The sequence below is a fragment of the Phyllostomus discolor genome, chromosome 1, assembly GCF_004126475.2.
Source record: "Phyllostomus discolor isolate MPI-MPIP mPhyDis1 chromosome 1, mPhyDis1.pri.v3, whole genome shotgun sequence".
NCBI classification, from domain to species: Eukaryota; Metazoa; Chordata; class Mammalia; order Chiroptera; family Phyllostomidae; genus Phyllostomus; species Phyllostomus discolor.
This window is the reverse complement of record NC_040903.2, coordinates 166,820,459-166,941,628: the sequence shown is the minus strand read 5'-3', so window position 1 is coordinate 166,941,628 and position 121,170 is coordinate 166,820,459. Positions and strand designations below refer to the sequence as shown.

Genomic DNA, 121,170 nt, shown 5'->3' with positions numbered 1-121,170 from the left:
GTTTCCAGTGGCATAATTGTGTTTACAGCTATCTCTGAAGACTAACAGAATGTGGGCTCTACTCCCAGGTTTTACGTGAATAGTGGGGGGCTGTCCTTTTCCTTCCTGCAAGGAAGTCTCATTCTGGCAATAAGATCTCTCAGTCCAATACTAACTGCTGCCATTGTCAATGGAACCTAGAAGAGTCCCAGATGTCTCCTCCAACCTCCTGCTGGTCCTTGAAGGCCCCCAAAGCTAAATATTGCCCTCTTTTCAGCACCCCCCTGCCCCCCTCCCTCCAACTAGAGGGCAGCTCAGGGTTATAGCTCTGCTGAGCCCTCTAGTGGCAGCTGGGGTGACCTGGCCCTTTTATGGAACCTATAAAAAACTCAAAAGTTGCACACGGGAAGCCAGCCTATGTGACACCAGGCAGCAAACTTTTAAAGAAATGTCTCCGTTCTCAGCTTCCTTTTCTTAAGGCCTTCAGAAGTTCTCAGATACATTAGCTTCCTTGAATGAATCTATCAGTCTCTAGGGTCTCCCTTCCCAGGTTGTGGCAATGTGGAGCCATCATTCTCTTTTGGCCTGGTTAAAATTAGAATCTGGGGGCCCTGGCAACTTTTCCCAATGCCTTTTTACTTCCTTCATCTTCCTCATGAACATGAGCTTAGATATACATTCAAGATTTTCAGTGTAACCTCATTTTCAGTATGTCTTACAGGTTCTGGAATTAGACTTCCAGGATTCAATTTTTGGCTCTTTCATTTACTGATTGAGTAACTTGAAGAATGTTATTTAACCTCTTTAGGCTCCTGTTTCGTCTGTAAAATAGAGAGAACAGTACCTACAATATATAGTTTGGGGAGGAATAACTATGATAATGTATGGAAAGTGCTAGATCTGACACACAGAAAGTGCCCAACAAACATTAGCTATTTTTATTCTTCCTCAAAGCTTCTGTCTAGTGCACAGCAAGCATGCCTATCAATTTGGTACAGAAAAATACTGTCTTTACATAAAACTCAGGGGTACATATGCAAATGAATTCATAAGCCTGCATTTTCCTAAAGTGGTTAAACTAACAGTTATCTTAGGTTTTGGAAAAGGGGGACCGTTTGTGTGAAACAATCAGTGCAAGGTATTCAGGGTTCAAAGGAATCCAAGAGCCCTGGAGTCTACATGGAGGAGCTGTGTTTTGCACACAGGCATCCTCCCTCCCTCCCCCCAACCCCACCAAGTGCAAGCATTCAGGGTCAGTTTGGGAATGCCCTCTGTGGACCAGGCCTGAGGGCACAGCAATGCAAAAGCAAGAGGGTTCCCAGGCCAAGGAAGGGAGCTAAGCACTCCAAAGGCCAGGAATCCCAAGCCAGATTCCCCACCTACCAGGAGTTTAAAAGGTAATAGAACCTCATGGCCCAAAGTCCAAGCACAGCAGGAAAGTGGCCAGAGAATCTTGTCAGGTAGACATCTGATATAAACTGTCAAAAAAAGTTAAAGTTGAAGAGCTCATAACACCCACAGGCCCAGAGAAAGGTCAGTGTGAGCTGAGCAGCTGTTCCATCTAGTGCCAGGGGCCTTGGCTGTTGTCTTGTACACCCAGGCAGTTTGGGCCTCCCTGATCAGCCCCACCTAGAAAAGCCAATTCTGCTCTTAAAGGGCACTTGCTTGTTTCTGGTAGGGAGTTTTACTCTTAGTGGGCAAAGCTATCTCTTCAGTATGAATGGGGAAAAGGCGGCAGAGTGTGTCAGAGGTTCAGCGGGCTCCAAAGCAAGGAGCTTGTGGCTGGAGACTGCACCTCCATATTGGGAGGACTACGCGCTTTTCTTTCAGAATCAGGCAGGGGCCTTGGCTGCCAGGGACCCTGACAAGCCGCGACTTGAGCTGCGCCTTAGAGACTCGGTTGGCTTGAGAGCGGCACAGAGGAGGGCGGGCATTCCTGGAAAGGGGGTGAGGTGGGGAGGTGAGGGGAACAGCATGAGCAAAGACACGAAGGAAGAATGAATCTGCTGTGCGTTGAGAATGGCATGGAGACTTCACTGATTGGAGCCTGGAGTTCTTGCAGGGGGATGGAGGCAGCTATGATTGGATAGCTAAAGTGGGGCCAGATTTGGAGGGCTTTGAATGCCCGACTGTGGAGCACTCAACCCAGCTCCTCCTGACTTGCGATTTCCGTTCAAGACTGAATTACCTATAGGGTGGTTAATTCCAACGGGTGTTTTTCTTTGGGGGCTTCTTTAAAGTCAGCATATCCTCTTATCTGCTTCAATTCTCTTCATTTACCTAGGGAAAAAAGTAATCTTCACTTGTCGAGAGGAGGGGGAATAATGTTGATTAATTTTACTTTCCTTGCTTTGAAGATGCAAAAAAAAAAAATCCCATTTCCATGCCAAATATTAAATTTGGTTTCTCCTCCTCCGCCTCCCGCAAGTCCTCTTTCTCTCGCCAGCACCTCCCCCACGCTTTCCTGCTCTCCTCCACCCTCGCGGCCAGTAAGCCTCCTTGCCCGGGCGGTGCACGTTCCGGGCCCAAGGGGCCCCGCGCTCGGCCTCCACACCCGTGCATCCTCCTCCCAGCCCCCCGTGCCTCGCCAGGGCACCCGCACACACTGGTCCACGCCCCCCCACCCCCGCCCAGCGGAGCGGTAGGTGTTTTGCCGTCTGCGCTGGGCCGCAGTGCGGCTGCGCGCACAGGGCTGCCTCCAGGGCAGGCTGGGCAGCGGCGGCCGCGGGGCCAGGAGCGAGCGGCAGCGGCGGCGGCAGCGGCGGCGGCGTGGGGAGCGGTGTGGAGCTGAGCTTGGGGCTGCAGCAGAGCGGGGCCCCCGGCGTAGAAAGACCCGGGGGCAAGAAAGGAAGGCCAGGCCGTGAAGTCTCTGAGCAACCATTCTCCTCGGATTTGGGGGAGCCTTGCCCCCCACCTCATCTTCGACGACCCCTCCTTATCCCTTAGCCCCGGCCGCTGACGGGAGGAGGCGGCGGCGGGGGGCTGAGGGGCGCCGCCATGCCTCTCCCGCGGTGAAGCGCCCCGGCCGTAAGGAGCCTCTTGGTCTCCCCGGTGATGTCCCCCAGGCGGCAGGCGACTCACTCGAGCCCTGGGGTAAAGGCCTAGCTTATCCAGCTTCCTTCCTCCTCCTCCTCCTCCTCTTCCTCCCTTCCCCCTCCTCCTTCTCTCCCCTGTCGTCCTCCCCTCCCCGTCGATTCCCTCACCCTTCCCCGCGCCCCCATCTTCCCTCCCACCCCTCCAGCAGCGATGGCAGAGGAACAACAACAGCCGCCACCACAGCAGCCTGATGCCCATCAGCAGCTTCCCCCTAGCACCCCCAACTCGGGGTAGCTCTGCCAGCCCTTGTGCCTGGGCTGCCAGGGACAGAGGCCAGCGCGCTGCAACACGAGATCAAGAACTCCATCTGGTAAGAGGATCCACCATCGCTGGGGTAAAAAAGCCCAGGCACATTTCTGCTGCAAAGGGGGTGGGGGCGGCGGGTGGGGAGCGGGGGAGCAGACTGATGTATTCATTGAATGTGGGTATCCAGGGTCGAATGCATATTTATGGGGCCCCTGGAGGTGTGGGGACTTCGCATCAGCCCTTGGTCTCTATATCCCCAAAATGCTTTTGCCCCCTTCCTCAATTGTAAGTGCAGATAAACAAGTTATTTATGGTTTTCACTTATGTGTAAGAGAAATATGGGTCGAAATTGTCATCTTGCACGATGGTAGCATAAATTTGGGACTGAGGAATATGAAATGTGTTTACTCCTTTTTGCAGTCATACAGGGAGGAAGAAGTGTATTGTGAATTTTCACCAAACAGACATTGTGCGTAGGAATATTAATAGGCAGCACAAAACCTAATGTGTCTCTTCCTTTCAGTTGCTTTAGCTGCTCTTTCTGAACGTTTTTGCCTCCTGTATTCTGAGATTAAATTTCTCTTCCAGGCAGTTAATTCTTTGCATTGATTGTGAAGAAAGGGCTTCTTTAGCATAAGGTATTTTATTTTAAGGTGGTAGTTTACACCGTGATATTTTTTTAATTTAAGAAGGTATCTTTAAAATAAATGCCTCACCATTTCGTGTGTCTTTTTTAGAAACCATAGGTGAAATATCCTTTGCTATTCCTGTACTTTCTTGTACGAGAATTTCTAATATTTCCGTATTAGATTAAACTCTGAAAGACTGGTGGCAGTCTTTTAATAATTAAACATACTGAGTTAAGTCTGTCCTTTTAGAGCCATTGCAAATATTCTTTGAACATGAACTTGCATTCTTTTTGTACTATTCTTCATTAACATTTTTAAAAATGTAGTGCCATTTTAAAATTAAGAGACTACTTCTAATAGAAGTTTAAAAATAGAATTCAATTGATGTTAAAAAGCTCTGATTTAAAAAATGAAATCCTTTATGTCTATTATTAATTAAATGACTAGTAAAATATCAAAACTCCTTTTACATTGCAACTTAAAAATAAGTGTATCATAAAATAGCTGACATTGCAGTACAGTATTTGCACATTTAAAATGTGACAACTTTTAAATACAAATTTAAGGTTTGTCATGTAGTAATTTTCATTATTTTCCTGGTGTACATCCATGTTGTCATGGTGCTAATATGAAGTAGGTCAGTGCAGGCTCTAATAGTTTTACTACTACAGTAGTTGGCAGCTGAGTATCTGGCTTTCATTTTTAATTTTAAAATGAAGTTTATATATTTTAAAGGATAATTTATTTTTGACTTTGACAGTAGTCATGTTGTGGCAACCTGAAGAGGTCAGAAAAATAGTATTTAGTGTGTGTGAGAGCGAGTGAGTGTGTGAGAAGGCTTTATTCTTCAATGGGTACCCTTATCCCCTTTTAAAAGCCACAATTTAAAGATAGAGATGGTTCAACTCCTGCTTACCAGAACTGGAGTGATCCCCCCATTAACTTGATGTAATGTAAGTGTCCCTGAAATCATCATTACAATGAATTTAAAGCACTTTGGTGTTTACATTCAAGTAAGGGGCATCCAGGTTGAAAGGGCTAAAATATTTTAAGAAAGATATATTTAAAAAGTTGAATTAGTTATGTATGTTTTAATTTATTATGAGAACACTGGGGGAAAGGAACCTTCTTTTTATATTTTTAAAATAAGAGTAAGTTTTACAGGCATCTGACTGAAGTGTTTGAGTAATAATGATAGTAGAGTGTTCTTTTGGTAAATCATGTGATTTAATTACTTTTTTTCATTGATAATTTATGTTTACACATCCATTACAACTTAACTGTGCTGACTTTAGTGTGAGAAAACTTATCCTGAGGTAGAGTCCACTTTTAAGATTTTGGTAGCTGCCCTGGAAAAATAATGGGCAACAAATACCTTAACCTTAATTCCTGGATGTCCAATTTTAATCTTTACTTTAAAATTATAGTGGCACACTTACTGGCATTAATTTTCAACTCTAGAAATCCTGTTTGCAAAAATTATTAAAACTACAGGAGAACATTAGTGATCATAAACATTAGTGCATAGATATATTTAATGTGTAGTCTCATATTCCATGCTCCACAAGACTGCATTTATGGTATTCATCAAGTAGTTATATAAAATAAAGACATTAAGTGAAATACCTTTATTACCATCTTCTAAGAAATAGTATGTATATATATGAACTTAAAATCACTTGTAATAGATAAGGTTGCAATTCTTTAGGTATCTCACTTCACATTTCTTGAGGAAATAATGTCTTACCAATTTTTTTATTACCTGATAATGTTCTGAGAAATTAATAGTTATTTTCTATATCAACCTTTGGTAACATTACTAATGAATGTTTAAAATTACATTAAACAGAAACATAGCATTTAAAAATTATTAATTGGGTTTTACATTTAGGTTGACCAGAGTTCATTGGACTTGCAGCTCGCAAACATGTCTGTACTTGTTCTCTTATTCTTCAAATATAAATATAGTATGTGATGTAGGCCTTTAGCTGAACAATGGATTATTATCTTGGTTCATAATTATTTTTGTTTGTTAAACTAAAATGCTATTTGATAAAAGTATTCCCATGATAATTTCAAGCATCAAGTGAGTCTTTGAAAAAAAGATTAAGTATTCAAAGTTGAAATTAAGGTACTTAATGAGATCAGAAACTGTATTTCTTAAAAATTGGAAATATGTATTTTTAAGATACTTCTAACAAATAGAGATTTTACTAACTTGATAGTGGTGTAATATTTGTATAATATATTTATGAATAGCTTCAGCTGAAATCCAGGTTAACAAGCCTGCATGCACTTTTCTTGACCTTCCTCATTCCCACTCCACAGACAAAGGTCCAAATGATTTACACTACTCGCTTGAAAGGAGATGTGTTTGCAGAAGTGTGTTTAATACTGAGTATACTGTAAGAATGTTATATATATTTTCTAAACAATTGAATTATAAACTTTTCATTAAGAAAAAGAAAACTAGTAACCCATTTTTTTTTTTTTTTTGTAAATGAAGACTCATACTGGCAACCTAAAGCAAAGCCACAACCACACCTCACTGCAGACTTTAGCTTACATTGCACCCTTCTTTGGTTACCTAAAAAAAAAGAATACAAAAGCAAGTTTTCCTTTCCTCTTATCTCCAAGTGTCTTCATGGTTTTAAAATTATATTTTGCTTAAACAAAAAAATTTGCTAAGGGCTTTTCTTTTCCTTTTTGAAGAAGTTTTACTTGAAATCGTTACAGAATAAAATTGCTATAGAAAAAATTACATTTGTGTTCTCTTCTGCCTGTTTGTGATTAGTTATTTTAAGAATAATTATTTACTTACTAGAGTGGGAGTGATTAACATATTTGCTATTAGGCTGTGACCCAGAGACTACAAACCTTTTCCTAGGAATTCAAACAAAACCCTGATGTTTTCTTGTAGAAAATATTTTAATACTGTATGTATTCAACAAGCAAATTCAGGGATTCTTAAAAGAATTAGTGATTATCGTTAATATTTATGTAACTTTATTATCAAGTAAGACCTTGTAAACCATTTCTTAAAACAGTCTTATAAGATGTGTCATTGTTCTACCCACTTTATGGAAACAGATAAATCAAATGACAGGTAAATTACTAGATTCCCCTGATTCATTATCAAACCATGGAAGCAGTGCAGGGACCAGAGCTCCTTGTCTTTATTCAATCTTGAAAGTCATACAGACTTCTGAATCTGGTACATTTTAGATTTACGGTTATAATCATGGTAGAATTACACATGTGGACCATTTTGGATGTTATCTAAATTCTAATTTAATCTCAGATTGAGGAATTTTGTTTAACTTCCTTATTTCTTAGTTACAGTGAGCAAAGTATGGTGATCCTAAGGTTTATGTAGCTATTCCACATTAGTCCTGATTTCTGTGCCCTGTCCTAGAACTTGGCAGTTTTGTCCTTGGTTCTGGGTCAGGTATTTTATTAGCTCTGTTTGAGAAACAGTTATTGTTCCTTCATCTGCAGTAGGAAACATTTACTGTAAAGCTCCTCACCCTAAAGTTGACTTGAACTGTAGCTCATGACCTTCATTTTGCTTGAAAATTAAAGACTGACTGGTACATCAACTGGCTTTCATGTATTTTCAATTAGTTGGTTGACATGCTATCTGCTCTGAGTTCAGTCTGTCTTACACACACAGCACTCCAAAGACTTAGAATGCATTTTGCTGGTCTGCGTTGAGGCCACCTGTTATGGTTGCATCCCAGCACTTAGTGTTTCTGATTCCAGAAAGAAGGTTCTCCTCTACATTTGAAACTTTTGAATTTGTCTTCTCTATTGACCAGAAAGGCAAGTTAAACAGTTTCAAGCTCCTTGACTTTCTGGCCTTGTTTAGCTTAGGCAAAGGATGTGTGCATGTTTGTGTAAGTAATTGACCAATTTGCTCTCCCCATTGGGAATTATCTTTAATGATGTTATGTACAGAACTGATTTAGTTTCTATATCACTATTAGTTTTTGGCCTTATTGGGGGAAATGAGTTTCACAGTTGTAGAAAAGATAGAAGTGTTTTCATTTGTTATGAAACAGGCTTTGAATAAAAACTTATGTCAAATTACTTGTTATGTTAGAAAAATAATGTTGCATGTTAAAATTGTACAAATGAAAATAATTAAAATGAACATTGACATTTACTCAAATTTGAGCACTTTATGCAAGAACAGTAAGTACTTACATGACTACCAGCTGTATGTGAAGTACTATGCTAGAGACTGACATTTGAGGACCATGCATTCACTTGTACAGTAGTATTAACCTAAGCAAAAATGTGCAATGAAACATCTCTTTTATTCATTGAGGGGACCAGGGGAAAAGGTGACAAGTGCCAGAGTGTTAATTGTAGTAAAAATAGATCTTAGTTTCCTTGTCTGGAAAATGAAATGTTCATATTAGATGACCTTGCAAGTTCCTTTAAGTTAAATTATGACTCTGTTACTAAATTAATGTTGACAGTGATAGTAAAGCATACCATAAGCACATTGAAAACTAACAGCATAGCTCTGGCTGGTGTGGCTCAGTGGATTGAGCACCGGACTGCAAACTGAAAACTAACAGCATTAGCTAATCACAGCCAATCAGCAGGACATTTTTGATGGACAAACTATTAGGATTTGTCAGTATTCCTTTGGGTTTTTAGCTCTGGAGGACTGCCTGAAGGTGGTATTCACTGTTGTTACCGTGTGCAAGAGTTCTGTGTAAATTCAGTCTGCAAATATTTATTGGGCATGTATTACATTTAAAGTATTCTAAGAGTTGTTGATTATGCAAAATAAATGCAAGGATGTGCAGTAATCCTGTAGTTGCAAGTGGAGAGATTTCACTGGGGTTATTATTTGTGTGCTTGTTTTGTTTTTATTTATTTATTTTTATTTTTTGTATTTTCTTATTTATTTATTTATTTAATATATTTTATTGATTATGCTATTACAGTTGTCCCATTTCCCCCTTCTCTCCCCTCCACCCTGTACCCCCCTCCCACCCACATTTCCCCCTTTAGTTCATGTCCATGTGTCATACTTATGAGTTCTTTAGTTTCTACATTTCCCGTACTATTCTTGCCCTCCCCCTATCTATTTTCAACCTACATTCTATGCTACTTATTCTCTATACCTTTTCCCCCTCTCTCCTCCTCCCACCCCCCTGCTGCTAACCCTCCATGTGCCCTCCATTTCTGTGGTTCTGATCCTGTTCTAATTGTTTACTTAGTTTCTTTTGGTTTTGCTTTAGGTGTGGTTGTTAATATTTGTGAGTTTGCTGTCCTTTTATTATACATGTCTTTTCTTTATCTTCTTTTCTTAGATAAGTCCCTTTAGCATTTCATAAAATAAGGGCTTGGTGATGATGAACTCCTTTAACTTGACCTTATCTGAGAAGCACTTTATCTGCCCTTCCATTCTAAATGAAAGCTTTGCTGGATAGAGCAATCTGGGATGTAGGTCCTTGTCTTTCATGACTTGGAATATTTCTTTCCAGCCCCTTCTTGCCTATAAGGTCTCTTTGGAGAAATCAGCTGACAGTCTGATGGGAACTCCTTTGTAGGTGACTGTCCCCTTATCTCTTGCTGCTTCTAGGATTCTCTCCTTCATTTTTACCTTGGCTAATGTAATTATGATGTGCCTTGGTGTGTTTCTTCTTGGGTCCAACTTCTTTGGGGCTCTCTGAGCTTCTTGGATTTCTTGGAAGACTGTTCCCTTTGCCAGATTGGGGAAGTTCTCCTTTATTATTTGCTCAAATATGTGCTCAATCTGTTGCTTTTTCCCCTTCCGATTCTGGTACCCCTATAATTCAGATATTGGAACGTTTAAAGGTGTCTTGGATGCTCTTAATCTTTTCCTCAATTTTTTGAATTCTTATTTCATCATGCTTTCCTGCTTGGTTGATTCTATCTTCCTTCTGGTCCACTGTATTGTTTTGAGACTCATATTCCTTCCTTTCACTATTGGCTCTCCTCCGCGTGTCTTCCTGCATCTGTTTTATGGTAATCTGCATTCTTTCATCTAAATTTCGTCCAAAATCCACCAGTTCCGTGAGCTTTCTGATCACCAGTGTTTTGAACTGCGCATCTGATAGATTGGCTAGTTCTTGGTCGCTCAAAAGGATGAGTCCCGGGGGACTGATCTGCTCTGTTGAAAACATAGTTTTTTTTTGTTTGTTTGTTTGTTTGTTTTTCCCCCGTCTCTCCTTTTTTTTTTTTTTTTTTCAGTCTGGTTGCTCTTGTTACGGTGGGGGGCGGAGCCTTAGGTGCTCACCAGGGCTGGGCACCCTGGTCGCTAGATTGTGACGTTATATGTGGGGGCGGGGCGGGGGCGGGGCGGGAGCGGGGCGGGAGAAGACAATGGCGGTAGTTCCGTTCCCCTGGACTCAGACCCTTGTCTGGGCTTCCGGGCCGTGAGTTCTGCCCTGGTCCACAATCGCTACCCCTCTGGGTCTGCCAGCCGCAGCTTGCGTACTCAGGGATCACTGCTGCCTTCTTGCGCCCCGGATGGCTTTTGCGCCGATTTCGCGCCAAACCTTCCCCCGACCTCCGCGCGCCGCCGACCCGAGCCAGCCCTGCGCCCGCCCGGCTGGTCTTCTCCTACCGGTCCGGATGAACACGTCTACTTCAACTTCTTGGCTGCCCGACTTCCATTCAGATAAATCCTCTGCCGGATCTGGGTGTTATTCTGATAGTAAATTATTGTTGTAAATTACTGGTTTTCTAATCTTGGTTGTGCGAGGAGGCACGGTGCGTCCACCTATTCCTCCATCTTGCCGGAAGAGCTTGTTTTGTTTTTAAACAGGTGTTCAATTCTTACAAACACCTTACACAGGAACATTTTTCTGTAGTAATTAATATTTTAAGGCAATGGTAAATGTTCTACTATAAATTTGGTTATATAAATAAGAAAGGTTTGTATTCTTTTCAGAGTAATTTAGGGTAGGATTCAGCTTCACAACTTCTCTTCTAGGATAGACATTTTAATGTGTAGTAGTGACAGAGTGTTCTTTGTAAGTATAAAGAATAGGACAGTTAGATGGTTACTCTGTACCTCCTACCAAATTTGACCACTCTTATTTAGTGCCTACTTTTCCATCAGTCTCTGTGTATCTAGTTGCTTCTCTTCTGTTTTCTGAAGAGTCTAAGAGTTCAGGTTAAAGATGAGCAGCATAGACCTGAAGGAGGAAAATCTTGCCCTGGGCAAAAATAGTAAAGGAATAATGATCTCTAAAGCCATAGTGTACTTGATTGCTGACTGTGAGATTAAGATAGTTAACACTTAACCTAACCCACGTGAGTAAAAACTAAAACATTTAATTTTTTTTCTTGAGTCATTTACTTTGTTCTGTTTCATGGCTTATGTGCCCCCAATTTATAAGAGGAAATAGAAAACAGTGAGGTTTGGTTAATTATGCACAGTACCTCTGTCAGACATCTAATACAGTAGCTTCTGTATATATTATAAAATGTTGTGTAGGAGGTGAGGTTTTTGTATTCATCATATCACAGAACAGATTGAAACATATAGGTATCCCTTGCTACTTGAATCACTATTTGATTTTTGAATTCAAAGAGTGAGAGGTCAGAGTGACGTATTGCAGTCTGTTATTGGAATTTTGGAAGACAAGAATCCATATGGTATGAACTACCATCTCCTCCAAATAGCCTTATCTTATATATATATATATGTTTTTTCACCTTAATCCATTCATAGTCCGGGTTTGGATAGCAAAGGTTCACCGAGCAAAAAGGTACTTTCTTACCCATGCCTACACAGGATTAGCAAATTCGCTTGAATTTGAATGTTAAATCTGTTTGATTAGTGATGCTTACTAAGGGCGTGAGGATAGGAAGTGATGGTAGTACATATGCCCTATAATTACTTTCCCCTTTTTTCCCTGAAATCTGTGATTTTTAGAGTGTGAGCTCTATTATACATAAAATAATTAAAACCATTGGTTATCTTGGAGGGTGATAGTCCCTAGTGTTATGGCATTGCCATTTAAGATATCTAAATTTGGCCTGGCTGGCGTAGCTCAGTGGATTGAGCGCGGGCTGCGAACCAAAGTGTCGCAGGTTTGATTCCCAGCCAGGGCACATGCCTGGGTTGCAGGCCATTACCCCCAGCAACCGCACACTGATGCTTCTCTCCCTCTCTCTCTCTCTCTCTCTCTGTCTCCCTCCCTGCCCTTTCTAAAAAATAAACAAATCTTAAAAAAAAGATTCTTTATAAAAAAAAAAAAAAAAAGATATCTAAATTTAAGACACAGACCAAGCATGGAGAGCACTTATGTTTGTGGTTTTCTTTTTCTACTTGTATTTTATTTTTCTGTGACTTTCCTACTTTGATCATCTGGTACTGCCAAGTAGCTACAAGATGAAAAAAGGGGATTACTGTATTAAATGGCTTACTTCAGTTTGTACTATCTATAACCCTTTTTCTTTGTTTTCATTATCTTGTTTCTCTAATTATGCCTATGCCAGTCTCTTTACCTGCTACCTTAAGAACTTTCTCTTTTTTCTACTGATGTAAGTGTCTAACTTTAAGATCTAGCTCATGTGCCACCACTTCAGTGAAACTCCCAGGGCACAATGATCTGAGTTGTATAAATTAATTTTTTTCAGTAATTTAGATTCGTCTTACATGAGATAATTCCATTTTAGTGAATTTTTACTGAATTAATGAAACATTTCCTATATAAGCAATTCTAACATATAAAGTTTGTAGGATTTCAGAGACCAAATATGCCTGAAACAAAGCAATCACTACATAATAAGTAATTCATAGTGTGACAATAAAATATTGAGTAGCCAAGAACTTGCCATTGATTTTGCAGTGTGTATGAAATCTTAAAAGTTAAATTGGATAAGAGTGTCACTTCAGTGACATCTGGCTGGAAGTAAAGTTTGTGCTTCTGGGAGCTTGGGAAATTAATTTGAACAAGATGCTTTAGTTAATGTAAGTGAATCACTTCCCTAATTTGATTGTAGTCATTAGATCTATTAAATCTAAAATTTAACTGTCAGTAAATGCATGATCCATTTTTCTGAAGGAGGAGATACTAGCAAGGAGTGTGTGGCCAAATTCTGTATACACACATTTAAAGTAGTGAGATGGTCAAAGACTAATCCTGAATTTACAGAATATAGTGGTGAAGGAAAACTGCATTAGTACATTTGTATTTTATTTTTTATTTTATTTTTTAAAAGATTTTAGTTATTTATATTTAGAGAGGGGAAGGGAGGGAGAGAAACATCCATGTGTGGTTCTCTTATGCGCCCCCCCCCCCCCCCGCCCACTGGGCATATACAGACATAGGAAGATTAAAAGGAAAGTGTCTATGAATAAGACACTTTCTCTACCTTCAAGAGAGGCATCTTTTGGGTAGTAGTTTCATGCATCATCGATTGAATATAACAAAAAGATTTTGTTAAATGCTTTGGTGTAACCAGTGGTGTAAACAAATGCAGAATTAGAAGGGAGAGATTTGGCCCTGGCTGGTGTGGCTCAGTGGATTGAGTGCTAAACCTGCTGGGTTGCCGGTTTAATTCCCAGTCAGGGCACATGCCTGGGTTGTGGGCCAGGTCCCCAGGTTGTAAGAGGCAACCACATAATGATGTTTCTCTCTCTCTGTCTCTCCCTCCTTTCCCCTCTCTCTAAAAATAAATTAAAAAAAATATTTTTTAAAAAAAGAAGGAGAGAGAGGGATTTGATGAGGACTCTGGGGGAGCTCCACCTGCAGGGTCTCCCTCACCCCCCCCCCCCCCCCCAGCTGCCACAGATGAGAATAAGTCTACCAAGTTATGATCTGCTTGGGGAGGAAAGGTAGCCAATCTCAAAGGAGAAGGGCCAGTAGCCTTTTCCTCATTGGGCTTCTACTGGGTTCAGTTTGCACAGGTATACAGGTAAAGCTCATCAATCATTGTCAGGCAGTAAGGATCAAACAATAGATAACATTGAAAGAACTATGAGGGCTTATTCAGAGTCAGGGTCAGATAGCTAAAGGGCTATAAAACTTTGGGAAATGAACTCATTTCCTGCTAGGACCCTTATTAGAAAAGTGAGAGCATTATTAGCAAAGCAGGTTTCATGGGATTTTTATGCATCCTTTTTTAGGCCTGATCACCTCAGGGAACCCACACATTCCGGGCCAGGGCTTCACTGCCCTCTGTCATTGTTTCAGGCTTAAGTCAGGCGGGGGGAGTGAGTCAGTCAAGAGATTAGGAGACTTCTTGCAGAAAGAATGAGGACTCAGGCTATGTCAAAGCTGAGGGGTGAGGGTCCATCACCCCCTTTTTTGGTAGCTCCCAAAGTCCTTCCATGAGGGCCCTCTCATGACCATGCCTGTTTTATGTTGTCCCTCCCTTGAGGAATCTTACCCGTCATTGGCTAACCTCATTGGCTAATCAGTCAGGCCTAGGACCAAGCAGCGTGAAGTAAAAGGGGGCAGAGGCAGTGCCCCTGCCAGAGAAATAAGATTTGTCTCCTTAGTGGCTTAGAGTCTCAAAGTCTGTCACTCAGCTTTAGCCATGGCAGGTTACAGCTTTTAAAACCAGGCAGGGCGGTTCCCAACAGAGGACATAATATCTTTATTGGCAAAATTCAAGATAGTGGCCCTGACAAAAAATTAGGGGATGTGCTATTGGTCCAAATACACTCATCAGTGTGCTTACTGAGAAGTCTTTATTCTCACTAGCAGGAATGATACTGAGAATTGTGGATAATAGTAAGCCTTGGTAGTAATGAGAATAATTAGAGAAAAATAGCTTGGGACAAATTTTGCCTGACTGAGGCATGGCTTTTCTACCAATCACAATCCTCTCACCTAAATTTTAATGTAGAAAGGTTGAGGAAAATTCATAAAGTAATGATGGAGAAGATAACGTTAGGTGTGAGTGATAACTGGGGCAGAGGACCAGGAGCTCCTCTGATAGGAGTCTTGGAAGAGGACTGTGTATTCTGAATGGACAGTCGGTGAAAGACGACCACTTTATGAAGAGGAATAGAATATTTAGTATGGGGTTCCTCATGTATCTCATTCAGCCGTTACCCTCACTTTTGTATCTTGGCACCTGTGTCTGTGTACTTTTCCATAATCAGAGGCAGTTTGTTTTCCCCTTTTGGATTCATCCCTTTCTGTGTGTTTATGGAATTTGTTCTAACACATGCCCTGTTTCTGTCAGCATCATCAGACTGTTCTTTTCCACTGGCTGTTCTTCCTGTGACTTTATACATGTGTATGACTTTCTTAAAACATCAACAAACAACTTTGGAAGAAAAGTTTTTGCAGTAAAACAAAGAGTTGATCTCTCAATGACCTAAAGAGCTCATTCATAGAGTTAAAAAAAAATGTCATTAAGGCCCTGGCTGACATAGCTCAGTGGATTGAGCGCGGGCTGCGAACCAAAGTGTCACAGGTTTGATTCCCAGTCAGGGTACATGCCTGGGCTGCAGGCCATGACCCCCAGCAACCGCACATTGATGTTTCTCTCTCTCTTTCTCCCTCCCTTCCCTCTCTAAAATAAATAAATAAAATCTAAAAAAAAATGTCATTAGGTAAGTGAATGAAGAATGTAAATACTCATTTTATAAAATGAAATATAAACAGTTGAAATATGCAAAAATCTTTACTGTCAATAATAAAAATAATGAAAGCAGAAAAGTAATATTTTGACCATTAAGAAAAAGATTTAAGAATTATAGTAACCATTGCTAGCTGATCTTGCCCTGGGTTTTGTTGTTTTCCTTATCCCTTTCCATCCCCCTGCAGTCTCTCAATTTCTATTCTGTTGTAGGATATGTAAGCCCACTCATACTTTTGGTGGAATAAGTTTGAACATATATGTTAAAAGTGTTAACTATGTTTGTACTTAGGTGGTGGAACAATGTACAGTATTCCCCCCTACTTGATTATTCTTCAAATTTTCTTGAATGCCTTGAACAGACACTTCTCCAAGGAGGACATACAGAGGATCCAAAGACACATGAAACGATGTTCAGTATTGCTAGCCGTCAGAGAGATGCAAATTAAAACCACAATGAGATACCACTTCACACCAGTCAGAATGGCCATCATAAACAAAGCAACAAACAACAAGTGTTGGAGAGGTTGTGGAAAAAAGGGGACCCTAGTACACTGTTGGTGGGACTGCAGACTGGTACAACCACTATGGAAAATAGTATGGAACTTCCTCAGAAAACTAAAAATGGATCTGCCTTTTGACCCAGCAATTCCACTGCTGGGATTATATCCTAAGAGCCCTAAAACACCAATCCAAAAGAACCTTTGCACCCAGATGTTCATAGCAGCACAATTTACAATAGCTAAGTGCTGAAGCAACCTAGATGCCCATCAGTAAATTAATGGATCAAAAAACTATGGTACATTTACACAATGGAATTCTATGCAGCAAAAAGAAAGAAGGAGCTCCTACCCTTTGCAACAGCATGGATGGAGCTGGAAAGCATTATGCTAAGCGAAATAAGCCAGGCAGTGAAAGACGAATACCATATGATCTCACCTTTAACAGGAACCTAAACAACAAAACAAAGAAACAAGCAAAATATAGTCAAAGACACTGAAATAGAGGACAGGCTGACAGTGACCAGAGGGTAGAGAAGAGGGAATTTCAGGAGAGATTGGGAAGGATTTACAGGAACAAATTTAAAGGACACATGGACAAAAACTAGGGGGAGGGTGGTAATGGGAGGGAAGTGGGGAGGGATGGGTGGGTGGGCTGGAATGGGAGTAAAAGGGAGAAAACTGTATTTCAACAATGATTAAAATAAAATTTAAAAAAAATTTTCTTGAATGAGCGAAGTATATTTTCAGTTTAGAAAAATATCCAAACAGGTAAAATAATGCCCTTTGTCTACCCTGCTGCTCTTTGTTTTAGCTGATCTGTCCATCAGCTTACCACCCCTGTATACCACTTGATCTCTCTGCTCTTGTCCTTTTAAACTCTTGCCGTCTGACTTTCTGCTTTTCTTGCCAATTTAGTGGTCCTTTTTCAGTCTTTATCTTTCATTATGTCTTTAACTTTTCTTCTTGTCACTCTGATTCCTTTGAAGGTTTGAAATTCTCATTCATTCCTTTTTGAGAGCTGCCTTTGTATCAGCTACTCTGCCTGGCATTAGGGATTCCATGAGCAAAGATGCAAAATCCCTGCTTTCTTGCACCTTACCTCTGATTAACGTTTTATTTTTCCTGCTCTCTTCTTCTAGATGCTCTTCTGTTTTTTTTTTAAGAACAGCTTTTACTTATTTATTTTTAGAGAGAAGAAGGGAGGGAGAAAGAGGGGGAGAGAAACATTGATAATGTGGTTGTTTCTCTCATTTTCTCTCATGCCGCCATCTGGGGACCCAGCCTGCAGCCCAAGCATGTGCCCTGACTGGGAATCAAACCAGCAGCCCTTTTGTTCACAGGCTGGTATTCAATCCACTGAGCCACACCAGCCAGAGCTAGACGCTCTTTAATTGTGAATATCCAGACAGTTACTTCTCAGCCATCCATTGTTTTTTCCCTTTTCATGGCCTTGCTAACAAGAAATAGATGGGCTGAACAGGCAACTCTAACCACATCTACTCATTCTTTCACCAGAGTAGAGGCAGCTACCTACCACTGTCATCTTAAACTTGGCATTTCACAGTAACCTTTCTTCTGTGCCATTGTGCCTTGCTGCCTCAATTTGCTTTGATTTCCAGTTCTATTTTTGGTAGTAGATATCACTGTTTCTTCATTACATCAGGCTGGAAACATTGGTTTCATATTTGATTTTTCTCTCATCCCTGTGCCCAGTATTTTAACAAGTTGCCAAGTTTGCACTGTTGCTTAACTTTCTCCTTATTTTCCTATCTATACTTCAGACCATAATTCAGTGCTTTACCATCTCATTTCTGAATTATTCCAGCAGCAACGTAGTTGCTTTTTGCCCCTGACCTTTACTCCCACCATTGAACTATGCTATATATTATCGTCAAAATAATTCTTCTAAAATACCCTTTTTCGTGTAGTCCCCTTCCAAAAACCTACCATAATTTCACCTTATTTACCATGTCATATCTAAAGATTTCCATGAGGTTTCAATGGCCTGTGCAATCTAGCAGCATACAATCAATCCAACCCTGTTTCTTGCTCTTAACCAGCATTCATCTTCACTTCAGTCTAGTGGGCACTTCACTGTCTACTTTATACGGGGCCCAGCACAAAAATGCCTCTTTTTATTACAAAATAATAAGCATGTAATTCTGTAACATAACAACATCATACTCAAGCACACCATGTCACATTTTAGGCGAAATGTTCAAATTAAAACTATAAATTATTATACCCATATTATTATTCTACCAACCACACTCAAGCAGGCGTTACTTCTGCTGGACCCTGTATTTTGTGGTTCTGTTTTATATCGTCTGTGGGACTTCCACTTCCCTGTCTCCGACTCCTAATCATGTTTTAACCATTTTTGAAGTCATAGCTCAAATCACTGTGCTTTGAAACATTGGCTACTCTAGTTCACATTGGTCTTTTCTCAACCTCACATATAATGAATTCTGTACAGTTAAGCATTTAAACACTGTTAATTTTTGCTGTGCTATTTCTTAATCATTTTTTATTTTTCGATTGGTTGACTAATACAATATTGTATTAGTTTCAGGTGGGTACCCAGTGATTAGACATTATGGAACTTACTAATTGATATCCCAATAAATCTTGTACCCATTTGACACCATATGTAGTTATTAGAATTTTATTGACTATATTCCTTATGCTATACTTTACATTAGCATGACTATTTTGCTACTACCAATTTGTACTTCTTTATCCCTTCACGTTTCTCACCCAATACCCTAACCTGCCTCCCATCTGGAAACCATCCAGATGTTTTATCTGTATCTTTGAGTCTGTTCTGCTTATTGCCATTTTATTGTTCACATTTTTTATCTTCCTCCTCCTCCTCCTCCTCCTCTTCTCTTTCTCTTCCTCCTCCTTCTCCTTTTCCTTTTCTTCTTCTTCTCTTTGTCCCCCTCCTCCTTCAAAAGCACCCTTTAACATTTCAGGTAATACTGGTTTGGTGGTGATGAAATTTAGCATTTTCTTGCTTGGGAAGCTCTATATATCCTTCAGTTCTGTCCTGTTTGGGACTCTGTGCTTCCTGGACTTGCATGGCTCTTTCATAAGGCTCTTCCCTAGGTTGGGGAAGTTTGCTGTCATCATTTTTTCAAATAGGTTTTCAATTTCTTGCTCTCTTCTCCTCCCCATGATGTGAATGTCACTACTCTTGAAGTTGTCGCAGAGGCTCTTTACACTGTCCTCATTTTTTTTTTTTGGATTCTTTTTTCCTTTTCCTATTCTGATTGGGTGTTTTGTATTCTTTATATTCCAAACCACTGATTTGATTCTTGGCATAATTCACTGTACTGTTGATTCCCTGTAAATTATTCTTTATTTCAGTTAGTGTAACCTTCATTTATTGAAGAACCTTCACTGGTTCTTTTTCATGATTTCCCTATCTTTTTTTTATGCTGTTGAAGTTCTCGCTAAATTCACCTCTTTTTCCCTTAAGTTCAGCTGAGCATCCTTATAACCAGTGTTTTGAACTCAGCATCTTTAGATTGCTTGTAACCATTTTGTTTAGTTCTTTTTCTTGAGTTTTGTTCTGTTCATTTATTTAGGCCATGTTTCTTTGTCTCCTCATCTTGGCAACCTCCCATTGTTTGTTTCTATGTATTAGGTACAACTGCTATGTCTTTTGGGCATGGTGGAGTGGCCTAATGTAGTAGGTGTCCTCTAGGGTCCAGTGGCACAGCCTCCCCCTTCACTGAGCCAGGCACTTCAGGTGCTCCCCTCCCTGGCTCCCACATGGGCTATATACACTCTCATGTTGTTGTTCACCCTTGATTGCTATTGGCACATCAATGGGAGGGACTTTATCCCAAGGTCATTCAGATGTACAGAGGCCTACCCAGTGGGGCAGGACTGACTTCAGGGGTGCTCTGATGCCCACTGAGTCTTCCCCTTGAGTATGTCACATGTGAAGATGGTGTTTTGATCTGCTCCAAAGCTATCTACAGGGTGCGCTGGCTCTGGGGCCTCCCAGGAGGTGTACACTAAGGTCAGCTGCTTGTGTTCTACCCAGGGCCACCTGGCATGAGTTACAAAGCAATCTGCAGATGGCTACAACTTCTGTGGTACTTGGAGGTGTTCAGCAGAGGCCAAGCTTTGTACCAAGGCCGGCTGCCATCAGTGCCATTTAGGGATAGGTATGGGGTACTCAGAGGCCAGATGCTACTTTTTTGAGAAATTTTAGGAAAGTCTGAGCGTAAGGCAAGACAGGCTATTCATATGGAAAGGACACTGGGAAACAACTTGGTTGACAAATTGGTGAGTCGGGGGTCCCAGGGAATCAATAGGATGGGGCAAACAGTGTTAGCCAGGTTGATGGAGACTCAGATATAGTACCTGTCTGCCAGTTCTTTGGAGAGGGCTGAGAAAAGGAACAATGGCCCCTGTCTGTCTGCGAGAAAGCTGCCCCTCCAACTTGTACACCCTTTTGCAAGACACTTCAGTTCCTCCCTATATGTCCCTGGTTCTTTTGGAGCTGCTGCCCCATTGCTGAATGAGTCTGAATACGTCCATGGGTGGGCCCTTGAAGAGGAACTGCTTGGGACTCCAGTAACCCTCCATCTTACTCAGCCATTGATTTTTACAGCCATAAGTTATGGAGGCTTCTCTTCCTGGCAGTGGAACCTTGGGCTGGGGGGCCTGCGGAGGGCTGGGACCCCTCGCCACTCAGGTGGCACCTCATAGCTGAGATATCCCTCCCAGTTTTTATCCCCCACACATGTGGGACCAGCGTGTTCAGTGTTTCCACCTCCTACCAGTCTCGATGGGGCTTCTTCTTTATGTGCTTAATTGTAGGACTTTGTTGAGCTAAATTTCAGGTGGTTCTGAATAATGGTTGTTTGTTCTGTAGTGTTTTTGATGTGGTTGTAGAAGGACATGAGTACCACATTACCTATGCTGCCATCCTGACTGGAAGCTTTCCTATGCTGTTTTAATAAACAAGTCCTTTGAGTCTAGGGACAGCACCTTCTGCATCTTTGTATTTCTCGTCTAGCACCAGTACTAGTGAATACCATTTTTGTCTACTGCATTCTTAGAGGCACTTTGTTTTTTTACATATTCATATTTCTATATCTGATAATTTTAATGTGATAATTTCCCCCAAAACAAGTTATTAAAATCATGCTGCACTTTACAGAATAAAGGACTTACAGCAATTATTTTTTTTAATTGCATTGGCAAAACTGAAGTAATCATTTATTTAAAGTTTCAGTTCTACTAGTCTAATATCTTTTACTACATAAATAAATTTTAAGATAACATGTCTCAAGTCAGAGCTATTGTGTCCCTTATTTTAAAAATACGGTGCAGATGTCAACTACATAGTTTAGTAGCCTTTCATGACTGAGTATGCAATAGTATTTAGTTAGGGTTTTGTGTGGACTAATCAACTATCTGTGTCCCCATTAGTTCCCAAACTTGGACTTTTGAAGGATGCCCTCCTTCCCCCAATGTAACATTGAACTGGAAATAATTTCTTTTAAGTTCAGTCCTGGTGGGGGGTTGACCTATTCATTTTAGGAGCCATGATACAAGGCTAAGTTAACTTGTTGAGTCATGGCCAAAGCCTGAAGCTGACAGCAGAGAAAGCCTGTGTGCAAAGGGCAAATAACTGAAGGTGATGGATTTATGTAGGAAATGAGGAGGGAATGACTAAAATAGGAAAACAATTCTGAGGTCCCATTGTGTTTCAAATTCATAAAACAGGCTAGTCGGAGGTACAGCAGCTCAGTTATCTTAAAAGACCCTGTTAGCTTAATATTGTATTTATGCGATGCATCACCTGAGAACTTGGAATGCAAATTTCAGAGCTCCACCTCAGATTTACTGTGACAGCAACTCTGGGGCTGTGACCAGTAGTCTTTGTTTTTTAGCCCCTCTGGGTGGGTGATTCTGATAGTGAAGTTTGAGAACCACTGTCTTAGAGGATATATCTTTTAATAAACAAGTATTAAGCCAAAGTACTTTGTGGCAAAACTTTTGTACTCTTAATTCCTGAGTACCTCAGGTAGAGTTAATTACTTCTTTATTTTAATTTTTATTTTTTACATAATTTCACTATACCTGTCATTTACACTGTGTTGAAAGATTTCCACTAAACCAAAATTGTTAGTGATTGTATACTAAATGAATTGATGGATGAATTGATTAATAAAAATTAAACAGATAGTACATAGTCATTTTGCACTCAGCCCTGGTCAGCAATTAAAACACATACGTGCATGTTCGTGTGCACACCCCCCCCCCCCCACACACACACAATACCAGTGATCCCATGTGCGAGAAAGTATAGGATGTATAACCCAGGGGTAAGCTAGCTTTTTCTGCAAAGGGCCTGGTAGTAAATATTTTTGGTTTAAATATTTTTGGCCTTGTAGGCCATAGGGTCTCTTGCAACTACTTTACCCTGTCATTGTATCAGGAAAGTGGCCAGAGACAATATTTAAATGAATGGATATGGCAAGATTTGTTCCACTGCTGGCAGGATGTGGCCTTTGGATAGCAGTTTGTGGACTTCTGTATCCCATTGCTGAGAAAAATTACTCAGAGAATACAGATAACAGTTATCAGTCTTCACTCCCCTTTATTGACAAACAGTGGGTGATAGTCACCAGCTTAATATTAATTATCTTGTAATTCTCCCTTGGGTAAACCCCGGATTATGTGTAAAGCTAACAACTCTTCTTAAATCCATCAGAAAATTGAGGTCACAGGGCACACTGTTGCTTACAGATAGATGGCAGAAGCCCAGGAGTAGAAACCAAAAGCTAAAACCACTATAGGTAGGAACACTGAACTATAATTGATGAATTGCTGGAGACTTATTGTGGGCTAGCTTGAGTGTTCCAGTCTTAGGAAAACCCCACACTTTTCTGAGTTTTACCTCAGGAGCCCTACCAGGTTCTGCCCGTGATACAAGAGAAAAGTCTCTTATTTTTTGCATGGGCGGAGGAAAGGTAAGGGGAACGGTGGGAAGAGGAGAAAAGTAACCATTTTGAAATAGCACAGAGTTCTCTCTTTTTTTAAACAAGGTCTGCCATAAGGGAAACAATTTTATCAGAACCTAACCAACTGTGGCTTTACCAAAACCTCATTGGCCTGGGGGAATGGAAATACCCAACTTCAGCCCTCTCAATCTTCCCTGTGGGGGAAGGGAAATGTCTGATTCTGGCTCACTAACGGACTAAAACCTAATTCCAGGACAATATCCCTACCCCAACTTTATCACCACGTCACTAAAACTCCTATATAATAGTAGGATTATTGATAAAACAGCCATAAGCCTCAGACTTTAAGAAGTCTTTAGGGACTCCCAAAGAGAACATGGGAGATAAAAACAAGGATATTAGAAAAAATTTTAGCCTCAGAGACCACAGCTATGGCAAGCAGTAAATACAGTCTAACTCATGGCCAGGTATACATAAAACCTCATACTAAAGGTCTGCCTACCTCAGGTCCTTTTACTTAATGTCCGGCCGTTAGTAAAAAATTACAAGGCCCGCTAAAAGGCAAAATACACTATTTGAAGAGGTAAACCAAGTATCAGAACCAGACCTAGATATGGTGTAAATTTTTGAAATATCAGACTGAATTTAGAATCATTATGATTAATATGCCAAGGAATCTAATAGAAAAAGTGGACAACACGCAAAAACAGATGGGTAATGTAAGCAAAGAGGTTGAAACTAATAAATACAAAGAAAATGCTAGAAATCAAACACACAGTAACAGAAATGAACACCTTTGATGGCCCATCAGTAGACTAGACAGATACACCTGAGGAAAGACTCAGTGAGTCTAAATGTATGTCAGTAGAAACTTTCTCAGACAGCCAGAAATTCAGGCAATTTGTTACTAGTATACTTGTTTTGTATGAAGTGTTAAAAGAAGTTCTATAAAGAGAAGGAAACTGATATAGGTCAGAAACTCAGATCTATATAAAGAAGAGTTAGAAGAAATGAAAATAAAATATTTCCTGTATTTTTTCTTACAAACTTTTCAAAATAATGTCTGTTGATTATAGTTTATGGATAAGTGAAATGAATGACAGCAATGTTGTAAGGGAGGGAATGTGGAGAATTGGAATATTCAAGGTACTTGTACTAATTGTGAAGCAGTATAGTGTTCGAAAGTGAACTTGAATTAGTCATAAAAGAATACTGAAAACCCTAGCAGGGGTGTGGGTATCCAAACTCTTGGTGTTTCTCTGGGCCACACTGGAAGAAGAAGAAGGGCTGTCTTGGGCCATACATTAAATACACAAACACTCATGAAAACTGATGAGCAAAAAAAAGGTTTTAAGTAAATTTACAGTTTTGTGTTGGGCCACATTCATAGCCGTCCTGGGCTGCATGCAGCCTGTGGGCCTCAGGTTGGACACCCTGCATGATCACTGAAAACATTTTAAAAGGAAGTATAATTGATAAGAGTAGAGGGAAAGGAATCATGTAAAATGTTAAATAGAACCAGGGAAGACAAAAAGAAAAAAAGAACAAAGCAAACGGTCAATGAATAATAAATAGTTACAAATATGGTACACATTAATCTAACTATATCAATAATCACTTTAAATGTAAATGTTCTAACTGTTGCTGGTGGAAAGGTGATTCTTTTGAGCTGTCACAGGAAAGACATTTTGGGGATACACACATAGGAGGGGGGTATTGTGGAAAGATTTATTAGAGCAAAAACAAAGGACAGCCCTCAAATGCCCTATGTCTCATCCATGACCAGGTGGCTCAGCTCTGTCCTGCTGTGGAAGACGATGAGCCTCTGGGGCTGCAAGCCTGCACCTGCGCCTCTCAGGCCCAGGAGGGCCGGGACCTAGAGATTCAGAACTTCTGTGTGTCTCATATCCTGATCTGCATGTTCTCTGCTGCCAAGGCTGCACTTGGGCCATTGGGCCCAAAGGGCTGCTACAGGGAGAGAGAGTGACAAAGGAGCAAATTCACCACAGCTTTGATTATATCTTGGGTTTGAGAAGGGTTAAGCTTTCTTTCAAACTAACCAATGCCTTTTCTGGCTCTTCGTGGGCTTGTCCTGGGCCCTTCTACTACCAGTTCTTTTCCTGGGTCTTTGGGGGTTTTGTGCCCTTACCCAATCGGATCCTTTTCCCATAGTAGACTCCCTACCTACATATGGTCACCTACTGTGCACCCCTTCTAGTAGAAGGACCTCCCCCTGTGCAAAGCCTGGGCAGAGGAATTTCCTCTATTGTATTTTATTTAGCCCACTCTGCCCCCCTCCTCCAGGCAATTGGCTGGTTCCCCCTCCCCCTTCATCTTCCTGCCTGCACCTGGATTAAGTCCCCTTTGGTGGCAGGTGTCACTGTCCCCTGGGATGTCTGAAGCTGTAACTTCCAGAGTTAATCAGGTTTAGGCTTAGCCAGTTTTGTTGCCTGCCTTTTTGTTAATATCTAACTAGATGACTGCCTGCTGTGATATAAATATACCAATTAAAAGACAGATACTGTCAAAATAGATTTAAAAAACAAGACCCAACTATTTATAGTCTACAAGTATATCATTCGCAGACTTTCGTACTTCATCATTTAGTAACCAATTACTTGTAACATATTTCAGAAGCTGTGCTGTACAAGCTGTAAGCAAATGGTGAACTTAAATTATAAAGAGCTCAAGGGGTAATGGCCACATTTTGTGCCCACTTTTGTTTATAAACTTTTCATGTCCTCATTGAGAATTACATTATACAAGGAACTATTTAGCATTTCTTGTGTAGATTCTGATTTTCTATTTGAAAAATTTTTTTAATTGTATTTTTTTCATTACCATTTAGTCCCTTAAACCCATGGTCACCCCCACCCACAATCACCACACTGTTGTCCATGAGTCCTTTTTCCTTTTTGCTCAACCCCTCTTCCCCTAACCTCTCCTCCCACACCCCTCCATAGCTGTCATCCTGCTCTCTGTGAGTCTGTCTCTATCTATTTTGTTTGTTAATTCAGTTTGTTCATTAGATTGCACGTATGAGTAAAATCATATGGTGTTTGACTTCTCTGACTGGTTTAGTTCACTTTGCATAATGTTTTTTTTAAACAGCTTAAATGATTTACATGTCATTAAAGTCACCTGTTTTAAGATGCAATTCAGTGGTATATTTACAAAGTTATGCGATCATCACCATGATCTAGTTTTAAAAGGTTTTGATTTTTTTTTAAGTAGGGAATTATATTGAGTGGGTTGATTAGAAGTGGTAAGGTTATTTAATTATTCTGAAGGTTCAAAGGCAGTGGGAGCATTTGAGGTAGTGTTTTTGTTTTACATGTTGAGGAGTCTTAACAACAGGATTTGGGTTTCTAGAAACTCAAAAGATGAAGTTGCTCTAGGCTGTATTATTTTTCTCTAAGGTCTTCTTTGTCTTTATTCTCTGTGGACCAGGCTTTCATTACTTTAGATGTGACAAGACTTTTCTTCTATTTAGATACTTATTGCTAAAATAATTATCTAAGTATTGAGCTTCATAACTCATCAAATACTTATGTGAGTCTTCCTATGGCACACATTATTTTCAGACATTTCTACTTTACATATTTATAATTATAGAGCACTATATGAGCTGTCACTTTTCTGTAACATTTTTATACAGTGAGGTGATTGTACCTTAAACTTTTATCTTTGAGATGCTTAGAAAATTTCTCTGCCAAGCATAAAAACAAAATGGAGTTACTTTATTTTAAAAACCTAACATATTTAACAGTTTTAAAGTAAAAATAATCAGAATCACAAAGAGACAGGTGGTATAAGTCATTACAATGCATTATGAAATTAGTTGCCTGGGTTTTGCTGCCCAAGTCACATAACCTTTTGAAGTTGTTTCCATTTTCAGTAAAATGGAAATAACAATACCATATTTTGCTGTGTATAATGCACACCCACGTTTTTGTGTGCAGTATACACAGGATTTATACCCATTATTATACCAATGGTATGTAATCATTATATCCATGCATATTGTTCAGTATTATTTTCCCCTCAAAAATTTGGGCAAAACAGAGCACATTATACATGGCAAAACATGGTAGATCCTATCTCATAAGGTTGTAGTGAAGATTAAATGGGATAATTCGTCTAAACCATTTAGTATAGAATCAGACATATGCTAAGTATTCAATAAATGTTGGCTGTTATTTTTTAACCACCATGAAATTCAAAGAACTTTAACATACCATCTGTTTATGATATTATATGGTTACTTTTGATTCTTATTACTATATTACTGTACTGTAATAGAGGGAACCATGATGATATTTGAAGGAAGAGATTCTAGGCAGAAAAACAGCAAATGCAAAGGTCGTGAGAAGGCTACCCCAGGAGGCCACGTGGCAAAAGTATGGTAGAGTGGACAGTGATCTCAGGGAGTGGAGGGGGCAGATTTGTAAAGGGCCTTGCAAGTCTGTTAAGCATGGAGACAGGCTTTCGTTCTGAGATGGGAGCCACCGTTAGAAGGCCCTGAGCACAGGCATGGCATGACCCAGCTGTGATTTAAAAGGCTCACTATGCTGCTACTGTGTTGAAGAGACTGTAGTGGGGCCAGGGCAGACACAGGGGGAACAGGCTGTGATGGGTTACTGACTTTACACTAGGAGTTGTGTGTATGTGTGAAAGATGAAGTAAATATTTCTGAATAGTTGCAAGTGGTGGTCTTAGGGTGTTGCAGTTAGTTATGAGTCATTTCATTTTCTTATGATTTTCTTTGTTTTCTAAAAATTTTAAGTATTTTTATAATCATAAACAACTTACCATTTTCTTTAAAAAGAGCCATGATAAAAAATTATGCAACATATTAGGCTGATTAATGGGACATACTTGCATGTTAAGTACAGTATCATAAGTGCTGTTACTAAATTTGAAAGATTTGCCATCAAAGAGACTAAATGTTCATAATCTGTTTATTGGAGTATAATGAAGTATCAGCAATTTGGAGTAAAGGACCTAACTAAACTAGTAAAAATGAGAATTTGAATATAAAACATTTTACATATAATACAATTATTTGAAATAACTGGAGTGAAACTGGATTAACAATAGAGGTTCTATTTTAAAGAAATGCAAATGATTATCATGATAACAATCCAGTAGCCTTACTATTACTGGTTTCCTCTTACATTGGAGTTTTGTAAATAACTGTCTTTGAACTCTCAAACTCTTGTTTAAAATAATTGCATTTAGATAGTGATTTCAGTACCCTAGGGCATGATTCTGGGATCTCTCATTGACCTTGTTCCTGCCTTTCTTCACCTGCTGTCCATTAGCCTGGTCCCTACCCTCCCAACTCTGACACCATTCCCTCACCCCGCCCCCCAGTAAATTTCTACTTATCCTTCAGAGCACAACTGAATTAACTATAAAAGGAAAGAGTCTTTCCTGAATCTTTAGGATAAGTTAGGTCCTTCATCAGTATCCTTCTAAACGCTAATTCTTGTTGCTATACATTACAATTTTAATAAATAAATTGTTTGCATAAATTCTTAGTGTCTTCTGTTGGAATGTCAGCACTATAATGACAGGGATTGTATCCCTCACAGATATTTCCCCGTATAGGATGAATGCATGCAAGAAGGCAGGAGTTCACTCAGTAAATACCATACATTCAGACTTCATTTGGGGATCTGGTACAGTTTTCCTTTTTTTCTTAAAGGTGTTATTTATTTTCAGAGGGGAATGGAGGGAGGAAGAGAGGAAGAGAAACATGAGTGTGCAAGAGAAATATTGATCAGTTGCCTCTCACACTGTTCCCAGCATGCCACTAGCTGTGGACCAGCCCCCAACCCAGTCATATTCCCTGACTGGTAATTGAACTGGCGAATTTTCACTTCACAGGCCAGTACTCCACCCACTGAGCCACACCAGTCAGGGCAAATGTTTTCCTTCTGTTCCTCCTCCCACATTCCACTGTCCACTCCCTCATGTAGTGTTTTAAGTTATGTCACAATGTGTAGAAGTTATGAATAAAAATAGCAGACTTGTTTTTACCATTAAAAATCTTAAGTTTTCTTGATGTGCCATTTTCAACAGTATAAAAGTATAGCTGTTGTAAGTTTTTGTTTACAGATGAGCTTTTTGAATGTTTGATTTAGTGTTAATATAGACAGTATTATCAAAAATTAATCATTTTATAAGAATGCAAATTAGTATGTATAATCTCAAGTTGGGTCCTTTAGTTTGAAGTATGAAACATTTTTCTGAAACTCACTTACATGTTCCCTTTTTCCCTACTATGGTAGATTTTAATGGCATATGCTGTGTACTGCCTTACAATGTTTTATTGTAAAGAAGTGTTCATTGCTGTTCATGCAGATTTGTTAAATTTTTAAATAATTTCTTATTGGTGACATGGAGGAGGAGGAGGAGAAGAAACAACTTTGTGGTGTCACTGCCACCCTTTTTCATGTTTAACTTCTGGAAATTACGACATGTCAGATTGGTGTAGCCTGGCTAACTGAAAACAAAGTATGAGGGAAGGTCGGGCACATTAACAACCTGTGTACTTAGCTGTGATGCTTAAGGCTTGACTTGGGGGTAATATAGTTTCTTTCTTGAAGGCCATTCCCAGAGAATTAAAGATTAACTACGTACTTATGCTTCTATGTCTATATCAGTTCTTTAACAAATCTTTCTTAATCACTTTTTTCCCTGTTGGAGAGCAATAACATTATTCACTGTTTCTTGCTCCCAGGGATTCTTCCATTTTCTTTTTAAGCAAACCAGAGAACTCCAAAAAAGTTTCTTCTATATAAAATAGATATGAGGAAACTCCAAACAGAAAGAAAGCTCCCTTTGTTTTTTGGTTGGTGGTTTACCACTCTTACTGCCATCCCAGTGTTAGATGCCACTTTTCTCTGGGGCTGTAGTTTTGTTTTTATGCTCTTCCTCTCTGGAGGGTTTCATATAGTATGTGTACAATTATTTATAGCTTTCCATTCCATATTATCATGATAAGGAACTCTTTGGGTACAGACTTGAATAGTAGTAGATAGTTCACATTAGGATCACACTTTGGTTGTGCTAAATAGCAGGGCTTAACACAATGTGTAGGTATTTACAGTTGTCTCTCTGTATTGATTTCTTCTTCCATCTTTGCTTCTAGCACATTTAAGCCTGGGCCTTTTTTCTCAGTTCCTTTCATCGTTGTGTCTTATTTTCTCTAGTTCTGCTTCTGCGATGACACACATCTGTTTGTTACCCTTCCCTAAACTATTCCTTGCTACCCTCTGGATAACTGAGTTTGAATGTATACACCTGTACTTCCTCTTAATCTTTATAGTTAATCACCAGTTCCTTACCCCTCCATCCATTCGTTACTTTGGGCCAGTGGTTTTCAATCTTTTTCATCTCATTGCACACATAAACTAAACACAAAACATACATTTCAATTCAATCACACCAGATGACTATTGTTGTGTTGGCTCTTGTCATTTTTAAAATTTGACATTCTAAGGGAAAAGAGGTCATTGCCCCTGACTAAACAGTCAGGGATTGCATGCTTTAAAAATTCTTGCAGCACACTAGTGTGCCATGGTTCACCAGTTGAAAATCACTGCTTTAGGCAGATTCTCTCTGGTCCCAAAATATCTGTGTTGATCTATTGTATCCACTTCTACAAACTTGTGTTTTGTTAATTCGGATCATCTAGACTAACACAGGACACAAAGTAATTACCAGCAAATTGTGAAGAGGAGTATTTCCTCACAGACAGTGCTCAGGTTACTATAGTAACTCCTAGTTTGTCAACTCCCTGGATTTCTCTATCCCCTTTATTTTATTGTCTTGTCCTTTTTTGTTCTTATCCTTTCCCCCCTTCTTTTACCTTTTTATTTATCTCCCACCTGCCTCTCTCTATTATAAAAAAAATTATATAATTTATTTAAATGTCATGTCTGCTTTTCTTACATTTACAGTACAGGAAGTTGACAGTTTTATATTTATCAGGTTGTTTCAAAGCCTAATCAGGTTATTTAAGAAAAGGCATGATGAAAGGTTATGAAAAAAGATTATGCAAAATTATTTAATAGTGTAGCATATACAAAGTGTGAGTCATCAGGCAAGTTTAACAGAAGTGTTCTAGGTGATTGCTTGCCGGCTTGCTTTAGTCTCCAGATATAAGGCTACCAAATTAAAACCGCTTGAAAATGGTGAAGAATTAAGCAAAAAGGACACTTCGGGATTCCTAACTCCTGAAGTAAGATGTGAAATGTGATTTCTCTAAAGTTTTAACTTATTTGGATAGGGGCACAACTTGTGTCTTGCTTTATTTAAGTAATAGAATAAGTTGTCTGTAGTTGTTGAAAATCAGTTTTTAAGGAAGTTGGAATGCGTAGTCTGGCAGTGGCAGTGCAGTATAAAAAACAGGTTGTTCAGGCTACTGCTCTCCTCAATGTAGACAGTGAACTGTGAGGGACTATAACTGAAATCCAGCCAGAGAAATCCAGTTTCATAGGAAATTTTTCTGGGATGTCAGTGTACAGTGTGTTTGCTGCTTGATTATGTAGCTGAGGTTACATGTGTTTTTTAATCATTGTGATAATTTAAGAGATGATTGGGCTGTGGAGTGATTGTGGCAGATAGAAAGCAAAACAATTTTGGATCTGCATAATTTGGATATTTTGGATTGCAATTGTTCATCCCTTGAGTTCCAAATATAAAACTGTTACATTCAGTAATATTTAATAATGAAATCTATTAGTTAGGGTCATCATGCTTTTATTTAAAATTTAGAATCATAATGTAGTTGAATTTCAATTTGAAATGCAGAATTTACTGGATATGTTTAATGGAAAATTGGAAACTACAGAAGAAAACTTGAGTGAACTGAACCACAGAGGGAAAAGTAGAATAAAAAATTAACAAGGTGCAGTAAGCCATGGGTCAGTAATGGAGTGGTAGAACATATGTGTAAATGGAGTTGCAGAAAGAGAAAAGAGGCTGGAACAGAAGAGTATTTGAAGTTAGAATAGGTGAAAGATTTTCGAGTTGACGAACACCCACAGGCCTGTGGAGGTCAACAGAGGCAAAGCACAGTAAACACAAAGGAGGGCTCCAGTCAAGATGGAGTAGGCAAACGCTGTGCTTGCTTCCTCCAATGACTGTACCAAAATTAAAACTAAAGTACAGCTAACCAACGTAGAGAACTGCTTGAAGCCTAGCTGAACACAGGTCCTATAACTAGGGCCGTACAAAAGAAGCCATATTGAGACTGGTAGGAGGTGTGCAGGCACAGAATGGGCTGGTTAAAAATCAGGAGGGTTATCTTGGCTACAAAGGTCCCTCTAGAGGAGAAAGGGGGCCCAGCCCCATATTGGCCTCCCCAGCCTTGGTTTCTGTGCTATGAAAAGAAGTCTCCATAACTTCTGGCTGTGAACACCAGAGATTATGGCTGAGTAAGATGGAGGGCTTCTGGAGTCCTAGGTGTGACTTTTTTTTAATCCTCACTCTAGGATATGCTTATTGATTTTAGAGAGAGGGGAAGGGTGGGAAGGAGAGAGGAAGAGAAACATTGATGTGAGAGAGAAACTTCTATCAGTTACCTCTCATACATGCCCCTTCTGTGGACCAAACCCACAATCTACGCATGCACCCTGACTGGGAATCAAACTTGCGACCATTTGGCCCACAGAATGATGCTCCAGCCAAGTAAGCCACACTGCCCAGGGCCTCACAGGCATTACTTTTAAAGGGCCTGCAAATGGACTTACTTGCTGATGGACTCATTTGCTCTGAGCTCCAGCATAGGGCAACAGCTCAAATGGTGCCAGAGACATACAGGGAGGAACTGAATTGTCTAGCTTTAGGGTGAGGGCTGGAGGGGTAGCTTTCTCCCTGACAGCAGTGCTGGCAAAAGCTTTTGTTCTTTTGCTGAGCCCTGCCCATGCAGGCCCAGGCAAGCTTGATATCTGACTCTTTATCACCCTAGCTAACATCATTTACCCAACCCTGGTAATTCCTCCTGTCCCTGCCCAGCCCAAATTTCTGACCCACCCAAGCCACTTTCAGTGGCTTTTTCATTTTAATGGCCTGTCTTGGCTCATGCTGCAAACTTTCCTAAGATCTCTGAAAGGTTCACAATTCCAAACAGGCAACATCTGGCCTTGTTGTCTCTAATGCCTTGTGCTAAGCAGCCCTGAGCCCAGCACTGGGAACAGCCATTCTTTGTTTGCAGCTCAGCACCTCCAAGTCCAACACAAGTGACAAACATCTGCAAATCACTTTGTAGCTCATACCAAGTGGCCCCGAGCAGGGCACGGACAGCAGCTGACCTTGGCCTTCATTGCAACCCCTCCCAAGAGTCCCAGACCAACACACCTGGTGGCCGATTCAGATCACACCAGAGCACCACTCAACAACTTCTGCAAATGACAAACCCAAAGGGCAGGCTTGGCAGCCACCAGAGCCCTGCTTTATCTTACTTGTAGGGTCAGCCTGTGCACAATAGTTCCTCCAATATAGTCGTGGCCAGTCCTCACAAGCAGTCAGCCTGAGGGTCAGTCCCTCCCACTGGTGTGCTAATAGCAGTCAAGGCTCAACTACAACAAGAGGGCACACTTGGAGCACCTGGCTTAGGTGACCAGGGAGACTGTGTGCCACTGGGGTCCACAGGACATCTATTACATGACATCACTCTACCAAGGCTGGGGGTTGTAGCAGCTCTACCTAATATACAGAAGCAAACACAGAGAGGCAACCATATTGAGGAGACAAAGGAAAATGTTCCAGATGAAAGAGCAGAACAAAACTCCAGAAAAAGAACTAAACAAAACAGAAACATAATCTACCAGTTGCAGAATTCAAAACACTGGTTATAAGGATGCTCAATGATCTTAGAACTTCAACAGATAGGAAACATAAAAATGGAGATACATAACAAAACAGAACCAGTCAGAAATAAAGAATACAATAACTGAAATGAATATATTAAAGGGAATCATGAGTGATTTTGAAGAAATCACCCAATCATAACAGCAAAAAGAAAAAAACATTTAAAAAAATAAGGATGGTTTAAGGGGCCTCTGAGACAGTATTATGTGTACCAACATTTGCGTCATAGGGGTAACAGAAGGTGAATAGAGAGTAAGGAATTGAAAACCTGTTTGAAGAAATAATGACTGAAAACATCCCTAACCTGTCAAGGGAAATAGATGTACAAACCCAGGAGGTAAAGAGTCCCAAACAAGATGAACTCAAAGATGCCCACACCAAGATACACCACAATTAAAATGCCAGAGGTTAAAGACAAAGGGGGTTTTAAAAGCAGCGAGAGAAAGGCAGTTATTTACTTACAAGGGAGTTCTCATAAGATGGTCAGCTGATAGATACCTCAACAGAAGCTGTGCAGGCCAGAAGGGGTTGTCATGAAATACTTAAAGTGATAAAAAGCAAGAACCTACAACTAAGATTACTCTACCCAGCAAAGTTATTTAAAATCAAAGGACAGAAAAGAACTTTCTAGACAAGAAAAAGCTAAAGGAGTTCATCATCACCAAACCAATATTACAGGAAATGTTAAAGGGACTAGAGCAGGGGTGTCAAACTCATTTTCACTGGGAGCCACATCAGCCTCGCCGTTGCCTTCAAAGGGCCAAATGCAATTTTAGGACTGTATAAATGTAACTACTCCTTAACTAGGGGCAAGGAGCTCTATGTTTGGCCCTTTGAAGGCAACGGCGAGGCTGATGTGGCCCCTGGTGAAAATGAGTTTGACACCCCTGGACTAGAGGAAGAAGAGCGGCAGGATAGAGGGATTAAAAATATGAGTAGTACAATAACTACATATCTATCAAAAATTATTTTAAATGTAAATGGATTAAATGCTTTAATCAATAGACATAGGGTGATTGAATAAATAAGACTGTTAGGTATGCTGTCTATAAGAGACTCACTTCAGATTAAAAGAGACATATACACTAAAAATAAAGGGATGGAAACAGATATTTCATGAAAGTGGAAATGGAAAAAGAACAAGCTGGGGTAGCAGTAATTACACCAGACAAAATAGACTTTAAAGCAAAAGCAATAACAGGAAACAAGGAAGGACTCAGAAGTTCTACTTCTGGTTATTTATCTGAAGAAACCCAAAACACTAATTTAAAAAGACATATGCATCTGTATGTTGATCAAAGCATTACTTATAATAGCCAAGATATAGAAGAAACCTCAGTATCCATTGATAGATAAATGGATAAATAAAGAAGTAGTACACATATACAATGGAATATTACTCAGCCATAAATAAGATTGAAACCTGACCATCTGCAATTACATGGATGGGCCTAGAGGATATTTTGCTAAGTGAAATAAGTCAGACATAGAAAGACTTTAAATACCATATGATTTTGCTTGCATGGAATCTAAAAAACAAACAAGCATAATAGGAACAAACTCATAGATACAGAGAACAGAATGATGGCTGCCAGATAGAATGAGATTTGGGAGCTGGGTCGAAAAGGCAAAGGGATTAAGAAGTACAAATTAGAAGTTAGAAACAGTTAATGGGACTATAAAGTACAGGACAGGGAATATAGTCAGTGATACCAAAATAACTGTAGGGTGCCAGGTGGGCACTGGACTTGTCAGGGGGATTGCATTGTAAGTTTTATAAATGTGTAACCACTATGTTGTACACCTGAAATTTATATTACATTGAATGTTAACTATAAATGAAAAAAAAGTTTTTAAATGGTTAAAAATTTAAAAAATAAGCACCACAGAAGCTATTATAATGCATTTTAAGTCAAATTTCTGAAAAACAACATAAAGAGAACATCTTAAAAGTAGCAAGAAGTAGGGAAAGACATATTGCATTAAACATATGGAACAGTCATAGGAATGAACACTGACTTCTCATAAAAAATGATCCAGGCTGAAGAATATGTTCTTAAAAGTATTGAAAAAATAACCTGGAGTTAAAACCCAGAAAAATATTTGTTAGCATTATAGGCAAAATAAGATGTTTTCAGAGGAGCAGATACGAAGAATTCATCATCATCAGACTTCACTAGAAATATTACTAAAAAGTCATTCAGGCTAAAGGAAGTGCCATTCAGAAACTCAGCTGTAAATGAAGTGGGTCAGAACTGGCCTTTATATAGGTAAATATAAATAATTTTTTTCTTGTTTCTCTGTTTATAAAAATTCTACAAAATTGACTTAAAACAAAAATCTAATGTGTGTTTATAACACATGCCAGTAAAAAACATGGCACGATAGCAGAGGATTGTAGGAAGACAGATTGAACTGCATTGTTGTAATATTATGAAACCATACAATATTAATTGAAGATAGACTATGATGGGTTAAGGATATATGTTGCAAATCTGTAAAACAATTACTGTAAAAAAGTGGTATGGCTGAAAAAGCCAATAGCAGTGATAAAATAGAATACATACAAGATGAAACAAAGCCAACCATATCAATATTTACCTTCAATGTAAATGTACTGAAAACTGTAGTTATAAGGTAGAGAGATTTTCATACTGTAAAAATGCAAGGCCCAGTTATATACTGTCTACAGGAGATATACTTTACTTTTAAATTTTTTTATTTTTAAGGTATATTTTATTGATTATGCTGTTACAGTTATCCCATTTTTTTCTCCCTTTTATTCCCCTCTGCCCTGTACCTCCTCCCACCCGCATTCCCTCACCTTAGTTCGTGCCCATGGGTCGTACATATAAGTTCTTTGGCTTCTCCATTTCCTATACTGTTCTTAACCTCCCCCTGTCTATTTTGTACCTACTATTTATGCTTCTTATGCCCTGTACCTTTTCCTCCATTCTCCTTCCTCCTCCTCCTCACTGATAACTCTCCATGTGATCTCCATTTCTGTCATTCTGTTCCTGTTCTAGTTGTTTGCTTAGTTTGTTTTTGTTTTGTTTTAGGTTCAGTTGTTGATAGTTGTGAGCTTGTTATTTTACTGTTCATAGTTTTGATCTTCTTTTTCTTAGATAAGTCCCTTTAACATTTCATATAATAAGGGCTTGGTGCTGATGAACTCCTTTAATTTGACCTTACCTGGGCAGCACTTTACCTGACCTTCCATTCTAAATGATAGCTTTGCTGGATAGAGTAATCTTGGATGTAGGTCCTTGTCTTTCATGCTTTAAATACTTCTTTTCAGCCCCTTCTTGTCTGCAAGGTTTCTTTTAAAAAATCAGCTGATAGTTTTATGGGACTCCTTTGTAGGTAACTGTGTGCTTTTCTCTTGCTGCTTTTAAGATTCTTGCATTATCTTTAATCTTGGGTAATGTAATTATGATGTGCCTTGATGTGTGCTTCCTAGGGTCCAACTTCTTTGGGACTCTCTGGGCTTCCTGGACGTCTCTGCCTGATTGGAGAAGTTCTCTTTCATTGTTTATTCAAATAAGTTTTCGATTTCTTGCTTTTCTCTTCTCTTTCTGGGACCCCTACGATTCGGATGTTGGAAAGTTTCAAATTGTCCCGGAGCCTCTCTTCATTTATTTGAATTCTTGTTTTTTCATTCTGTTCTGGTTGAATGTTTATTTCATCCTTCTGCTCCAAATCGTTGATTTGAGTCCCTGTTTCCTTCCCTTTACTTTTGATTCCCTATATATTTTTCTTTATTTCACTTTGCATAGCCTTCACTTCTTCCTCTATTTTGTGACCATACTCAACCATTTCTGTGAGCATCCTGATTACCAGTGTTTTGAACTCTGCATCTGATAGGTTGTCAATCTCTTCATCACTTAATTTTATTTTTGGAGCTTCCATCCGTTCTTTCATTTGAGCCATATTTCTTTGGGCACACCTGTTATGTTGTAAGGGGGCGGAGACTTGGGTATTCACCAGGGCTGGGCAGCCCACATTGCTGTTGTTGTGGTGCTGTATTTAGGGAAGAGGTCAGGGAGGGAACAATGCCCTTTGCTGGAGAGCCTGCTTTCAGTCATTTACGCTGTTACTCACAAGCAAATTGGGCCCTTCTGGTGCTGATTTCTAGGTGGTAGGTTTTGTGTACATTCTAGGACCCTGTGGGTCTCTCCAGTGAACTCTCCTGTGAAGCTGGGAGTTTCTCCTGTTGCTGCCACCCCCACAGATTTTTACCTGCAGAGATTTTGAGGCCTTATTTCCCTGCGTTGGAACCCTTTATTTGTGTGGTCTGTCTTGCTCCCCAGTTGTTCCTCCTGGTTTATCTACATACAAATGCGGCACCTCCTGCCTGCCAGCTGCCTCCTGCCCTGGTTGCCAGCCACTGCCTTGCCGTGTGTCCTCTCCACCCTGGCTGCCTGTCTACCCCTCCTACCAGTCTGAATGAATGTTTCTTCTGTAACTCCTTGGTTGTTGGACTTCCATATAGTTCAGTTTTCTGGCAGTTCTAGTTATTTTTTTTTTTTTAATTTGTTGTACTTTTGGTTGTGCGAGGAGGCAAAGTGTGTCTACCTGTGCCTCCATCTTGGCCAGAAGTAGTGAGGAGTTCCACTTTAAAGACACAGACTAAATGTAAAAGGAAGGAAAGAAGACATACTATGCAAATACTAATTATCAAAAAACTGGAATGATTCTATATAAAACAAAGTGGTCTTCAAGACTAAGAGTATTACCAGTGATAAAGAGGGATATTTCATGATAATAAAAGAGCCAATTCATCAAAAGGACAAAATCCTGAGTATGTATTCATGCCATATATTGGAGCTTCAATATCCATCACAAAGGAACTAATTAAACCAGTGGTTTTCAACTGGTGTGCTGCAAGAGTTTTTGAAACATGCAATACCTGATTATTTAGTCAGGGGCACTGACCTCTTTTCCCTTAGCTTGTAAAAAAAAAAAAAGAACATAACAATATCTGTCATGTAAATGAATTGAAATTATACATGGGCAAAAAATACATTTATTGTGTGCCACAGAATTTTAGTTAGGTAGTTCATGTGTGCCATGAGATTAAAAAGATTGATAATTGCAGGATTAAACTAAGGGAAGAGAGAACAGTACTTCAGTTAATAACTGAGGTAGTATTACATTTTAGCTTTTTATAATAAATTGTCATATGTTGTGAACCTCTTGTTTTTTAAACATTTTATTTAGCTTTAGAGAGAGGGAGAGAAATATCATGTGAGAGAGAAACATTGACCATTGATCAGCTATCTCTGTAAGCCCTCCCCCCACCCCCACTGTGGACGTACCCTCAAGGCAGGCCTGTGTCCTGCCCTGGAATTGAACGGGCAGCCCTTCACCTTGCAGCTACCGGGGCCACACTGGCCAGGGCTGTTGTCAACCTCTTTTTCTCCGAATGTCATCCTGGCCACTAAGTTTTTTATTGGAACTGAGTTTCTTCATTCATTTACATTTGTTTGTTTCACTGTTTTAAAATACATTAACTCTCTAATTGTGCAGTTAGGTCTGTTTCTGTTATCTGGTATTGGCAAATAGAATATAGGTTTGTCATAAGACAGACCTAGATTGGAATTCTGGAATTTTCGTCTTACGTTCTCGATTTGTATAGTTCTTTGTACCTCATTTCATAATTAATGCACATAAAATACCATGTCTTGGTACTCAGTGCATGATATCATTATCTGGGAGAGTTTTTATTTTGTTTTATTATTATTATTGGTTTATTTCTTTTACATGGAGGTGATTAGAGCCTTCTTGTTGCTCACTGCACACACTATTAAAGTTGGGTCCACTTCCTTCCCACATGGAGAACAACTGTACTTACTTTGTTTTCCCTCCTTCTAGATGCTATAGATCTATAAATCAGGCTTACTCTGTTTTCTCAAGTCTCCCAGTTTGTATGCCTGGCAGTCCTTTACCCCAGCTGTGGTTTTCCAAATGGGCTATTCACAGCCTAGGGACACTGTTTTCTTCTGTTTTGGATTTAAGACCTCAGAGACTAATTATGTGGACAGTAGTCAGTAGTCAGTGAATTGTTGAAGGATTGATTCCTTAGGACTCCTCTTTTAGAGAAGGTATAGGGAAAGTTTAGATTCCCAGTCATAGCTGTACCAGGGAGGAAGGCAGGAACAAGGAATTTGGACCTCTTAATATGTAATTTAATTTTAGGATTAAACTTCGTGGTATTGCTCATATGTGATAGACATTGGTGCTGGCTCATTACTGGAGAAAAATAAAAATGAAAGAAAAACTGACAAATTAGTTGTGTGAAAGAGTATTGATTACTTCATTTACATGAGCTATTTAGCATTCGTGCCTGAATACTTTGCCACAAAAAAACACAATTCTACATATCATTAAATTCGTGTCAAAGTTACAAACAAATTTTATATATCATGCAGTTCAGTTAATCTACTCAGACACCCTAACTGGCACTCAAGTTATATGGACTTTGACTCATAACTTAAAATCTTTAGTGTAAAAAATAAAGCATTTGTTTTAAAATAGTCTGTGGATCATTCACTTAATGCCATCAAGAGGAAGCAGTCACACAAATCCAGAGTGTGTGACATTTTGAACTCAGCTGTCCTGGACTCTTCAAAAAGTGAATAACCTAGGGAGAAAAGGTGGAAGGACTGTTCTAGACAAAAGATACAAGAGCCACTTACAACGCATGAATCTGGATTTCATCTTGTTGTTGAACAAAAGCTCTATAAGGCATTGTTTCCTGAAAAAGATTGTGTAGAAGTGGTGTTAGTTCTTAAACATTTGGTAGAATTCCGTAGCATTTCTGAGCAGTTATATTTAATTGTAAAATTTTATTAATCTTGTGTCAACATAATGAAAGTGAAAGGGTAAATCACAAAATGAGAGAAGATAGTTGCGACACATCTGATAGGTTAGTATTTGAAATATATAAAGAAGTCCTACATATTATTACTAAGAAAGGAACAAGCAAGCAAATAAATTTTGGCCTAAAGCATAATCAGGCATTTCATAGAAAGGAAACGTGGTCAAAAATAAAGCAGCACTAGAACTTGCATTGTTGCTGCTCAGGGAAAGACAAATGAAGGCAACTCTTTCATACTGCCAGACTGGTAAAAATTAAATGTCCCCTGCTACTGGCAGTTACAGGTGTCTTAATACTTTGTTAAGCATTACCTTCACTTTATGTTTTCTCTCCTTTGATCATGTAGGGGAAGCATTTAATCCAGATTAGGGATTTGGAGAGATCACAGACTACTTTTTGGTCTGTGTTCTTTGCTTTACCAGTGATGCCTCCCACAAGCCATAGAAAAATCTCCTTTGGGGAAATAATTCCTTTTTTATTTTTTACTTGTATTGTGTTAAGTGATAGTCTTACAGGGTTTTTTTGGTCCCTTTTGTTTCTGGACAGTGGCTGTTTTAGATGTTTCTGTGTAAATTAATTATTCTTACTGCTTGGTTACTTATTTAACTTTGTGCTGTGAAGTTCACTAAGTTGTAGACATGCCTGGTTTCAACTGCAGCAGCTCTGAAATCAAGTGACCCACTCCCATTTGATTTTAATAAAGTTTCTTTTTTGGTCTGTAGGAGCATAGGAGTAAAAGATGGTTTTGATAGGGTTTTAATTAAATTACATTTTTATTTCATGACTATTATTGAGTGTAGGAATAGGGTGGGTATTATAGCTCTACAGACAGACCTTTTATATTTGACCAAATTAAAAAGGTGTTCCTGATAATTGAGTCTTTACAGTCTGTGTTAGAATGTTAGGAACTACACCCTAGCCCCACAATATACTCTTTTTCATAAAGCCCTTACCGGTACTCTATCTAGCATTGATTTTCCCTGTGATTATGAGAGTAGTCCTACATGTGCTTCTAGACCATTATTTTCCAACCTGGGATACTAGTTCCTCGAGATGATCCCTGAAAATATAAGGTATTGAGTTAGTCGGGAAATGCTGGAAACTATAGCCCCCTTTCTAACTTACTCTAAATGGATACAGTACATAAAAGCACATTAAGGTCTATAAATAGTTCTCTTATAGGGACATAGAATATGTTTAACTTTAATTAACTCAGCAATTTCTAACTTTACTTGAATATTGGCTACTTACCCATGGGATACCTATTTTTATTGGGAAAAACAGTCCTCCACAAAAAGATCTCTAGTCCCTAGTATATACATACTAATTTTGCAGCTCTGTTCCAGATGACTGGTTTCTAACATTTTCGTACTCCTTTATACTTGACAACTATCTTTTGCCTGCGTTATGATATAATCCCTTACTGACAACAACATAGCAATTCTTTATCATCTTTGCCTGTGATTCTTGGCTTTAAGTGAAAGACACTAGGATATATTAGTTTAGTGACTTTTTGTGGGTGGGGTAGAGGTAGACACCGGGATACTGGTCACTTGACTGTCCTTGTAAAATCTAGAAAGGAATTAACTCTGTAAGTCTCGTGGTTGAAGGCAGTCTACCCAAGAGATTGACAGTTTTATATACTTTTTAAGGAGTATGTTCTATAATTAACGAATAACTGATAACCTGTTTTGTCTCTGCATACTTAACTGTGAATTAGTCATCAAACTTTCTTACATTCTTTTAAGTATCATTCATGATATGTACTATACCATAGACCTACGTTGTCTGTACACTAGCCACTAGCTACCTGTGGCTGGGGCTAAATCATACTGAGATGTGTGGTTAAGTATAAAATGACATACTGGATTTCAAAGACAGTATTGAAGAAAGGATCTAAAATATTTCAGGCCCTGACTGGGTATGGTAGCTCAGATGGTTAGAACATCATCCAAATATGTCAAGGTTTTGTGTTTGATCCCTGGTCAGAGCATATACAAGGATCAACCAATGAATTCATGAATGGGTAGAACAACAAATTGATGTTTTCTCTTTTTCTCTCTCTTTTCCTCTCTCTCAAACCAATAAATTTTTAAAAGTTAAAATATTTTAACATTTTATATTGATTATATAATAAAGTGGTAATATTTTTGATGTAGTCATACTAAAATATTTCATTACAATTAATTTCATTGCTTTTTACTACTTAATATGACTACTAGATAACATAAGGTTACTTATGTGGCTTACATTATATTTCAATTGGACAGTGAAATAATAGATGCTTTTCCCGTAAACTGACAGGTGTCAGAGACTGAACCTCATTATTTAGGTTTTTGTAAAGTTTTCTGCCCCAGGGAAAATCTCTGTTTTTATTTATGTTTAGAAAACTTTCATCTAAGATCAGATGATCCTTTATTTGGTAAGTGTCTTTGAAGTAACCCAAGAAGAGATTACCCTCAGAGCTTCATGTGTAGAATTATACACTTTAGGCACAGGGAGAAAGATAAAAAATCTAGATCTTTCAAATTATATCATTTATAAATTATTTTGTCTATTTTCACTGATAACTATTCTACCTTTAAAATATGTCAGTCTTGGTATCTTCTTCTCGAAAGCATCATTTCAACGCTGAGTATTCTGGAGTCTCCTTAGACAGTTTTCTACTTCATAGATTGAAATAATGTTTTTAGATCAGGCTCTCCACTATTGGTTCTTTCAGTGCTTTGGGAGAGAGAATTTTAATATTAACTGTGAAATTTATTTTCATGCTTGTTACCTCATGTTATGACAGAAGTCCTATGCTCCTGGGGATTAAATAGAAGACAATAGGGCATCAAACTTGGTGGCTTCATTTTTTTTTTGGAACAAATAATTAGGATACTGAACCTTCCCTATATTGTTTAAACAAAATCTGGAAAAAAGTAGCAAGTCATGTCTCAAGAATTACCTCAAGAGCGATATGAACTTCAATTTTAAGAATTTTAAGAATTATTCTTGTAGCAGTTTATATGAGACATTAACATAGTTTCCAATCAAGCGTCATTGCCTGAGTCTGCCATCTTAGAAGAAATTGCAGTTTAACTTCGATCCTCTATAGCCATTCCCATTTTGGTTTCCTTCCTTGAGAATCTCAGTTAATCATCTAATGATAAACACCATAGGTTGGTTTAATGCTTTTCAGTTTAAAAAGACAACATATGTTATTACAAGTCTATTGGTGACACAATAGGTACATTCCCCTCCCAGTAAGAGGTCACTTAAATTTATTCCCATGTTTGTTTGTTTGTTCAATTTAAAGATCTGCCTTATCTCTGACCAAGCTTTCTCATAACATACAAAAGAAGATAGATAGTAAGTCCATGCCTTTATGATTCTGAAGCAATGCAGTAGGGGAAGAAGAAGAATTTTCCCCACTGGGCTATCCTTATGATTCTATCTTGCTCTGTGTTTCCATTTGTTTTTTAAAGTTTTATATGTTTACATAAATTCAGACAAGGACAAAAAGTGTAAGAAGCTTTTTTAAAGTTTGAAAAGAAAGTAAAACCTCAAAACCTCACCTCCCAAGGAAAAGAGTCATCCTTATAGTTGGGTCTCTATGTGCATGCACCTACCTCATGTTTGTTTCGTTTCATTATTTGTATGGGCATTGTTACTTGTTCTATGCACCAGGTAGATCTGCCTGTATTAGAAACCTGAGGCTGCCTCTACAGAGTAGCACTAGAGGGCATTGAAGTCCAGCAAAGAGTGTATGACTTGGGAACTAGCCAAAACCTTTATCTGGCTCACTTACTGGCAATATCTACTATTTTTTTTTTTTTTTGGAGAAGGAAGTTCCAAAATAATGACACCAGGGTGCAATTTTTTTTCTTAACTAAAAACCCAGTGTCAAATAGAGACATTAATGTCAGGTATAATAGTGGCACTGTTATATAAATGGGACCAAATAAAAATCAATGTATGACCTTGTACAAATCATTTAACCTTTTTGATTCTCAGTTTCCTTACTGTAAATGGAAGGATAAGACTAGATTTGGTTTTACTTAACATTTACTAAGTATCTATTACTTGCTTGTTATTGCCATATGGTCTTGATATAAATCATCTTGTTTGATTTTCACAAAAACTTCGGAGCAGGTGTCACATACCTGAAGAAGAAAACAGTTCATCTGAGTAACAGGCATATAGCTAGTAGTGGTAGCATCAGAATTCTTTCTTTTAAAAACCATGTGGAGTTTTTTGTTTGTTTGTTTGTTTTGCTAAATATACCATGGAGTTTCTTATTAGATAAATTTTGAAGGGTTCTTTGTAACTTTCAACAGTTTGTATGAGCAGATGCCTTTCTTTGAATTTTTATTACCAACATGAAAGATCTGTGTGCATTGAAAAAAACATGGGCAAGAAGATTGAGGCTAAAGAGAACAGCAAAATTTGTTTAGTGCCTTTGCTTCCCCAAAGTACAGATTTAGTGGTAAGATTCAGCATTTAGAGCAACCAGCAATTGTATAATGAAAGATGCCTATATGTGAAAGAAACAAAAAAGGAAAATAACTCAAAAGTTTTTTTATAAAAATGAGCCATTTTAGTCTAAACTACTTCTACTACTAACATACTCTTTCAGTATCACTCAGTGGCTGTTTAGTAAACATCGATTAACAGTAACTCTATAGTTATTGGCTATAGTGGGCGAATCTGTAATCCTTAGTTTTCTATATAGTCTTACAGAGTTTAAGTCCTTCATATTTTTAATCAACATCAGAAGATTTTTAGGCCTTAAACTAGCCTCTTAGCTGTAGGATGCATGGTTGACATGCTTTGCTTTTGAAAAGGATCTTCTAAGAACTCCTTCCTTTCTAAACTTTTCATTTGGAAAAATTTTGTGTATACAAAAGGGGAGAGATTGTTGGGTCCTTGTGTCCTCAGTTTCAACAACTAATCTCTTAATCTTATTTATATGTTACCCCATATGCAACCCTCCATTGGTTATTTTGAAGGAAATCCCAGGCATCAAATTATTTCATATGTAAATAAATAGTTATATGATTAGTCCACCAAAAAAATGTAGGAATTCTTTAATATTAGCAAGCATATAGTCAGTGTTCAAATATGCACATCTCATTTTGTTTTGTTTTCTTTACAGTTAGTTTGAATCGGTATCCATACATTGCTATTGGTTATTATCTCTTAATCTATAGGTCTTTTAAATTTTTTTCTTGGAGTTTTTTTAGTTTTGAAGAAACTGGATCATTTATCCTTTGGAGTTTCCCACAATCTGTGTTTTGTTGATTTCATTCTAATGGTGCTATCATATTTTCTTCCCCTCTGTTTCCTACGTATTGGTAGTTAGATGTAGATATGGTTCCATACGTAGACATGTTTTGCTGTTTTGGCAAGAATATTTCATAGGTGGTTGTGTAGGTACAGGATGCTAAACCTCCTTATACTCTTTATGGAACATACTTCCTCGACTATAATGATTTCATAAGGTTGCTCTAGGCAGCTATTTGTCTATTGAGCGCCACCGAGGCAAAGTCATGCTAGGTCCCACTCCACTGTTGTTTTCTATTGTGCACCCTTGCCCCTCCCTCTCCATTTGACCTTCAGGTTAGAGCTGGTTGGAAGAGATTATCCACCCACCTGTTTTATGTTCCTGGGTTATTTAGTTAAGGATATATAAGTCAGATAACTATTCTGAGTAGTAATAAATGGGTATGTCTTTAAACAGCTTTTTTGATCATTCTAGGTTTCCTGTGGTGCATATAGCGCCTTTGTTGCAGGGAGAATTTAGCTACCATTGCTGTATCAAATTCTTGCTATATCTTGGCCCCTCTTACCTAGGCTTTCATGAACACTCTACAAAAACAACCATAATAATCAAGTGATACCAAAAAATGTCATGGTTTTCTGGATTTTTTGACCAGTTCAGCACCAGCAAGACCACATTTTCATCCTGGGAGAGAGAAAGCAGCCTCAGTACCAGTTGCACATGAGCACTGTCTTTGCCTCCAGCACTCCAGAGTTCTGGAAGGCCCGTCTTCCTTTTGTCTACCCCCCTGAATCTGATTAATGCACTGTGTCTTACTTGGTTCTGATATAAACACCTACTGTAGTTTGCACCAAGGACCAAGAGCCATATACTTTTTCCCACACTCCCATTTCTACCTGGCTTCCCTTCCTCTCCCTTTTCTTCCCTCTGTCCCTCCTTTTATTGATCACAAATTGTATTACCTAATATGTACCAGAGAAAGTGTGAGGTTACTACACCTATACCTACTACACCTTTAGTTACCTAAGGAAGGAAAAAACTTCACACATAAAATCCTGGGAAATTCAACCCCAGATGTGCAAATCTAACATTCAGAAGGAAATAAATCTGTGACATCATGAAAAGGAAGGATTTTTAAAAACAAGACACCAAAAGCACTTCTTATAAAGAAAAATATTAATAAATTTAACTATATTAAAATAAAAGTTTTCTGTAAAGCAGTGAATACCATGAAAGGAAAAACAAGTTGCAGATGGGGAGAAGATATTTGTAATTCAGATAATTAGGATTCAAAGTGTAAAGAGAACTCCCATAAGTAAAGAAAGAAATAGTAATAGTGAAGAAGGCAAACAACCAAGTAGAAAAATGAGTAAAGATACGATTAGGCAGTTCACAGAAGAAAGTTTAGTGGTCAGTAGACATGCAGAGATGTTCACTAATAGAGGAATTTATATTAAAACAAAATATTTCCCCCATGCCAGGATGGCAAAAGTCTGTCATTATCAGATTTTAGAGAGAACAGAAAAAAATCATTCTCATACACAGCTGATGGAGTGTACTTTGAAAAGCAATTTAGCAATAATAGTTGAAGATTCACATACCAGAATTCCCCTGCAAGGTTTGTGTGTGTGTTTGTGTATGTTTGTCTGAGAAAAAGTCTTGCAATGATATATAGCAAGATCCATGCGCCAGATGTCTGTTGCAATATTATGTATTACAGTATAGAGCTGAACACACCATTAAGAGTCCTTAAGTGAAAGCATGTATGAATAAAAAGTGGTATGTTCAAATAATGGAATAATAGGTGTATTATCTGCCAGGGTTGCCCTAACAAAGTACACAGTAGGTTGCTTGAACAACAGAAATGTATTTCTCATAGTCCTGGAGGCTAGAAGTCCAAGGTCAAGTTGTTGGCAGGGTTAATTCTTTCTGAGGGGTATGAGGGAAGAATCTCTTCAGGTTGCTTGCCTTATCTTGTAGATGGCCTTCTGCCTATGTCCATTCACACCATCTTCCCTTCATGTGTGTCTCTCTGTCTACATTTCCCTTTTTTATGTATAAGCACACCAGTCATACTGGATTGGAGCCCACTCAAATGACTGATTCATTCATTTCACCTTGATTGTCTCCAGAAAGATCCTGTCACCAAATAAGGTCACATTCTGAGGTACTGAGGATTAGGACTTTAATGTGTGAATTTTGGAGTAGGAGGTATACCATTCAACACATAACTCTATGTAACAGTTAAAATAAGTAAAATAGAATGAATCAAAATAAACAAACCTCTTCTAAAGCCTGTTAAGTAAAAGGGAAAAAATAGACTGTATGTGCATCCTGACTTCATGTCTATAAAGAAAACAAAACTGCTTTATGTTGCTTATGGATATACTCATCACTTGTAGTAAAATTATAAACATCCAATGGAATGGTAAATGACAACTTAAAAAGAACGTGAAATGAGATTGAAAAAGGGTCCATAGGGACTTCAGTTTTTCCGTAAAGATTTCCTTAAGGGGAAAAAAAGCAAAATGTTCGTATTTGTTATATTATTCTGTATAACTTCAGAGTGAGGTTATTCTATATAACTTACCTATACACTTGCAACTTTGTTATTTTAAAATAATAATAGAAAAGAATAGCTTAATGAATGGATGTCACTAAGTTGAAAGTTTAATTTTATCAACAATTAAATAGTAGGCAAGTTACCTGGTGGTAGAGTTAATTTTAGTTGAAATTAGTTTTAATGTTCAGAGCAACAAAATGAGTTTTATGATAAAGTTAACAAACACTTATAATACCTTGTGTGAAAAGGAAGAAGTTCAGTTTTGATATGACTCATTTGTGGAACATTGTGCTGGGTATAGTAAAGAACTTACATGTGACTCAACACATAGTTCTCTACAGTCTGTAGAACACTGGTTCTCAACTAGGGGCATATGTTGATATATGGGACATTTTTGGTTGTCAGAATATCTACTGACATTTCGTGGATAGCATTCAGTAATGCCAGATATCCCTTAATGCACAGGACAGACTTGCCAGTAAATGTTAGTGCCCCTTTGAGAAATGTTGAGGTACAGACTCAATTTCCTTTCAAAGGCGCTTAAGAACAGGCAAAAACTGTGGACAGTGACTATTTCAAAGGCATTCTGAGTTATAAAAAGGAACAATTGATACTTTGTTCACTAGGCACTGGTAGTATCAAAATGAATTTTTCATGTTTTTATGATCATGTTTGCCTATCATTGAGGTAAAATTTATATAACATAAAATTAGCCACTTAAGTATGCAATTCAATGGCATTTAGTACATTCACAATGTTGTATAACCATCACCTCTAATTCTGTAACATTTGATCACCCCAAAATGAAACTCCATGTGCATTAAACAGTTACTCCCCATTATCCTCTGCCCTCAGCCCCTGGAAACTACCGTCTGTTCTCCGTCTCTGCAGATGTAGATATTCTGGATATTTCATGTACATGGAAGCACATTAAGTGATCTTCTGTGCCTTCCTTCTCTTAGCATAACATTTTTTATTTTCACTTATGTGTTAGCATGTATCAGTACTTCATTCCTTTTTGTGGCTGAAAATAATATTCCGCTGTATTGATATACCACCTTTTGTTTATCCATTCCTTTCAATGACATACATTTGGGTTGTTTCCAGTTTTTGGCTCTTGTGAATAAGTGCATCTATGAATATTTATATACGAGTTTTGTTGTAATACCTATTTTCATTTCTTTGGGTGTATGTACCTAGGAGTAGAATTGCTTGCTGGGTCATATGTAATTCTGTGTTTAACTTTTTGAGAAAACACCAAACTGTTTTTCCACAGCAGCTATATGTCATCTAACATTACTACCAGAGTATACAACAATTCCGGTTCCTCCTCATTATCACCAACAGATGTGAATTATTTTTTTTAAGATTTTATTTTTAATTTTTAGAAAGAGGAGAAGGGAGGCAGAAAGAAACAGAGAAACATTGATGTGTTGCCTCTCACACGCCCCCATCTGGGGACCTGGCTCACAACCCAGGCATGTGCTCTGACTGGGAATCAAACCTGCGCCTATTGGTTCACAGACTGGCGCTCAGTCCTCAGAGCCATACCAGCCAGGGCAAATGCGAATTATATTTCAGACAACATACTAAGTAAATAAACTAAAATGTCCAGATGGGGGATTCCGGGTAATTTCTGTTTTCCTTTTTATAGTTTTTTGGCTATTCCCTTTAGTTTTTATGGAATTAATCACTGTTACTAACGTTATTTTTATAAATGTAAAACTTTTGTTCTCATTTCAGCAAACTAAAAGTAACTGCTTCCCATTTGTTACAGACAAATATAAGGTAAAAATATGTTTTGCTATGATGGACAGTCAGCTGAGTCGTAATCCACAAAGAGGATCTGAAGTCAATAGATTTTTAACAGAATTTATTATTTTATGGGAGAGTTTGATTTGTTCTGGCAAGGCTACAATGCAAGAACTTTTTACATTTGCTATATTACATTGTACCCCCCCCCACCTCAAGATTTTTCGTGGGTGAAGACTAGTATCTAGTATTCAGAGATCTCTATTTCTGTAGCACAAGAATTTTGAATCAAATATATATGGATTATGAGTCACTCTGAATTCAGACTTGGAGAATCCAAATAAATATGGAAATAGTATTGAAATTTTGGATAGAGGCCAAGCCCGGTATTGGAAGGGATGAGGGGGATTGTCTTAGAATGATATTATCTCCAATAAACAAATATTTTAAAAATTATTTTATTGTTGTTCAAGTACAGTTATCTGCATTTACCCCCCACTAAACAAATAATTTTTAAGCAATTTGTTGAAGCAGGGAGACATAGGTTCTGAAATGTTCATAGCAGCAAAGTCTCTAAATGTTCTTTTAGGCATATTTTTACTTACAGTGTATTACATACTATGTATGTTTGACCCAAGACTGCTAATTTATTTTCTTGTATCATGTTTAACTCTGAAGAAAGGGAGATATTAACATGGTGTTTTGTGTAGTGTTTCTGTAAGGTAAAGTAGGCTAGAATAAGTGTTTTTTGTTGGTTCTGTTTTGTTTTTAAACGCATATGTTGTAAAGGCACTGCCTGTCTTTTATAGGCCCACTTAGTAAAAATGTTTTTCCCCAGCTTCACTCTGTAATTTGATTTAGGGAAAACAAAATGCTTTCTCAGACTTTATTCCTTAAATTGTTCTATGTTCTCTTTATGGGTATGTTTTCCCCTTTCTCCTAGGATTGAAGTTTACTTTATAATATTGTGATGATCTGATTTGATATGCAGAAACTTGAACTGAAAGATTTAGAAGAATAATTAGCGTGTTCCATAAACCACAGCAAAATTATGATACAATATTTTTATCTCATATCAAAATAGCAGATTGATGCTATTAAAAATTTTTACAAAAGTAGTAATTAAAAAACAGTGAGACCAAACCTGTAATGCATATCAACTGTAAGCTTATCAACAATTTAGAAAATTTCAAAAAGCTTGGAAAAATATTAAAGTTCAACATACACTATTATTTGAACATAAGTTATTTGTAGATAAAATTAACAAAATAAATTTATTCAAAGAGAATGAAGAACTTCTAAAAACCAAATTTTATCCATCATTTTTTAAAATTATATTTTATTAATTATGCTATTACAGTTGTCTCAGTTCTCTTCCTACTTTGCCCCCCTCCACCCAGCATCCCCCATTCCTTCAAGACAGCCCCCACATCTTCATTCATGTCCTTTGGTCATACATATAAATTCTTTGGCTCCTCTATTTTCTCTATTGTACTTTATATCCCCATGGCTAATCTGTACCTAGCTATTTGTACTTCTTAATCCCTCACCTCTCCACCCATTCATTCAAACCCTGTCCCCCTCCCGTCTGACAAACATCAAAATGTTCTCCGTATCCATGATTCTGTCTCGTTTCTTCTTGTTTGCTTAGTTTGTTTTTTAGATTCAATTGTTGATAGATACATATTTATTGCCATTGTATTGTTCATAGTTTTTGTTTTATTTTTCTTACATAAGTCCCTTTAACATTTCATATAATAATGGTTTGGTGATGATGAACTCCTGTAGCTTTTTCTTGTCTGGGAAGCTCTTTATTTGCCCTTCAATTCTAAATCATGGCTTTGCTGGGTAGAGCAATTGTAGCTGTAGGTCCCTGTTTTTCATGACTGAATATTTCTTGCCCATCCCTTCTAGCCTGCAAAGTTTCTTTCGAGAAATGAGCTGACAATCTGATGGGAACTCCCCTGTAGATAACTAACTTCTTTCTCTTTCTACTTTTAAGATTCTCTCTTTATTTTTAATCTTTGGCATTTTAATTCTGATATGTCTTGGAGTAGGCCTCTTTTTTGCATCCATCTTGTTTGGGACTCTCTCTGCTTCCTAGACTTGCATGTCTGTTTCTTCACCAAATTAGGGAAGTTTTCTTCCATTATTTTTTTTCTCAAATAAATATCCAATTTCTTGTTCTTTATCTTCTCCTTCCAGAACCCCCGTGATGTGAATGTTGGAACGCTTGAAGTTGTCCCACAATCTTCTTACACTACCCTCATTTTTTTTTATTCTTTTTTTCTTCCTGTTGTTCTGATTGGTTGTTTTTTGCTCCCTTATATACCACATCATTGATTTGATTCTTGGCTTCATCCACTCTACTGTTGATTCCCTGTAGATTGTTCTTTATGTCAATTAGTGTGTCCTTCGTTTCTCACTGGGTCATTTTTATGCTGTTGAGGTCCTCACTAAGCTCCTTGAGCTTCCTTATAACCAATGTTTTGAACTCTGCATCTGATAGATTACTTATCTTCGTTTCATTCCATTCTTTTTCTGGAGTTTCGATCTGTTCTCTCATTTGGGCCATGTTCTTTGTCTCCTTGTTTTGGCAGCCTCCCTCTGTTTGTTCCTATGTAGTAGGTAGAACTGCTTTGACTCTATGTCCTGGTAGTGTGGACTAATGTAGTAGGTGTCCTATAGGGTCCAGTGGCACAGCCTCCCCTATCACCTAAGGTGGGTACTTGAGGTGCACCCTTCATGCAGGCTGAGTACACCCTCCTCTTGTAGTTGAGATCTGATTGCTGTTGGCTGGTCAGTTGGAGGGATTTATCCAGGCCAGTCAGCTGCAAGGACTGGCTGTGGCCACTGACCACCAACCCCCACCCTCCATGGAGGATCAGCTGTGCAGGGGCAGGGTGGTGGTACTTCTATAGCTTTCCACAGATTGTGCAGGCCCTGGGGTTTCCCAGCTGGTGCAGGCCATTGCCAGCCCCCACCTTTGTTTTTTCTAGGGCCACCCCACATGAACTGCAGGTGCATGCTATTTGTGCTGGGCCTGGAGATTCCCAGGTGAAGCCAAGCTGTGAATCTGGGCTGACTGTTTCCCATGCTGTGCCTGGGGCAACTTAGCAGATATGGGGGCTGGGGTCTTGCTGTGGCCTGCTCTTTCTTGTTTGAGAGGATTTAGGAAGCTGTGAAGCCTGAGCCAAGAAGAGCAGGCCTTCATACAGAAAATTCACTGATAACAGCTTGAGTGGGCTCTTAAATTGGGTGAGGCAGAGCCTCAGGGGATCTCCAGGGCATTGCAAACAGTGTTAGCCAGGTTGATGGAGCCTCAGATAAGGCACCAGCCTGCTGGTCTGTGACTCTTTGTGGGGTGGGTTCAGAAATGAGACAGTGGCCTCTGCCCACCCTTTTGTCTGGGAGGAAGCTATCCCCCAGAGCTTGCCTTGATGCCAGACAATTCAGTTCCTTCCCATATGCCACTGGTGCCTTTCAAGCTGCTGCCTGAGTGCTGTAGCTCAGAGAGAGTAAGTCTGTGTATGGGTCCTTTAAGAGAAACTGCTTAGGACTCTAGAAGTTTCTTCCATAAACTCAGTCCCCACTGCTTTTGCAACCAGAAGTTACGAGGGCTTATCTTCCTGGCACAGGAGCCCTGGCTGGGGGCCCTGGTGTGGGGCCAGGACATTTTGCTCCAGAGATATCTCTCTAAAGTTTTTATCCACCACTTGTGGGTATGGTACCAACTCGTTCGGCGTCTCTGCCCCTCCTACCAGTCTTGATGGATGTGGTTTCTTTAATTCCGTAGTTGTCAGACTTTCATTCACCTTGATTTCTGACAGTTCTGAGTGATGGTTGTTCTATAATTTAGTTGTAATTTTGATGTGGTTGTGTGAGGGTGCAAACCATTTTTACCTATGACTCCACCTTGTTAAAAAGTGCAGGCTGTGCATCTGTTGTTCATTATTGAGTGGTGGGTATATTTTTGTGTGTATTTTTCTTGCTACTGGAAACTTTTCTTAAATGTAGCTACTCAGAGTAATGGTGAAAATATAAGCTAACTCCAAATATATTCATAGGTAACCCATGTCTTGTTTGATAACTTTGAAATATTTCAAAGTTATATTTAAATACTTAAATTTGTATGTTTGATTTCAACTTTTGAAAAGTCTTAAAAGAATTGCTAAGAAGAACCACAGTTCCCCAGCCACTAGCTCATTGCCTTTCAGAGAGAAACAAAGTGGAATAAGTACCTCCCATGCTTTCACTCTCTTATCTCCTTGTAGTGACTAATATTGGCCCCCACTGGAGGGGAAAGGAGCCATATAGATACAATGCATAAAAGCCAGTCTTTTTGGTTATTACAAAGAGTGGAAGTTGGATTTGTAAGGGGAAAAATAAAAAAAAACATGCAGCCCAATAGTTTTAATTTCTAAGACATTACTTTTTAGCTCTCTCAAAGAGAGCTTGGTATATAATTTTAAAAATTATTTCTGGTCTGTCCAGAAAAAGTCCAGCCATTGTTACTATAATGAGAATGGTTTGTGCAACATTGATGTATCCTGGCAGCTAAGGAAAGTGGACTGGAATGCTCATGCATGACCAATGGCGACTTCACTGTACTAGTCATGGAGGTGGTAGATGCTGTTGAGTGAGCATGTGTACTGTGTGGCCATTGCATTCAAAATGACTTGAGTGAGTAGAGTAATGAATCTGCATCAAATTTTGCATTAAGTTTGTATATTCCTTTTTGGAAACTATTTGGATGATTCAGAGGGCCACAGCTATGGGCAACTGTTAACAGCAGTTTCGTCATGACAATGCACCCACTCAAGTATCACATCTCATGCAGTGTTTTTTGGCAAAACATCAAATCACCCAGGTGATTCAGCCCCCCTACAGCCCAGATTTGGTGCCCTGTGACTTCTGGCTTTTCCCAAAACCTAAAATCACCTTTGAAAGGGAAGAGATTTCAAATCATCATGAGATTCAGTAAAATACAACGGGGCAGCTGATGGCGACTGGAAGAACTGTGCAAGGTCCCAAGGTGCCTACTTTGAAGGGGACTGAGGTGTCATTGTTCTGTGTACAATGTCTCTTGTATCTTGTATCTTCTTCGATAAATATCTCTAATATTATATGGCTGGATAATTCCTGGACAGGCCTCATAATACATACATGTATATCTGTGTATATAGTATCTAATTTTTCTGTTTTACTTTTGTGAGTATTAAATTTTTTTTTCTTATTCCAAGTAGGGGATATGAACTCCCTTTTTCAGGAGAATGTTCTTTCCTAATTGTATACCCATCTTAATATATTTTAGAGGTACAAAAAGCTGATAAGAAGTTCTTTGCAGGCGGATAGGGCTTCTGCCTTCTGGTTCAGTAGATCTGGGGTGGGGCCCACAAATTTACCTTTCTAACTAGTCCCAGGCAATCCTAGTCCAGGAATCATATTTTAAGACCCACTTTGTTAGGGAATACTCTTGAGATTCACTTCTATGGAAGGAATGGACAGCAAGGCAGCAGAGAGAAAGTTAAGCTGTGGTGCTGGAGAGTTCTGAAGCTGGGATGACCCATCAGAGTTGTCCTTAGTCTACACAACTACGGGCTTTGGGACCCCCATTGATCAGCCTCTGGATGTGGGCTGTCTCTGAAAGAATATGTGACCTTAGGAAGTGAAGTTTTCTTCAGCATAAGCAATCCCAGTAGGGGGCTGACAACTGAGCACTTTCTACTGAAATCACCTCAGCAGCTGAAGGACAAAGTCATTCTTTTCTGAGAACAGGAAATGGGCAGTGTGCTACCGAGGCCATACATGTTCTTTCCTAATTATTCCCGCACCCCATCCTGAGACAGCCACTGTTTCTCATTTTTCTTTTATCATAGATTAATGTTACCTGTTCTAGAACTTCACATAAATGGAATTATACAGAATGAGTTTTTCTTGGTAGTATCTTTGGCTTAGTATAATACACAGTAGATTCACCCATGTTCTGTGTATCAGAGGTTTTCTTATTTTTTTTAATTGTCCAGTATTTCATTCTATGAATATAACACATTAACCACTTTTATATTGACTGCTATTCCATTGTTTCTAGCTTAGGACTAAAGATTAAAGATTTTGTGAACATTCTTGTACAAGTCTGTTTTGGGAACACCTAGTGTCATCATTTCTTTTGCATAAATATGTAGGAATAGAACTGTGGTGTTATAGGATAGGTTTATATTTAACTCCTAGTTTTTTATTGATTTTTTAGAGAGAGAAAGTAAGAGAGAAAGAGCCATCAATTTGGTGTTCCACTTATTTATATATTCATTGGTTCATTCTTGTATATGCCCTGACTAAGGTTTGAACCTGCAACCTTGGCATATCAGGACAACACCCTAATTGAGCTACCCAGCCATGGCCTAACTACTAAATTTTTCTAAAGCAGTTTTACCTTTTGCATTTCTACCAGAAATGTATGACAATGGTGGTTGCTCCAAATTCTTCTCAACTTTTGGTATTTTCAGTGTTTTTCATTTCAGCCATTCTATTGAATATATATAATAGTATATCATTAAAATTTTGATTTACATTTCCTTGATAACTAATGATATTGAACATCTTTTCATGTACTTATTGGACATATTTGCATCCCTTTTTTATTAATTATCCCTGGACATTTGTACATTTTTTTTCTTTATGAATTATCTATTCCAGCTGTTTGCTCATTTATTAATTGGGTTACCAGTCTTTGTTATTAGTTCTGTGAACTGATGGAACAGGAAAATGTGCTCCCTGAGCCAGAAGAGAGCTGACTTATATACACAGAGGTCCCTACCCTAGTCCCTAATTTATGCATCCTCATGCCAGAGAAGACTCCAAATCCTTGCAGTTTGGTCCAAAAAACACTATCCTGATTGGTCAGAATGCAGCCTTTCTGATTGGACAGGGAAAGCCTCAGTTCTATCGGTTGAAATACTGTGTTAGGAATTCCTTTATAAGAGCTGGCTCAGATGGCAGAAACACACCATGGGAGGCAGGCAGCTTAGTGGAAGCTTCTCCCAGAAATGTGGTTTGCATGAGAGGCCCCTGGTTAGAAAAGGCTGCTTAGGCTGTGCTTTTAAATTTGAGCCCAGATAACCTACCTTCTTGGTAGGTTGTCTTCTTAGAGTCCACAGTTGTAGGAATTCATTATATATTCTGGACATAAGTCTTTTGTCAGATATATGTTTTACAAATATTTTCTTTTGATTAGTGGCTTATTTTCTTACAATGGCTTGATGAATAGAAGTTGGTTTTCATTTTGATGGAGGCTGATTTATTTATTTATTTTTTAAATTGCTACTGCTTCTGTACCCTAAGACACCTTTGTTTATTCTCAGGTCATGATCCTCTCCTAAGATTTCTTTTAGGCACTTTATAGTTTAAGCTGTTATCATTAATTTTATGATCCAGCTCAAGTTTTTCTGTAGAATGAGGTATGTTCATTTGTTTATAGATACATCCAGACACTCCATCAGCCTTTGCCAGAAGGATTTTCCGTTATGTCCTCAACTGCTCTGATAATCTCTTTTGCAAATCAGTTGACTAAATAGCTATCATTCATTCATACCGCCTTTCACAGCATACAGTGCTACTTTACTCTGGCTGCCTTAAGATTTACTTTTCGTTTTTTGCGTTTTTTATCCCTTCAACCATGATGCAACTTTGTGTGGTTTTCTTTATAATTACCTTGCGTGGAGTTTGCTGAGTTTTGGGGGTATGTAAGTTTGTGTGTTTCATAAAATTTGGGGAAATTTGGCCATTTATCAGATACTTTTCTGTCTTATTATCTCCTCTCCAGTTGTACGTAAGTTGACCACCTGTTACTGTATTACCAGTCTCTGAAGCTCTGTTTATTATTTTGAAAAAATCTTTCTCTTTCTCCTTTTGATTCAATTAGATGTATTGATTTCCAGTTTAGTGACCTTTTCCTACTATATCTGATTTTCTGTTAAGGGGTCTCAGTGTATTTTTTTTTCATTTCATATGTACTCTTTAGTTTTAGAATTTCTATTTTTTTCATAGCTTCTATTTCTCAGCTGAGATTTCTTCCATGCATACGTTTAACATGATCATATTTTCCTTTAAATACTTGAACATATTTATAATACCTCCTCTGAAGTCCTTGTGTAGATCATTTAGTTTTGGGTTTCTGAATTGTTTGTTTGCTTGTTTGTTTATTTTTCTTGACTCAGAATTCCCTTTTTCTGTTTATTCATTCTGGTAGATTTTGCTTGTGTGATGGGCATCGCGGGTGATACACTGTAGACTGTTGATTCTGTTCTATTTTTCTGATGAGTATTGTTTTTGGTTGTTGTTCTGGCAGATAGTTAACATGACTGGAGCAGCAGAAGGCTCAACTCAGATCTTTACACCTTCAGGCTGTTGCTTTTTGTTGGAAACCTTGACATCTTCTTCAGACAAAGGTCATCCAAATATTTGGGCATGGTTTGCACAGAAATTTTGTGGCACCTCCCTTTATGGGATTTCATCTTTCACTGTACAGTGACTCTGGCAGCCCCAGACTTTGTCCTCTGGCTCCTCTGCTGGCAAGACAGCAGATTTCTGCTTCAGTCCTGAGTGATCATTCCTGCAAGGGCAGATACATGCCCTCAGGCAACTGTTTTATAAATACAGTTCTTAAACTAAGTGTAGTTCCTTTGTTTCAAGGATAAAGTCCCTCTAGTTGCTACCTGATTTTGGTCACTTTCTTTCACCTTAGTGTTTGTATTTATATTTTGTCCACAGTATATAATTGGTATGTATGTATATGTGGGAAAGTTACTCCATTATAACTTAACTGTATCATTTTCCAAAGCAGAGCATTACAATACTGAAGCATTATTTTGAATCAAAGCATTCAATATTCAAGGAGTATTTTAGGAAATTATAAAGCATCAATTAAGTGGAGTATTACAGTGCATTATATCAGAATTTTGAAACAAAATTTGAGAAGAGAACAAAGATGTCAGCTATCACTGCTACTCTTCACTGTTAGACTAGGAATTTTAGCCAGAGTAATTACATAAGAAAAGGGAGTGGGGGAAGAGATATAAAGAATGGAAAGGAAGGAAAATATTTTCATTACGAGATTGTTACCTACAAGAGACTCTACATACTATTAGAACTATTAAGAGTCTAGGAGGACTGCTGGGTGTAAAGTCAGCATAGAAAACTAATAGTTTTTCTACACACCAGCAAAAACCATTTGGAATTATAATAAGAAAAAAGATACTATTGACAGTATTTATAAGCTACCTAGGACTCTTCCTAACAAATGGTAAAGAGAAAATTACAAGACCCTTTTAAGGACAAAAATAAATCCAAATTATTAATCAACTCCCCCAGTTCGATCTATAATACCAGTATAGTTCAATGTAAATCTTAGCAGAACATTTGTGGAACTGGAATGACTGGAAGATGATAGGTCCAAGGATTATCAAGACTGTTCTGAAAATGGTCAAGGAGGGTCATGTAAGGAAATAATCAGACCTAATTTTTGAAGCACTAATAAATTCCAAGTGTTGTGTTAGTTCAAGGATAAACGAGTGTGTTAATAATAAAACAAAAAAATCTAGAAATACATTTAAATATGTATATGGAAATTAGGCTTAATAAAATAGTTGGCTTGTAAGATAGAAGAAATGTATATGTTACACCATACCACAAGAATAGATTCTAACTAAAATAAGTATCAAAATTGAAAATACTAATTTAAAAAAATTTGTAATGAAATATATAATCTCTTTAACATCTTAGGTAGGATTTCTTAAGACAGAAAACATAAGTCATAAAGAAAAAATTAATTTGATTCAATCAAAATTTGAACTTTTGTAAATATCATTACTACTTTCACCTCATAACATATTAAAATATATCACTAACAAAGTTAAGTATATGTAACAGGATTAATATCCAAAATATAGTTCAAGAAATAGTTAACTCCATTTAAAAATGGGCAAAGGTCATGAACCCGCAGTTTACAGAAGAGAAACAAACTCATATGGCCAATAAGCAAATGGAAAGGTACATAGTACTGCTAGTAACTGGGAAAGTGACAAATTTAAAAATTTCATATTAGAATGGCAAAATATGTGTATTTTATATATTGTGTATTAATTGTGTGTATATATATTTATGCAGGTTGTAGGAAAATAGGGACTATCATACACTGCTGATAGAAGTATAAATGGATGCAAGTGCTTGGGAGAGAAATTTGGTGATATATAATAAAATTGAAAAGATACATCCTTGAGCCCCTGAAAATCAACTTCTAGATACATAACTGAGAAATTTTTCCATGTGTATATCAGAAGACATGTACAAAAACAGTCAGCATTGTTTGTAGAGAAACTGGAAAGTACGTAATTGGCTTCCAATAGACAAATGGATAAATAAATGTGATACATTAAATTCAGTGGAATACATTTTAGCAGTTAAAGTAAATGATCTTCATCTAAATGTATGAAGATGGATAGATCTTAAAACCAATATTGAACAAAAAAAGACAGTTGCAGAATACATACACTGCAATGGGGTTTATATAAACATTTAAAAGCACTGAACAACAGCATATGCTTACAGATAATCGTGTATATAATACAATTATTGAAATACCAGCTGAAGGTTACACATCAGATGGTTGTCTAAAAAGGTGGGGGGATATGACACCAGAAGAACTAAAGGAACTTAAATTTCATTTATATCCTTCTGGTGTTCTTGTATTAAGTATGAAGTAAAAATAATCAAAGGATTAGATTAAGTGATTGCCAAGGTTCATTCATATCTAACTCAGATGTACTTTCCTTTTACTTTATAAGTTGATTCTTTAAGAAGTGCCTCTTACGTAGTATACTTTTTACAGATTTACTAGGTTGTTTGTTTGTGATAGAAAGACACAGTCATCTTCTTTGATATCCATAGAGCAGTTTGTTTCTGGTAGATGGGAGATAATACTTAGATCTGTGGTTTAAAAAATAATCACTTTTTAAATTTGTATTAATTTCTCTAAAAACTTTTTCTTAGATGATCGCAGTCTTTCCAGAGTTTTCTGCATATGGGGGACTGCATATGTTTTTTGACATTTATTCATTCAGCAGAGTTTATTGGACACCTAACGTGTGCCAGGTGATAATACAGCAGTGAGCAAAACAGAGCCTTCTCTCAAGGAGTTTAAATGCTAGTCAAGGAAGATAGCCAGTAAACATACATATAAATTAATAAAAATATAAAATGACTGGTGAAAGTGCAGTAATGAAAAGTAAAACAGGGGAAGAGGGATAGAGTGACAGAGAGTATTTTATATGGGTAAGGCCAGGAAGAACTGTCCATAAAAGATAACATCAAACAAAGTCACAAAAAAGTGAACAAATAAGTTATATGAGAGAAGAATGTCAGCAGCTGACAGAAAAAGCTAGTGCAAAGGCCCTGCTCCTGCCTTGAGAAGTAGCGTGGAGGCCAGTGTAGCAGGAGCTGTGAATGAATGAATAGGTTAGTAGGAGATGAAGTTAGATAGCAGAGGGATGAACCACCAGGGCTTTGTTGGCTGTGTTACAGACTGTGGAGCAGAGAACTAACCTGGTTTGGACAGAGAATCACTCTGGTAGCTTTGTTGGGAATAGCCCTTTGTTGGTGGAATAAAGACAGAAGCAGAATGACTAGCTAGAAGGTTATTATAACACTTTAGATAGGAAATGATGTTAATACTCAGGTGGTGAGAATGGTTGGATTCTTGATATATTACTTTTTAGTAGCAATTCTGTGTCTATAGATTACTGTATTATGTGAGGGAAACAGCTATTAAGAGAGAAAAATAGCCCACTTTAGCAGTTAGTGGGTAATAAGCTATACAGAAGCATCTCTTGTTTGTTTTAGTCATTCTGAACTTTGTAATTGTGCTTAATTCAGTTATACTTTGTATTTTAAAAAAATGAAATTTGAAATCTGAGTACAGATGTAAAGTTTTGAGGTTATTGATTGCAAACAAACGGGATTTAAATGCTGATTTTTCATTTACTGTATAGGTATATATCAAGGCAAATAACCACTTTTTTGATATTTATTTGGCTCTAAACATTAACATCTTTTAAAATTATAGAACCTATTTCTAGACTTGGACAATTTCATTGCATTTTTACTTGAATGTATTATAACAAAATCCAAATGACCGTTTATTTTATACAGTCTTCATGTGTGTTAATGAAGCAAATATACAATAGTTATATTCAATAGTTCATTTATAGTTAGTAGCTCACTTAAGTTAATATATATGGACTATATTTGCATTACTTATTTCTAAATATATTCTTTCTCTGTAATTTATCACCATATTAATTAATCTTTGTTACTACTTTTATGTCTAGGGAATCCTTTGCTAGTGTATGTTTGTGTGTACACATGAGAGAGTGTGGGATAGTCTGTAACAAGTCTTTAGAAATACAGATAATGTTACACCATTGTGCCTCTTAAATGCTAAACAAGTTATTGTCCAGAATAGTAGGCATGCAGTAAAAATCATAATTTATTATAAACTCTGTGCCTTATATCTAAGTATAATAATACATTTACACTTTTATATATCATTAAAAACGTATTTATTCAGAACATCTGTTAAAACAGTACTGTGCAATAACAAAGGTTGTCTGTAGCAGTGAATTTGAAAAACATTCTGATCATGCTTTGGAATTCAGTATAGCACAATGAACAGGATATAGATTTTTAAATTTGTTAAAAATGCAATTTTAGGATACAGTGCCTGATCTTAACGGGTTTTGGGTTATTTTTTCATAATAGGGAAGACTAATTAGCCATCTGTTTGAGATGTTTCAGGTACTTAATAAACGTATCATTCTTATTAACCTAACTTTGTTTTTCTTTCAGCAAAACTGTACAATCTAAAGTGGACTGCATTTTGGTAAGTAAAATAACTTACCTTAAAATTCTTTATAATAAGGCTTTACCATTATATAAAATATATTGGGCTTGAGTCAATATTTGTTTTAAATCAAACCCAATTTTAGTGAATAAAACTTGGTGTCTAATTACAACCCTTGGGATGAACTGTCTGTAAGCTATCTACCTTCCTCTATTTCATTAATAATGAAATAAAAATCTGAGGTAATTATATGTTTTTGAAACTTACACTAAAGATCCCTTAAACATTCAAAAAAGTAGATGTTTATTTTTTCTGTCCTAGTAATTCTAAAGGACTTGTTTAAAGATAAGATTTAAGATGTTTGATGGATTAGTTTTGTTGTGATAGCATGTTTTGTCATATTTGGGTTACTAGACTTTGAAAATTAATGCTGCAGTAATAGTTTAAATTTAGTTTGTACTTACAGAACTCTTAAGAATTTGTTTAAATGAAAGCTTTTTAAAGTGCTTCATCAGTTAGTTTTTGTTGCTATAATATACGTTTCATGTTTGGATTGCTGGCCTTCAGGAATTAATGTCATCACAATAATAGTTTAAATTTATATGGTATTTGTAGTTCCTTAGGTCTTCTCATGAACATGTGAGGGAAGACATGTGCAGCTACGAGGGCTACTGGGATAGAACTGACTTTCGTGAAATTTCTACTGATGGAATCCTCCTTAGGTTCTAGACTATTCAGTGACTGTGCTGTTAGGTTCCCCCAGGTGTCACTGGAGTTAGTCCTCTTTCTCCACCTGTGACAGCAGAACTTACTCATCCAGGTTTGGGTCTTCCTTATAAGCTAATTTTTATTATTTACTTATTTATTTATTTATTTTTGCCTCACAATAACCCTTTGAAGGAGGTAATCTTATTAACTCCTTTTTGCAAATGAAGAAACTGATGCTTTTGCATTTACTTTAAAAAATTGCCTTTTCTCATTAATAGCTACTTGATTTTTCCCCATCTATAATAAAAATACTTTCCACAGCCCTTCTCTAGCTACCTCCCTGTCTTCTTTCTTTTGAAAGAAAGAAGTCAAATTTTAGTTAAAAGGGTTGATTGAGTTCGGACTCATGCTTCACCTTCTGTTCAGTCTTCAACCCCAATAACAAATCTTCTCCTAATAATCACTCCTTTGAAAATTGTGTTTGTCAAGAACACCGTGGCCTCTTATTGCTAAATATAATAGATGCTCTCAGCCCCTAACTCGACAACACTTTTTCAGTTGGCTCTATTGATCATCCTCATACTCCCCTGGTTTAAGTATATTCTTATTGCTTAATTGTTTAACTCCTTAGGTGCCATACAGTCCTGGTTTCCTGTTACATCTTAGGCTGTTCGTTCCAACTTTCCTTTAAGGGCCTCTGTTCCTTTAAGTCTTCTGTATTTGCTCATGGTGATCTCAGCTACTTTGATGGTTTCACCTAATATACTAATGATTCCTAATTTTACATCCCCAACTTAAACTCCAGGCCCATATATCCGCCTATTTATAAATTGACTAATTTTACCAGAATGTTCCATACATAGGTACTTAAAAATCAACTTTTTAAAAGCCAATCTTCTTGTATCATATCCCAAATTCTGAACCTATCTTTGTTAATTTCCTATTGCTGCTATAACAGATCTCCATACACTTCATGTCTTAAAACAATGCAAATTCACCCTCTTTTAGTTCTCTAGGTCAGCAGCCTAACACAGGTCTCACTAGGATAAAGTGAAGGTGTTGGCTCCTTTTGGAGGCTCTGGGGGAAAACATGTTTTCTTGCCTTTTCTAGCTTTTAGTAGCTGCATCTTCAAAGCCCGCAATGGCTGCTGGAGCCTTACACTGTATTACTCTGACATTTCTTTTTTAGTAGTCAGATCTCCCCTCAGGCTCCCTCTTATCAGGGCACTTGTGATTGCATTGGGCCTGCTGGACAATTCAGGATAAACTACCCTTCTCAGAGCCCTTAATTTACTTACCTGCTTAATCCCTTTTTCATGTAAAGTAACCAATTCACAGGTTCTGGGGATTAGAGGATTAGGACTTCAACTTCTTGGAGGGCTGTTATACATTACCATACTGTATTAGTGAGTGGACTCACTCATCTAACCTAAAAACATGGTAGTCACGCCCTGACCCATGTGAGTCAGTTGGTTGATGCCATCCTACAAAGCACATGATCACCAGTTCAGTTCCTGGTCAGGACACCTGCCTGGGTTTCAGATTCAGTCCCCAGTTGGGGCGCCTCTAAGAGGCAGCTGATCATTATTTCTCTCCCTCTCTTTCTGGGGCGGGGGGTGCTCCACCCACAGGGTGTCCTCCTAGCTGCTACAGATGAGAATAAGTCTACCAAGACGTGATCTGCTTGGGGAGGAAAGGTGGCGGATCTCTCAAAGGAGCCTGTTCCTCAGTGAGCTTTTATTGGGTTCAGTTTGCACAGGCATACAGGTAAAGCTCATCAGTCATTGTCAGGCAGTAAGGATCAAGTAGTAGATAACATACAAAGAACTATGAGGGCTTATTCTGAGTCAGGGTCAATTAGTTAAAGGGCTATAAAACATTGGGAAACAAACTCATTTCCTGCTGGGACCCTTATCAGAAAATTGAGAGCATTCTTAGCAAAGCAGGTTTCACAGGATTTTATGTATTCTTTCTTAGGTCTGATCACCCTGGGGAACCCACCTTTCCCAGCACAGGGCCGCACCCACCTCTGGCATTGTTTCGGGCTTAAGTCAGGCAGGGGGAGTAAGGCAGTCGGAGTAAGGCAGTCAAGAGATTAGGAGACTTCTTGCAAACAGAATGAGGACTCAGATTATGTCAAAGTCGAGGGGTGAAGGTCCGTTAAGCCTTTTTTCTATAGCCCCCAAGTCCTTTCCTGAGGGCTCCTTCATGACCATGCCTGTCTTAGGTTATCCCTCCCTTGAGGAATCTTACCCATCATTGGCTGGCCAGTCAACCACCCAGGGCCAAGCAGCCTGAAGTAAAAGGGGGCAGAGGTTGTATCCCTATCAGGAAGATAAGCTTTGTCTCCTTAGTGTCTTATGGTCCCAAGGTCTTTTTACTCAGCCTTTGCCACGGGGATTACAGCTTCTGAAACCAGGCAGTGCAGTTCCCAACATCTCCCCCTTTTTTGTTTGTGAACACAATTGTAATTGTTAAGCCTGTGAAACCTACTGTTTGCTCTTCCCAAATGTGATCTTGAGAAAACAACCTCCATCTACATCGTAAAGCACAAATAAGGATTAAGACAAGGAGGCACCCAAGGGCTGCCATGACCCAAATTTGTAAATTCAGTCCATCAAACCAGTTCTTAGGGTTCAGCCATTGTAGATTATCATGAAAGGTCTGGAACACTTCCTGTTCAGTAAGGCATTTGGTGTCACTGAACTGCTTGCTGGTGGAGCTGAAGCTGGAGCTGATCAATCTGTCCTCCGAGATTGGTAGAGAACGCTCCCTGCAGGCGCTGATGAATATCTCTGCCCACGCATGTTGACTGGAATCCCACTTCATTGGGGTGACACACAGCTTAGAGAAGCCCAGATTGGGAGAGTCCGATGGAGCAGAGGTGGGTTATGGCCAGGGAAGCCTTTTCTGTGATATGGCTTCACTTTCTTCGCCAGCAGCTCCAAAGGTCCTTCTGGAGAGGAAACACAAGCATACCCTCTTCCGCAAGTCAATAGTTCAAATGGGCCTTCCCATCTTCCTTCCCCTAATGGGCCTCTGTATGAGACCAAAGGGTATGGGCCTTCAGGGCTGTTTTGTACAAAGTGTTTGTCTATGGGTAACTTTAAATTATTATCACAATTCAGAAAATTTTATGTATATATTGCCAGCATGATTAAGTTCCTGTGGGGTGTTTCCTGACTCCCCCTTTTTTGTTTAATAATGTTTTAAAAGTCTGGTGAGCTCTTTCAACAATTGCTTGGCCTATAGTGTTATAGGGGATACCTGTTTTATGCCGAATTCCCCATTTTTCTAAGAAAGGCTGAGTGGTCATTATCTTAGGCCATTATCAGTGTATACTGATATGCAATGTATACTGGGCCATTATCAATCTTGATTTTTGTGGGCAGCCTAGGTGGCTGAAAGCCTGGAACTCTAACATTCTTGGCTGATTCCTCAGTGAGGGGAGTGGCCTGTAGAACACCTGAGTAAGTGTCTGCTTAGAAAGATGGGCCTCCTGCTGTTCCTGCAAGCTGCAATGAGTTTGAGCAGCAAGTTAATTACCCTATTTTCAGGACCCAGTAGTTCCTAGGTCTAGAATTTGCAGTGTTTCAAAGACTTAGATGCTTATTATTCTTATTATTTCTTTTATTTCCTTTCCACTTCCACCTCCCCTCTTCAGCTATTCACTCTAATGTACTTTCTTTCCCTGCCACACATGAATGGGGTATTTACTTTTTCCTTTATTCCCTCTTACCCTCCTCCTTCACAATCCTACACTTTCCTTTCCTTCACTTTTTTAATTTCTTCTTTACATAATCCATATAACATTCCAAAATAAGCATGATAAGTCTTTTAAAATTAAGCCTGATTATATTGCCAAATGTTTCACTTAAGGAGTATATTATGAAATGAATGGGGGGATAGTGAGTAACATCTGTTTGCCAAGTTATTTGAAGTTGTAACCCTCTAGGGTTAATGCCAAGAATAGAGGGTGCTTTCAAAAGCACTTGACAATCTGGACATTCTCTGATAATCTGTTTTGGTTGGCCCCATGGAATATTAAATTCTTTACATAGGGCCTGACTATTTTGGTGGAAAAATTGACGAGACATTACCACAGGTTGAAAAGTATTGCTAGGCTGACAAGGGCATCAGCCCAAGAATTACCCTCTGCCATGGGTCCAGGCAAGCCTGAATGAGATTGGATATGGGTAACAAGGGGTGCTTCCTTTTATCTAAAGGATTTTGCAGGGTTAGAAATAGACTTAGTAACTGAGTAACTTAGTAACTGAGGCTCAACAGACCCTTTTAATAGAGCCTAATCTATATGAAGGAGTGTATATACAGTATAACCAGAGTCACAAAGTAAGTGAAGAGGCTCTTTGGGCCAATGCTGTAGGGCGAGAACAGCCCCTGAAATTTCTGGCCGTTGGGTGGAAGGGTGCCCTCCGGAAAGAAGACATTTCTACTCATTCCCTTCTTTCCAGGTGATAACAGCTTTACCTGTTTTTCTGAACCATTGATGAAGTTGGTTCTAGCTTATGAATAGGAGTAGCACTGAATTTTTCCCTTATGTAGATATTAAGAATGGGGAGGTTTTGGAGAAGTTTATCAGAAGGTAAATGAATATTAAGATCCCCTACAAAATCAGCAACTGCACACTGAAATTACTATAAAGTTGTTGTAGATACACTTGGGTGAGTGGAACATGTATAACAGCTGGGTCATGGCCAAAAAGCTGAATTACTCTATCATGGCCTTCGATAATAAGCTGACATAGCGCAGTAATATAGGTGCACTGGGGATGATGGGATAAAAATAACCACTCATTCTTTTCATTTTTTTAAGATTTTATTTATTTACTTTTAGAGAGGGAAGGGGGGAGAGAGAGAGAGAGAGAGACAGACAGACAGACAGACAGACATCAATGTGCAGTTGCTGGGGGCAATGGCCTGCAACCTAGGCATGTACCCTGACTGGGAATCAAACCTGCGACACTTTGGGTCACAGCCCGTGCTCAATCCACTGAGCTACGCCAGCCAGGGCCACTCATTCTTTTCTAAATTAGGAGACAACTGTCCGATTAGGCCAGTAGGTGACCCCAGTGTGGGGAAGCAAAAAAGTCTGACAGGAACTTGTCCGTTTACTCTAGTGAGCTACCTGGAAGAAAGGTATTGATTGGTTAACTAAATCTAATTCCTGTCTAGCCTGATTACTTAAGGATCTAGGAGAATTTATGTCTGAATCCAGATAGCAGCTGGATGGTGGAAGCAATATTCTCTATATGCATTATTCAATATGGCAGCCACTTCACATGTAGCAATTGATCACTTTAAATGTGTTGGTGCGAGGAACTGAACTTTTAATTTAATTTTAATTAATTTGAAGTTAAATAGCCACATGTGTGTAGTGGAGACCACTTTGGATAGTGCTGGTCTAGAACAGTAGTTTTCAACTGGAGGCAGCTTTGCTTCTCAGGGGACATTTGACAATGTCTGGAGACGTTTTCTGTTTTCACACTCAGGGTGTGCTCCCAGCATCAAGTGGGTAGAGGATAAGGATGCAGTTTAAACATCCTACAAAACATGACATCACCCCATAACAGACTAATCCGCCCAAAATTCTCAGTAGTGTTGATGTTGATAAACTCTGGTCTTAGTAGTGTAGACTAACCCCCACCCCACTCCACTCCTTTGGGGGGGGGGGTGCTATATCTACTTATATTTTAAAGTTCATCTTAGATATCACCCTCTCTGGAAAACTGTGACTTCTCGGGTCTGAATTTGATATATCTTTCCATCTATGAGAATTATAATTAGCATTTTTACGTGTTCTTGGCTTCTTATGTGTAAGAATATACTCATTGGATTATGCCAGAGGCACATGAGAATGACCAATACATATTTGTTAAATGTATGAGTATGAACTAATGAATCACTTATGAAAGAAATTGCAATTTAAAATATTAAAAAGGGTTGCCACCTTCAGTTTAGGCCTTTTAGAGACCATACATTTGTTAAAATGCCAGAATTTGTTATTTGGAATTACTTCACATTTTGCCAGTAAGAATGGAACTTGTCATAAAGGGAGAGAATACTTGTATTTTTGTTTTTCTAACATCCTTTCCTTTTTTTCTCTTTTACTCAGCTTAGGTATGCCCCTTCCTTCCACACTCTCCTATTAAGAGATAACCATCCTGAATCACCCCACTCTCATCCCCAGAGAAACTGAAACTTTATTGTATAGATTCAGGGAGGATGTAAGTGGACAGGGGTGTAGAGGCTAGAAACTCAGGGAAATGGATTAACAGTACATCAGAGTGGCTCAGAGTGGCTCAGAGCTAAGGCTGTGGAATGAAATAGACCTAAGATTAAACCTTTGCCGTAGCCACTATTGCCATTGTTGTCTGACCCAGGACAGTTTTAACCTAATTTAGTTCTTGAAAAAGAAAAGAAGAAAATCCAAAGACACATGAAGCGATGCTCAATATCGCTAGCCATCAGAGAGATGCAGATTAAAACCACAATGAGATACCACTTCACACCAGTCAGAATGGCCATCATAAACAAAGCAACAAACAACAAGTGTTGGAGAGGATGTGGAGAAAGGGGGTCCCTAGTGCACTGTTGGTGGGACTGCAGACTGGTACAACCACAATGGAAAGCAGTTTGGAACTTCCTCAGAAAACTAAAAATGGATCTGCCTTTTGACCCAGCAATTCCATTGCTGGGACTCTATCCTAAGAACACTAAAACACCAATACAAAAGAACCTTTGCACCCCGATGTTCATAGCAGCACAATTTACAATAGCTAGGTGCTGGAAGCAGCCTAGATGCCCATCAGTAAATGAATGGATCAAAAAACTATGGTACATTTACACAATGGAATTCTATGCAGCAGAAAGAAAGAAGGAGCTCATACCCTTTGCAACAGCATGGATGGAGCTGGAGAGCATTATGCTAAGTGAAACAAGCCAGGCAGTGAAAGACAAATACCACATGATACCACCTTTAACAGGAATCTAAACAACAAAACAAAACAAAAAAAACTAGCAAAATATAACCAAAGACACTGAAATAGGGGATAGTCTGACAGTGGCCAGAGGGGAGAGAAGAGGGAATTTCAGGGGGGAATGGGTAGGGATTACAGGAACAAATTTGGAGGACACATGGACAAAAACTAGGGGTGGGGGGTAATGGGAGTAAGGGGGGAGGGTTGGGTGGGTGGGCTGGAATGGGAGTAGGGGGAAGAAAACTGTACTTGAACAATGATTAAAATAAAAAGAAAAGAAAAGAAGAAGATACTGTCTAACCTGCTGAGTTGTGAACATAGGAAGTGGGAGATGGAGAAGGATGGGAATCACCTGGCTGAAGCCATCCAGGAAGCCCGAGGGTGCATATTGTAGAACAGATGCCAGTATCAACACTCTGCACTTCCTCCCCCTCCAGGCCTCTGTGGATGCTCTGCCAGCTGTGCCCTTCTCAGATTTCTTCACTTGGATAACTGCTGTTTCCTTCTTTTGGACTTGGTTCAAAAAACTTTTCAGAAAGCTTCATTTATCTACTAGGAATGCCTTCAGCTGCAGATAAAAGAAAACTCCAGCTATTGGTGGTTTAAAGAAATAGTTTCTGTCATCTAGTAAGTCCAAAGTTAGGCATTCAGGAAGTGGCGCAAAAACTAAGTGATGCCTCCCGCGGACCCCCCCCCCCCCCCCCCCCCCCCCCCCGAGTCCTCTGCTCTTTCCTTTTTGCTATGTCATCTTTTGTTGTGTTAGGTCACTGATGGCTGTTGCACTTTTGCGCCTTCGAAGTGCTGAGGCGGGGAGAAGGAAGGAACTGCAAAAGGGCTTTCTTCTAGGGGAGCTCTGTCTGTATTTTCAGGACGCCTGCTTTCATTTTGAAAACCCACTTCAGGAACTTCAGAGTAATAACCTCTAGTGTAGCAATTTTCAACCAGTGTGTCACAAGAATTTTTAAAACATGCAATACAGCCCTGGCTGGCATAGCTCAGTGGATTGAGCACGGGCTGCGAACCAAAGTGTCACAGGTTCGATTCCCAGTCAGGGTACATGCCTGGGTTGCAGGCCGTGACCCCCAGCAACCGCACATTGATGTTTCTCTCTCTCTTTCTCCCTCCCTTCCCTCTCTAAAAATAAATAAATAAAATCTTTTTTAAAAAAACATGCAATACCTGACTGTTTAGTCAGGGGCACTCTCTTTGCTTATATTGTCAAATTCAAAAAAGGATGACAGGCAACATAACAATAGCTGTCTGGTATGAATGAATCAAAATTATACCTATTTTTTTGTCAGATCGACAAAAAATAGTTTTTTTGGTGTGCCACAGAATTTTAGTCATTAGTTTATGTGTGCCATGAGCTGAAAAAGGTTGAAAATGATTGCTCTAAAGTAATGTCAACTTGGGTACCCCTTCCTGCCAGGGAAACTAGGGCACAGAGCATTTTGTTTTCTAGCCTCTATACCAGGGGACGACAGAGGAGAAGGTGGTTAGCAGTATGCATGAGTCCAACCTAATGCCATCTGTGCTTTTATACACCCCCATAAAAAGCTTACCCCTTTTAAAGCTTTTATCATCCAGTATGCTAATCACCAGGCTAATTTTTCTTCTCCAAGAATCTTTTGTAACTAAGGACAATGTTCCATGGCTTTGTATCTCCAGTGCTTAGCACAGTGTCTTGTATGTGGAAGACACTCAGTAAATAATTGCTGAATAATTTTTCACAAATAGTAGTTATCAAAAAGAATGTATAATCCACACACAATATCCTCTAACTGAAGAGTTGCTTTGTATTTGTTGTTGATGTTATTAGCATTTATTGAGTATTTATTACCATGTGCCAGACAAATGCGTTACGTATTTCACCATTCAGTTCTCATAATTTGCCTATGAGGTTAATCTGTTATCATCCTCATTTTACACGTGAAGAAACAGGTTCAGACAGGCTAAGTAACTTACCCAAGATCTTAAAACTTGCTTATTAGTAGAATTAGGCTTTTAATCCAGATAGTCTGACTCCAGAGCCCAGGCTTTTAAAATCTATGATATACTATTAAAGTGTCTGAAATTTGAGCTTATATATGAATTTTTTAAATTCTACTTTATTTTATAATCAAGAAAATGTTCTTGACATTAATTTTTCGCCTTTAAAATTGATCTGGAGTGAAAAAATTAAAAGCTGGCATTATCTTACTGGATTTTACTAATCAGTAATTCTCAGTGTAGTCTATTTTTCACAAGCAGGTTGTTTAAATGCCATTTTAAAAACTTACAATATGCTCACTAAAACAAAATAGATAAAATAACTTTTGTTATTTGAATTTATTAAAATTGTGAAGACTATGGCACTATGAAATATGCTAATGTGAAAAATACAAATTTTATATATGATCATAATTTTTAAAGTCACTTTTCATACTTATCAGTAAAGACAAATGAAAATATTTGTAATAGATTAATTGTAAATAGTTTTTATTAATATTTTAATGATTTTACAATGCAAACAGTTGGTTTTTACTTAATTTTAATAACTTACATGTCCTAAATTTCTCGAGTTGTAACAATTTTAGATCTATAATGTCATTGTACACTTGTAAAGCTAATCCAATTATATTTTTCATAACCAATGTAATAGTCCAGGCAAAAATCTTACCCTTGACATATTCAACACTAGAGGATTAGCTAGAGCCCAGCAGAGTCTGAAAGCTGCTCAGTCCATATTCAGTAGTCCCCATCTTGGTTCAGTTAAGTTGGTCTTACCTAATCAATGTAGCAAGGCCTAAAATGTGAGAGAAATAATACTGACTGTTTGGTTAGAAAGGCCTGGTTTGTTGGTGGGAATGAGCCACAGGAGGATGGGAAATAATTAATCCTTGTTTCCCAAAATGTGATCCTTAGAAAAGTAATTCCATAGGATGTTAATGTTACGCAAGAAAAATATTCCAAAAGTCAAGTGTGTTTCATAAGCTCTGGAATAAAAGGTGTCTTAAAAGCTATTTTAATAGCTGCTGTATATTATGAATCTTAAACAGTATTCAGTGTGTTCTGAAATTTTTTTCCCTCATAACACTTCTCATAAAGCTGGTGATCTAGGGCACACTGGGAAGTGATGGGTAAAATCCATAGGGCAAGTTTCTAGAGTAGAGAAAGTATTTCCCACTTGTTAACCATTTAGCACTATTGGGATATTGTGAACTGCCTGTTTATATTACTGTGTTTAAGGTATGTATACCACCAGGAAGCAGTCTTCCCACCAGTTTCAATATCCAGATCCCCTAAATTGATTAATTCTGCTTTGGGGTTATTAGAAGTAATAACAGTTAAAGGAGTGGGGGGTAGGGGAAGTGGCCGTATATTTTGGTTACCATTAGGAAAGGCTAGTGTAAACAGTAAATAACATTCAGCTTGCCGGGAAATCAGCTGAAAGCAAGAAGAAAAATACTTTTGTCTGATGGACTAGACAGTTTAGCAGCAACCCTAGTAATATTATATGAGTAAGAGCGGGCAGTCTTTGTTAACCTTTTCCCCATCAGCTGAAGATATAAAAGACTTAGAACCAGGAACAAGGATAGCCTGAGTATTTTAAATCCACTTTAGTTCATATTTTAAACCTCCCAGGAAAAGTGTATACTGCCTTATTTTTAGGGCTTTCTAATTGGCCCATGGTCTAAGAGGACTTTTATGTATTGCCAGCTACTTCTAGGTTTTAAAAAGTATAGTGTTGGCCCTTCTTGGTGACTTAGCATAGCCTAATAAAACAGCTGCTTTGCAGAGAATGCTCTGTTCTGCACCTCAAAAGTGAAGTTAACTCACCTGGGCAAAAACTGAACATGTCCAGTGAGTTCCTTGTCACAGATGAGTGTAAGGGTTCCTCACCTAAGTCAGCTTTGCTGGGTTTATTCAAGCAAGTTGACCAGAGGAGGACTTCCTAAGATTTTCATTAAGAGAGAAGAGTTGAAAGTGTTGTGAAGTTGCCAGAACGCCTGTTCCTTATGGAGGGCTAAAGAAACCTGAAACTAGGTGACAGATGCCATCATTCAGATTATTCAATAGTGAGATAGGTTTTCTCCAAGGGAAAACTCTCAATAGGGTCCTCTTGCAAAGGAATACGGTAGAAAACTTGAGAAAGTGGAATTGTGTTGAGTGTGTAGTCAGTGTGTCTTAGGTCCTGAGTACTGATTAAGTAATCCCCTAGGACCTTTGCTTTCTGCCTCCTACCCCCACTGGAATAGTGTCTGTCCTCCCTGGGGAAATCAACAAAAAGCAACAGCCTAGGCTATGTTCTATAAAAATTTTCTTTAGAGGGCACTAAAGCCTGTTATTAGATAAACCTTAAGAACCAACTGGGCACGCAAGTTGTCCATTACAAAATGTAAAGCCTGGAAAGGCAATCACAACAGAGGTACTGAACAATTCCTCTGAAAAATCCTACTTAGCATAGTAATAAGCCAGTTAGAAACAGGTAAGGGGAAAGCAGGGCAAACAGTCTGTGTATAGAAAGTTTATGCATTCATCTTGGATATCTGTGTGGAAGTTCAGCAGTACCTGGATTCTCACCAGGGTCGTGTCTGCAACACTGCGATAAAGACTTTCCTGGGTGTAACCTTTCTGGTATCATTTCATCTTGGTTTATGACATATTATTCATGTGCTTGCTCTGAATCTAACATATTCCCAAGATCCTGAATTTTAAATGTGTGGTTGCTCAGATATGCACTGGATGGTTAACAACAAGCAGGCCTGGTCCAGCAGATCAAGCATTCCAGTGCTGACAGCCCTGGAAGAACTAATACCTTGACCCAGTAGACCAGAGGAGCTAAACTGGCGACCCACGGACCAGATCTGTTCCACAGAGGTGTTTGGTTTGGCCCACACTGACATTTTTTCAATTCCAGATTGGCTGCCATATTTCAAAATTGGGAGAGTTCACAGAAAAGATGAGGTGTCTGGTTTCTCTTGAAACACGGAGTTCTTCTGCGTGACAACGGTTGGCTGGACCTAGGTAGCGGTTCCCCCTTTCAAACATAATATGTACTGCCCAGCCTTCCCCACCCTTGCCATGTGTTAGCTTCTCAACATAGATATTTTTGTTACCTGTCTTCTGCTTTCATCATTCCCATTACCTGTCTGGCACTTAATTTGGTAACCTCTGTGTTAGATTCTTTTGGGGCAAGGTTCTTCTGAGAGCATTCTTAGCAGGGTTGGGGGGCGGGGGCTATCAAAGTATATTCATGAGGACAAAGAATGAGAAGGCAGCTTCTATTTTTGTCTCTCAGTAGTGTGGCTTCTCTTCACTGTCAGTTCTTGCCCTGGCCATTACAACAGCCAGTCAGTAAAAAGCCAACACAAGGTAGAAGAAAGAATGATGACTGTCTTGAGAGTCTTTCCCACTGATGAACCACGATACAGAACATTTTTATCCTTCTTACTTCTGTGAAGCCTTCCCTGACCACTTTAGTTTAAATTGTACCCTCTTGCAACACTGTTTCTTCATTGTATTTATCATCATCATGTAACATATTTTACTTTTAAATTTTGTTTTTCTTCTGTCTCCCTGGTACTAAAATGAAAGGTTACGCCTGAAGCATAGGGGGCACTCAGTGCTGGGAGGTTGACTGTGTGGATGGATGAATGAATAATTTCATTTAATTTTTAAACTTTTCAAATCTATCCCATGGTTAATGTTTGAGGTTCAAAGCCAATTCTTTTAATATGTCTACTGCTGAAGGGATTGTACAGGAGCTAAAAGATTCATGAAACACTTGGGTACAGAGTATCTGCTCCCTGAGAACCAGATTAGTATTGTTCGAGGGGGACTTCCTGATGTAGGTGACACTCTCTCAGCAATAAATGTGAGTAACTCACTCAAGGGGTAATTCTTACCAGGCGGGCGCCCTGCCTCTCCTCTCCTCCAGAGTCTGTAATAGGTCCTTGAGGCATGTGTAAGGTGGATGCAACTTACAGAGACTTCCTCCCTTTCCTCTTTGATGGGAGAAAGCATGCTTTGTCACCTCACATCCTTGTTGGAGTGAATGCCAAGTGATGGCCAATGTCAACCTGCTGGCCCAGACTGGATGGAAACTAAAAATTTTGTTTAGGGTATCTAATCTGAATTCATTATGGCTTGAAAAGGGCTTATTGTTAGAATAGAAGATAGGGTTTATCCTGTGATGTGACAGTGGGGTTACTGTTAGTAAAGACCTGTCTCAGAACCCCACATCTTTCTGTCGTTTGGTGGAGAATAAATGGGTAGCTTTCAAAAGGAAGTATTTTTGTGTGGATTTTACTTGGGGGGTCATAGGATGGGACTTGACAAGCATGCCAGATTTAAATAGCTGGGTTTGTTTTTGGTTTTTGAGTATCACAAAAAGAAACAATCTGGATAAGTCCATGTCGTTTGGAAGATTTTTAAAAACTGTTTTGTTTTGTTTTTTGTTGGGTTTTTCTTTTCCTGTTAGGGGCTCAAATGGACTAAATTGCCATGACATGCCCATGTCATGATCAGTTTTGATAACTTTTCTATTTCATAATTATTACAGAGTGCTGTAATTACTGTCTTTTAAATAATTCATTTTAAATTCATTTTCTTGTCACAAAGAGGAGTAGAGAAAAATACATGGGCTACCTCACAATTACCTGAAATTCAATTTTCATTAATATTATATTCAAAGTGGCATAATATAGAAAAATGTGCTCTGATAGACAGCAAATACATTCTTAGAGTATTCTAGTTTTTCTGTCTTTACATTTTAAATCACTTCAGACTTGCAGAAAAGTAGACTGAGGGAGAAAAAAGGGAATGTTACTAGGAGCAGAGACAGGAATTAAAGAACTGGCTTTTCCTCTCCGTGACCTATACCTTTGTTGACGTGTAGCTTTGTAATTTTGAAGAATCAATTAGAAATTCATTTTTTGGGAAACATAACAGAAGCTGGGCTCTCAGGGACCATCCTTTCCATGCTGAAAAGTTAAAAACACAGTGACTGGAATGAATGATCCAAACCTCTCTCTCTAGTGCCCCCTACCTCTGTCCCTCCCAGTAGTGGATAGGGATCTTTCCAGATAGCATACAGAAACACTGGTGATAACCTGACTGTTCCAGAAAAATATTACATGATCATCCTGTGGTGGCCACTTTTTTGGAGAATTTAACTGTGGACAGAGGGTTCTCCCTGTGTCAAAGGGACTCAGTCTGTGGGTTTATGTACTCCCTGCCTATTCAGACCCTAGTACTTTGCTGTATATAAGTGTTACAGCAGTATGCTCTTGTCTCAACATTTTATGTGGTCTTTAGTCATTTGGGCACTTACGTAGCCATGAAACTTGCTAACTTGTTATTTATTCTTTCAGTTTCAGTGATTCAGCTTCCTTTTTCATTAGTAAACCCTAAAACAAAAGAGTATAGTTTAGACAACATTAATAAAAGTGACCACTGTTTAAATATAACTAATGTCCTTGGCAATCTCTTTAACTTTCTTCTTTTATTATTTAATCTTCTCTCTGTTTTATGTGCAGAACCTTTCTAATAAACACAGAATTTACTCAGAAATATTTTACATATGTGCCTTGGAGTGTGAATTTTTAAGTGCTTACATTGCAGTTCCTTAGAGTTGCTTTAAGTCAGAATTCCTTAGACTCGATTGTAGTTAAAGCAAGTTGAAAGGGGTTTTTTTGTGTGTTATTTTTTTTTCTTCAGGTGGTCATGAGTTCTCTAGGTCACCCAGCAGAATTACTAAGAAGAAAGTGAGAAACATTTTGGGTTTTGCTGAAGCCTTGCTTCAGTTCTTAGCTGTGCCCTAGTAACTGATGTCTTTAGACTCATCACATTCCTTATTTCAGAATAGAACATTTTGAACAGAAAGTTAAAACCATTTTCATTTTACATCAGTTCAATAGGTTTGTAAATAGAGTAAATCCTCACAATAATGCAAATACAATAAAATTTACTCTTCATGTTTGATGTATAATTTTTAGAACTGAAAATAGAAAAAATGGTTTTCCCTTATTGTTGGTAGTAGGTAGCTCTCAAAATAACATCACACACACACACACTGTGGTTCTCTTACCAGGTTAGGAAACTGAAAATTAAGAACTCTAGGCAAAAAGCATTAACAGATAGAGTCCTTTTCTCTGTCTCCTTTATTCAGTCCTGTGGAAGGACAGCTTTCACAACTGCCTGAGACAATATAGTATCAGGTGTGTTGACAGTTTCAATTCATTTAAGAAGACTATGAAATAAGGTCTTACTTGTCTCTTTTGGTCCTTCTGTCAGTGACCCTGGAGAGTCCTTTTAGTAACTATGCTCCTCAATTAGTTTCACCTGAGGGGAAGGATAATTAGAATGTTTACACATTTTTGTTTTGTTTTTGTAGTTTACAAAATCAAGGGTAGAAAAGTCAAGTGTCATCCTATTAGTGTATACTCATGTATTTTCCCTCTATACATGGTAGCTTAACTGAAGAAACTGTCAAACTGGAGAATTTAGGTTTCTGGATTTTAAGCTGACTGTTCTAAATACAAATTTAAATTAAAACTTTCCTAAAAGAATTTTTTTGATACCAGTTGGAAGAGTAAAGTTTAAAAAACTAATTATGATAAAACTTGTTGGTCATCTATCATTGGAACTCAGTCATTGTCAACCTGGACAGTCCTTTGAGAGGTGTGTGTATCTTAACAGGAGAGTTTCTGCTTCTTCTGGAAATGAAAACTACATACCTTGGACGTAATTTCTCTGTCAAGGATTTGCATGAAAACTTCTCCATTAAGCCTTTGATTGTTTTGGTCTTTATAAGCATCGGCCCTTCCCCAGTTTTGTGACTTTGGAAAACAACTTGAATGACACCAGAGGGGAGTGTTGCAACAGAAAACACAATTTATGTCCAACAGGAGAAATCCTTTTTTCTTAACTTTTGAGAAATTGTAGAGTCAGCCTGATTCAAGATGGTCCTGTAAAACAGGAGCAGATCTCCACTCAGACTACCTTGTACTGTATTCTCTGCCAGTACAGAGTGGGAACATATTTCCTTACCATCTGCTTTGAAGGTCTTCAAGTTTTAGTAATAAGACATTCAAAATTCCAGCTGGTTCTCTGCGATCCATCTGGTATGTATTGACAGTTGAGAGACAGATGTCCTAAGAAGACAAACAGAAACACTAAAAATTAACTGTTTATGAAATATAGAATATTGTTTTAGGTTATTTTTTTTAATGACAGAAGACAACAAATGGAAAGTTACACATTTTGTTCCAAGTCCAACATGGGGAAAAGCTTTTATTTCTGACCAATACTTCTTAGGTTGATTCTGTTCTCTATAGTAGCCCAATTGTCAGAAATATTGTCTGACTTCATTTTAATTTTAATGACTCAGGAGGAAATAGTTTCCACCCTTTTTTTGTGCTCTCCCTAGGGAAAGTCAGTGCTGATGGAACGTTGCCTTCGGTGACTATGGCCAAGTCTGACGCTCACATAAAATCTAGGAGCCTTGCTCTTACGGTGCACCTCCCAAGTTAGTGGAGGTCACCAGGTTAAATGCTTCCTACATTTCTTAAGATACCTTGCTTTTTCAAATAAAAGATTCTGTGCTTGTTGGTGTAATTTGATTATAAACTCTCTGCCAAACTCTAATTTTAAGCAATTCTATATTTTAGAATACGTAATAATAATGCCTATCATGCATATATTTTATAAATTGCTTTCAATACTCACCAAAAAATTGAGCAATTTAACACCATTTTACATATTTAAAAATTAATACTCAGCTAGAACAGCTTGCTTAATGTCAGTTATAAAGCTAGTGAGTGGCAAATGTGGAATCAGATCCAGGCCTTCTGATTCTGCATCCTGTACCTTCACCACTGTGTCCTCCTGCTTTGGATAGATTCGATTTAAAGGGTTAATCAATCAAGTTCAGGTGGCAATTGCTTCATTCACCTATAATATATAATAGAGGCCTTATATTTTTATCAGGTATTAATTTATCAATAAATAGGATACATGCCTGTTAACTCCAGATTTATAAAAGCTGCATCAAAGCTGCTTCATAACTGATCAGTTACTAGGTAATATTCTTACATGGAAAGTTTCTGTGACGCAAGTTAGGGACAATCAGTGAATCATACGTTTTGCTATAAGACCCTCTTAAGAATAAATTGTTGACTTTTAAATTTCAACTCTGAGAAATATGTTTTTAAATACTGAAAATAAAAATTACAGCTTTTAACCTGTAATAAACAAGAATCCCATAACAGATGTAGAATGAAAAAATAGAAAGGAATTGGTAAATTATTCAATAAATTATACTAGGACAATTAAGCTAACCTTATCAAAACTTTAGGTCCTACCCTACTTTATCTCTTATGGGGAAATAAATTTCAGAGAAATTAAAGACCTAAAGACCTAAATGTGAAAAATAAAACTTTAAAAAGAAAACATAGGGTACCTTTATGATACTGGGCTAGGGAAGGATTTCAAAACAAGATGCAAAAAGCACAGATTATAAATGAAAAGATTGATATATTTGCCTGGAATTAAATCATCACATGACTCAAAAGTAAAATAAAAAGATAAGCTGTAATTAGGGGGAGATATTAGAAGCACTTATAACCAGCAGAGGATTAACATATAGACTACATCTTCACTAGCCCCCCCTTTTTTTAGTGTCCTCATTTTTAAATGTGCAGTTTGTTCTTAAGCCTCACTCCTGACCCGCTGAATCAGAAACTCTGGCTCTCTGGAGGTGGGGTCCTGCAATCGTTAAACAAGCTCTCCAGGTGTTTCTGGTGCATACCGAACTTGAATAACCATTGTATTAGCGTCAACTCAAATGATAACATGAAAAGATAGTCTGATCATCAATGAGAAAATGTAAAATAAAACAATGAGATACTTTGGGTAATTGTATCCATGAGCTTAGCTAGAATTGATATCTTGAGTTTTCACAAGGATGTAGAGAGGTTATAGCATTGCTGTGGAAAATATAAATTGGCATAACAGTGTTGGGAAGTAATTTGGAAATAAATACCCAATAAAATTGATAACGTACATCCTTTATGACCAAGTACTTCTACTTTTAGTTACATACCATAGAAAAAAAGCTCATACAGGGACACAGCCGTCACAAATAAGGATTTTCATTGCAGTGCTATGTGAAATAGTGCATTTTTATAATAACTAATTACTTATCAGAGAAATGAACTGGTTTCAATCCATATAACACTATTATATAAGTCTGTGGAAAAAATCAAAGAATTCTGAACCAAATGTAGCCAAAAGTTAGCATCTTTTAAATATGGACTGTGATGCATGTGCATCTACTTTGTAAACTTTATTTGAAATACTTTTTAATTTTAAATGGGGTATTAAAATATTAAAAGCATTCCCAATGAAAAACATTTTAAAAAATCAATAAATGCAATTTTTTTTTTTATTTTTAAAGAGGGAAGGGAGGGAGCTAGAGAGAGAGAAACATCAATGTGCGGTTGCTGGGGGTTATGGCCTACAACCCAGGCATGTACCCTGGCTGGGAATCGAACCTGCAACACTTTGGTTCGCAGCCCATGCTCAATCCACTGAGCTATGCCAGCCAGGAATAAATGCAAATTTAATGGCTGTAAATTCATGAGTAATTGCTGTGGACCAAGCTAGAAGGACAAACAGTCACACTGTAGGATCATGTATACAAATGTTATTTGAGTTTAATTTTAAGTAGGTTATTATTATTGTTATTGTTATTATTATTAAAGTGAAATTAAGTGGAAGAGAGCTTGAAGGCTGTATATTCTAAACTGGTGCTTCTGAATAATTTTTTTTAGCTCATACCCCATTTTGATAAATATGAATATCACATTCTTGTTTAATATAATTTCAAAATAAGGTGAATATTCTAAAAATGAATAAATGAAAGCTTTTTAAATTAGAGAGGAGCCCTTTTCTTCTTGCCATATTTTTATTTGCCTATATAGAAAGGAGCTTTCATTCTTTTAGAAGTGATAGAAGGAAAACATCTAACTTTCTGTATTAATCAGGAGGGGCCAGGCTGTGCTGCTATATCAAAGTAAGCCCAAACTATCAGCCACCTAACCACAAAAATTTATTTTTTATTCATGTTATGTGTACTGCACAAATCACTGGAGGCCTCTGCTCCACATAGTCCCTCAGGAACTCACATTGACAGACACATGCATGTTACGGGCTCACAAGTGAAACACATGACTTCGAAGGCACCACAAAGTGTGTAGAAAGGATAAAGGTGACACACTGATTCCTAACTATGTCCCCTTGGAAATCATATACATCACGTTAGCTCAGTTCATGGCTCTAAGCTAACTGCAGAGGAAGCTGAGAAATTCCAGTTGAGCAGATAGGATATTTGATGAACACTGTATCTCATGCTCTTTTCACCACTTTATTTTCCCCACATGGAAGCATTAGATAGCTCTGTGCCACTAGTCCCTGTGTGAATATTCTTCATCAGCTAAAACTTCAGAAGAAAAGGAGATCGAGTGGTAGGATTCAAACACCAAACTTCACCTTGAACCTCCAAAAGTAACTTGATTTTGCATCTCTTGTACTACACCTTTATTTTCTTCTGGTTCACATGCCTTCTAAGCAGATATTGAGTCTGATCATTAGCCACAAGCTTTTCTGTCCAGGATGTGAAAGAATAAAGTATATCTAGGTCATTTTCGACATTAAGTCTGTAGCATTACTTTCTTTTTATAGCCACGGGTTCGAAAAAGCAGTTTCATGAATATATGCTCATGTGAATGGCGAGGTAACACACATGGTCTCCTTGCTTATTTGGAGTAAACAGGTTTTTACCAAAATTCTCAAAGTGGTTTTCTGAAATGTTTTCGACAGGTCAATCAAACTTCAGTTCAAAGATTCCTTTTGGGTATCCTGTAAAGATTGAACTATGTGAGAGAGAAGTCCTTACTAGCTTTTGGGCAAGATTTTCAACCACAATTTTAGGAAATTATCACCTTAGTTCATTCAGTAGACTAGGTAATATTGAGGTTTCCTTTAAACCTGAAACCATTTGCAATAACTTTTCCTTGAGAGCTTAACTTCTTCCATTGACGAAAATGAAGACTTTCAAGTCTAGTGAATAGGAATGTTTAGTAATTGCCCTTTTAAGTTTTAAGTCAAATATATTGGATATGTCTGTCAGATATGCTGAGCTGTTTTAAAAATTATATATATTTTTTTAAAGATTTTATTTATTTATTTTTAGAGAGGGAGGGGGGAGAGAGAGAGAGAGAGAAAGAGAGAGAGGGAGAGAGAGAGAGAGGGAGAGAAACATCAGTGTGCAGTTGCTGGGGGTCATGGCCTGCAACCCAGGCATGTACCCTGACTGGGAATTGAACCTGTGACACTTTGGTTCGCAGCCCGTGCTCAATCCACTGAGCTACGCCAGCCAGGGCTAAAAATTATAATTTGTATTGTAAAATACACACACAGAATTTACCATTAGCAATATTTAGTCTATTCACAATGTTATGTAACTGCTAATTCAATCCAGTACCAAACATTTTCTTCACCCCAGAAGTAAACCCACTGAGCAGTCAGTCCTCCTGCTTCCCTTCCCACAATCCTTGGCAATCACTAATCTATGGATTGATTTGCTGTTCTGGATATTTCATAGAAATGGAGTCATACAATATGTGGCCTTTTGTGTCTAGCTTTTCGCTTAGTATGTTTTCAGGGTTCGTCCAGGTTGTAGCATGTATCACTACTTCATTTTTATGGCTACATTTGAAAATTACTATTTTTAAAAGTTTATGCTTTGGTCTTTTTTTTAATGCTCTAAAAATTGAGCAAGTTGGTCCTTCATTTCATAAACCCAGCCAATACATTTGTTTTTAACAACCAATGAATTTTAACATGGAACAAATTTCTTGATATTTAAATCTTTACAAAGCATATCAAATAATCTGATGTTTAACATACTTGCCACCTGATATTCTTGCCATGATAAACAAGGATAAGGTCTCTACTACACCACTGATTGTTGCTTTGGAAGCCAATAGATAACCATAAATGGTATGGATGGTATATCTAAAATGAAAAATATTCATAGTGAACTCAGCCTTGCTGGGCTAAAGTGCTATCTCACACACTTGAGTCATTTTGTTCACATGTGCTTCATAGAATTTTGGTATTATCAGTATTAGTAAACTCAAGCTGTTTCTTCTGTGTATTGAGTCCCACATAACAAATGAGTTAGTAATTGACAGTAGTAAGTTTTCATTGTTCGAAAGGCAGAAACAAACAAAACAGGACAATTTAATCTTTTTCAAAACTATTTCTCTAACATGGCCTTTAAGTCATCTCTTTGGCACTGTATCCTAATTTGTTTTATCTTCTCAATTCCCTCTGTAACTTCTATGGTTTTCAATTTTTTAAAGAACAGAGTTCCTTTAAAACTTAAAAACTATAGAATCCAAGGTTTCTCCAATAATATAAAGTTTTTAAAAAATTCTTAGTTATTGAAAAATGTTTTTTCTTTGATTTTAAAAAAACTTATAATTGACATAAAATTATATCAGTTCCAGGTGTACAACACAATGATTCGATATTTATATATATTGCCTAGTGATCACCTCAGTAAGTACAGTTCACATCCATCACAGTACATGGCTACAAATAAAAAATTTTTCTTGTGATGAGATACTCTCCTAGCTACTTTCAAATATGTAGTATAGTATTATTGATTATAGTCATCATGCTGTACATTCCATCCCCATGGCTTCTTCATTTTGCAACTGCAAATTAGTACCTTTTGAACCCATTCACTCATTTCTCCACCCCCCACCTCAGGCCACCATCAATCTGTTCTTCATATCCATTTAGCTTGTTGTTTGTGTAGGAGGGGGGAGGAGGCTTATTTTTTTTTCTTTGGTTGTTGTTGTTTAGATTCTACATAAAACAGATAACCCAAGCTCTGGCCGATGTGGCTCAGTTGGTTGGAGCATTGTTCAGTAACTAAAAAGTGGTGTGTTGGATTCCGGGTCAGGGCCCATATCTAGGTCGAGGGTTCATCCATGGTCCAGGTGCATACCTTCCCTCTCCAAGTGCGTCCAGTAGGTCTCTCCCACATCGATGTTTCTCTCTCTAAAGGCAATAAAAAATGTTCTCAAGTGAGAATTTAAAAAATAATTTTAAAAAGATCATCCAATATTTCTGTCTGATTTATTTCATTTAGCATATTGCCCCCAAGGGCCATCCATGCTGTCACATAGCAAGATTTCCTTCTTTTTTTATGGCTCAGTAATATTTTATTGTTATATACCACATTTTTTTATTCAGAAATGGTGTTTTATATTACATTTTCTCAGACTCTGCCTAGAATACTAGTTTTTTTGTTTCGCTTTTGTAACCTACTATGGATTTAACATGATAAGCATTAGTGGTTAATGTTAATAACATTCAGTAAAAAGTACCTTGGGAACTATATTTAAGACAGATTAAGGTGGGGAGAGGTTGGTGGCACGGAAGCCAGCTCGTTAGACATTTTAATAATATGAGAATCATTGTAAGTTCCTTAAAGGTAAGGACAATTGTGTTGTTCATCTATGTATTTCCAGCCTTTCTGTATGTTGTGATATGCAATATTTTATAGTTGTTATAAATCACCTGTGGAAGATGGCAGAAAATATAAATATACATACATAAATATATACATACATTTTCCTTCATTGCTAAAGGCTGCTACAGACCTAGACTAATAAAGTAGCTGAGAAAATAGAGTACAGAGAGAATAAGGGGGAAAGAGATAGAGGGATAAATAAAGGATTAAAGTGGAATGCACAAAGAGGAACAAAATTAAACAGACGACAAAACTGAACACTGGGGAGCTGGAGTGAAGGAGGAGTTGCTGTGGCCCGTGTGGCTCAGCTGGTTTGAGCGTCCTGTAAACCGAAAGGTTCTGGGTTCAGTTCCCAGTCAGGACACGTGCCTGGGTTGCCAGTTCAGTCCACAGTTGGGGTGTTTACAAGTAGCAACCAGTCTATGTTTCTCTCTTTCCTGCTCTTCCTCCCCTCTCTCCAAAATCATAAGCGTGTTCTCAGGTGAGGATTAAAAAAAAAAGGTGTTAAGTAACAATTGAGAAAGGAGATATGTATGTGTTTTCCTTTTTTTATAGGAAAAGTTACAAAGATAATGCTAGTAAATCTATTTAAGGTGTTAGAGCAAGAACTAATTGGAAAATACCACATAGACAGTGTAATGGGGAAAAATATGGGTTTAGGAGTTATTTACATGTAATTGATAGATTAAGTCATTCTGTGGACTAATTCTAAAATGACACTATTTTGTGGGTGAATTCTTATGAGAATAGGAATAGGCTAAATTATTATCATTTTAAGCTTTTCAAAAATTTAGATTTATGTTTAAGCTGTGCTTTGGTGTATAAGAATAAATTCTGCCACCAGGTATTCGAATAATGTGTTCACATTTTCAATCTCAATGCAATTAACTTGGCTACCAAAATTTTACAATGATATTTTTATTGTAATAGGATTTGTGGCACATTTAAAGATCTTCTGTGGCAAACTCAGGAAAGAAAGCTATACAGTCCTGGTTGTAGCAGAAATTATTTTAAAGGGTACATTTATAGACAAAAACAGCATCATTGTAGAACAATTGTGATAGAAAATCACACAAGTCAGTTTTCCGAATAGCAGCTGCTCTTGCAAGTCAAAGCATAAGAACATCTGCATAGTGCAGGAAGGGATGCTGGTTGTACTTGAGTACTTTTAAATCTCCGTTTCTATCCGTAGGCTGACAGCATCATTAGTCATGTGTTCTGGGTTTTTGAGAATTAGGAAAAGATGCTAGAAATCATCTCATCCATTTTATAGTTCTAAAGAATATTTGCCAGAGCACCGGAATCTCATAGCCAGTTAAGTGAGTAGGCTAAGACGAATAATAAATATTCTCTTGACTTTCAGTCTAGTACTTTTCTAGTAATACTGTACAACTCTTATTCTTTAAATGTGATTAAAAGTGGTAAACTTTTATCTAAGCATTGATCTATGATTTTATTTAGACCTAGAATATAAAGATTCATAGGAAAGTTACATTTTTTTCCTTAATTGTTTTACATACAATAAACTTATCAAACAGCTTAACTATATTATTTTAATGATGAGGGGAAAGCCTAGATTTTGTTTTCTTTGGCAGGTGATCCATTCAGTCTGGCTTAAATTTAGACAGTATTTTTTTTCTACTGATGTGTTAGTAAATTTTAAGAGAGAAACCGTGTATTTAAAATGATCTTTCTTTTTAATCTTTTGTAACCAGCAAGAAGTTGAGAAGTTTACAGACCTAGAGAAACTCTACCTCTACCTTCAGCTGCCTTCTGGTCTCAGCAATGGAGAGAAAAGGTATTGTCTCTGCTTGTCTTTGCCTTCATTGCAGTGTTCACAGGCGATCCCTAGGAAGTAAGTGTGTGGGGGGGTATGTTTTATAAACAGATTAATATATTTATGTAGTAAAACCAAAGAATAAATACATAAGTATTGTGAGCAGTAAATTAACTGCAAGAGTTTTTTAGGTACTGTCAGGTGAGCATGTCACAGAATATTAAAAAGAAAATAGTGAGTTGCCTATATGAAGCATGAATTTCTGATAAATGTAAGGTGTTTTAAGTGCTTGTGGATATTATATTTCATTATTTAAAATATTTATTGTCTCATTAGAAACTTGAGAAAAACATTGCTGGTTCATGCATTCTGTTCTTAAAGTTTCTATACTCTTAAGTATTTCTCAGAATTAATTTCATTCACATAATTTATACAAAAATTATATTCTGTCTGACTCATTGAGTGCTTTAGTGAGATTTTAGGTAGTTACTTGAGAATGGTAAGCAAATAAAAAATACACAATTGCTTCCATAACTTTAATTTTGAAAGCTGCAGGTTTGGTAAGTTTAGGCAAATGAACAGGCAAGTAAGTGAGCAAATATCCAATTAGAAATCATTTTAGCCAAAACAAATACCTGATATTGTCAATGTTGCTTCTAGAGATGGTAGGGAGAGCTGGGACAAGGCATCAACTTTAGTCAGACCCTAGTTATAGAAGATAACACCCACATCCACAGGTGGATGACTTCCATATATAGATAACTGGGCACCTGCTGTTTGTCCTGAGTTTGGTTTGGTCATTTATAGTATGTTTACACATGGCTGGCTATTCAGTGGAACATTTAGACTTGGCTCAAAAATTGTCAATGAGTTGCTGTCTAGTTCAGCTAAACATGTTTTTCTTCTGTGATTAGTGATCAGAATGCCATGTCATCTAGTCGGGCACAACAAAAGCATGCCTTTTTCTGGATTCGGAATACTCTAGAGGAACATCCCGAGACTTCACTGCCCAAACAGGAAGTCTATGATGAGTACAAGTAAGTGTTGTATATATATGTCAGGCTTGCTAATGTATTAAAGAGCTTAAGCACTATACAAGGCTTCAATGATTTATCATTGGTGAATATTACAGTGATATATAGGAATTTAACTTAGAAATCTCTCCTGTTCCCCTGTCTCTAATGGGTACAACTGTAATTGAACAACAATTTTAGAAAGTTGAAAAAAAATTTCTCTAGTAGTATATGTAACAAAGGATAGGATTACTAAATTAAAGGATTACTCTGGAGCTCATCTGGATGACTGGAGGTGGAGGGACAATGGTATAGGATTGCTGAATTAAATTCCTGCAGAGTTCAAGGCCTTTTCATGCATCCATGAAATCCTTTTAAAATCCTTTTCTATACCAACCAAATAAAATGATAGGGTTCTGGAGTGTTGTGTGGCTTGCACATATTAGACACTCAATATAATTTTGATTATATAGATATTTATTTAAACACAGGAAGCAAAGGTATAGAGACTAATGAGTTTTTCTGGATAGAGAAAAGTTAATAGATGCTAAATCTAGCTTTGTTTAACATTTTTATAATTTATTTGGAAAAAGATTTACTCGGGCAGAGTAAATAAAACCAAAATTTGGGGGGTATTGAAATGTTAGAGCAGCAGGCATTAATGTGTTGTTATACAATTTGGAAGAAAAGTGTCAAATAAGTGCTGCTGTTCACCAGTGTAAGATGATGCAAAGCAACTCCACTTTTAAGGAGGCTATTGGTATCTAGAAATAAAACTTCTTCTACCCTCATTCAAAATTTTGATTCCCTCATCTTAAAAAACATAGTGGACCTGGAGAAAGCCTAGAGAAAAATGTCTGAAATGATCAAGGGTTGAACAAAGTTAAACTGAAGAGCTTTAGAATTTCTTCTCTTTAGGAAAATTAAAGCTAAGACTACATGGGATCCAATTCTGTGAAGTTCATTTTCTCAGTCCACAGCAGTCTGTTGAACACCTGCCATGTCCTGCTGTGTACTAGACCCTATAATAAGTTCTGAGGACACGACACATGAGATACAGCTTCTGCCCTTGACGAGAATATGAATATGTATATTCATATGTATTGAATTCTTCACTAACTTCAGGTTAATTAAAATAGAGATAACTCTTGACACTACAAAAAAGCAAATTTGTAGTCACTAAAAGCTAATTAATATCAGGCAAATGTGTAGTATGTTGAAACCCTGGTTTGAGGATCAAGAAAACAGAACCTGTCATTAAACTTAATATAACCTGGAAATATATTCTAACCATTCTTTTTGTCAGTTGCATCATCTATAAAATGAGGCAGTTTAAGAGTTTCTTTTAGCTCTAGAATTCTAAAACTTGTCTGAAGAAGGAAAATGGTGAAGAACTAGTTATCCAAAAATGTCTCGCTAGTTTCCCAAAAGGCAAATTGGACAAATTAATGTATGACATCACTGTATAAATTAATAAGGAGTTTAGGATATTTTATGTATTTTTGAAGTGATGTCCTTCCACTCCACCACATTCGTAACTAGTTTGTGGAAGTGTGACCCTGCTTCATTAGTGCAGTCCTATGCTCCTTAAAGGTTTCTGCCTTTGGCAAGGCATGATTATATTTTTCTATAATATTTTCCTGAACTTTTCTAGTAAATCATTTTCTAAGATTTCCATAAATCCTTGTAATTTTTTCACTAAGAAAAGTTAAAGAGTTTTTCTGTACAAAACAGAACAAAAATCGTATCTTTTTGGTGTACAGAATAGGGGCTCCAGTTTTGAGCCAATAATTTGCAGTTCAGTAGAAAGCAACAAAGATAAAAGAAAGTAGGAAGTAGTTTAAAAGGAAGTAGTAGGTAAGGGAAATTCTTAATAATAATGTTACAAGGAAAGAAATATCAGTTCTGTGCATGAAGTTTGAAAGAATTAATGATTATGCGTGTCTTTGTAACCCATATAGTAATATGTATACTACTATATGGAGATACATATACACACACACACTGTAGTACTATACCTGAGTCTGCATATTTTAGTTCAAAAAACATTTCATTAAGAACATACTTTATTTACTGTTGTTTCCCCACAGTGTTTTCACATAGTAGTCACTACCTTAATATTAAGATTAATTAGAATGGAATCTGATCCCTTCCATTGATGATAAAATTTGTGTTGTGAAAGACTTCGTTAAGTCTTCTAGTACACTTCCACCCCACTAATGTGTGGATGAAAACATTAAAGCCCAGAGAAGTTGGGTGAGTCTTCCAGTGTCACAAAATTAGATAGGGGTGGATGTAAGCCTAGATCTCAGATTCCATGAGTGGTTCATAATAGGTAAGAAAGCCAACTTATTAAATTTGAGTATATCACACTGAGGGGGTAGAAAAGGTTAAGCAAGTTGTTAGAAGTCAAGGTGGTGAGGACTTCCATATAATGTGAATAAATTAGCTGCTCAAAGTATAAATTTGTTTATTTATAATTAATATGTATGCATATAAATAATGTGTTATAAAAAAACACAGTAACATGTACTAATAGCACAACAGGTGCTAGAAGAAAATATGTTTGTATTTCCAGAGTTCCAGCCATGTGAGAGCTCCAGGCTTTTCTCTCATTTGATTATACGTTGCCTGAAATCATAGTTTGCCATGTGCATTTAAATAACTTGAGAGATATGAAAAATAGACTACAGGCAGGCAAGAAGTATTAGGAAATAGCTAGTTTAAAGTTTTAAAATTATCTTGTCTAAAGAAAGCAAAATGGAGTGTAGCTATTTATTTTTTTAAAAAGAAGAAAAGTTTTAAATCACAGGAGAGATTTCAGTTAGATACAAAATAACACTTTCTATCTGTAAAGATTTTAAGAGAAATTTTGTTCCTTCCTAAAGGCCTTTTAGACTAGTCATTTTCCTATTTTGGTGCCTTAATGAGTCTTCCTGAATAATAATTTACCATACATAGAATGACCAGTCTTAAGCAGAATTTCTTCTGAATATTTATTGGAAAGATATTATTATTGATATGAAATATACCTTTATTTTAAGCTATTCCTATTGCATATGGACTCTTGTATAATTCATTGTAGCGGTGTTTAAGTCAATTTGTGTAAAAGTCAATCTTTTTTTTTAATTTTAATTGTTCAAGTATAGTTTTTTGCCTTTTACCCCAATCCCAGCCCACCCCCCTCAATCTTTTAATAGTCATTAAAAATCCCTTTGAGAGAAAAACTGAAGATGTAATCTAAGACATTTGGCTTCTTTTAACTGTATTGTCATGCTAAATTAAGATATTAATAGAACCAGCCCTGGCTGGCGTAGCTCAGTGGATTGAGTGTGGGCTGCGAACCACAGCATCACAGGTTTGACTCCCAGTCAGGGCACATGCCTGGGTTGCAGGCCACGGCCCCCAGCAACCGCACATTGCTCTCTCTCTCTCTCTCTCTCTCTCTCTCTCTCTCCCTCCCTCCCTCCCTTCCCTCTCTAAAAATAAATAAATAAAATCTTTTTAAAAATCTTAAAAAAAAAAAGATATTAATAGAACCAGGAAGCTTTAAGGGGCTTCCAGCGTGCAAAGACAGTTTAACTTACAAATGATTGTGACGTTCTTACATGTGTTTATGAAAATGATTTTTAACGGGTTTATATTATTTTTCTATTTATAAAAGTAATATGTACTCATCATGAAAGTTTTGGCAGATAGTTATAAATATATGAAAAAGAAAACTAACATCAGTAACCTCACTACCTATAAATAACCACTTTACTTTTTTCTAATGCCTTTTTCATGTGTATATTCTTGTTCTTTAACCAAATTCACCCCCTCGTTTACACAATTTGTGAAGGGGGACAGTCACAAACAACATTGCGGTGAGTGTTCTTGACCATATAATTTAATATAGATCATCAGAATTGGGGTTGTTGGTTTACACACCTTTATGTATTAAGGATATTAACTATTAAAATATAAAAATGTTTAAGATGCCCTGACTGGCGTAGCTCAGTGGATTGAGCACGGGCTGCAAACCAAGATGTCGCAAGTTCAATTCCCAGTCAGGGCACATGCCTGGGTTGCAGGCCACGGCCCCCAGCAACCACACATTGATGTTTCTCTCTCTCTTTCTCCCTCCCTTCCCTCTCTAAAAATAAATAAAATCTAAAAAAATAAATTAAAAAGTAAAAATAAAAATAGCACAATAAAAAATTTAAGATTACTGTTTATTATTTAATTTTAATTTTTATAAGTCTAATTTGCCTACTGTTTTGCAGGTTGTAACATCCATTGTTATACTTAGAAAGAACTTCCCTCATCTACTAGTAGCTGTATACTCACATGCATTTTTTCCTAGGTATACTTCATTTTTCACATACAACCCTTTATTCCATCTGGTATTGATTTTGTTGTTGTTGTTTTTCCCCTCACCCGAGTACATGTTTATTGTTTTGAGAGACGGGATGGGAGGGAGAGAAGAAACATTTATGTGAGAGAGAAACATGGCTTGGTTGCCTCTCACACATGCCTTGAATGGGGACCAAACTTGCAGCCTAGGCATGTGCCCTGACCAGAAATCGAACCCATGACCTTTCAGTTTATGATGCTCCAACCATTGGAGCCACACTGGCCACAGCTGGTATTTATTTTGGTAAATGCCTTAATATAAGAGACTAATTTTAATATTTTTCTTAATGGTTAACTAATTATTCTAGGCTTGTTCACTGAATAATTTTTTTCTTTTAACACTAATCTATTATGCAACTCTTAACTGAATTTTCTTCCTTTGTATTTTCCATTCTTATTTCAGTACCATACCATTTTTAAGTGTTTTAGTTAGTAAATGTTTAAGAAGCTGGTAGAACCAATCTTTCTTCATTGCCCTTCTTTATCAAAAATTTCCTTGGTTTTTCACACCAGTTTTTTTCTTTTTTTAAAAAATGTTTATACCAATGTTTTCATATGAAGTTTAAAATCATTTTTATTCTTTTACTTTAAAGAGGAAACCTCAAAGGAATTTTGATGTGAAAATTTATTTTAGAAAAATTAACTTCAGAGTTAAGAGTATATTTCTTGATTTACATCTTTCTCATGCTCTTCAAGTACAGTTTTAGGATTTTTCCCTTCAGTTAAGCTCACTTATTTTTCTTGTTAATTTTTACTTGTGTCATATTATGAAAAATAATTTTTCTGTTAGTCTTTCTGGTTTAAAGGACATCTGTAAATTTGTTATGTTGAAATTTTATATTTACTGAACTTTGCTTAATCCTAATTTTTTCAGTTCTTTTGACTCTTCTGGGTAGTTTATCCTGCATGTCTTTCTCCTTCTCTTTATTAAATCTAATCTCCCTTCTGACTTTAAATAAGCAATGTTTGTATCATTTCCTCTTACAGTTCTTTGTGTTAAGGATGTATCATTTTTAATTGACCAAGACTGTAATTTGCTATTTTATGAAAAATGGATATTAAAATTCATCAGATACTTTTTGGGCATCTATTGACATTAGTATGCATTGCTTCTTCTTTGAACTATTGATGTTATATTATCTATAGTACCCAATATGAATCCTTTTATCCACTAGAATGAATGCTCTCTTCATATCAAGATCTGTAATCTTTTAGTGTACTGTTAGTTTCTGTTGTCAAGTATATTATTTAGGATCTTTGTATCCATATCCATCCATAGGGGAATTTGGTCTGCAATTTTCTTTTTTTATGCTTTTTCAGATTTTGATAATAGAGTTGGGCCAGGTTCATAAAGTATTTGAAACTCTTTCTCTAATTGTCTGTGGTCTGAAACAGTTTATGTAGCATGGGACTTACTTGTTCTTGAAAGTTTTAAAGAACTCAACTATAAAACTATCTAGGCCTGGAGTCTTTGTTGGTGGTAATTCTTTGAAAACTTTTGTGGTGTTCTTCTATTAGGTTTTTACTTCGTTAGTCAATTTTGGTAATTTGTTCTTCCTGGAATTCATTCAAATTTTCAAATACATTAGTATAGCATTACGTATACTCATCTCTTGTAAACTGTGAATGTCTTCTGTATCTGTTACAGCCTTTGTCCTATGTCTAATCTTATATACAGGGCAGGGCTGAAGTAGGTTTACAGTTGTAAGTACAGGAAACAGTGTATTATTGTATTATTATTTATTACTGTATTTTCTTCATGAACAACTGTAACCTACTTCGCCCCATCCTGTATTTCAGTTTTCCCCATATTTTATCAAATTGTACTTAGCAATACTTTATTTTTATTAGTCTTTAAATAAAAGGAAAGTAAGCATGATATATCAGTTTTGTCTGTTTTCTCATCTATTAGATGCCTTTTTTTTTATTCCCCTGATTTTTGGTGTGTGTTTTTTTCCTTACTCTTTAAATGGGATGCCTACTTTGTTTTCATTCTTTTTATATTTAAGATGTGAATATTTACATCTATGAGTTTTTAATATAATTTTAGCTATATTCCTCAGAAATGAATATGATTAGTTACAATTATCATTATTTTCTAATAGTGTAGAATTATAGCTTTGTTGTTTTCTTTGACCTAAATAGTTAAAAGTGTTTTTTTTTTAAGCCTTTTATATCCTTAAGGGTTTTTCCCCCCCATTTTGTTTTGTTTTATTGTAGTATGGCCACGAAGTATTCATTTCAGTTGAAGTTTATTTTCAACCTAACAAATTATCAGTTTTTATAAATATTTCTGGACATTCTCATCATATTACACTGTTTATTCACTGTATATTAATGTGTACTAAATTCATTTTCCTGTGTTTTTTCAAATCCTTTAAATTCTATTTTAAAAATCTTTTTCTTATAGTTTTATCAGTTGAGAATGAATAGTGTATTAATCTCTTACAAAAGTGATGTTTCTCCCAGTTCCTCGTAGTAGTTAATGGATTTTAATTTACAAATCTCGGGATATTTGACAAAAGAAAAAAATAATGATTATATATATCTTTATTACAGTTTTTGCCTGTTATCAACAAAAATGTACTCATGTCATATTTAGTGTATTTTGTCTTAAAGTTTTCTCTAATGTCAATATTTACAACCCACTCTGGATATCTGTCTAATATAAATATATACAGGGTGTGTCAAAAGTAGGTTTACAATTGTGAGTACACAGACCAGTTTATTCTCTTATTATTTATTAATTATTGTATTATTTTCCATATGTACAACTGTGAACCTACTTTTACCCCACCCTGTGTATATACATATATGCCCATCCTTTATGTTTATCATTTGTATCAGGCAGTTTACATTATTATGTTCCTAAAAAGTTCTTGGTCTTTAAATCTGATCAATAGAGGAAGCTGGTGGCATGAACCTATCCAGAAACTCTGGTGTATGCAGTCACATAGCAACAGAGGCAGTTAGCAACCACAGATCCTGCTGCTTCTTCCTGCTGCATGATGGAGAAACAAAGCATTAATCTCAAGTGGATTTCTTATTAAATAATATGTAGCCTGTTTTAGCATTCCTAAAAATCTGTTTGCTTTCATTCTGGGTAGAATCTCAAATGTGCAGATTTTTAAATTTGACAGCTTTGTTTCCATCGTTTCCTGGCACAACTGTTCTTCCCAGTCCTTTCTTTTCCATCTATTTGATTATTTAAATTTTTTAGTTATGTGTAATAATTAATTTTGTATGTGTGATACTTTTGTGCTTACAGCCTAAGTTTATATTTTCTGTTGTGTTAATTGGTGTAAATTAAACTCTTAGGACAACCCTGAAGGTAGAAATAGATTCTTGAAACATATTTGTTTTAAAAGCATTAAAATAGTGAACATTTCATGGGCTAAATGACATATAGGTTAGGCCTAAGCATGTGTGTATACTTTCTCAAATTTATAATATATTATTTAATATTATAGCATCTGCATAAAATAAATGGAAGCAGATACTATTCCTATTTTATGGATGAGGTCACTATGACTCAGAAGTAAATGCCCTCAACAACCTGTACCCAGGTTTTCTGACTTCAAGGCTGGGCTTTTTGATTTAATCCCTATTACATCTAGAAACTCATTCCAAATGCTACTCTTCTCTTGATTAAAATATGTGGAGTAGAATTTCCCAAGCCTTAATTATATTTTAAATATTTTAGCTGATTAGAAATAGTAAACTAAAGTTTAGAAAAACTATACTGATCAATTTCAGCCCCCCACAAATGTCCCAGCAAATGAATTACTTCCACTCCACAATCCTGAAAAATATGATTCAGATTAGGTATTGGCAAAAACCTCAATTTACTACATGTCCTAAGGCAGTTATTTTACACATAGGCAAAACTATAAATTTTTCTTTTGCTTTTTAGATTTTTATCTTTTGAGATACAAATCACATATTATAATACTCAGTTTTAAATTATACAGTTGAGTGTATATTTATAAGGTCATGCATCCGTCACCACAATGTGAAAGTATTTTCATTATTGCCCCGAAATTCCATATCCGCTAGGAGTCACAACCCATTTTTCTTTCTCCTAGACCTTAGCAACAAATAATCTACTCTCTGCCTGTATCAGTTTACCTATTCTGGACATCTCTTATAAGAGGGATCATTTATTATGTGGCCTTTCCTCTCTGGTTTCTTTCATATATCCTGATGTTTTCAGGGTTTATCTATGTTGTATCATATATTTAGTGCTGTGTTCCTTTTTATAGTCAAATAATATTCCATTGTATGAATATACCAGTTTGTTATCCATTCATCATTTAGTGAACATTGAGTTGTTTCTACTTCTTGTTATTATGAAAATGCTGCTCTGAACATTTGTCTGTAAGGTTTTGTATGGACATAGGTTTTCAGTTCTCTTGGTCATATGCTGAAGAGTGGAATTGCTGGGTCATATGGTAACTCTATTTTAACTTCTTGAGGAATTACCAAACTGTCTTGCAAAATGACTGCACCATTTTATATTCCCACTAACAATTATGAGGATTATATTTCTCCACATTCTTGCCAACACCTTCATGTCTTTTTTATTATGGTCATTTAGCCACATGTCAAGTAGTAGCTCACGGATTCAATTTTTATTTCCCTAGTGACTGATGATGCCGAGTAACTTTTCATGTTCTTATTGGCCATTTATGTATTTTCTTTGGAGAAATATTTATTCACATTCTTTTCTGATTTTTAGTTATTTGTCTTATTGTTTATTTATGTGTTATACACATATTCCATATACTAAATTCTTACTAGATATATTATGATTTGTAAATATTTTCCCACCTGTGGGCTGTCTTCATTGTTTTGACTGTCCTCTAGTGAACAAAAGTTTTTCATTTTGATGAAGTTAGTTTATTTTTTTCCTTTGGTTACTTGTGATTTTAGCTATCATAACTAACAAACTTGCCTAATGCAAGGTCATGCAGATTTATACTGTTTCATTATAAGAATTTTATTGCTTTAGCTCATACATTTGGATCTTTGCATTTTATTTAAATTTTATATGTGGTGTGAGGCAGGTACCCAAATTCATTCTTTTGTTCATGGATATTCAACAACCATGCATCATCTGTTGAAAAGATTATTTCTTCCCCATTGAATGGTCTTGGAACCCTTGTGGAAATCAATTGGCCATCAATGTATGGGCTTACTTCTGGGCTCTGAATTCTGTCCCATTGTTCTGTGTATCTTTATGATATCATCACACTGTCTTGGTTATTTTAGTTTTGTCATAAGTTTTGATAATAGGGAAGTATCAGCCTTCCAGATTCATTTTTTTGACTCTCTGGTTTCCTTAAATTTCCATATGGATTTTAGAATTAACTTGTTAATTTCTGTAATGAAGGCAGAGGAATTTTCATAAAGATTGTATTTAATCAATAGATAAATTTAGGACTATTGCCAGCTTAACAATATTCTTCCAATCCATGAACACGAAATGTATTTCTGTTTACTCAGATTTTTAGTTTTCTTCAGGAATATTTTGTAGTTTTCATGTAAAAAATCTTGTATTTATTTTGTTAAGCTTATTCCTAGTGTTCTTTTAAAATACTGTAAATGGAGTTACTTTTTAAATTTCACTTTTGATTGTACATGTGTATAGAAATAAGACTGATTTTTATACAGCCATGCACCACATAACAATGTTTTTGTCAATAGTGACAGACCACGTATATGATGGTGATCTCATAAGATTGTAATGGAGCTGAAAAAAATTCCCATTGCTTAGTGATGTCCTACCTATCCTGTCATATCTCAGTGCATTACTCACGTGGTGGTGGTGGTGCTGGTGTAAATAAGCCTACTGTGCTGCTGGTCATATAAAATTATAGCACATACAATTTATAGTAGTAGGCTATACCACCTAGGTTTGTGTAAGTACTATACTCTACAGTGTTTGAAGAATGACAGATTCACTTCCTGACACATTTCTCAGAACATATTCCCATCCTTAATTGGCATGTGACTATATATGATTTTGTCTCCTGAACTCGTTAATTAACTCTAATGGCAGTATTTTAGTACATTCCTTAGGGTTATCTGTCTATCTATATCTATATATCTGTATCTATATGGATATAGATACAGATATATAGATATAGATATTATCCATATAGATATTATCCATTATATATATCCTAGGTATTAGGATAGGTATTATCCTATTATATATATGTAATAGGTCATCTGAAAATAAAGATAGCATTACCTCTTATTTTCTAATTTGGCTTTTATGTTATTTTGTTGCCTAATTGCCCTGGCTGGAATCTTCCAATACAATGTTAGACAGAAATGATGAGGCAGACATCCTTGTCTTTTGCCTGATTTGGAGGAAGAACCTTTCAGTGTGCCAACATTCAATATATGATGTTAACTGTGGGTTTTCCGTAGATGACCTTTTTCAGGTTTAGGAACTTGCATACTATTTCCAGATTGTTGATTGTTGAAGTTTCTCACATGTTTTTTCTGCATCTATTGAGATTACCATATCAGTTTTTTCCCTTATGCAATTAATATTGTGTTACATTACTGATTGATTTTTGTATGTTGAATCCATCTTGTATTCCTGAGATAAATCCTGGGTGGTCATGCTATATAATCCTTTATACGTAGTGATAGACTCAGTTTGCTAGTATTGTGTTAAAGATTTTTACAGCCCTGGCCAAGTAGTTCAGTTGGTTGGAACATTGTCCTGATGTGCCAAGGTTGTGGATTTGATCCCAGTCAGAGTACACATAAGAAGGAGCCAATGAATGCAAAAATAAGTGGAATAACAAATCAGTGTTTTCTCTCCCCCTTGCTCCCCCCCCGCCCCAACTCCCTTTCTCTCTCTAAAAATCAATAAATACAAACTTTTTTAAAAATATATTTTATTGATTATGCTTTTGCAGTTGTCTCAGTTTTTCCCCTCTTATGCACCCCTCTGCCTAGAACCCGCCCCCCTTCCCTCCAGCAGTCCTCTGCTCTTCATTCATGTCTGTGGGTTGTACATAAAAGTTCTTTGGCTTTTCCATTTCTTATACTATCCTTAACATCCCCCTGTCTATTTTGTACCTACTAGTTATGCTTCTTAATCCCTGTACCCTTCCTCGATTCTCCCCTTTCCCCCTCTCAGCTAATAACCCTCCACATGATCTCCATGTCTATGATTCTGTTCCTGTCCTGGTAGTTTGCTTAGTTTTTTTAGATTGTTACCAATAATTGTGAATTTGTTGTCATTTTGATGTTCATAGTTTCTGTCTTCTTTTGTTTCTTAAATAAGTTTCTTCAGCATTTATCATATAATAAGGGCTTGGTGATGATGAACTCCTTTAACTTTACCTTGTCTGGGAAGCACTCCATCTGCCCTTCCATTCTAAATGATAGCTTTTCTGGATTAGAGTAATCTTGGTTGTAGGTTCATGCTTTTCATCACTTTGAATACCTTTTGCTTGCAAAGTTTCTTTTGAGAAATCAGCTGATAGTCTAATGGGAACTCCTTTGTTGGTAACTTTCTGCTTTTCTCCTGCTGCTTTTAAGATTCTCTCCTTATCTTTGAACTTTGGCATTTTAATTATGATGTGTCTTGGTGTGGTCCTCCTTGGCCCCAACTTGGTTGGAATTCTTACCTTTCCCAGACTTGTATGTATATTTCCTTTGCCAAATTAGCATAGTTTTCCTTCATTCTTTTTTTCATATATGTTTTCGATTTCTTGCTCTTCCTCTTCTCCTTCTGGCATTCCTATGATTTGGATGTTCGTATGTTTGGAGATGTCCCAAAGGGTCCTTATACTATCCTCATTTTTTTTTAAAATCCTTGTTTCTTCTTGCTGTTCTGGTTGAATGTTTATTTCTTCCTTATATTCCAAATCATTGATTTGAATCCTGGCTTCCTTCTTTTGATTGTTGGTTCCCTGTTGATTTTTCTTTATTTCGCTTAGTGTACCTTCATTTATCCTTTATGTTGTTGCTGTACTCATGAATTCTTTGAGCATCCTGATCACCTGAACTCTGCATCTGATAGGTTGTTTGTCTTTGTTTCATTTAGTTCTTTTTCTGGGGTTTTGTTGTATTCTTTCGTTTGGGCCATATTTCTTTGTCTCTTCTATTTGGTAGCCTCTCTGTGTTTGTTTCTGTTTGTTAGGTAGAGCTGCTTTGACACCCTGTCTTAGTAGTGTGGCCTGTTGTAGAAAAAAACACCTGTAAATTGTGTGAGGCAGAGCCCTAGGTAATTGCCAGGGTGGGGCAACCCTCCTCACCACTTTGTGGGATTTGGGGTGCTCAGAGAGGGGACTGTGCAGCTGCTTAGCTTCTGGAGGTTTGCCTGGCTCTCATCCCATTTCCAGTCACTTCCCCCACTTCCCATATGTGACTGATGCCCTTCCGGCTGTTGCCCTGGTGCTGAAACCCAGAGTGGATGGGTTTGCATACCTTCTAAGTCTGTGTGGGCTCTTTAAACAGTCTCCTGAAAATCTGACAGTTTCTCCTGCAGCCCACACCCCACTAGTTTTTATAGCTAGAAGTTATGGGGATTTATCTTCCTGGCACTGGATCCCTGGGCCTTTTGGTCTGGCCTGGGACTGGGCTTGCTTGCTCCCAAGGTGTCCCTTCCGATTTTTACCCACCATACCTGAATATGAGACTATCCATTCCATCTCCACCTCTCTGTTCTACATCATGTCTCCATGCCTCTCTTGCTTATCTCCGAGACTCTGTCCCTCCTACCTGTCTGGATGAATGTGGCTTCTTTAAATCCTTAGTTGTCAGGCTTCCACACAGCATGATTTTCTGATGATTCTGGATGTCGTTTGTTTTGAGATCTAGTTGCTATTCTTTCTGTGGTTGTGTGAGAATGCAAAGCATGTCTCCCTACACCTCTATCTTGACCAGAAGCCTAAGCCGTATAATAAAAAATTTTTTAAGATTTTTACATATATATTTATAAGGATATGCTCTGCATTTTTCTTATGATATCTCTGTCTAGTTTGGAGTCAGAGTAATGCAGGCCTTACAAAGTGAGTTTGGAAGTATTTTCTGTTTTTATTAAAGAGTTTATAAAGGATTGGTATTGATCTTTAGTAGTTTGGTAGAATTCACCTGTGAAGTCATCTAGGCCAGGTGTTTGTGGGTATTTTTTAAATTACTAATTCAGTCTTTTTTATAGATCAAATTGTCTCATTTCAGTTTGAGTCCATTTTGGTACTTTATGCCTTTCTAGGAATTTGTCTATTTCATGTGGGTATTCCATTGGCATACAGTTTTTCATAGTACTCTCTTATAGCCCTTTTATTTCTATAACAGTAGTTGTAATGTCTCGCTTCCATTCCTGATTTCAGTTATTCGAATCTTTTTTTTTTTTTCATCTTGGTCAGTTTAGCTAAAGGTTTGTCAGCCTCATTGATCTTTTCAAAGAAACAAGTTTTAGGTTGGTTAATTTTTTTCTATTTCCTATTTCATTTATCTCCACCTTAATCCTTATTATTACTTCTGTCTGCACTGGATTTGGTTTCCTCTTATTTTTCTGGATCTTTAAAATGGAAGATTATGTTACTCACTTAAGACCTTTCTCTTTGTTTAATGTAGGCATAAATAGCCATAGACTTTTCTCTAAGCAGTACTTTCACTGCATCCTGTAAGTTTTGGTATGTTGTGCTTTCATTTTTATTTATCTCAAAGTATTGTCTAATTTTTCTTGTGATTTCTTCTTTAACCCATTTATAGTTTACATATGGGTGAATTTTCAGTTTCTTTCAGTTATTGATTTCATATTCCAACACATTATAGTTGGAGAAAATATTTTGTATAGATTTATTACTTTTAGTGTACAGTTGTGTTTATAGCCTAGTATACCATCTATCCTGGAGAATAATCCATGTGCACTTGAGAAGAATGTATATTCTGTGCTTGCTTGGTCAGGTGGGTTGTTCTGTAGATCATATTTTAGGTATAGTTGATTTGTACTGTTGTTTTATATCTTCTGTTTCCTTGTTTCTCTTCTTAGTTCTATCCCTTATTGAAAGTGAAGTATCGGATTGGCCCAAAAGTTTGTTTTGTTTTTTCTGTAAGGTGGCTCTAGTAGCACTTAGTTGTCTTTAACTTCATTCGAAACAATTTTGTTAGATTGTATTGTGACAGCTGTCATATCAGCTTGCATTTTTAAAAAACTTAATCAAACTTGGTGAATTTTTGTATAGCCCTTTTAATATTGAAGATGGAAGAAGATACACAACATTTTGGCATATTATGCTTTATTATTTCAAGAAAGGTAAAAATGCACTGTATGGAGGTGCTATGGTTGATCAAACATGTCAGTAGTGATTTGCAAAGTTTCATGCTGGGAGTTTCTTGCTGGATAATTTCCCCACGGTTGGGTAGACCAGTTGAGGTTGGTAGCAATGAAATCCAGGCGTTAATTGAGAACAATCAAAGTTATACCATGCAGGAGGTAGCTGACATACTAAAAATATCCAAATCAATAAAGTTATCAGTAAAAATGAGAAATGTGTCTTTTATTTTACAGAAAACAACATATGGACTTTTTGGCCAACCAAATATTGCAGTTTTTCAGTTATTATTGTTGAATTATTAGTGTTTTTCTCTCACAGTGATGTTTCTGTCTTCGTAAAATAAATTTTTTTAACTTTTTAATAAGGAGGAAAAGTGTGACAATAAAGGAACTGATTTTAAGAATGGCATCAAAGTGTTTATTATTTTATAAACAGAACATTCTGTGTTTCTCCCCATCTTTGAGTTTACATAAATATAATCTGACACTGAGCTAGGTGTTGACACCTAACTTGTATCTTGCTTGATCAGCATGCAATTAGTTACGAAGCAGGAAAACGAGACACAAACTAACAAAGATCTCCATGTGTCCTGGAATGGCCTATGGCTTGTCAGATAGCACTGGATTTAAAAATTATGACTAGGTAGCGTATAAATACCTACTGAATTAGATTAAAAGCAGAATCATTGACTAGCCAGATCTTCCCAGTGGAGGAAGGGCTCTAACAATGAAATTCCTTTTCTTTGAAAATGAGAACTGCTGAAAATTGGGTAGACTACCTCAATAACGCCCTCCCCATCAGGGCGGTGTTCACATTGTAGTGGCCCATCATTTGGGGATATGGCCGTTTCCTCCTCTGGCAGGAAGTTGAACCATACTGCTGAGCTCATTTTCAGTTCCAAGATTTCACAGAATTAGAGCAACTGAGGACATGTTTCCAGCATTGTTATTGTTGCCTTTAAATTGAGGCTCTCTTATTTTGTCTTTGATGTATAAGATGTCACAGTATAGAATTTTGAATCGTAAGATGTTTTACTCTTAAACTTTGCTTCCTTTGTATTCAGGAAGAATAATTTGAGCTGTTTATGTGTCTACAAGATATTTTTTATATCCACTAAAGATAAGGTTATTATTTTAAAAGTCATTCTAAAGGTGGATTCCTCTCTTGTAACAAAAAAATTAAGAATCAATTTCCAGATGAACTCAGGTGGTGAGCATCTGAAATCTCACTTAGGATTAGTTCCATTTTGACAAGCAAATTGGTCATCTTGATCGTTAACTTTGCCAGCCTTTTTACCTATCACATCTACCAAATTAAAAACTTTTGGCATACTAATACAATAGAAAAAATCAGAATCTAATCACAGAGAGAGGATAAGAATGGATACATTCTGTCCCTCGTCAGGCTCATTGCCCTGCTTTTCTTTAGTGTCAGTGTTTTTAGGCCCATCTGCCTATGCGATCATAGGAGCCCGTGGGCATTGGTTTGGGGGGATTGCTGGGTTGTTTGTTTGTTTGTTTGTTTGTTTTTGTCTTTTTGTATGTTTGTTTAAAGTTTCTTGTCATTTTAAATACTGCATACTTAATGTCAAATCAAGGGTTAATGTGATTCTTAAATCTTGCTCCTAGTACTGAGAATAAAATGGTGAACCAGATACATGGAGTGGGCAAAAGTAGGTTTACAGTTGTAATATAAATGAATAATATAGTAGTTAATAATACAAGAATAACTGTTTCACATACAGCTGTAAACCTACTTTTGCTCACCCCTGTACATGGTCACTGCCCTGATAGAGGAAACAAGTAAATTGGCTGTTGCTTAGTGTAAGTACACTAATAGTGAATGTGGCTAGGTGTAGCAGGAGGGCATTGTGGTAGATAGAAGAGATCCTTTCAAAATCATAACATTTAAGTTAGGACTCGAAGGGCAAGAAAAGTAATGATCCAGGCAGGGGAAACGGCATGCGTGCAGTTCCTTCCGTGCAAAGGAGCCTCATGCACATTTTCTTTCTGTGCTGGTTTAAGCCATGAAGGTGACTGATTTAACTTGCTGCCAAAATGGTTATGACTTAATATAATTCATTAAATTGTCAGCACCCAGAAACAGTCACCTCCTCAGCTTATACTTAAACCTTGATCCCTGAACCAGAGTACTGTAGTTAGTCTCAATTTAAATATGATGTTCAGATACTTCTGTAGAGGGAACTCTCAACGTGTGTTAGCTTCTTCCCCTGCCCACCCTCACCAGGGGAATGTGGGCATAGGGAGGGCGTGATCGAGAAAAATACCATTGTCTCCAGACCTATCCCTTTTCTCTCTATTAAGACTCCCAGGGGTCCCTACGTCATCCTGAGTATCTCCTAATTCAACTTCTTGTGTTCACGTCACTTCAGTAATGTTGTCAGGATATTAATAAAAGCCTTCCGGTTCTTTTCCTTTGTTTCTTCATCCTAAATCTCTTACTTTGGCTCTCCCCCACATGCATGTCTTCATCAAGAAGCTGCTCTGGTTGATGCTAAAGGTGGGGGGACTTGATTGAAGCACTTGGGAATTCCTCTGACTTCCTCTTCGTTATTTCTCGGGTAGTGGTTCTCTGAAAGGCCAGCAGTTGTGAAGAAGGTCTTGGCAGCCACAGCAAGTTAAGGCTTTGGCCTGCTGCTGAGCTGCTAGAGGAGAGATTGTCCTTTTACCTGTGACTGGCACTTTTAGAGAATAACAACAGCTGATTCCAGGAGTAATTAAGACTGAGTTTGTTTCCCTGGTCTCACTTGAAGATACTGCCTTACAAAGTACTTGTTTCCTGGCAATAATAAGGAGGGTAGGGGTGAGGAGAGAACACTGGACCTTTGGAACTTCTCTCTGTGGCTTCCCTTATGGGTGACATGAGAGTGCTAGTATAGTTGATCTGTAAGATCCCTTTTTGTTCTAATATATCATGTTTCTGTATTAAACTGTGTAGTGGTTTTGTCTCTAATACCTGATGTGTGTATGCCATATATATACCTATATGTATATATGTGGAAACTTACAGCCTTACTGTTTTGAGCTGGATATACCCAATTCAGAATGCAGGGTTGGATTGTCATTGAAAAACTTCATACCACCCACCTATCTCTTACTGAAAGCTTCTTGAATGCTACTGAAGGCAGTGGTACAGTGCACCCTGAGGATAAAATAATCTAACCCTGAGTTAGTATCCAGAGAGAATGAAGACCATGTATCAGTGAAAGCTGTGGTGAATGACTTGGAGATGTGTTTTTTCACTTTGTCGAAGGGATAGAATTCTATTGAAATAGCACTGCACTGTATAATTCTGAGTTGTGTTGCTCTCTAAATTGGTCCTTCCTTCTTTTGCAGGAGTTATTGTGACAATCTTGGTTACCATCCACTAAGTGCTGCTGACTTTGGAAAGATCATGAAAAATGTCTTTCCAAACATGAAGGCACGTCGTCTGGGCACAAGAGGCAAATCTAAATATCCTTTACCAGGATGATTTTTAGTAATGTCTGAATTTTCACATATTACAGGACACCTGTTGCTGTAGTTCAGTTAGCAACTGTATTTAGAAATAAATTTAAATCAGTAAATATAAACAATGCAAAAGTACTTAGTAGAATAATTACCAATGTAATTTTCCCAGCTGTGTATCAAACTGCAAGAGAAATAACAAATAGTGGTTATTTAAGACTGTGATCGATTTCACCTTTGTTTTGTTACTGTAATGTGTTCTTAGTGGCCTGATCTCCTTTTCTTTAACAAGAATGACCACGGCATGCCACAGTACAGCAGTTGTACATTATCAATTCAAACGGAGAAATGTGTTAACTTGCTTTCCTTCCTTCCTCTTATTTAGAAACATAGGGATCTCTTTTGCAAAATATATAACATTCAAAAAATTTTCTTGTGGAACTTGTACTGGAATATTAGTGCTGTCTTCAAAGCAGCCGTCTCCAACCTTTTTGGCATTGGAGACCCGTGTTGCGGAAGACACTTTTTCCATGGATGGGGTGGAGGCATGGTTTCAGGATGATTTAAGATTCAAGCACATTACACCCAGTCTCACCTCCTACTGTGCATCCCAGTTCCTAACAGGCCTAGACTGGTATTGGTCCAAGACCAGGAGGTTGGGGACCCCTGCTTTAAAGTATTTTTCAGCCAACTGTTTAAAATCTGTATTAAAATTAAAACCAGATTCCTCTTGTGATAAATACTTAGGAGCAAACAGAAATAAGGAAATGAAAATTAAGAGTTTATTAAAGTTCTTTCTACTCTTGGAAGAAGATAGAGGGTCTCTGTATCATATTAGAAGTACTTACTTCATCTCTCTCTGCTTAGCTCTTGGCCTTTTTCACAGCGTAAAAATTCACTGCAGTGGAGAGGAGAGGAAGGGGATGCTGGAAGGCTGCTTTTCTAGAATGGTTCCAGGTGTTCTTTCACCGTGTGTTACATGACCTGCCTTTGTTTTCTGAATACAAACAACAGTGTCTTGATGTGTCTTTGGCATGTTGCAGGTGATAATCCTGTGTGTTTCAGTGGAAAAAGAGAAATGAAAAGGTTAAAGCCCTTGTGACACTCTTAAGAGTTGTTTTTGTCCCAGTGCCCTGGGCTAAAGTTTCCCTTCTCTGTTCCAGGTTTCCATCTGGATATTTCTTTCCTTCTGACCTGTTTGTTACTGGTGGCTGGCACAGCTTATTAGAAACATTTATTCATTAAATTTATAACAGATGAAAATTATTTTGTTTTTCTTAAGACAGTAACATTCTACAAAGACTATTCCCATTTCAAAGGAGTACAGATCCTGAGTTTATAAGATTTCTTTCTTTTACTGAAAAACTCAAAAAGTAGATGTTATTTCATTCTGATTTTATTTTCACTTCATACATGGTTACTTCTCAGGTGCTAATTATGTAAGCAGTCCATCTAATTTAGAATACTTCAGACCTTAACTGTTCATTACATATTGCTACAGTGGACTAAGGAAAAAAGCTTTTGTTCATATGCCAACACTGCCCAATCTTGACTTTCACAAAACTGGAGATGGGGTAAGAATTCTGCCTTTTCTTTTTCATAAGTTGAATTGTACCTTAAATCAACGTTGACATGTATGCTGCATAGTCTCGTTTGGATAAAACTAGGGACCTGGAACTCTGCCTTTTACAAAATAAATGAGAAAAAAATTGAACAGTGGCTGAAAAATGTTAGCATATATGACTTAAATTAACATGACTTCTGAAACTAGAGGGGACAAGATAGACCTAAACTTACCAATTTGTAAATATATCCATAATATATATGACAGTACATATATTGTCAGAAGGAAAGATTACGTTGTAGAATAATATGTATGTTATACATGTCTGCAGAAGAGAAAATAATGACTAGTGGTATGGCTTTACTGATATCAGAAAAGACTTTCACAAAGATTTAAACTGCCTCTTAGTCTCCATGTAGGTTTAACAACCACTTAAATGTTGTATTCACACCGCCTCTGGTGGGCGCAGGTGCAGATGGGCCCTCTATGTGCAAGGCTCTTACGATGCCTGCCCACATGTCCCTTCGTGGTGCTCGACCTGACAGATTTGGATTCTACCGTTTAATTAAGATTGCATATCTTGAATGTGCTTCTGCTTAATTCCTCTAAACCTTCTTTTACAATTTAACTTTTCTTTTTCTTTTGTTTAGTTGGAAGGAGCTGAACCTTCTGGGCAGCTTCAAAATATTGACGAGGAAGTTATTTCTTCTGCTTGCCGCCTCGTGTGTGAATGGGCCCAGAAAGTGTTAAGCCAGCCGTTTGACACAGTCCTGGAACTGGCCCGCTTCCTTGTGAAAAGTCATTATATCGGCACCAAGTCCATGGCAGCTCTGACTGTAATGGCAGCGGCACCACCAGGTACAAAGTCAGTGTGCACCAGCAAAACTGGCAGGAGTGTTATTATCTTCAGAGCTGGTAGGAAAAGAAAGAGTTTAGCCAAAGAACTATTTTGTCTTTTTAGTATTCGTATGAGTTCACTCTTCACTTAACAATAAATTCATATGGGTTTTGTGGAGCCAACAAAAATGGTAATTAATAACAGTCCTTTCATTTTAAAGATTGAAGCTATCGTTATATATATTGCTCTGCTGAGATATGAAACTTTTAAGATTTCTCTCTTAATAGTAACTCTTCCACTGCTGTTTTAAAATTGAAAGAATACATGTATTTGTACTGTTAGTTTTATATGTGTACCTAAAGTAATAAGTATTAGATGAGCTTAAATTTTAAAATTACTTGAAAAGACTCCTATCCCAGAAACTAATGCTTATAAATAAAATGATCTTAGGACAATGTGAGATGCTTTAGTTTCACAAAAAAAAAAAGAGAGAAAATTTCTAACTGAGCAGATCATGGTAAGTAGTTGTGTCCCAGGCCTGTAATTTTTTTAGTGAAAGATTTTAAGCCAGACCTAGGTTATCTATGTTAACACACCTTTGAAATACCAGAATACTCCCAGAAGGGGGTATCAACCCTCCAGAGAGCACATAATCTTGTTAATAGTCCTGTAATCCAATGCCCAGCTGCTTCTCCCACTTCCATGTAGTTCCCGCCTTACTTCAAATGCATAAAAGAAGCTGCAGAACTCTTATTCCCCTGGAGTGTCTTTCTTCACTGCATGTGTGATCAGTTTAGCTCAGATAAAACTTACAAACATCCCCCAAAATAAACTGTATGAAACATTACTGTAAAATAGGAAGTGATTTTAATATGCAAATGAGTATTTTCATTCAAATGGGAATTTTAGAATTGACAGTATTATTGGGATAAATTACTTCTTTCTAAATTAATGGTTGTCTGAAGCATATGATAAAATTTTTTAAACGTCACATCTTGGTCATGTGTTATAAACCTAAAAAAGAGTAAATTGTGTTATTAGTCTAGGGAATTATAATCTCTACAGGAAAAAATGTGTTAACATAAAACTTGTTTTCCAGAGATGATTCTTCTGATTGTTTAATGTAAATATTTTTAAATTTACAAAAAATCTATCTCAGCCAGAATATAGTCTCTGAAATAACTTCACTTTTTATCTTAGTCATTTTAATAATCTTTTTTTCTTTTAGTTTATACTTATCAGAAGCTTTTAAGTTTTGTGGGGGGGCGGAGTGTTTGATGTGTAATTATTTTGTCATTTTATGGTCAGTTGAGGACCCACTTCAGCAAAAGAATCCTTAGTAGAGCCTTGCCATAATTTTTCCTGTCTAAATGTAAATGGTATGACCCAGATCTGTTTACACATACTTGTTCGTGAGTGGGAGACTGCTTGGACAGCCTTATCTGGCTAGATAGCTTTCATTTGACACCTGATTTATTCCCCCAGCGGTCCTATAAGGTGGGTGATGTTTAGTCCCATCTTACAGACCCGGAAACAGACTTGGGGAGGTGAAGTAATTTGTCCATGGGCAGATAAATAGTGAGGCCAGAATTTGTAGTGATTTGTCTGTCTTAAAAGCCCGGGTTAACTCAGTTACACCACACTCTGTCCTTATCTTCTGGCAAAGTGAGTTTTTGAAAGACAGGGGCCCTTCGGTGCTCAGTGTTCTTGCTCTCCTGCCCCTGCGCACGCCCGGAAGGGCCCTGGGACGAGGTGAGAACGAAGGTATAATGGGGAGAAGAAACATGTCTTCTTTCTTGTTTCCCACATTGTTCACAAAGTCTGGAAGAAACATTGAAAGAATTTTTAAAACATAAAATGTAAAGAAAAGTGTGTTTTTTAAACAAAGATACAAAGAATCACAAATGTGAACATGTTTTCCCTTTGTAAAAGTAGTCAGTTTGGGAAGTTGACTAAAAATTGCATTATCACTCAAAACATCTTTAGAATCTCTCTTGAAATTTTGTTCTCAGCCATTGCCACATTTTTTTAAATACCTTTTGTAGTGATTAATCTTCATCCTTTGAAGGTGAATTTGTTTTTTTATAAATGTAGTCTCCATATTATAGAGAACAGGTTGTGTTACAAATGTTCTTTTGTAAGTCAGCTGCTTGGAACTCATTCCTGTCCAGAAACCCTGGCAGTGGGGTAAGACAGCTTTGAGCCTTTGGCAGAAACTCTCAGGAGGCAGATGCTGAGAAGCCAGAGCTGCGGCTGGGGGCCAGGAGGGAGCGGAACAATTTGGGCTGGATTTGAAGAGGAAAAAAGACTACTTAGGAGATGTAGAGGGTGGGGGGAGTCAAAAGATGAGTGATTATTGAGGAGCGGGAGAGAGTTTACAGTCACTTCTTTCTCTCCTTCCTGTGTCTCCCTCCCCAAGCTGTTGTTCACTGAACAGTGAAAAGCAGAAACAGGGCTGGGAGAGCAATGGCGAGGTGCACCAGCAGGAGGCTGCTGTCCTCTCGTTTCCTCCCCACTCCTCGTACCAGCCGCAGCTTCGCTCTCCAGTGGCCCTAACGCCACACCCGAAATGTGAATTGAGCGTTTTCAAACATTGTTATATGGTCAGTTTTTCTTCAGTTATGATTTATCTCTTGTTTATTTTATCATTCCTTTTTCTCAGGGACACTTTTTCAAAGTATCTTAACCTCAGTCTTATTAAGAACCTGCTTAATTTCTGATAGGTTGTACTGGAATAATTGTACAGCAGCTAAAATAGTGGTACCTATTTTCATGAATTTCTGGTAGAATTAAAGACATTCCCATATAATTTCTTCCCTAAGATGTGGATGGTTTCAGTAAATATTTATTGAGTGCCCTTTGTGGGCTGAATATTAAAGTTACGAAAATTCATGGATTTTTATTAGAGAAGGAGGGAGGGAAATTTCCGACATCTGATAGAATGTAAAACATGCTCTCTTATTTATTTATCTTAGCTTCTGCACATTTATGACATAGCACTATTCAAACTCTTCATCTGTCACTGTTGGTTTAATGGAAACTGTCACCTGAGTCAAACCATATTTCAAAGTGTCCCACCAAGACCATATTGACAGATGTTTATAACTTAGAAATCTAATACTCAAGCTTTATAAAGAAACTGTGATTTAAAATTTTCTGGTTCTGGTTGCTTTGTCCAGTAGATGGTTATGTACTCGAATAGAGCTGTAACTGCTGTAACTGCCTTTTACGAAGGAGAGTGTTTACTTTAGCTCTCCTTTCTGTTTATTTTCAGGAATTAAAGGAATTACCCAGCCTTCTGCTTTTATACCTACAGCTGAAAGTAATTCCTTTCAGCCTCAAGTGAAGACTTTGCCATCGCCTATTGATGCTAAACAGCAATTGCAACGGAAAATCCAGAAGAAGCAGCAAGAACAGAAACTACAATCCCCTTTACCAGGGGAATCCTCAGCAAAAAAATCGGAAGGCACTACAACCAATGGAGTGACTAGTCTTTCTAATGGAAATCCTGCAATCCTTTCTCCTCAACCTATTGGCATCGTCGTGGCAGCTGTCCCTAGTCCCATCCCGGTAATGTCATTAAATGGCGTTTGGCCTCATTGGGGTGGTGCAAAAAATCATGTAATTAAAAGTAGTATATGAGAAGGAGGCAAATGTGGTGTAGATTTGGTTATAAACTAATTTTGTGACCACAGATAGATTCCATTTTAGTTGGCTGCCTTTTATTCAAAATATACCTTGTTGATTACAAAGTGAGCTATACAATGAACGTAAGTAAGAATACAAAGATCCAAGATATATAAAATATGCATACAGCCATTCAGAGAGAGCTTTATGTAAGAGATGAGTCATTTTTAGAGCTGACACAGTTGCAAGCTTTTTGGGGTTTAAACTTTTTTCTTTGTAACATTCAGATGGAACAAAATTCTAATGTGCTAACATAGACCTAGCTCTGTGGCTTGCTGGACATAGGACCTTGGGCAAGTCCCTCAACTATTACAAGTCTTGTTTCCTTATCAACAAATAGAGGTTGTGGTCTTAACCTTTCCTATCTCACACAACTGAGGTTATGATGAAAGGGGCTTTTACAATGAGAGTGTGTTGTGCTAAAACAAGGTGCTATTTTATGTTATTATTGTTGATATTATTGAGGAGAGATTTCATCTTGTTTTTCTTGTTCTTAATAATCATCATCGCTATCATGTCATAAAACGTGAACTATCTGGCAACCATATTCTTGCACTATTCACCGTAGGGCAAACTTGAAGAGACAAGCTCTGTCTGAGACCCACCCACTGTGGTTTAGTTACTAACGTCCAAGGCAGACCATTTGTAAGACAGTCTCCCTGTGAGTGAGTCATCTTCTTGGCACAGACTCCAGTAGATACCTTTATAGTTGCGTGTTTCTTCAAGATCGTATCTCCTTTTCTTATAATCTCCTTAAAAATAATTGTTTTAGTACATATTCATTATCTTAATGTTCTTACATATTGTATTTTGTAACTATATTGCACAGTGTTGCATTTATTATAATTTATAAGCCTGTATAGAACTGATCTAGAAGAACTCTCATCTAACATAGGAACTTTTTTCTTTTTAGCATAACATTTATGAAAATTTTTAATACTATATAGATATGTGATCTACAGTTAATATTCTAGACTTGTTAAATCTGATTTTTTTTGTTTTTCACTTTTTAATAGGTCCAGCGGACCAGGCAATTGGTAACATCACCAAGTCCCATGAATTCTTCTGATGGCAAAGTTCTTCCCCTCAATGTACAAGTGGTCACTCAGCACATGCAGTCTGTGAAACAGGCACCAAAGACTCCTCAGAACGTCCCAGCCAGTCCTGGTGGGGATCGTTCTGCCCGGAACCGCTACCCTCAGATCTTACCTAAACCAGCCAACACCAGTGCACTCACCATTCGCTCTCCAACTACTGTCCTCTTTACTAGCAGTCCCATCAAAACCGCTGTTGTGCCCACTTCACACATGAGTTCTCTCAATGTGGTGAAAATGACAGCAATATCCCTCACACCCAGCAGCAGCAGTGCCCCTCTGAAACATTCTGCCTCAGTAAACAGTGCTACGGGAACAACAGAGGAATCTAGGACCTTTCCACAGATCAAGAATGGTTCTGTTGTTTCACTTCAGTCTCCTGGATCCAAAACCAGTGGTGCCGGGGGAACGTCTGCTGTGGAAGTCAAGATGGAACCGGAAATCTCATCAGACGAGCATCCTGTGCAGTGCCAAGAGAACTCTGATGGTACTAAAGCTCCTAAAGCAATGCCTAGTGCCCTTTTGGGACAGAAAAGTAACACCGATGGAGGAGCGCAAAAACCTTCAAATGAAGGGGTCATTGAAGTCAAAGCAACTAAGGTCTGTGACCAGAGGACCAAATGTAAAAGTCGCTGTAATGAAATTCTCCCAGGCACTTCGACAGGCAATAATCAAAGCACTATCACTCTCTCAGTTGCCACTCAGAACTTAACATTCACCAGCACCAGCTCACCATCTAATGGTGATTCAATAAATAAAGACCCTAAATTATGCACTAAAAGTCCAAGAAAGCGACTCTCTTCTGTATTGCAAGAGTCCCAGGTGCCTCCTGTAAAGAAACCAACTGTGGAACAGTTTTCTGCGGTTATCATAGAAGGTCAGAAACCGGGCAGTGTTAAGAAGGACCAAAAGGTTCCACATTCAGGGAAAACAGAAAGTTCAACAGCAGGTGCTCTGATTCCTAGCAAGGTATCAATAAATGTCAACTCACACATAATGGCAAACCAGCCCTTGAATTCTTCTGCTCTTATAACCAGTGATTCAGCTTTGGAACAGCAAACACCATCATCATCTCCAGATATAAAAGTAAAACTTGAAGGAAGCGTCTTTCTCTTGGACAGCGATTCAAAAACAGATGGCAGCTTTAATCCAAACGAATGGCAACAGATCACTAAGGATTCTGAGTTTGTATCCACCGCCTGTGAACAACAGCAAGATATCAGTGTTATGACAATTCCTGAGCACTCTGATATCAATGACTTAGAGAAATCTGTTTGGGAATTAGAAGGAATGCCGCAGGACACGTATACACAGCAGCTACATAGCCAGATACAAGAATCTTCTTTGAATCAAATACAAGCACAGTCTTCAGATCAGTTACCTCTACAGTCCGAACTGAAAGAGTTTGAGCCTTCAATTTCCCAAACGAATGAAAGCTATTTTCCTTTTGATGATGAACTCACACAAGATAGTATTGTGGAAGAGCTGGTGCTCATGGAGCAGCAAATGTCAATGAACAATTCTCATTCTTATGGTAATTGCTTGGGAATGACCCTTCAGAATCAGTCAGTGACTCCAGGAGCTCCAATGTCATCTCACACCTCCAGCACTCACTTCTACCATCCGATCCATAGCAATGGCACTCCGATCCACACACCCACACCCACACCCACTCCTACTCCAACACCAACCCCAACCCCAACCCCAACCTCTGAAATGATTGCCGGGTCTCAGAGTCTGTCACGGGAGAGCCCTTGTTCCAGGCTAGCCCAGACCACACCTGTGGATAGTGCTTTAGGAAGCAGCCGACACACACCCATTGGTACTCCACACTCTAACTGCAGCAGCAGTGTCCCCCCCAGCCCTGTTGAATGCAGGAATCCATTTGCATTTACCCCTATAAGCTCCAGCATGGCGTATCACGATGCCAGCATCGTCTCAAGTAGTCCTGTGAAACCGATGCAGAGACCCATGGCCACACACCCTGACAAAACCAAGCTTGAATGGATGAATAATGGGTACAGTGGCGTTGGTAATTCATCCGTTTCTGGACACGGCATTCTCCCAAGCTATCAGGAACTAGTGGAAGACCGTTTCAGGAAACCTCATGCTTTTGCTGTGCCTGGACAGTCTTATCAGTCCCAGTCCAGACATCATGACACTCATTTTGGTCGTTTGACTCCTGTCTCTCCTGTCCAGCATCAAGGTGCCACTGTAAATAACACCAACAAACAGGAGGGTTTTGCAGTCCCTGCCCCTCTAGATAATAAAGGAACTACTTCGTCTGCCAGCAGCAATTTCAGATGTCGGAGTGTGAGCCCTGCTGTTCATCGCCAACGTAATCTTAGTGGAAGCACCCTCTATCCAGTATCTAATATCCCCCGATCTAATGTGGCCCCCTTTGGGAGTCCAGTAACCCCAGAAGTTCATGTCTTCACAAATGTTCACACAGACGCATGTGCCAACAACATAGCTCAAAGAAGTCAGTCAGTTCCATTGACAGTCATGATGCAGACGGCTTTCCCAAATGCTCTTCAGAAGCAAACAAACAGTAAAAAAATAACCAATGTTTTGTTGAGTAAACTGGATTCTGACAACGATGATGCAGTGAGAGGTTTGGGCATGAACAACCTGCCTTCCAATTACACAGCTCGGATGAATCTCACTCAGATTTTGGAAACTTCCACTGTTTTTCCTAGTGCCAATCCTCAGAATATGATCGATTCCAGCACTTCTGTATATGAATTCCAAACACCATCTTACCTCACCAAAAGTAATAGCACCGATCAGATCAGCTTTTCTCCTGGAGATAATCAAGCACAATCAGAAATTGGAGAGCAACAACTAGATTTCAATAGCACTGTTAAAGACCTGTTGAGTGGAGATGGCTTGCAAGCCAGCCAGCGGCTGGTAGGTCAGGTAGCGTCGGACCTCACCAGTGCTGCGTCCGATTTCCCTAGTGATATCAGGTTGTCTTCTGAGCTCTCAGGCAGCATCAATGATTTGAACACGTTAGACCCAAATCTACTGTTTGATCCAGGTCGTCAGCAGGGACAAGATGATGAAGCTACACTGGAAGACTTAAAGAATGATCCATTATTTCAACAAATTTGCAGTGAATCCATGAGTTCTATGACTTCATCAGGTTTTGAATGGATAGAAAGCAAGGACCATCCTACTGTTGAAATGTTGGGTTAAATTGTGTTTTATAATATGTAGCACACTGTATCTAAAGACATATGTATTGTATTTGTCTTAATGGAAGTGCCTCCCGCAGCAGAAACACTTACTATTAATTGTGACATTTTAAAAGAGTTTGCTGCAGAAGTGGTTTCTTCAATAGGAAATGGTTAGACTCGCCTCAGTTCTTTAAAAGTTTCTGAAAAGACAGTAGGCTGTAGAAGAACAAGTATTAGGTTTTAAATTGTATAATGTTCCCCATTTTAATCACATTGTTTGCTAGTAAACAATTGACTAACTAGCTTTTTACAAGAACAGGCTAGATCTTTATTTTGTGTAAGTTCATTTTAATTCATTGGTTGATCTACACAGAATTTAGAGGAAACCATTGATTTTAGGCATAGGCTTTTTGTTGTTGGCATTATCTTTTAGGTAAGAAATCATAGGTAAGGTGAATTGTAGACAAGAAGTTCTTGAAACAGGGATAATATTCAGGTTATTGTAAGTATTTAGGCTTGAAGCATAGAGCTACTGTAGAGTGGAAAATCTCTGTAGGACTGTCTGGGACTTCAGTACCATTTGCACCTGCAGTAAGGGCTTAAGTAGAAAAAGTAACAAAAAATTAAATATTAATTTAAGGAAAGCAAGAGCTGCACTATAATTTTTAAAAGGACAAACTAGTAGCCATTTATATTTGTGACCTTGCATTAATCTTATTTTAAAATGTTGATTTTAATATGGAGCCAACAGATACACACACACACACACACACACACACGTAAATAACTCCAAACATTGTAATTTAATAGAATAAAAACAAGCATGTTAGACAAATACTTTATGTTTTGTTATTTGGTAATTGAGATAGGGGATTTTAGAAGGATAGTAAAATCATTTTTTTGTTTCATCACAATGGCTGCTGCATGCATATAATATGGTAGAATTCTATTTAAGATTAATTTTGAAGTTTCTTTAATTATAATATTCTTAAGTCCTCACCTTAGTAACTGACTCCATCGCTCCTCCTGAATATAGTAATACACAATTTGATCATGGGACCTCTTTGAAAAACAAGCAGGAGGGAGATAACATAAAAAACTGAACAAAAAACATTTCACCACCCAAGGTCTGAAGCCACAAATCTTTGTATCTCTGATAAAACAAAGGGGGATATCAATATTACTTGAAGAAGAGGAGCATTTTATTACATGCTTAATTTATTTATTGTGATAACCACAATTGCAAAATAAGCACTCAGGATTTGTTTTAAAATGTTTCTCTCAATGGCTCCCATTTTGTTTTATGAATATTATTTATGAATTTCATGTTGACACAAGTCTGCTCACTAGCTGACACCTCCATTTAACTGTTTTCAAGATTACTTTCACATAGATTTAAAAATTGCCATGAAGTTTTAAAGCTGGCATTAAACCATTGCTGTGCTACCTTGAACCTAGCTAAGTTTTCCTTTATCTCAATTAGTAAGCCAATCAGAAGATTACAATCAATGAATATTTAACAGTTGTGATGAAGGGTGTAATTTAATAAGGTTTCATTGTTCACTAAATTTGCAAGGTGTAGGGTATTAATATATTTTGATAAATAAATGGTGCTAGGTTTGGCTCAGAGGTTTATATATCGATATGTCCTAGTTATTGGCATTTGTGTGTGTTTGCTGTTATCTTGATTCAATTATCTGTTAGATATTTTTTCCTAGGTTAGTTCTTTCTTCACTGTACATTGAGACACAGCACTACTGCACACCAAAGTACGCAATTCCCAAAGGAAACTGTGTGATTTCTTCTAACAAATGATGAGAGCCTTTCTATATGAGATACTCTGAAAAGGAGATTTTGAGGCCATTCTAATCCCATGTTTACATTATTAACTTCCTACTAATATAAAAATAATGGAAATCTTTTTTGATAAAAATATAAAAACCGGAGGATTTTTAACCCCCTGTACAGTATTGCAGCAAACACTTTAAATTTGGTTGAATTCGTCCAGCAAACTTTCTGGGGTTCATATATTGCACTAAATTTGTTGAACCTGTGGTAGGCACATCTCTTAGGATAAATGCAACCAATACAGTCCACAGATTAAACTTTTTAAATGTGTTTCATTATGAAAAGACAAAATGTCATCAAAGTGACAGATAAAATTGTCTTATGTAGCAATGTGCATTGATCTCAATGAGATATTTCTATTTCTTATTCTCTTACATGAGAATATTACAGCAGGAAGAATTTAGTTTGCTTCACCATGTTAATACATGATCACAAAATGTGCATGAGTGTTATTGACTTATCTTGTACAGTACTAGGTATTCCTGTAACCACTTTTTTTTTTCTTGGCTGTATTGAAACTGGTTCAGTGTTAACCAGGCAAGCATAGTTATTCACAAGTTATTTTTTACATTTACTAATTCTGCTTAGTTATTGTTGACTATGTTCTTTTTCTCAGATTATTTTCATTGTTTTGATGTTTAAAACATTTTGCATACTGTTTATCATGATAAGACTTCATGAAGTAAATAATTTTGCATATAATTGCAATAAGCACTGACTTTTGAACTGAAAAGAAGGAAAGTGTTTTGTGCATTGCATCTGAGGTTCATATAATAGTCTTGTACTATAATGTGCTTAACTACACCATAAATGACAAAAACAAGCCCTGTTTTATGTTTTCATTTAGTGCAAAAAGTCAGATTTCCCCAATGTTTTGTTGTCTGTTGTACCTGCTAAAACTACAGTAGTTGAATATTGCAGTAGCATTTCAGTTCTCTTTTTTTATTGAAAGTGCTCAAAAATTGTTTTTTAAATGTTTTCAAAATCAATTAAAAACATTTTATATTAAACTGACTGGATCTTAAGGTGATTTCTGGGATCTGTTTTTAAGTAGGCAGCATACTGTTTTATAAACAGACACGATGCCATTCTTTCTTAGAGCTCATGAAATTAGGGGAAATGGATAAAATTCAGTACAAAGTAAAACGATGCTGCCAATGTGCCCTCTGCTCTTAATCCAGGACACACAGGTATTACTCATCAGAGCCCTGCTGTTCACTTGGGACTTACTAATGGCACATGGTATAGAGCTTATTACACACACACACAATCTTTTTGCTCATTCATATAATGTTTGCTTTAAAATGTTATCCTACATGGTACCTGGATGTATATATTCTTGGAGGTTTGAAATAAAAATAATAGAAAAATGGACAAGATTTTTTAAAGCACAATGGTATTCAAAAGCAAGTTAAGCAAGCCAA

The 121,170-nt window shown here is 37.5% G+C and overlaps 1 protein-coding gene across 1 annotated transcript; it reads left to right on the top strand.

The window, feature by feature from the left end:
• The first annotated feature begins 2,665 nt into the window (after nt 1–2,665).
• On the top strand, nt 2,666–120,586 carry RFX7 (regulatory factor X7). The gene is given in 10 exon segments (XM_036033903.1): nt 2,666–3,298; nt 3,301–3,385; nt 63,280–63,313; nt 88,287–88,369; nt 89,263–89,385; nt 107,426–107,542; nt 109,026–109,110; nt 109,751–109,958; nt 113,213–113,508; nt 114,642–120,586. Coding segments are annotated over 10 exon segments (4,380 nt in total). The 5' UTR covers nt 2,666–3,225; the 3' UTR covers nt 117,918–120,586.
• Nucleotides 120,587–121,170: the final 584 nt, after the last annotated feature.